This window comes from Podarcis melisellensis (genome assembly GCF_964234715.1).
Source record: "Podarcis melisellensis genome assembly, chromosome: 4".
Lineage (NCBI taxonomy): Eukaryota > Metazoa > Chordata > Lepidosauria > Squamata > Lacertidae > Podarcis > Podarcis melisellensis.
This window is the reverse complement of record NC_138531.1, coordinates 71,974,506-72,118,684: the sequence shown is the minus strand read 5'-3', so window position 1 is coordinate 72,118,684 and position 144,179 is coordinate 71,974,506. Positions and strand designations below refer to the sequence as shown.

At 43.9% G+C, this 144,179-nt stretch overlaps 2 protein-coding genes and 1 long non-coding RNA gene across 3 annotated transcripts; 2 read left to right on the top strand and 1 right to left on the bottom strand.

Annotated features, from left to right (window-relative positions):
• Nucleotides 1-81,341: 81,341 nt before the first annotated feature.
• LOC309368473 (uncharacterized protein) lies at nucleotides 81,342-91,524 on the top strand (the record flags this gene model as incomplete). The annotated part of the gene is made up of 4 exons (XM_081908603.1): nucleotides 81,342-81,456; nucleotides 84,554-84,631; nucleotides 86,391-86,508; nucleotides 91,202-91,524. The coding sequence occupies 4 exons, from the start codon at nucleotides 81,342-81,344 to the stop codon at nucleotides 91,320-91,322; spliced, it is 432 nt and encodes a 143-aa protein (XP_081764729.1). The 3' UTR covers nucleotides 91,323-91,524.
• Nucleotides 91,525-99,203: 7,679 nt separating this feature from the next.
• DPT (dermatopontin) lies at nucleotides 99,204-113,117 on the top strand. Its single transcript, XM_081908573.1, has 4 exons — nucleotides 99,204-99,541; nucleotides 105,769-105,894; nucleotides 110,825-110,932; nucleotides 112,512-113,117. The coding sequence occupies exons 1-4, from the start codon at nucleotides 99,243-99,245 to the stop codon at nucleotides 112,585-112,587; spliced, it is 609 nt and encodes a 202-aa protein (XP_081764699.1). The 5' UTR covers nucleotides 99,204-99,242; the 3' UTR covers nucleotides 112,588-113,117.
• A 618-nt stretch (nucleotides 113,118-113,735) lies between these two features.
• LOC309368495 lies at nucleotides 113,736-126,075 on the bottom strand. Its single transcript, XR_014167787.1, has 2 exons — nucleotides 126,032-126,075; nucleotides 113,736-114,728 (listed from the first exon to the last, which is right to left on the bottom strand). It is a non-coding gene; the product is annotated as an uncharacterized lncRNA (long non-coding RNA).
• Between the last annotated feature and the right edge of the window lie 18,104 nt (nucleotides 126,076-144,179).

Sequence of the window (144,179 nt, the reverse complement as noted above, 5' to 3'; positions counted from 1 at the left end):
CTGCCAAAGCTGCTTTCAGGAGCAACAGGAAAGAGGTCTTCTCCATCTTCTGCAGAAGAGCTTTTGGAGAAAGCTATCATCACTCCCTTTAATCTTTCCTTTTCCCAGTTAAACATACTTAGCTCTTTCAACGGTTCCTTGTAGGGCTGGTCTTTGAGTAAGTGTGCTTCAGGATGGCAGCTTAAAACTCTGACCTCAAACCAGATGAATTCCTGCTCAAACACCTCCTCTCTGGGGTCTGAGATCTCACGAGGTATTGCCCAGTCCACACATGGATGCCATCCTAACCCTCTGCTTTATGGCATATCTTTGCTCAGATCAATCCCTTCTTACAAAAGATGAGCCCTGTTTGCTCAGACTAAATGTCAATATATCCCAATTTCCAGCATTCCACAGGTTCAACCAGAAACCCAAAGCGAAGCTTGAAGGCAACAGTCCTCTCTCCTTCTGTTGTTCCCTAGCAACAATTAATTAAACATTAAGTAATAGTTTGACTGAGAAATGGAGTATCTTTGTAATGTTCTGGCGTAACAAGTTGCATGAAAATGTACGCTGTTGGGAACAATGTAAACGATTTTTTGTTGTTATCCTTATCTTTCATTCTCTCAGTATTCTACTATCATTTCTCTTAATATTTTATCTTCCTGTATTTCAGTAAGAACTGCAAAAAGTATGAAGGTCCCTGTCTGAGAGAGAAAGGGAAGGGTAAATTAGAGACTAGAAGAAGAGAGGGATGCCGCTAGATGAGAGTTGGGGACAAAAGTTAAGATATATTTGTGATAGAGAATCCTGTATTTTTCTATCTCTTCTTTCTTCTTTTATTCTCTCTTTTTAAAAATATTTTTTGTGTAACTAGCTTGTCTTTTATTGTACTGTGAAAAGTGTTAATAAATCTTTATTTTAAAAAATAAACAAAATGGGAAAACAATTATATATTGTTAATGATTCTGCTTTTATTGTTATGAAATATCAATAGGTGCCAATTTTTGAGGTGGTTAAAATAAACAAATAGGGCCTTGAATTTCATGTCTTCCCACCACAATTTGCCTTCAGTTCCTTCAGGCATTGTTAGGATTGTACTGTAAATGTGCCAGTCTTGTCTTGTAATGGGGACTGTTACTTAAGTGAGACTAAAGGTAAAGGTACCCCTGCCCGTACGGGCCAGTCTTGACAGACTCTGGGGTTGTGCGCCCATCTCACTTAAGAGGCCAGGGGCCAGCGCTGTCCGAAGACACTTCCGGGTCACGTGGCCAGCGTGACATCGTTGCTCTGGCAAGCCAGAGCCGCACACGGAAACGCCGTTTACCTTCCCGCTGGTAAGTGGTCCCTATTTATCTACTTGCACCCGGAGGTGCTTTCGAACTGCTAGGTTGGCAGGCGCTGGGACCGAGCAGCGGGAGCGCACCCCGCCGCAGGGATTCGAACCGCTGACCTTTCGATCGGCAAGTCCTAGGTGCTGAGGCTTTAACCCACAGCGCCACCTGCGTCCCCTAAGTGAGACTACCCATTGGTTAAAAGTTGTCTTTGAAGCTCCAAGCAGACAGGCTACTAAATGTGCTGAGCATTTTATTGGATAATTAGCACAATTAAAGATGGAGAACAAAAAGGGAACTGCGGCTCTTAGCACATCAATATCTTTATGCTTTTCCAGAGACAGATCCTTTTGTTTGTCTGTTTTGCATCACAAAGACCCTTAGCTGCCAGAAACCATTCCAGCTCATTAGCTTTGCCTTCTTCAAATGGGCTGTGATAACCCCCCCCCCCCACAGCTTGCAATGATTTTGCAGACAGTTTTCCAACATAGAATCATAGAATTGTGAGTTGGAAGGGATCCCAAGGGCCTTCTTGTCTAACCCCCTGCAATGTAGGAATCTCAACTAAAGCATCCCAGACAGATGGTCACCCAAATCATGTTTAAAAACCTCCAATGAAGGAAGCTCACAACCTCCCAAAGGAGTTAATGGGTACATCGGTTCTTCTTTCCCATGTAGCATTGCACGCCATCCTAACCTCTGAGCGGTGTGAGACGCCATGGGTTCAATGAGCTCACCTAGGGCTTGGTTTCCTTGGAATGAGGGACAGCGGAGGTTGTAGCATCTTTATGATATATGGTTTATTAACACACATATATAGAGACGCGGGTGGTGCTGTGGGTTAAACCACAGAGCCTAGGACTTGCCGATCAGAAGGTCGGCGGTTCAAATCCCCGTGACGGGGTGAGCTTCTGTTGCTCGGTCCCAGCTCCTGCCAACCTACCAGTTCGAAAGCACGTCAAAGTGCAAGTAGATAAATAGGTACCGGTCCGGCGGTAAGGTAAACGGCGTTTCCGTGCACTGCTCTGGTTCGCCAGAAGCAGCTTAGCCATGCTGGCCACATGACCCGGAAGCTGTACGCCGGCTCCCTCGGCCAATAAAGTGAGATGAGCGCCACAACCCCAGAGTCGGCCACGACTGGACCTAATGGTCAGGGGTCCCTTTTCCTTCCTTATAGCCTGAGTCTATGATGGAGTTGTTCATATCATTAACACCCAAGAAGGTCTTGCTTCTCCCATAGCCACAGCCTAGGATTTGAGCAGAAATCAAGCATGTCTCTCCCTCACAGCCTGCAGCCTGCTTCTCGCCCAGCTCTCTTACACAACTATATTGCTTTTGTCTTTCTCACTACCAGCCAGGTGAGGGAGGGGCCCACCCATTTGCCCATTGGCACAGAGCAACTGCCTTTCTTATACTAATGACCCATACATAGGGCCATTAACAATGGGATCCTCCCTTAGATTTTAACCCTTGCTGGATCCAGGAATTAGAAGGGATTCAGACATCATGCAGCCTAATCCCACAGAAACTGACAACAGCATGATTTTCTTCCCTGTTTTTTAGAGAGGGTTGCAGCCTTAATATACACACATGTGCCTCTCGGAGCAATTCCCATTGTATTTCATGGGACTTGTTTCTGAGTAGAGATGTAGTGGGAAAGAATTGAGCCTACTTTTTATTTTAAAAAATATATCCAAAAATGGGTTATAATCACAATAATTTAAAACCATATACATAAAAAGCAACAGGATTCAGGCGGCCTGTAACAATATTAGAGGTGGGTGCCCTCCACCATGGAGCTTTTAAGAGAAACAGACCGGTGAGAAATTCAGTAGTGCAGTTGTTGCATCTCCCAGTTGTGATCTCTTAACTGATGTAGTCTACTGAGCTGAAAACCTGAGGGTGGTTTTCTTAAGCAAACTCTGAGCATAGCAACTGCTACTGCTGCAACCATCCATTGTGTCTTATAAAGAAAGGCACAAAAATGCTCAGGGACATTTGGAAATGAAAAACACAGTTGCCGCCCCCTCAGAATCCGCACACATCCAAAGGTCTAACAGCTTTCACTTGCAATTCAGGCATAAGAAAAACATTTTGATCAGCTGAGGATATGGACACAGCAATTAGATGTGTAGGTGGAAGTTGCACACTGCCCTAGATTGAGAAGAGAGAAGGGGGCATATGCCCTGGGTGGCAGGTGTGTGTGTGTGTGTGTAACAGTACCCTACCCATGGGCACAGGCATTATTGGGGGCAGGACCCCCACCTGCCATCATCCTCTGTCCGGCTCTGTCTGGCAGCTTCGCCCCCTGGCCACACCCCTTCCCTTTCCACACTTGCCACTGCCTGAAGCAATGCAAAAGCAAGTCCCTTTGAAATGGGCTTTTTTTCCTCATATTTCAAATTTAACCGCTATAATTCTGGAAAGTAGGATTTCAGAAGGAGAGGTCAAAGTTAGAAACAGAATTATTGGAGCCCAATACTAAGAATTTGTCTAGAATGTATAGTTTGCTGCTGAAATGGAATACACAGGATGAAACAGTAAAATCAGCAATGATTAAATGGGCACAAGACATTGGTCATGAGATTATGTTTGCAGACTGGGAACGGTTATGGAACACAGATATTAAATTCACGGCATGTAGTGCCTTAAAAGAGAATATAATGAAAATGATCTACAGGTGGTACATGACCCCAACCAGGCTAGCAAGGATATATCATTTGCCCAATAACAATTGCTGGAAATGCAATGAATGTGAAGGAACCTTTTACCACCTTTGGTGGACCTGCCCAAAGATTAAGGCCTACTGGGAGATGATCTATAATGAAATTAAGAAAATCCTTAAGTGGACATTTGTTAAGAAACCGGAGGCTTTTCTCTTGGGCATGGTCGGCCAAATGGTACCAAGGGAAGATAGAACATTCTTCATGTATGCAACCACGGCGGCAAGAATTCTATTGGCAAAGTATTGGAAGACTCAAGAACTACCCACTCTGGAAGAATGGCAAATCAAGGTGACAGAATTTATGGGACTGGCTGAGATGACCGGCAGAATCCGTGACCAGAGGAGAGAGACGGTGGAAGAGGACTGGAGGAAGTTTAAAACTTATCTTAAGAACTATTGTAAAATTTCGGAATGTTGAGATGTCAAAGGGTATGAGATACAGAATTATAGCGGTTAAATTTGAAATATGAGAAAATTTAAGGAAAAATAGCTTTGAATTTGAACGAAGGATTGCTAAGAGCTGATATTTTAAAATTAAGGATGCAGTGAAGGGGAGGTTTGGGGAAGTCACATTATGTGTCAGTTTGTATTGTTTTGTTATTTTTTATGTTTGTGAAAATTAATAAAAATATTTAAAAAAAAATAAAAAAATGAAATGGGCTTTTTTACAGGGTTTGTTCCCATGCTTTGGGAAGTGGAGAAGGGGAGGGTCATAGCTCAGTGGCAGAGACTCTGCTTCATATACAGAAGGTCCCAGGTTCAACACTCCCCCCCCCCACATCAAGGAGGGCCAGGTTGTGTAGGCAAGACGGAGCTAAGAAGTGACGTCTTAATTATTTATTTGCCAAATATTATCCAGCTTTTCTTCAAGGGAAGCTGGGGCTAAGCTTCCCTGGAGGCCTCTCATCTAAGTATTAAATGCAGACTTGCTCAACTTGATTTGAAGTGGAGGGAAAATCCACCTGGATCATTACTGCGCTTTAAAATTTGTTAAGGTGTATCCAAGCAATAAGCATTGGAAACTGATTTTTTTCTGGACCAGTGACTTCTCTTATTATTTTGAATCTGCAGGTTTGCAGCTTGGAGTTCACAAGCAAGGAGTGGGGGGCAGCAGTACAGACTTTGCAAAATTTGTAGATCTGGCACTGATTGCACAGTTCAGTCAATTTCCCCTTGAAAGCCAAGTGCAGGATTATCGCCGCGTAAGCTCTAAAGCTTGTGTTCTCTTACCAACAGGTGTTGATAAATTAAATGTTATCACCTTACTTGCTTTTGTGCCTTCTGGGGCTGATTTCAGCAAAATAAGGGGGCAATGAAATCCTTGCTTGTTCATCTGTGGGTAGTGCAAGCTACTGCACAGATGCCAGGCAGGCAAGGTGGATGTTTTGTCTCCCCAACAATCGCAGCTGAAATCTTTAATGGAAACATAAGGAGTGTGTCTTCTTTGGAATAAAGGAGCTGGACTCCTGATGGTAACTGGGCTGCTATTGCTCCAGCGGCCGCCTCCGAAAAGAAGAAGTGAGAAGAGTCTACTGACCTTGCCAAGCCTCTCCTACTTGCAGAGACTGGTGGAAGAGAGGCACGAAATGGAGGGAGGAATGTGGCAGTACAGCAGAGAAGCATCACTAGAAAAGAAAATGGGCACAATCTGCAAGTCATTGCAATCAAGAGTAAGCCATTGGTAATAGTGGTGTTTTATGTGAAATTTCTGGAGTCCAATCTGGAATATATTCAATAAAGGGCTTTTAAACTTTGCCAAGAATCTTCCCCCACCCTGTGCACATCTTTTGTGCCCTCCACAGTGGTAGTCCAGAGAATTAGCAGGAATGCCATGGGAAATCCTTGGGGCCAAGCACTGAGGGTAGCTTTAAACATTACAAAATAGTGCCGACAGAGACTGCCTGATTTTTTTGAGATAATATCTGGCTGACCCTTTGTTGTATGATCCCAGGGTGGAAGAAAACTAATGCAGCACAATTTACAGAAGCAGAAACAAATACAGCATTTTTTCAGGAAAGAGCCAGAGAACTACAATCTCAGCTCCTCAGTTGCAGCAGCGCTGAGAATGACTCATGATTCATCTTTTTGCACATTCTGGGTAGTGTGCAATGCATGGACGTGAGATGCACATAAAAGGAAGAAATGGAAAAGAGAACGTGCACATTGTACACACATTTTCTGTCCTCATGTTCTTGGCAATATGAAACTGTGTCATAGGCGCCGACTCCATGGGGCTTGATGGGGCCCGAGCCCCCTCAAAAATTCGTTTGGGGGGGCTCCGCCCCCCAATAATCTCCGGCGCCCCTCCAGCAGAGCGCCATCGCCGCCCCTCCCCCAGCCCAAAATGCACAGGGAGGGGCGGGCTGCATGCCTCCTGCCCTCCCTCCCGAGCAAAAGCTCCACCCAATTTCCTTTGGAGCTGATTAATAGGCGCAGCACGCTCTCCCCTATTCGCTCACGAGGAGGCGGCGCCACTTTATTTGCATATTCATGAGCTTATCTATTATTCATGAGCTTTCCCGGGCCCCCCCAATATTTTTTATAAGTCCGCGTCCCTGAACTGTGTAGAATCTAACTTGGGAATGACACACAAGCCACCTTCACTTGACTTTCCTTCTGAATTTGTAAGTCACTCACAGCACAAGGCACTGAAGCTCTGACCTTTGGCCCTGAAAAAAAAATGCCTTGAATTTGCCACTGCTGGCTATAATCAAAGGCTGTTGTTCTGAAATGTCTTTGGAGCTCACAAATCCAATTAACTTTAGAGCCTGCAGATGGGTTTAAGGTTGCAGACTAAGCTGCAAACAGAAACAAAGCCACTGAAGAAAAGGTTGAAGAGATAAAGGACGATTGTTTTTAAAGTAAAGTATTACTGTTTGGAGTCATTTGAAAGAAAGGTAAAAAATGATGCTGAATGGAAGGTAGGGAGAATCAGATTAAAATGCTGTAACCCCAGCAGCATAGGTCAGCACCATATAAAACCAGGGTAGGCAATATATAAAACCAGGGTTAGGCAACATCTCCAGATTTTTTTGACTACAACTCCCATTATCCCTGACCACTGGTCATGCTGACTGTGGCTGATGGGAGTTGTAGTCCACATTTTGAAAGGCGCTACTAGTGATGGTGGGTTTTAGGTTAACTTCACACTTACTCTTATTCTGTAGTGAATTTGTATACCACCCCCATCTGAAGATCACAGAGCAGTTCACAACATAAAAATACACAATACATAATAAAACAAAGACAAACCAATAACTCCCCTCTCACAAACGCATTTAAAAGGCCTTAGAATGTTAATCAGGCAAAGGCCTGGTTGTAGATAAGTGTTTTCAGCTAGTGAAGATGCCTCATGAGTACATGCGGGAAGCAACCACAGAAAAAGCCCATTCTCATGTTGCACCCTCCGGACATTTCATGGAGAAGGCAAGCAAAAACAGGTCTCAGATTATAATCACAGGGTCTAGGTTGGTTCATATGAGGAAAGGCGGTCCTTGAGGTACAGTGGTACCTCAGGTTACAGACACTTCAGGTTACAAACACTTTCCACTAACCCGGAAGTAGTACCTCGGGTTAAGAACTTTACCTCAGGATGAGAACAGAAATAGCGTGCTGGCGGTAGTGGGAGGCCCCATTAGCTAAAGTGGTACCTCAGGTTAAAAACGGTTTCAAGTTAAGAACGGATCTCCGGAACGAATTAAGTTCGTAATCAGAGGCACCACTGTATTGCGGTCCTGAGCTATTTAAGGCTTTATAGGTCAAAAGCTGAAGTTTCCAAACCATCTTCAGAGGCAGCCCTATGTATAAAATTTGCTTACAATGTGGGGTCTTGTAGACCCAATTTGAGTTTGATTAATTTTTTTTGGTATATATTTCATGAATCCCAAAGTTCGAGAGTCAGTAGCACAGACGTTGCAAAGGTGATCTGATGTGTTGTGGGACAACCCCATCGAAGAAGATAACAGACGTTACCCAGACTTCATTGTTGGTTGCAAGGGGGTCCCTGTAACAGTTAAAGCTTCAGGGCCCCTTAAATATAGGTCCATCACTGGTTGCAACATAACAAAAGTAGTCCGAAACAATAAATACAACACCAAAAATACACAATCAAATTGAACAATCCCCACGTATATAATAAGATCTAAAATAAAGATACAAAAAATTATTTTCAGCAAGATCCCATTCCACAACAAACCCCATAAACAAGTCTCCAGTCCACCTAAAGTATGAGGGTGAAAAGCAAACATGAATACTAACAGCACGCTCCCATGAACGCCTAGTTATAAGTCTCACTTTCAGTGTGCTTGCTCCCAGGTAAGTGTGCAAAGGATTATTTGGTAAAGCATTGCGGGAATCCAAAGCATGCATGCCTGTCATTTAGAGAATGCAAGCTGGAGGAGGCCTGCAGGAGTAAAATGTTTTGATTCCTATTTGGAGGTATGTCTGTATCTTGCATCCTCAGTTACATTCCTAGGATGTATCTGCAAAACGTTCTTTTTTAAAATTGGGCTTTTTGAACATCTTTACACTATTTATTTTTATTTCAACAATTTCTGGAGGGGTAGCCATGCTAGTCTCTTGCAGCAAAACCAAGAGAAAGGCTCATGGCACTTACAAATCAATACCAGGATGTCTGTGTTACGAACAACCGTTTTTTTGGTGAATTGCCACTTCTAACTGCATAGCAATCACTATCTGCTCTTTTCTGCCTTTCATTTCCCTCTGATGTCACTGTTTACACACATGCACACAAACATGCACACATGACCCTCAACTGCCAAACCATGTCTATATATCATATAGCTGACAACTGAGAATCTCACTTTATACAACTGATGAAGTGGACTATAGTCTACAAAAAGTTTATGCTACAATAAATAAGTTGATCAATATGGTGCCACAAGACTCTCTGATGTTTTTGTTTTACATTTTGCATTATGACCAGTTTGTTCAGAGACACAGTTCACTGAAACAAAGATATCAGAACTATATTCTATGAGCAGTTGAACCAAAGTTAACACTATTAATATTTCTTAGAACTTCTCCCCCCCATGTCTACATAATTCAGCACCATCTAATGCCTTTCCTCTCTTGTGGGTTTCCGACTTTGCAAAACTCAGATACTGTGTGAGATGTGTCAAGGGTTATCCTGCTTCATTTTTTATTTTATTTTTACTTCTGTAAAGTTATTAGTGTGTCAACTATGTATCAACCTATTTAACTTTGTTCCCCACTTTTCCTTTCAAAAAAGAGTAAGCCAAAAGACAGCCCATAATCTTGAAATGAAGTGGGTATGTACTAGATCAGCCTTTCTCAACCTTGGGTCCCCAGATGTTGTTGAACTACAACTCCCATCATCCCTTGCTAGCAAGGCCAGAGCTCAGGGATGATGGGAGTTGTAGTCCAACAACATCTGGGGACCCATACACAACAGTGCAGGGACAGATCAAATCAAAATGTGAACTGGAAAGGAGAAGTGCTGTATTGGCTGATGCAGCCCTATGGTAGTACAGCATGGTGTAGTGGTTCTCATAATCTGGTGAACTGGGTTCGCTTCCCCGCTCCTCCACATGCAGCTGCTGGGTGACCTTGGGCTAGTCACACTTCTCTGAAGTCTCTCAGCCCCACTCACTAACTTCACAGAGTGTTTGTTGTGGGGGAGGAAGGGAAAGGAGATTGTAAGCCGCTTTGAGACTCCTTAAGGGGAGTGAAAGGCAGGATATCAAGTCCAAACTCTTCTTCTTCTTCTACATGCCCTCTTTTGGGATTCAACTTTGTGCTGTACATAGTTGAAAACCATTTACATTTCTGTTCTGCCCGCTGAAGAGTTCTGTGTAACTCAAAAGCTTGCTTACTTTAATGCCAGAGGGTCTGATTAAAGTGCTATTCCTTTACTGATGCTGTATTTCTTCTTACCTGAAGCAACCACTGCAATGGCTGACTCTTTGCAGCCCTGGCATGGTTTATTTTCCTCTGTTATTTGATTTGGTTCACCTTGTACTTACAGGCTTTGTACTTTTGCTGTAATCTTCCACTACTACAGAGTTGACCTATTTGGGTGTGGCTAAATAGGAACCCAATATCCTTTAGGGCACCTTTTTGCAGCACACTTCTGTGACTCATTTGCAACTTAGAAGCTTTTAGAGGTTTTGTTTTGGAATGGGCGGGAAGCAGAAATAATATTTTGCTTTGAACATGGAAGAGACGTCTCTTCAGAAATGTCAAAAAATTAATACGGTTTTCTTACAAGTGTTCTGTGTAAGGTGTAATATATGCATGGCATGCCAAGGCTGTGGTTTTTTCCTTTAAAAAATATACATTAGCATTTCAGAATTACAACTCCAGTTCCCACTTCCTCAGTTAAGGATTACAAAAAGACTTTTAACTTTTATTTCTTGGGTCCTTTTTGTGGGCAGGGATGTCTGGCAAGTCGCTGGCAGCACAATTCTAAGCATGTCTACTCAGAAGTAACTCCCACTGAGTTCTAGGGAGCTTACTCTCAGATAAGCATGTATAGAACTGTATCTATAGTCATCTAACTGTGTGGAGTGGGAGCCAAATTCAACATGAATTCTTTAGAGAAACTATTATTTAAAATTTCCCTTATTCACTGAGTGTTCATAGAACAAAGAGCCACTGCTAACCCTGACTTTCGGATAGATGCCCCTGCATAATACACATTTTCAAACTCCTGTTTGTCATATTCATACTTTAAATACACTTAATAAACAGCTTTCTAGATGTGCTGTCCATGTGAGTGGGGATGTGGACTCCTGCCTGCATCACAATGCACAGATAAGCCCCATTGAACCTACTGGAATTTTCCATCAATGTGACGCAGGCATAGGCAAACTCCAGATGTTTTGAGACTACAATTCCCATCATCCCTGACCACTGGCCCTGTTAGCTAGGGATGATGGGAGTTGTAGTCCCAAAAACATCTGGAAGGCCGAGTTTGAGGAAGCCTGATGTAATGCATCACATCCAGGGTCGTTAACTGGTACTTAAAATACTGGCGGTCCTTTACTTTTGGTTGGATAAGGGCTCTTTCCCATCCTAGGCAGACATTATTTCCATACATTTAATTCATGTAAGGAGGGGAGTGGAATCTCCCAGTAGCGGATATCATGGTGAGGCAAAGGTACTTACCAGACCTCCCAGCAGGCAGGCCACTGCTACTTACCAGGAGGGGCAAGGCAATGGGGAGGGTGGTGTGGTGCAAACACACTGGCAGGAGATTGGCTCCGCTGATGCATTTGCACTGCACTGCCTACCCTGCCACTTCCTCCCCCCAAGTAAGCGGCAGCAACTCCATTGCCATGAGGTCAGGAAAACACCTCTGCCCCATGACACCATCTGCTACTGTCTGCTCCAGACTTCTGAATACAGCTGACATGTGTGCAGCTGGAAGACAAGGGCTTTTGATCATGTGCACAGGCTCTGTACAAACATTGAACTGAGCACATGGGAGACAGGGGAGCAGGCAGCACATGTGATCCTATTCTCTCCCTCCATTTGTAGTGAGATCATCTGCACAACGCTATGGCCTTTCTGGTTTCTGGGCTTATATGAATCATCCCTGCCATATTTTAAAAGCTTGCTTCCAGGTTGAATTAATCTTTGCTTATCTCTCCCAGAGCCAGAAAGCCATCCAGAATGTAATTGCTCTCTACAAGCTCCCAAAAATATTTTTTCTGTAAAAGCTCCAGGGCACACACAAAAACACCATGCAAAGGGAATTTTGACACCCACTTTGGAGGATAGACATTTATATCTTCGCCACCTATGAAATATGTGGCCACACACACACACACACTGGAGAAAAGTCTCCTCATGTAGAAATACACAATGTTTTCTTTAAACCCATTTTTGGAAGCACGGATGAGAAACATAAAGGACAAAAGAAATATTTTCCCTCCTGAACAGAGTATTCTAAATGTGTGCTATCCCAAGTTGGAATGTTTTCAAGAATAAGTTGTTACTTGATTTCTGCCCTAGTACTGCCTGTTCGGTCAGGTTACTGGCAGGTCAAATCTTCTACAGGAGTGCTGGAAGTATGAAGATGAATCTTTGTAAAGGGCAGGTGGGGAAAATGGGCCAGAGGGGAAATGGTTAAACATGTACCTCTTTGTTCTTCCTTTCTCAGCTCTCTGGCTCATTCTGTCCAGCATAATTTTGGTTGTTAAAAACTGCTGAATAAAATATATAGGCACACAAAACTCCATGTAAGGTGTAGCAACTCCTCCCCTTTGAAGTTACTTGGGGAAATAATGACCTGTCATTTGCCAATCAGAAGGTTTTATAGCTAAACAAGAACTTTAACTTGGCATTCCCTCAGTTTACAAATGGCCATGAGGAGGAGTTTGGAAGCTTTCCCTTTCATTTTAGACTAATTGCATTTTGTCATGACATTCAAGCTCAGAAAAGCCATAGCGTATGAAACTGGCTAGTTAAAAACAAAAACAAAAACCACAGTTAAGATTCACCACTGTTTAAGGTTCAAATGCAATGCCAAACTTAAGTTTAATCTAAAATGGAAGTGGGTGCTCCCCATTTCAATGTTTTATTGTGTTTTTAATATACTGTTTGGAGCCACCCAGAGTAGCTAGGGAAACCAAGCCAGATGGGTGGGCTATAAACAACAACGTATTATTATTATTATTATTATTATTATTATTATTATTATTATTATTATTATTACCTCCTGTGACAATGCCAGGGGAGGAGGAAGGATGGGGGAATGTAAAAGCCCAAGACTTGCTGCAGCTTGCAAAGCTAAACCATGGTTTAGTTTAGTGCTATGTGCAGTCTTTAAGCCAGAAGACCTATTGTTGACTTGAGAACAGTAATAATGGGTTGGATCCAGACTTAGTCATTCCTCGCACCATATAAACTGACCCGGACTCTGCATTCATCATCTGAGGCCCTTCCTTGTGTGTCTCCTTCATGAGAGGTCCAGAGGCTGGCAACACGAGAACGGGCTCCTTCTGCAATGGCTCCCCGTTTGTGGAATGCTCTCCCCAGGGAAGTTCATCTGATGCCTTTATTATGTATCTTTGGGTGCCCAGCAAAAACATTTCTCTAAAACCATATCTTTGGCTGATTAATATTCTACAGTCTTTTAAATGTGTTTGTGGTGGTGGTGGGAGCTATTGTTTTGTTGTTTTCGTTTTAACCATTTATTTGTATTTTTATCTTGTATTTTTATTTTGAGAACCACCCTGAGATCTTTTGATGAAAAGCAGTATATAACTCTAATTAATTAATAATAGAAGAGCAGACCCACCAAATTTAATGGGATTAAAGTTAGTAATGACAAATTTAAATCCCATTGATTTCTAAGCATAACTTCAAGTCATTAATAATGCTAACATTGAAATCTTAGATGCCTAAGTCCTTTTGTATTTGGGTCTGAAATGTGCATGAGCCTCTGGAAATTTCCAAGCTGGAAACAAGACAGACATTATTTCAATGGAGTAACCTGAAATATCACCATTTTTGATCAGGAACTGAACCTAGAAAGGGGCAGAAGAGTAAAGATAAGAACTTGCATTAATGAAAAAAGTGGTTCAGAGTGGATACGTTAACCAGTAACCGGGTCAAGATACAACTACAACAGTTTCCAGCCGGCCTGGAAAGTTTCTTCTTCTTGTGTAAGAGTTAAATTCTTGCTTAAGGGGAGAACTATTTTCTCTTTAAGTGGTAAATTTCATTCCAACACGAATTAATGAGCTTTCAAATATATTAACCCTTAAATAGAAGCTATGTGTTAAAAAAAACCCTCTGTTGAAAAATGAGAGAGAGAGAGAGAGCGCGCGCAGAAAGGGCTATGAAACAGGTTGTAAACTCACAGCACCTTAGTGTGCCCTGGAGGACACATTCTGAAACTTTAATACTTTGACAACTTTTTCCAAAGGTAAGAAACAATCAGTTGTTTTTGCCACCTCATATTCAGTTGAGCATTTCTTTTCACTGCTGTCATAGGCAGAAGCCTTTTATATGCATTGTTATATTGCATCTGTCTGTGGGTGAGCCAGATTGGAATCATTGCTCAGCTAGGGAGCTCACTGCTTAACCTTGAGGAACTCATTTTCCCTTAGTCTAACCTACTTTACAGGCTGTTGGAAGGGTAGGATACTGCTTCAAGCTCTTTGAAGGGTAACCAAATGTAATCAATAACCAAATGCAAGCAAAAGTTAAGCAAAGGGAATAAATTAAGCAACAGGGGGCCAATGCAGAGGCCACTGAAAAGCATTAACCGAACCATGCAGAGTGTAAAACTTCAAAAGGTTTTTAGCCTATGCACTTGTCTGCATGGGTAGCAGTGTCTAGCTGTATTCACATGCAAGCAATGTTGGCATGAGTGAAGAATGGCACCAACAGGCATAAATGCTTTCCGCCAACCATATAGCTTGGGCCTTCCTAAGAACGGTGGCAGGCTCATAGGAGAGCAATACAAATTCAGCACCGATACCTTGAAATCAATGAAGGTAAAAGAGCTGACAGGAGGGGAGATCGGCAAATCAGCCTAGGACATGTATGGTGGCATCAGAAGGGAATGTTAGGAACTATATAATAAAAGTAACAGTACCCCACCCATCTGACTGGGTTGCCCCAGCCACTCTTTCAGCCTGACTTAGACACAGAAGCCCATGACTGAGGTTCCATATGATGAGAAGCCTCCAGGTGACTGTAGCAGCTCACAGTTCTCACAGTGGCTACGGCTCTCTTAAAGCTTTCCTTCCAATCCACTATCATGGCTGCTGCCACCTGTCTGTCTGTCTGTTTACCTCCTACAGTGCCAGGCTTCTTGGAGCAGCAGAGAGGGTGAAAGAAATTGTTGCTCACCACAACTTCCTTGTCCCTCTCTGCTGCTCTGAATCTAAGAAGAGGCCGGGCATTGCAGGAGCGAGTGGGCAACGCTGGGACAGTGACACAAGGGGGCTCTCCACCTCTACCTGCTGCTGCAGTTGTCAAAACTTGCTAGCTGCTACAGTCACCAAAGGCTTCTCCTGGAGAGAAGCCTTGTTCACTGGCTCCTGCGTAAAATGAGTCATAGAGGATGCTAAAGAGAGAATTTTTTTGAGGAGCCAGAGGATAGCAATGCTGATGAACTTCAAAACTTAAAGGCTCATAAGTTGAACTTGCAAGCTCATAAAATTTTTATTACAAGGCAAGCCACTTTTGCCCTTAAACTCTTGATCTGTTCATAATTAGAACGCGGATATATCACGAGCTTATGTGCCTATTTGACATCTGCATAGCCTGTTCCATATTCATGAGATGAGGTGCTCAGAAGACAATAGCTGCTGTTGGCACATGCTGAGAAGTTGGTTGCTTTAACTCCTTACACTCATGTGAAATCTAAGTGTCCTTGATCATGGAAACTGACCTGAACTTTTTTTCCCCTAAAAGAGAATTTACAGAATTACCCTTGGCTCCTGTGCAGTCAAATGGTTTGGCAATGCCACACACTACTCTGTGTTTGGTTAGAGTGGGATGGATCAATGCCATCTCTTACGTGAACTTAACTACTGGGAGTGTTCCTCTGAGGTCATCAAGAAGGCCTCTGTATTTGCTTTATGGCTTGTTGATTTGCTTGTATGGAAAGAAAACCTCTTGGACCACGTGCAGTTTGAGGTGCACTGACCTCCCAGCTCAGGCACAAAATATGTGTGTGTCAATTTACAATCCTCAAAAGTCTTTTTTTTTTTTTTTAGAAGAGCGTTCACTGCAACACAGTTTGCAACACAGTTTGAGCTGTGGGGAAATTTGCACATCACCGCATTTCAGTAACGCTTGAACTTGTGTGTCAGCCAAGACCTCTCCTCCAAAACTCCTGCTGCCTCTGCCTCCCTGTGGCCTCCCAAGCTGAGTTCATGGGCTAATGTCTTGATTGATGATTCCAGATGAAGGAGACAAATGCAAGGATTATTGTTCTCCATTTGAGAGAATCAAACATGGGAGTGACTCTGATCACTACTCATTGTACAGAGATGAGTAAGTGCAGTGTTGTAGTGGGCAGTGAGAGAAGTGATGGAATTTGCACTGCCTTGCTATTAGAGAAAAGAGGTTTTTAAGTTATTTTTATTTTTTATTTCGGTTATTTATATACAGCTTTTCAGCAAACACACACACACAAGTTCTGAAAGCACTTTAACTCAGTAAATTTGAGTGACAATTTAAAATGCCCTAAAATGTAATTAGAATCAGTGTTCTATAATAATAATAATAATTTATTATTTATACCCCACCCATCTGGCTGAGTTTCCCCAGCCACTCTGGGCGGCTTCCAACAAAAGATTAAAAATACATTAAAGGGTCAGTCATTAAAAACTTCCCTAAACAGGGTCACTCTATAGTGGTTAGAGTGCCAGACTTGAACTCTGGAGACCAGGGGTCAAATCCCAATTCAGCTACGAAGTTCACTGGGTGACTTTGGGCCAGTCACAGCCTCCCAGCTTAACCTGCATCACAGGGTTGTTGTGGGGGGTTAAATCAGGAGGGGAAGAGCCATATATGCCACCTTGAGACCCTTGAGGGGAAAAAAGGTAAGATAGAAATGAAACAAAGTTTTCATGGCAGTTTATTTTTTGTTCTCGTGAAGACTTGTGGCTACACCACCCTAAACACGTCTGTTCGTGTCTGATCTCAGAAAATGAGCAGGGAGAAGCCTTGTTAGTCTTTGGAATACTAGGTGCCAGAAGACACCTTGAAGGAAAGATATATATATTAGATATATTTCACGGATGTGAAATTAGGGTGCTTCTGGCATTATGGTGGAGACTGCAGGTGAATTACTGTTTCTGCTACAACTGCCACCACCTTCTCTGCTACTTTGTTGTTTTTTGGTCGTTTAGTCATGTCCGACACTTCGTGACCCCATGGACCAGAGCACACCAGGCTCTTTTGTCTTCCACTGCCTCCCGCAGTTTGGTCAGACTCATGCTGGGAGCTTCGAGAACACTGCCCAACCATCTCGTCCTCTGTCATCCCCTTCTCCCTTCTCCTTGTGCCCTCCATCTTTCCCAACATCAGGGTGTTTTCCAGGGAGTCTTCTCTGCTACTTACAAGCACTTTATTTACCTGCTGCAATCATAGTGTGAAGCAGTTATTCAGGCACTGAGGAATATCTTATATAACATGTGTCAAACTGACAAATGAAACTCCTCATTGTTAGCTGAAGAACAAATGTGGTGAACTGGAATACCCTATTAAATGACACTGAATCTACAGAGTTCTTTCAAGTGCCGTCGCTCACCACCAAGAAAATACATAGTTCACCATAGTTCATTGGATATGCTTTCCTGCTGTTTCCTTTCCCATCTTCCTGTGCATTCATGGACATCAACATCCGAAGTAGTGGAGGATTCCTTTTCTCAGTCTTCGCCACATTACCTTCATGCTTTGGGGCTTCTCAAATTTCTCTTCCTGTGCTTCACACTCTACATTTTCTGATGACACTATGGATGACTACCCATAATTCTCACTGTTCCGCCCATTACCTCTTTCAGAGGAGGGAGAAAAGGAAAATGTCCTTCGAATTGCAAAGCAGAAGCAGATACTCTCATTATGGATCACGCTCAGCTCTCTGTTTCTCTGTTTTTACCATTTTCAAATATCTCCCACATCTCTATACCCACCTGAATCTGAGGTTAACTTCTGAATATGCTATAGTCTCAAGACAACAACACAAGTCCCTTCGCTTTCCACCTCCCAATTGCCATCACAGATGTGCTTCTTTACCCTCCTCCTCTGATGCAACTGTGCTGGGTGGTGGAGATAGACATGAGCAAGGCTGCGGTAGAGACCAAACTGGGAACAAATAGCTTGTCACGGCCACCCAGGACGGGTCCCAGCTCACAAGAGACCTCACTCCGTTGCAGTTTATTTACAGGAAAAGTTTATTGAAGATTTCTGCTTCTCGTACAGTTCAGCATCGTGGCCGTACGTCTGTCACGTTAGACCGCTGAAGTCCCCTCTGACTCCTCCCCTCTTCCACACCAACTTAATAGCCTGGCTCTAGACCACCTCTTCCTCTCCTTTCTTTTCCGCAGGGTCTTCCTGCCCCCCTGGGTTCCCTCTCTCCGTGACTCGCCTGAGGCTGAATCCTCTGCCGCCTCTTCCCCCCTCCTTCTGGCTTTAGGGCCGGGCTCCTCCCCTGAGCTCTCTCCACTTCCGCGCGCCTCTACATTTGAACTTGGCGCGCGTACGTTGCTGCTGACCTTTCTTTCGACCGCTACACCACCCCTTGTTCTGCTCTCCACCCTTTCCGGCTGAACACCTTGCTCCAACCCCCTTTCTCTGTTCTCTCCTAATCCTGCTCCCTCCGAGAGGCTGACGACTCCACCCCCTTTACTCCGTTCCGGCTGAGACGCCTCTTGCTGCGTCTGTCTTCCACTGGGCTCCTCTCCGCTTCTCCCTTCTCCTCCCTTTTGCTTGATTAAGGTAACCCCCTTTTGAGAATCCTCTGACTCGCTGCTCAGACTCGTGGATTCCCTCAGAATTCCGTCATCTTCTTCCTCATCCTTCTGCCCCTCCTCCCACTCGCTCTCCGTCTCCTCTGTCATCTCCTCCTCTCTCCCAGAAACCCTGACATCCATCCCCCCCTCGAAGCCCCCCCTTCCCCCCTCCCGCTCGCCGGGTGCAGGTTGAGGAAAACGTGGTTCTTCCGGGGTCGGTTCAGGATACAAGTTGTCCACTTCAACGTTCTCCTCTGTCATCTCCGTATATGTGTGTTCGAACTCGGGTTCCCCACCCACAGACCTCACAGTCTCTTCCTCCATCACTGCTTCTCCTGGCGCTGCCTGCCAAGGACCTACCATCCATCTCTGACTCCATGCCTCCCTTGGCTGATCCACCCACCAACAAGGGCCTGTCTCCTCCCCCCCCAGTCTCGGATCCCTGGTCGGCCTTGTTTCGGGCGTATGGCCCTCGGGTGAGGAGAAACCCTCGAACGTGCTGTCTGACAAAGTGGGCGTGAAAAGCCAATCATCAAAATACTCCTCGGGCATGGGCTTGTGCGGAAAAAGTGCATGGAACTCCTCCTTCAACAGGGGTTCGTCCAACGCGTAACCCGGCACCCAGCTATTGGCAGAGGCCGGAGTGCCTTCCCTGGCTAGAAAATATTCAACTCCCTCCTCCCCCCATCTCGAGTCCAGTATCTCTGTGACCTCGTTAAGAGGTTCTGGTCTTGGCGATTCCCCCCCCTCAGGCGCCCTCCTACGTGGCTCTGGGAGTGCTCCTGACTCTTGAAACCTGTGTGGGGTTTTGTAGGGAGTGAGCACCGACCTATGAAAGACCGGGTGCACCCTGGAACCCTCCGGAAGGGCTAGACGAAAAGCCACCGGATTGATCTTAGCCTCAACTTGATATGGCCCTAGCTGCCTGTGTCCTAACTTCTTCTTGGCCAATGACCTGGCCGGCATCGCGTGGGCTGCTAACCACACCCAGTCCCCAATCTGGATGTCCTCTCCCGCCCTCCTGTGCTTATCGGCCTGCACCTTATACGCCTGTTTTGCCAGCTCCAAATGTCTCCGCAGCTCCTCGTGCACCTCTTGCAACTCCGCTGCAAACTGGTCGGCATCTTGAGGCCCCCCCCCTCCTGGTGCCGCAAATCTCGGGAAGGTTCTGGGATGACGGCCATTGTTCGCGAAGAAAGGCGTCACCCCGGTGGATGCGTGTTTCGTGTTGTTGTAGGCGAATTCAGCCATCGGCAGATAGTCCACCCACGCCGCAGGTCGCTGGTTGGCGTAGCACCGCAGGTACTGCTGCATGATCGCGTTGACCCTCTCCGCTTGACCGTTGGTTTGTGGATGTCTCGCCGATGTCAGGTTGATTTTGACGTGCAAGATGCCCAGAAGCTTTCGCCAGAAAGTGGAAACAAACTGGCGCCCCCTGTCGGACAAGACGGACTGCGGAAGTCCATGCACTCTGAAGACGTGATCGATGAAGAGCTTTGCGGTCTGTTCTGCCGTCGCCACCTTGGCACAAGGGATGAAATGCGCCATCTTGGTGAACAAGTCCACCACCACTAACACCGCCGTCTTACCTCTGGAGCTGGGCAGGTCCGTAACAAAGTCCAACGCTACCCTCTCCCACGGTTGCTGCGGTGTCTCCAGCGGTTCTAGCAATCCCGCCTGCTTCTGGTGCACTGGTTTGGACCTCTGGCAGATATCACACCTGGCGACGTAGTCCGCCACCTCTCCTCTCATCTGGGGCCACCAAAAGTCTCTAGCCACCAACTCCATCGTCTTCTCTTTGCCGAAATGGCCTGCACTAGGGGCGTCATGCAATTGTTGCAGAACCTTGGCTCGAAGATCGTCGGTGGGCACGTAAAGGGCACCCTTACGAGTCAAAAGTCCATCTTGCAATTGGAACTCATCGTTGTCTCGCGACCCTCCGCGTAGCTCCTCCATCTTGGACTGTGCAAACTGATCCCTTTGCAACGCGCGTCGCACCGCGTCCAGGTCGACTGCGATGGTAGCGCACGTCCACGCCTGCGGTGCGAAAATGTGCTTTGCTGCGATTGGAGCTGCTTCCTCCAAGTATTGCGGCTTTCGGGACAGCGCGTCTGCAATAACATTGGAGTCTCCTGGGATGTATTCTATTTTGAAGTCGAAATCCGCAAAGAACTCCGCCCAGCGCATGTGTCGCTGGGTCTGTAACTTAGCCGTCCGCCAATACTCTAAGTTCTTGTGATCCGTGCGGACTTGCACCGTGTGCTTGGCTCCTATTAAGAAGTGTCGCCACGCTTTGAAAGCTGCATGAATGGCCAACAACTCCCTGTCCCATATGGTATAATTGCGCTCCGTCTTGCTGAGCTTCCGGGAGTAGAACGCACCCGGTCTCCAGTTGCCTTGTGAATCCTCTTGCAAAAGAACGGCCCCAACCGCTCTGTCTGACGCATCGGTCTCTACCCGCATGGGTCTGCCGGGATTCACGTGGAGCAGCTGCTCTTCGGAGGCGAAAAGACCTTTAAGCGTCCGGAAGGACCGCTCCGCTTGTTCGGTCCAGACGAACTTCTTCTTCTTGGAACTGAGGGTGTCAGTGATAGCCGCCGTCGCGTTCGCAAAACCTTTAATAAACTTGCGGTAAAAATTGGCAAAGCCGATGAACCTCTGGACCTCTTTCCGATTTCGAGGGCTTTTCCAGTCCAACAGCGCTTGAACCTTAGCCCTGTCCATGGCCAGTCCCTCGTCGGACAACTTGTAGCCAAGGAAATCAACCTCTCTGACATCAAACTGGCATTTTTCCAACTTGGCGTACAGCCTGTGGTCCTTCAGCCTCTGCAGGACCTCCCTCACGTCCTTATCGTGATCCTCCGGCGATTCCGAGAAAATCAGGATATCGTCGAGAAAGCAGACACACTTCTTGTAGAGGAGACCTGCTAGCACGTGGTGCATAAATGCTTGAAAAACGTGGCTGCCATTTTGGAGACCGAAAGGCATGACTCTGTATTCGTATGTGCCCAGAGGGGTGAACATGGCGGTTTTCCACTCATCTCCTTTCCGGATGCGGATGAGATTGTAAGCTCCACGTAGGTCCAGCTTGGTGAAAATCTTGCCCCTCCTGACGGTCGCTAAAAGGTCGTCAATCTTGGGCATGGGGAAAGCTTTGGGCTTAGTCAAGCTGTTTATGAACCTGTAATCCACTATAAGCCTTTTTTGGGGCGTGTTTTTCTTCTTCACAAAGAACACAGGGCTGCCACCCGCTGCTTTAGATTCCTGGATGAAACCTCGCTTGAGGTTATGGTCTATGAACTCCCGAAGCTCTTGCATCTCGTCTTCCGACATGGAGTACAGCTTGGCAGCAGGCAGTTGCGCCCCTGGCACTAAATCAATCGCGCAGTCGTAAGGTCTGTGAGGCGGCAACTTGTCAGCTTCCTTCTCACAGAAAACCTCCAAGAAGTCCTGGTACTTGTGAGGCACTGTTTGCACCATACCCAGATGCAACTGCTGCTCGGCTTCTCCTCCCTGATCGGTCTGAAAGCAATGCTGAGCACAATACGATGAACAAAAGGTGATCTGCCGCTGGTACCACGCAACCGCGGGACTGTGCCTCTCCAGCCAACTCATGCCTAACACGATGGGTGTGTCCGATAAGTGGGTGACATTGAAACTAATAAGTTCTCGATGGTTGCCAATCTGCATCATCATGGGAGGGGTTTGCTGCACCACTTGCCCCCCCAGCAACTTCCTGCCGTCTACCGTGACCACGTTTAGAGGCGTCGTTGCAGGCAGGAGCGCCATGTTGTGCTGCTTAACGAACTGCAGTCCCACGAAGTCGGCGTTGCTTCCCGAATCGATCGTTATTGGAACCTCGAGGAGTCTCCCATCAGGCAACTGGAGTGTTGCTGTGAGCAGAACTGCCGGTCTGGGAGGCAAAGGGTCCACGCTCTGCAGTGATGCTGGGGGCTTGTCTACAGATCCGCCTGGCTGAGCCCCAGTAGCTCTGCTTCCAGCCAGGCACTGTCGTTTCCCTGAAGCTGCTCCCCTGGTTGCACCTCTGCTGTTACAGTTGCCAGTGCTGCAGTGTGCTTCTGGAGCCTCTGGGGGCACTCTTTCGCCATATGGTGCGCACTGTCACAGATGTAACACTTCCTGGTTCCTCTAGGAGGCTTCGCTTTGGCTGCACCAGGGACAGGGCTCTGGGATGGCTTCTGAGCCCTAGCACCACCAATCTCCATCGGCTCCTCGCTGTCCTTCCCCATTGGCGAGGGGTGCGCACGGCTGAAATCCCTGTGCACAAAAGGGAGAGTCCTCGCTTGCGCACGCGCTTGGGGCCCGTCCTCCTCGTGCCACGGACGTCCCTCATGTCGAATTCCAATAGCTAAAGCCCGTTGCACCACGTCTTCTAGGGTCTGGGGTCTGTCCCCCCTAGCGATCTCATCCTTGATGGGGGGGCTCAATCCCTCCCAAAAAAGATCTCTGACCGGCTTACTGTCCTTTGGCCAATCTAAGGCGGTGAGCAATGCAAAAAATTTAGAGTGGTATTGGCGCACAGTCGCTTTCCCCTGCCTCAGCCCGTGCATTTGACGGCGCGCAATGTCCACATCCACAGAGGATTGAAAACAAGAATCCATCGCTTTGATGAACGCAGTTGAATTGCGACGGGCCGGTCCATCTTCGCGCCACAGATTGCGTAGCCAAGCCCTGGCCTCCCCATGCAGGTGCGAAACAATGAACCCCACTTTCTCCTCCTCATCTTTAAAATCGTGACGGAGTAAATGCAGTGCATATACGACGTCCGCTCTGAAATTGGGATAGTCTTGCAAGTTGCCATTAAAATGCGGAACCAGGGCACCCCCCCTCCGTCCAAGCGCAATGCCCTCCGCTCTGGAACCTGGGGCCCCCGCCCTGTCCGCGTGTTCCCACCTTGCCTGCAAATCCTGGCACGTCTTCTCCAAGTCGTCATTCTTCTTCTGCGAAGCAATGACTGCCGATGTGAGAGCGGTAACCTGATCCCGCAGTGCAACCAGCTGCTCCTCAGCGCTCATGGCTGCTCCCGTTCGTGAGCTTCGCAAAAAAAATTTTTTGCTTTCTGAGAGGGGACTTACTGTCACGGCCACCCAGGACGGGTCCCAGCTCACAAGAGACCTCACTCCGTTGCAGTTTATTTACAGGAAAAGTTTATTGAAGATTTCTGCTTCTCGTACAGTTCAGCATCGTGGCCGTACGTCTGTCACGTTAGACCGCTGAAGTCCCCTCTGACTCCTCCCCTCTTCCACACCAACTTAATAGCCTGGCTCTAGACCACCTCTTCCTCTCCTTTCTTTTCCGCAGGGTCTTCCTGCCCCCCTGGGTTCCCTCTCTCCGTGACTCGCCTGAGGCTGAATCCTCTGCCGCCTCTTCCCCCCTCCTTCTGGCTTTAGGGCCGGGCTCCTCCCCTGAGCTCTCTCCACTTCCGCGCGCCTCTACATTTGAACTTGGCGCGCGTACGTTGCTGCTGACCTTTCTTTCGACCGCTACACCACCCCTTGTTCTGCTCTCCACCCTTTCCGGCTGAACACCTTGCTCCAACCCCCTTTCTCTGTTCTCTCCTAATCCTGCTCCCTCCGAGAGGCTGACGACTCCACCCCCTTTACTCCGTTCCGGCTGAGACGCCTCTTGCTGTGTCTGTCTTCCACTGGGCTCCTCTCCGCTTCTCCCTTCTCCTCCCTTTTGCTTGATTAAGGTAACCCCCTTTTGAGAATCCTCTGACTCGCTGCTCAGACTCGTGGATTCCCTCAGAATTCCGTCATCTTCTTCCTCATCCTTCTGCCCCTCCTCCCACTCGCTCTCCGTCTCCTCTGTCATCTCCTCCTCTCTCCCAGAAACCCTGACATAGCTCTTCTGTGTTTCTTATGGATTCAGCTGTGGCCCAAAGAGATGGTCTGATATAGATATAGGAGCACAGGAATCGGCCAGTACTGACTCAGACCACTAGGTCCTTTGTAACTCAACTGCCTGTACTGTCTATGACTTTGCAGGGCTTCAGATGGGGACACTGGAAAGGTTAGAGAACAAACCTAGGACCTTCTGCATTCAGTGTATGTGCCATTCCACTGAGCTATGGGCTTTCCCTAAAGGCAAGGATGGTGCACAAAGCACAGCCATGGCTTGGGGAAGGCGATGGGTTATGGCGAGGGGATTTCATGAGGGCCATCTACAGGGGCTTGGACACATTTGCCCCACTGGTCTGTTCTGTTCAAGTACCCTACAGGGGCCACTAGATGCTTATAGGCATCCCAGCAGCAGGACATAACAGCAACAGATGTCTACTTGGGAGCCAGTCCCACTGGTGTATACAGGCCAAGGATAGAGGCTAACAATAGAAGTCGAACAGTTAAGGAAACATGGTCCAGGTTCAATACAGCAAGCCAAGTCCAACTTCCAACAGTCAGGCCAGGTTGCCACCTCTGTAGCCAATTCAGGATCAGGGAACCTGGGGTCCAGTCCCCCAAAGCAGGCGTGTGGAGCTCCTAGGGCACCCAAGCTGTGGTCCATCAATATGGGAAGTTGAGCAGACACAGTGCCTCAGCTCTGCTTTCTTTTTATCCCTTGAATCTTGATTGCAGCACCTGGGTTTGAAGGGGCATGTGACCCCCCACCTGTCCGGAGCCTAATGCAGCTGAGGAATCCCACACCTCCTCCCTAATAAGCCCCAACTGGCCAAATAGTGAGCTAGGCTGTTGGTTCTTGCCTGTCTCAGCCTCCTAGAATGCACCTTCCATTGCCCCCGATGCCTCAGAGCCCACCACACTTATGAAGACAGGGCCTCCTCTGGCTCCTGAAGGAACATCTCCACCCCCATCATTCTGCCTGGACACTGAGGTCCAGCACTGAGGACCTTCTGGCGGTTCCCTTACTGTGAGAAGCAAAGCTACAGGGAACCATGCAGAGGGCCTTCTCAGTAGTGGCGCCCACCCTGTGGAATGCCCTCCCATCAGATGTCAAAGAAATAAACAACTATCTGACATTTAGAAGATATCTAAAGGCAGTCCTGTTTAGGAAGTTTTAAGGTCTGATGTTTTAATATATTTTTAATCTTTTGTTGAGCAGGGTATAAATAAATTATTATTATTATTATTATTATTATTATTATTATTATTATTATTAGGGCCTTGCCCCTCTGTTTCCTGTGCACTGACTCCCCCCTCCCCTCACCATCCCCTCACTGAGTTAGACCTACTGACCTGGTGTAATTCTTATAAGAAACCAGTATCTGACTTAAATCCAAATTCTCCAAAGTAATGAAGACTGATGTTTTGTTTAGTGCTGTCCAACAGCGACTTTTCTTGCACTTTAGCAGAAAACTGGCTTGTGTCCCAAAGGATCCAAGAGCCAAGACGTACATTTCTGCCTCTTATTCAGAAAGCCCTGGTTCTTGAACATTAGATATGTGGTTCTCTGGTTGACATTTCTTCCATAGTCCCACACTTCTGACTCAACTCAGGAAATCTACTGTATTTCATGTCATGCTTTGATTAATAACGGGTGAATTTGCCTTGACTGAGTCAATTCAGAATTGACTCAGTATTTATTTATAAGCTTTCTTGGCAAGCGTTAAAGAAAGAACAACTCCCCTGTTTCTGACTGGGTTGACATGCCTACTCAAAAGCAAGGTCCACTGAGCTGAATGGGATTTACTTCCGGGTAATATAGAATTGCAGCCTTAGCATTCTCTCCTGGCTTGCAGTGTTGACACAGGTGTGCTGATGGGATGAAGAAAGGCTGCAGCATTTGGAACTTTTTAGTTCAGAGAAAAGACAAGTGAGAGGTGACATAATACAGTGATACCTTGATTTTCGAACGTAATCCATTTCGGAAGACTGTTCAAGTCCCGAAACGTTCAAAAACTGAAAATTCAATATGGAAGCCACGTTTCCGGTTCGACTTCCGAAGTGCGTTCGAAAACCAAAGCATTTCCTTCCAGGTTTATGGTGTTGAAAACCGAAGTTCATCAACAGAGATGTTCGAAAAGCAAGGTATCACTGTAGAAGTTTATAAAATTATGCATGGCATTGAGAAGGTGGATAGTAATTTTCTCTCTCTTAACTCACAGACATCCAAGGAAGCTGAATGTTGGAAGATTTAGGACAGATAAAAGAAAGTTCTTCATGCAATGCATAGTTAAACTCTGGAATTCACTCTTCCTGGAGGCATTAATGGCCCCCAACTTGGATGGCTTTAAAAGAGGATTGGACGAATTCATGGAAGAGAAGGCTATTGAGGGCTACTAGCCATGACGTTGATGCTCGTACCTACACAGTTGGAGGGAGCAATTCCTCCAAGTACCAGTTGCTGGAAACAACTGGAGGGGAGAGTGCCCATGTGCTCGTTTTCTGCTCCCTGGTTTCTCACAGGCCTCTGGTTACCCACTGTGAGAACAGGATACTGGACTAGTCTTAGGTTTCAAAGGGAGTGGTGGTGGGGAAAGTGCAAATACAGGGGCTGATGTTAAGCCAATACAGAATAGAGAGCAGTGTGAACAGTAACTAAAATGCTAGTTAATGAAACAATGGTAAACGTGCTAAAATACGTTGTGTAAACATGAGAGGCTATGCTGTGAAAAATCGAACATTCCTTGGCTCCTGCATTGCTGGATCTCTGATCAGAAAACCGAGGGTGCCAATGAGTCCAAGGCATGCGTTGAACATTTATTTCCTTATAACCATAGGACCCGAGGTCCATCTAACAGGCCTGCCATTCCAATGCACTTTAAAAATCATTAACAAAAGGAACTGATACTGAGCCAGTTCTTTTTCCAAGTGTAGACTTTAGCCCAACCAACTACAGCCAATTCTTTACTGGAAGCTAACTCGGCTATCTGTGAGATCAAAAGCAAGAATTTTTATTATGTCACAAGATTCATCTGCTGAAGTCCAGTAACTGCTAAGAAATCTTGCACCTCCTTCGGTGTCTGATGAAGAGGGCTGTCCCCTACAAAAGCTCATGCCACAAAGAGCCGGCTAGGGACATTGTCACAAGCGAGAATAAAAGAAACTCTTCAATGCAACTGCAAAAGTGTAAAAAAAAATGCTGAGAATTCATATTTGCTATAGAAGCACTCTATACCTTCCCTTCAGCATAGAGAATGATCATAGCCAGACAATCATATAAATAGTGCAAGAAAAGATCAAAGGGGATTTGATGGCTCATGTGTGAAAACAGGCTGCAGTCCTGAAGACACTAACTAGGAGGTAGTGATGATGGAGGTAGAAATTTGATTCAGGTTGATTTTAACAGAAAACGACCCAGCTCTCCAAAACATTATGCAAATCAAAACACAGCTAATCTTCAAAATACACGCTTCTTTGAATTTTATGATATGGTTTGTCAATCAAATAATATGTAAAATAATGTATTTGTTATGGGGAAATATATTGTTATGACTTTGTGGGTGCTTGACCTCTGCTAAATTCAAGTTACCAATAGGTGCTAGAACTTAATTGAGGTTTGTGTGTTAAAACTGTGTGTCACGCTCTTACGCCTTAGAATCTAATCTAGACCTGTGTGCATTTAAGCCTGTGTATTAGACGTTTCTAAATCCTCTGGAATTAGAATGTGTTAAGGATTGATTAAGCCAAGCTGGTGTGTCCTGTGATATAAGAGCTAATTAAGGCAAACTAATTTCCTTAGGCTGGGATGCGGGTGGCGCTGTGGTCTAAACCACTTAGCCTAGGGCTTGCCGATCAGGAGGTTGGCAGTTTGAATACCCGTGACGGTGTGAGCTCCCGTTGCTTGGTCCCTGCTCCTGCCCACCTAGCAGTTCGAAAGCACGTCAAAGTGCAAGTAGATAAATAGGTACCGCTCCAGTGGGAAGGTAAACAGCGTTTCTGTGCACTGCTCTGGTTTGCCAGAAGCAGCTTAGTCATGCTGGCCACATGACTTGGAAAAACTGGCTGTGGACAAACATCGGCTCCCTCGGCCATTAAAGATGAGATGAGCACTGCAACCCCAGAGTCATTCACGACTGGACTTAACTGTCAGGGATCCTTTACCTTTACATTTTTAATTTACTTGGAGATGATAGCCTGGGGTAATGATCTGTTAGCAGGGCAAAAGATCAAAAGAATGGCTCCTCTCCCTGTGTTAGAGTTTACGGACTTTAGGAGTTAAGCAATGGAGTCAGTAAGCAGTGAGCTATAGAGAGAGTCAGAGAGCAACGTTTGGGATCTGTTACAACCCCAGCCTATGGAAAAAGCCAGAACCTCTTGGAGTGTAATGCTGTACACCCCTTCACTGTATGCTCAGGTTTTATATATGTGTAGATGAACCCTATGCCTCAAAGATACCAGAGTCTCTACTGTGCCTCATTTATCCAAAAGGAAAAACAGACCCTTGGTAAGAACACCTGGAATCTTGCACTGCTGTAGAGATTGGGGTGACATGTAACAATATTATGTGGGAAATTGCTTGCAAAATGTGTTTATCAGGCAAAATTGCATTAAAAAATGTGGCACATTAGGAGAAGGTTGCGCTAAAATGCTGACAAAATTTCCTGAGGATTTTTTTTTAAATTGCAGAGAACCAAAGTGAAGAATGAAAAAGAAGTGAAACTGCAATTGACAGATTCATCAATCCCTACCAGGACTGAACACAGTGCGATTTACAAAGAAGACATGCCTAAGATTATATAGTTTGATTACTGTTAAATGGCAATTTCCAGAGGTGTACTCATAAACATTTTATGGCATAAGCTTTCATGGACTGTAGCCCATTTCATTGGAGGCATGAAGTGTTTTCCTCAGTTGCAAATAACACTTAGTACATTTGATGAAGCAAACTGTAGTCCATGAAAGCTTATGCCATTAAAAAATCGTTACTCTCACAGGTGCCACAAAACTATGTTATTTTAATTAATGGCAGAATCTTCTGTGTCGAAGCAACTGTACATAGGGCCAGTATTAGTCTACCTTCTCCTGGACACTAAACTCCCATTCCTTTGTTGAAAAATCATTGTGACTTGTCATTCTTGGTGTGCATTTGCCCCTGCCCTCCAACAGAGAGCAAACAAACAAACATTATTTCCGAATGGAGCTTTCAAGAAGAAAACTGGAATAATTTTACCTCTGGGCATGTTCAGAGCTCAGAGTGTGTTCTCCCAATTTCACAACGGAACAAGTAGACAAACATGAGATTTGGAGCACTTTCTGGATTAGCCCTTGTGGTTGTTTTTCCTCCCAAATAATTTAAAAAGGCCAGGTTAGGCATACTTGTTTAAGCATGTGACTAACACTGTATGCAGTTTGGCTATGAGGCTCACTCAGAAGTTCATCGTGGCACCTTGGGCATTGGGTTGGGAGGAGACCCTGTTGGTCCTTGACATTCCATGAAATGAGAAATGGAAAGGAAGGGATACCGGTCACATCAAGGGAAGGCCCTTAGCTCAGTGGTAAAGCATTTCCTTTGCATGCAGAAGGTCTCAGGTTCAATCCCAGCTTTTTCAGGTAGAGCTGGGAGTGTCCCCTGCCTGACACCCTGGAGAGCCACTGTCAGTTAGTGCAGACAAAATGGCGCTAGTTGGACCAGTGATAGAAGGCAGCTTCCTATGATCCATTATGGCTGTGAAATGTCCTATGATGCATATAGGATATGGGATTGAGCAATCAAGGTTAGCTAAACCGGTTTCTCTCTCCTTCATCAAAGGACTCAGCATTTTCCTCCCCAGAAAGATTTCCTGTTTCCAAATATCATGTGTCAATAACATTTATACTTTCATGCCCTATTGCATCAATGTGAGTTATGGAGCAAAGTGGAGTGGCTTTTGTTTTTAAATCCTTCCAGACCATTGTACCACACACTTTCCCCTTCTTTCCATTAAGTGGAAATTCATAAGCTGAGAAATGAATTCCAATCTGACAGATGTATTGGTTCCTCTGATATATTTTGGATTTTCAAAATGTGAGTCTCTTTGATCAGAGAACTGGAAGCATCAAGCTTGAGGTAACAGATATTATTCTACAGAGATGCAATCCTAGCAAACGGACTCTTCCTCCTATAGGGAGATGGCAGTTGGGGAAACTCCTGTATAATTTATTTTAAAGACTGAGGAGAACATGAGTATTATTATTTGTATCCCACCTTTAATTCAAAATAGCTCAGAGAAGCTCTTTATCACAATCCCTCTATGAGATAGTAAGATTAGGCCGAGAGAGTGGTAGCCAGTGCAATTCTTTGGTTCACCATGATTGAAATGAAACAGGATATCTGTTTCTCTTAAGCCTATTCTGCTTTTAAAAGACTGCTATTTAGCACACCAAAGTTTCAATTATGTAGGTTCATATTCAATATTGCTAGTATGTAAGAGTGAATAAAGGTCTATAATAAATCCTTGAATACAGGCTTATTCAAGTTTATATATCTTATCATACTATTTAAACCTTTCACAACATTAAAAAAATGGCCAGAGCAAGAGATCCAGTATTAAGTAGGGCTGAGATTGTGGTAATTCAGAATCCTACTGCTATTTCTAAATCCCCTGGAATCAGCAAATGTTAAGGGCTAATTAAGGACAAATGTTGTCCCCATCTTTTAAAAGGGGGAAAAGAAGACCCAGGTAACTAGTGACCGGTCAGCTTGATGTTGATACCAGGAAAGGTCCTAGAACAGATCATTAAATGTTTGGTCTGTGAGCACTTAGAAAAGGATGCTGTGATTACTAAGACCCAGCATGGGTTTCTCAGAAACAAGTCAGGAAAGACAAATATAATTTCTTTTTTTGATAAACCTTGGTGGATCAGGGGAATGATGTGAATGTAGTGTATCTTGATTTCATTAAGGCTTTTGACAAAGTCCCCCATGAGATTTTTGCAGAGAAGTTGGGATTCAATATGACCTTAACAGATTGGAAAACTGGGCCAAAACTAACAAAATGAATTTCAATATGGACAAGTATAAGATTCTGCACTTAGGCAAGAATAACCAGCTGCACAAACATAAGATGGGGGACGCCTGGCTTGCCAATAGTACATGTGAAAAGGATCTAGGGGTCTTAGTAGACCACAAGCTTAGCATGAGTCGATAGCGTAATGCAGCAGCAAAAAATGCTGCATCAAGAAAAGTATAGTGTCCAGATGAAAGAAATAATAGTAATAGTACCACTCTATTGTGCCTTGGTCAGACCACATCTGGAATACTATGTCCAGTTCTGGGTGCCACAATTTAAGAAGGATATTGACAAGCTGGAACATGTGCAGAGGCGAGCAACCAAGATGACTGAGGGTCTGGAAACCAAATCTTATGAAGAATGGTTGAGGGAGTTGGGTACGTCTAGCCTGGAAAAGAGGAGACTGTGAGGAGATACGATAGCCACCTTCATCTAAATGTCACATGGAATGTCACGTGGAACATGGAGCAAGCTTGTTTTCTCCTGCTCCAGAGAGCAGGACCTGGACCAATGGATTCAAGTTAAAAGAAAGAAGATTCCATCTAAGCATCAGGAAGAACTTCCTGATGGTAAGAGCTGTTTGACAGTGGAACAGACTCCCTCAGAGGGTGGTGGACTCTTCTTCATTGGAAATTTTTATCAGAGGTTGGATGGTCACCTGCCATGGATGCTTTAGTTGAGATTCCTGCATTCCCTTCCAACTCTATGATTCAGTGTTTACTGGCATTTGGGCCTCTATGCATTCAACACCTGATTTAACCACAGTCCTTGGTAGAAATTTCTCTAGAAATGATTCGAAACTGCCTGCAGTGGTCCATATCTTTCCTTTGCCAACTCGCATTTCTATGTTCCCTTGTTTTGCTTTGGCTACATTTGCCCTCCATTTCAGCCGTCTTGACATTGCCATTTGTGTAAAAGGTCCGAAAGCCACAAAAAGGTCTGCTTTATAGCGTGTGCACTTATCTTTTGAAAGGAATCTTGTTTTCTGATGTGTTTTCCCCCTTCTGTGAAAAACATCCTCCCATGTACCGCCTTGATGCAAGGAACAAAGAGAACTTGTATAAATGAACAATATGGCGGTGGAAAACAAAGGGCAGCATAGAAGCAAGAGGGCTTTTTTCTTTTCTAGGCACCCCGCCTCCCGCAGAGACTAAAGCTGTGCCATACAAATAACACAATTCAACTGGATTGAAGAGCTCCCCAGAACTGAACTGGCAGGAAGCCTAAAAGGAAACCAGTCAGGAGATCTGCCAGCCTGGGGTGGTGACACTATGAGCAAATAATGTGAATTAAAGGAACAAGGCTGCACAATCATTACATCCCAAAGAAACGTGGTAGGTTTGTAATGCTGGCTCCCAACTGAGTCTCATGAACAAATCAGGAGCCGGACCCTGGTGCATTCACGCCTTGCTTGTGGCTCCTAGAGTAGGAAAGGGGTGGACTGGATCCTTAATTCCCCCACCCTGCTGCAGGTCAGTTTTGACAGGTGGGCAGGGTTGGCCATCTCTCAAAGTCCAAAGTCCATTTGAAGTCCGTTTGCAGGCACAGCAAACAAAGAGAGGCTCAGTGGCAGCACCACTCAGTTGACCAGTGTTGACTGCAAGCCCCATGACTGCACTAGGGAGCCACTTCTGGGTGGGTGGTCACTGACAGAGGGGACCTCCGAGTGCTACTTTCTCACTCGTTAGTTCTTGACGAGCTAACAATGAATTAGCTGTCGAGAACATCAAGGAAATAACTGCACAAAAGCTGAGTTTGCTGACTGCAGCATATTGTAAACATGGCCTCTCTTGACAGGTTGTTTGTGTACATTTACTCTGCACTTTCCTTTCTGCCCCCTTGTCTGCTTTGGCTGCTGCAAGAAGCTTCTTTACAGGGCCCAAAAGTTGACACACATGCCCTTTGTTTTGTTTTTAATTTCTGACCCCTCAATCCAACTCCGAAGAATGCTTTGGCAGAAAAAGCTGCTGCTGCTCATGTGAGCTGCAGGGGATACAATGGTGGGGCACCTGACCTCCAGTTGGTTGTGTCACTGCTGCTTACCAGGAGGTAATGGAAGGGAAGGGGTGGTGAAGTCAGTATGGTGCAAACACACCGGTAGAACCAAGTTGCTGCTGCATGTAAGCCAGGCACCCAGCTTTCATTTACCCCCTAACTACCTACCAAAGCCACCTGATCCTTCTCAAAAGCTGTTCCTGAGGGTTGGGGGACTTCCCCACTGAACAGTGGGATATGGCAAGGGCTGCAATAGGCAAAGAGGATTGGCAAATCAATGAATCAATCCCAAACACTTTCAGTCAAACGAGGGGTGAGGAACCTTTGCGTGGACAGGCGGAGTCCCCAGATCCCCCGCGGTCCCCCCCGTCATGTGGAATAACGACTCAAGACAACGTGCTATGGGATTACATTGGCCACAACTTTATTAAATTTCAAATGTGGGTAGACCTTGGCTCAGGCATTGGGCGTTCTCCCTCCCCAGTCCCCAGCCGGGGACCTAGGGAGCATCAGGGTTATCCAGTGTGGGGGGGGGGGATGGGCCGGCTCTGGAGAACATATGTTCAAGCAGAGATAGCCGCCCCCATAACGCCGCCGCCGCAGGGGAGAGCAATGACGACCTTTCGGCGTACAGTCAAAGCCTCCCTTCAGAAAACCCCTTTAACGGGGAACCCTGGTATCGCCGCCGCAAAGAGGAAGATGGACAAAAGGATTCCGCCCAAGGCCTGATACTGCCAAAGTTGTGACGTTTTGCTACGGGAAAGGCGAAGCCTGCCAATGCAGGGAAATTCCTTTCCGGCCCTTTAACAGCGACTTTAACGTAGCAGCGCCCGCATACCTGTGAAGAAAAGTTAACCTGCAAAACCTGTGAAGAAAAGTTAACCTGCAACATAAGACATTAACTGAGGGTGGGTAGGGTGGGAGAAGCTCTGGAGCCAAGTGAGGATTCCCAGGTAAGATCCTCCCTCTATTGTGTGGGCAGGCAATCCCTCCCCTACCTGGCCTGGTCTCCTTGGCAATGCCCAGGTGGGATTGGACAACTGACTGAGGTAGGTGGAGACCTCCAGGTATCCCACCTGAGGGAAGGCAAAGCCAAGCCTATGCTGTTGGAGCCGCTCCAGATCTAGGGGCTGCACGTGTCCACGCAAAGGACGCCCCCCGTTTTAAGCGGGGAGCGGTCATTCCAGCCCAAGGGCTGATTTTCCTTCTGGGTATTCTGAGGGCCACATGGAAGTGGTGGGTGGGGCCAGGGGTTAAAAGTAGGCAGGACAATTAATGCGGATCTGGTGGTTGGAGATTTCCTACAACTGCTATCTTTTCAAAATATCTGGAAGGAACAAGGTTGGGAAAGCTGAGCTTTAACAAGATTTAGAATGGAGAGCCAAGTTTCTAAGGAAGCAGCCGTGCCAGGGTAGAATAATAGAATTGGAAGTGCCCCTAAGGATCGTTTGGTCCAATCCCCTGGATCAAACCTGCAACCTTGGCATTTTCAGCAGCATGCTCTAACCAACTGAGCTATCCAGGGGTTCACATTTCTCTTAAGCTGCTGCAATGAATTTTTCTTCCTTACCAATACCTCCCATTTATTATCAAACCATTTTGGCACAGATGGAACTTTGATAGATTTCTAGCTTAAGAACAGAAGGATTTTGCCTGCCCTTATTAGAAACACAATAAATCATTCTGAATATACTGGATATTAAGGTCCATAAATCCCCCCCAGCAAAATTACACCTGGCTTCAGCAGCACAACTATCTGCTGATATCGATAACCTATGGGGCACACAGAACATTTTTCATGGCTCTACACTTGTCCCAAGATTTCCTCCAGACTATGCTTGCGCTTCGGCTATTCTCACAGTGTGAGATTGCATCTCAGAGAGCAGAAAACTGAACACAAAAGTTTAAATACACAATTTTGCTCCTTCTGCTGCTTATTATTAATTTATTGAATGATAAAAAGAAATTGCCCAGGATGCTGATTGCAGAGATTAAAGATTAGGAAGGAAAAAACTATATGAGATTAAAAGGCACTTCCCTGTAGGGATTTGTAACAAAAGAGGCCCTGTTTTCACTAGCTTGCTACTGCCAACATTCAGCCTCCTTGCTGGAGATGCTTAAGCAATCATATCTAAGGTGACTTTGTTCCACGGCAAAACAGGAGCCATTAGATAACAAAATGGAACAGGAGCAGAGATTCGGCCAATGGGCATTTGTAGATGCATTTGAGTGAATTTCTGCTGAGATTAAAAGAGAAGAAGTGAAAATAATGCTCGTAAAATGTTACAGCATAAATTATACATCTCAACACACTTAATTACAGCATAGCTGTCTGCTGTACAGCTGCTTTATTCATCAGCTCAGTTGATCCGTATGTCTGAAAGGACACTCACACAAATGGTGGTGCATAGTTCCAAGTCCGGAGAATTTTCCTAGCCTGTCTTTGCTGAGTTTTTATACTACTTCAGATTATATAACATAGGTCTTTGTTGAATGTTTTGCTTGCAGAGGGCCTGCAACGCCCCCTTCCAAACCCTTGAATGGAGGCATTTCCACAGTTGTTCTCTACTGGTCCTTTGACACCATTTCATCCCTCTTCCCCACATTTTCTCTCTCTCCAGGTAATCCCAGTCAATCAGTTGTGGCTATATGATGATGTTCCAAAGCTAGTTCAGAGGAAGGACAATGAATCACGGCCTCACTCTGAATGGACAAGACATGTTACCTTTCAGATTTGACCACATGAAGCCAATTCAGATGCTTCCTGCCTTCATTTAGGGAGGGAAAACACTTTTGTCCCATTTTGCAGTCCTCCCTCATCACAAATAGGTTACAACTCCATGCTCTTGGTCACAGATGACATACAAACATGCAGTAAACACTGATGTGTAATGGGATCTTTATTCCAGAGTCATGGCGCACCATGGGTTATACTTTACACAAGTATATGGGAGAATTAGTACTCGGAGTACCAAACAAAGCTTACAATCAAAATAATATTCAGCTTAATTATAAGAAAATAAAAGAAATATTGATTACAGTGTGGAATCTTATATGATGGGAAAGGACTGGTTAAGCAAGAGCACCTAAATTAGACCTGGAGCTTGGTTACAGCTGGGGCAGGTTGACTTAGAAGGAACCAAATGGAAGGAAGGGATGCCAAACAAAGAAATGGAGCCTAATTACTAAAATCATCCTCATCCTCATCATCTTGCCCATCTGGCTGGGTTTCCCCAGCCACTCTGGACAGCTTCCAACAGAATAAAAAACATAATAAAATGTCGAACGCTAAAAACCTCCTGATACAGAACTGCCTTCAGATGTCTTCTAAAAAATGTGTAGTTCTTTATCTCCTTGACATCTGATGGGAGGGCATTTCACAGGAAAGTGAGATCACTATATGTTGGTAGCAGCAGTAGAAGCATGACTACAAGGGCAAGCCCAATACATTTTGCTACCTGAGGCTAGGGATGGATGAATCTGTCAATTCTGATTATCTCAGTTTCTCCTTTTTCCAATCTTTAATTCGGTTCCCTATATTTCTGCAGGAATTTACATTTCTTTTTTTGTTTAAATCCTCCAGAAAACCTCTTAGCATTTTAGTGCAAATTTCTCCAAATAATCACATTTTATATGTGGCTTTGACAAAGGTATGTATTTTTGCAAGCAATTTCCCCTAATATAACACATTATGAAATTTCAATCAAGGTTAGCGTGTACAAAGAAAAGCTTTCTTGCTCCAGCTGTTCTAAGAGACATGCTTAGCTTTTCCCAGGCAAAGTGAAAATAACTGGAGTCAAAATGCTTAGAAGAGAAGCAAGGCTGAATACCTCAACAACAAGTGTGCTTTTATTACTGAAGAGATGTCCCTGCCTTTTGGCTCACCAAACTCCCCAAAAGGGCTAAAATAAACAATAAGGTTTACAAGAGGGCTACTGGCAAGATAATCCTCTATAAAAATAATGATTGTATACCTATATACCTGAAGGAGCATCTCCACCCCCATCATTCAGCCCAGACACTGAAGTCCAGCTCCGAGGGCCTTCTGGTGGTTCCCTCACTGTGAGAGGTGAGGTTACAGGGAACCAGGCAGAGGGCCTTCTCGGTAGTGGGACCCGCCCTGTGGAACGCCCTCCCATCAGATGTCAAGGAAATAAAAAACTATCTGACTTTTAGAAGCCATCTGGAGGCAGCCCTGTATAGGGAAGCTTTTAATATCTGATGTTTTACTGTTTTTGATGTTTGATCTTTGAATTTATTGGAAGCTGGCCAGAGTGGCTGGGGCATTGCAGACAGATGGGTGGCATATAAATAAATTCTAAAGATAGGGAGGACTTTAAATCAGGAGACAGTTTGACAGACACCCCTCACTTGGATGACTATCATCCTATAGGTATAGGAAGAATGTGAAGTCCTGCCCACTATGGGTCATAAATTAACAGGGTTCTCTTGTCGTTAGCCCTCCACGAAAGTAACTCGTCCACTTGCCCAAATATTTTTATTTTATTGTCAGCACATCAGTGGCTGTATTTACGGAGAAAACGGCCTCAGTTTTGCAAAGCTTCCTAGCCACCTAGAGGGGATATTTATTCACTACAAGCAACCAAATGCAGGCTTGCAAATTGCACATTGTACGTTCCCAATCTTGATTTAGTAAAGCTGCACAGACAATTAGACTCTGCGTACTACTGATGAATAAACAAGTCAAGACGACTCAATGTCTCTAGGGAAACATGGTTTCAGTCTGAATTATGGATAATGCTTTTAAACGATTAATGAAACAGTTGATGAAGTTAAAATGACAGCTGTTTTTCCATACAGGTTTCCCCTCCCACTTTAAGTTCCTTACAAATGACACCTCAACAGCCTTCCTGAAATATACTCGGAGTCGGGTGTGAATTTCATGCTCTTTTGTCAGCTCATAGTAGCAATGAATGAAAATTTCCCCAAAACGTCCAGCTATATATACATTATTTACCCAATGGGCCCCGTGTGATTGGCTAATTCTGGGCTGCTCCTGTAGGCCAATCAGGTTGCGGATTCACCTTCTCCAGAAGCCTGATTGGCTGCTCCTGCAGGCCAAACAGGTCGCTGATTCACTTCCACCTGGAGCTGGATTGGGTGGCTCCTGCAGACCAATCAGACTGCTACATTCTGGATCCTATTGTTCTAGGATTCAGCTCAGTACATAACACTTCCCCAATGTGGTACCCTTCTGATATTGCTGAACTCCAACTCCCATCAGTCCCAGTCAGCTTGGACAAAGCTCAGGGATGATGGAAGCTGCTTCACAGCTACGAAACGAATGACAGTGCGATGGTGCAGGTTTAATTACGGAGCCTGACCATCCACGAGGAGGCAGGTTTGTGTCTCTGGAACAATGTGGCACCTAATTAGTATATAAGTGGTTATTCTTGATCTGGATATTCCTGTGACAGTAGTGCCATTCTGATTCTTCACTCCTCAATGGGAGATTTCAGATTTGGCAATGAACATAAGAAGATCGCTGTGGAATCAAATGAAGGGACCATCTAGGCTAGCCTTATAGCCTCACTGTGACCAAGAACTGGACTTTCCTCTGGGAAGTCTGAAGCAGGACATGAGAACAAGGATGCTCTCTGCTTGTGCTCCTCAGAAACTAGCTTGCAGTAGGGCTGCCCACAGTCCCCCTGATCCACCCCACAACTCAGATCTCTTCCTCCTTGCCAGTCTGGCTCATGCTGGCCCAACAGATGCAGATGCAAGTGGTTTCTCTGTGGGGAAGCCACTTGTGAGTGAACACCCTGAACCTCACAAGATCAACAGGTGTTGAGCAGAAGCCTTAATCCTGTTGATGTCAGGAAGGAAGGAGAACCATGCACCACTAGGCTTCTAACTTTTCCTGGGGAGATGGGGCCGGTGATCAGGTAGGTCTTGGATTTCCTGTTAGTTTCTCCACCTGATGCCCTGCCCCCTGATAGTCTCAGATCGCTCTGGGCCATCCAGCCCAACCCATCTTCATATCTGTTCAATCTCAACCCAGTTTGACTGATGCCTCTGAATATGCCCAGTTTGGCACATAGCCCTGCTGTTCAGAGACATACTGCCCCTACCATAGGAGGTAATATGTAGCCATCGTCACTAACAGCCATTTGATTACAGCAGTCCTCTCCTAATTGGTGCCCTCCAGATGTTGTTAGACTCTCTTCAGTGCTATTTTTCTAGAAAAAGAGGTGTCAGAACTCACCATGACCCCCCTCCTTCTATTAAAATGGCGATAGTGCCCACCTGAGAGGTACCAGAACTGAGTTCCTCCTGTTGTTTGGGGCTAAGGGGAGATTGGAGAACAGCAATATCTGGAGATATCAGGCTAGGGAAGGTTGGTTCATATGCAGTGGTAACTTGGTTGTCAAACTTAATCTGTTCTGGGAGTCCGTTCGACTCCTGGAATCGTTTGTAATCCAAGGCGTGGCTTCCGATTGGCTGCAGAAGCCACGTTCGCACATTCGGCTTCTGAAAAACTTTTGCAAACCAGAACACTCGCTTCCGGGTTTGTGGTGTTCGGGTACCGATTTGTTTGGGAGCCAAACCGTTCAACAACCAAGGTACCACTGTATTCTTAAATTTGGTCTCTCAAATTTCAGTGGCACCCTGTGCAACGCTAAAATTCCCCCCTCCCAACTTTCACAATCCATTCTACAGCATTATTGTGGTGTCTTTTGCAGCGTGGTGCCCAGTGCCAGTGCACTGGTTGGGCCACACTAAAGCTACCTCTGCCACCTCTATCAACCTTCTGCACCCGCAGTCTATAAGCACCTATTTAACCAGTGTGAGTAGACAAGTTAGTACTAGTCAAAAGGGATCCAGCATGGATGCTAGGCTGCTGCAGTTGGATTCAGTCAGAGGAGTGAATGCCTTGCAGGGGAGGTTGATGGAGGACCCTGCAGTACTTTTCCATGCCTGCTACTTCATATCTGTTCAATGTTCTTTCTTTTCAATTCCAGACCTTTCAGGTTTCTGTCTAATCAACATTTAAATTATCTAAGCTGCACAGTAGCGTTGCCATGGCAAGCCCAATAGGTTACGGCTAGATAAGTCACTGTTTTTGTAGGACTTGTAAAATAGGAAGAGAAATGTGCTGGAGCAGTTCTTTGAAAAGAAAAGAATGTGAAGGAGGTAGAGGCCACAGAATATCTCCATGGTCAACGGTATTCATAACCTAAATGCAAAATGGCAGGGAGAGAAGCCATGTTTTCTTATCTAGCCTTTTTCAGTCTCCTCCCACCATCACCTTACACCCCCTTAGTATTCCCATGAAGCTGTCCAAGTTGCAATATTTTTCTTTTTTCTAAAAAGAAACATAACTTCTAAGCCAAAATTCAAGTATGAATCATTCCTTTCTTCTCCTCCCTAAGCTTTTGATACCAGCCAGAGAAAGTTTAAACAATGCTTTTTTCCGTCTGAGGAGTTGCCAAGCCTGGCAAACTGAGTAGGACTTTTAGAAGGACTTTGTTCATGAGAGGCAAAAATATTATATTGGAGTAATTTATCCTGAAGGCTACAAATGGCTCCTTTAGTTGGCTCTAGCCTCAAAGGCAACAGGGATCCCGCCCCTATCTCCACATCTTGATTAGCAAAGTGACACACAGCGAGCAGAGAGGTTTGTGGCCAAATGCAGTCTCCTTGGGCTGAAGAACTGTGGCTCCAAATCACTCATCTCTTTAATAAAGGAAGGAAGGAAGCTGCTTATTTATATATTTCATAATATTTATATAGTGGTACCTCGGGTTAAGTACTTAATTTGTTCCGGAGGTCCGTTCTTAACCTGAAGCTGTTCTTAACCTGAAGCACCACTTTAGCTAATGGGGCCTCCTGCTGCCGCTGGAGCCTGATTTTTGTTCTCATCCTGAAGCAAAGTTCTTAACCTGAAGCACTATTTCTGGGTTAGCGGAGTCTGTAACCTGAAGCGTATGAAACCCAAGGTACCACTGTACACTGCTTGATTGTAAAAAAACACACTTCAAAGTGGTTTACAAACAAGTAACACGATAAAACCAAGAGAAAAACAAAATACAACTAGCCATCATGTTCGTTACCAGCCATGTTAGCGTGTGCAAAGTGGCAAAACTGTTGGGGACACCAAGCACACTGCTAACAAGAACACAGTGCAACTGGTTATATTGGCTACTATGAAATGCTTTTTTGGGGCCTAATTTCAGCAGGAGGAAGGGTGGGGAAGGAGGCCCTGTGGGTGCCAGGAAAGGCCTCTATGGGCTCTGGTGGGCCCATGGGCACCTCGTTGCCAACCTCTGAGCGAGTCAGACAAACAAGATGGTGACTTTCTTTTTTTAGGGAAAACAGCCCCGCCCGAGGCAGAGATTGTCAGGATGCCGATTTCTCTGCTCAACATCAGAGTCAGCATTCATTCAGCACGCCTGAAAAGGTACTCAGAGCCTAGTTCAGGGCTGGCTAACTGGGTCATAGAAATTCATTGGCCCATCTAACCTAATATTGCCGACACTGACTAGCAGCAGCTCTCTCCCTATTGGGAGATGCCAAAAATTGAACTCTGCATGAAAAGCAGTTGCTCTACCACTGAGCTACAGTGCTTCTGCACCTAAGATGGATGACAAAAATGATGTGCAGTTTCATAGGCAGCTGTAAAGGCATCATCTGAAAGGCAAAGAACTCAAAAATAGCTCAATAGTGAGCCAAATAAATATTGGCTGTGGATTTCAGGAGACGAGAAGAGGAAAACTGAACAGATGGAGAGGTGAGATTAAGATGTTTGTGAGCATCCACTGGCAAAGAATGGCTTGAGATAAGACAACCACATTCCTCTCAGAACGCAGAGACTCCCATCCTTCCCACATAATGATAGGGATGATGATCAAATCAGCTGCGGTCTGATAACAAATCTACAGACTCCAAATGCCTACATCTTTTCGTAATCCTGTTTTGAAATACATTTTTGAAAGAGTTTTTCTGATTTGGCCACCTGTTGTTGATTTTTTTCTTTTTTACATCTCTTGAGCATTTCAGCAGATAACTAGAATAGGCTAAAACAATCTTGAATTTAAAGCTTTCCTGGAAGCCATGAAGGAGACGGTGCAGGCTGGTGTAGGAGGAACAATGCAGTAAATTTAAAAAATAATATTAAATGGGGGTGGGCCTGCGTAATGCTGGCTAACTACTTGGTGGGAACAGGCATGAAATAGAGTATTCTGGAATAGGTCATGGCTCAGGACCCCTGAATAGGAAGTGAACTGAGCAACTCCACAGGGAAATTCCTTGCAGACCTCTTTGGCCATGGCATTCTGATAGGCCCAGCTTCGTTCTGCAACCTTATCACCACTGAAGCAGAGAGGCTAGATGTTCAAAGCATGCCTCATGTAAGTGGCTTGGAAATGAGCTCCACATTACCAGTCATTTGTGATAAGGAAAACCAACAACAAATCCCTAGAGATATAATTTGTGATTCACTTCAGCTTATTTGGGGAAAGGGGGAAAATGGCTCAGTTTTGTATAATTCCAAATCTGTTCACTGCACATAACTGCGATTTATTTTTCTTTGAAATGACCAGTTTGTTTGCCTGTGTGCATCTCCAGATATGACAAAGACCATGAAAGGCATTAGCTAGGTCCACAGTCGGGGGGGGGGGGAGGCAGGAGTTTGAAAACTGCCTGCCAATACAGGTGGCAAAACATAGCCCTGGCATTTGCTAGTAGCTTAGTAGCAGGAAGGATTCTCAAAGGGCTCTGGGGGCAGCAAACTGAGTAAGAGACAACACCCACTTTTTCCTGAGTGAAACCGTCTCTGCCAGACCTTTTGGTTTTAAATTTCTCGGTAAGTTGTAACAGAAGAGACATGAAATAATTCTTCACCGAACCCTCTGTTTCAATCATCTTAAAGGCTATTATGAACCCTTGATAGATAATTAAGTGGGTTCTTTTCATATTCTACTTTTTTTTTCTTCCATATTATGTGACAAGCATTTTAGAAATGTCATCCCTCCTTGACGGCATCTTGTTATGTAGCGACAACCACAAGAGATCACATTTGATGGCATTCACAACATCACCGGGCATTTACTTCTGTTCCCATTTTACATCACACACCTGCATGCACACTTCTTGTCAGGGCCAGGCCAATCCTTTAACGGCTATACCTAAACCCCTCTGTATTTATATTTGTGGGAGGTGTATTGTTTTCCACCTCAGGTTTCCGAAGGTTCAGGATGGACCTGGAGAGTGCAGCGATCAGAAGATAACTACAGGCAGGCAATGACTGGTTGTCGTATGATGCCGAACCCAGAAGTGACCCTAAAATGTCACTAAAACAGCAGAGCGGGGGTGGGGCAGAACGATTTATGCAGCCCCCACTGACACATGCAGGGGTCAAGAACATAACCCCCGTGCAAAACGAGGATTGCCTATACTCTGTTTTTCTTTGAATTGGTTAAGCTGAGAGATGGTCCAGAATCATCTACTGAGCCTTATATCTGAGTGAGGATTTCAGCCTGGGTCTCTCTGGTTTGAACCTCCCACCCAACACTGTTAAGGAAGAAGATATGTATTTTTAAGAAGGATAGCTTTCTCCCATATGTCACTGAAGGTCCTGCTCCAGAAATCACTCTATCAGAGAGCAGGGGGGCAGGGCCAGGGCCGTCTTACCCATAGGTGCGAGGGGTGCAGGGCACCTGGGCGCCGGGCTTTCAGGGGCACCAGGCCAAGAGTCTGGGGCCCGACAGTTGAGTCCAGGGAAGAGCCCGCCTGTTGGTCAGACTGCGGTGGCAGGCTCTTCAGCTGCGGGCGGCTCTGCACTGCGAGTTCGGGGACGACTGAGGCAGCAGGCCAGCTCTGGGCAACCTGGGGAGGGGGGGCTGCTGGGCAGATCGCTTTTCCTTTGACATCCTACCATTTAGGCATCGTCAAAGCAGTGTGATTGAGGCAAGACTTCAGGGAGGAAGGAACTTCTGATGCTTGTCTTATTCCTGTTACTTTAACAGGTATAGCTGAGATTTTGTTTTTGTTTTAAAAAAAGCATTGCCTCAGTCTTGTTGCCTTGGACACCTTCAGCACAAAAATGGGAAGGCCATATGGTAAATAAGTAAATAAACTAAAAGTCCAAGCTCCCATGAGAGATGCTGCGCCAATTCCCAATAAAGATCCTATTCCTTTAGGTGTCTGAAGAGGGACCAGAGGCTTAAACATATACACCTCATAGGTGTATAGCTAACTTGGGTAGGTCCTACCTCAAGCTCTGGAGACCCTGTGACCCTGGTTAGTTTTCAGCTTCACTTTAATAGACAAACAGAACGTTTCATACTTCTTCATGTCAGTTCATCCTGCTTGTTGCCTTAAAATACTTGTGCCTACTCTTCAAAAAACTTTTCCTGGGTGCCATACATTAAAATATAACAAAACAACAAAATCCAACCTATTATTTATTATTATTATTATTATTATTATTATTATTATTATTATTATTATTATCTGCTGAGTACTGTTGATCCAGGAACCTACAGTGCAATCCTAACCATGTCTGCTTAGAAGCAAGTTGTATTCATTGAGGCTTACTCTCAAGTAAGTGAAGGTAGGATTGCAACTTAAGGCACAATGGCTGGGAAAGTTGAGGGGTTATAATAGGCTTGGGAATCTAAACAAGTCAGAGTCCCTTGATTCTTTCAAAATAATTTTCTTGCTAGAAGGACTAGTGGGGCTGCAAAATTCAAAGCAACAGCACAGAAAATCTGGGTACAAGTGATAATGTATTAGTCTTAGTTCTTCTATTACTTATTTCATACACTGTCAAGCCCCTACACAGTAAAAGTGAATGCAGCAGGAAATCTCATTTTTCAATTAAAGATGCTGGTTTAGTGAAAAGTAATAATCATAAATCTTCCTTCCACTGCAGCCTCCACAGCAACAGTATTTCATTTCAGCATGAGTAACTGGGATGCAACCTACAAATTTTCACAAGTCGTGAGCAATGCAGGAAAAGAGCCCTGTTTACTTCATACAATTTAATGAGTACAGTTTCACTTATTTCCAGAAATAATGATATCCACCTAATAAAGTTTAACTATTGATTTTAATTCTGCAGTATAATTCTACTCATATATGAGAGCGCAGCCCTGGTGTTTTATTAAATGGAGCTTTTTTCTCTAAAGTTGTGCCTAAGTGGTGCTTTTATGCAAATCTCCTTACCGGCATGATTTTTCTAAGCTTGCTTCATTTGATGATGCCATTAATTCTGCCAGCCTGTGTCCCATTTCAGCAGTGCATTCAGCCAATATCACATAAGGGTAGCCAGAAAGAACTCTTCCCCACTTTAGATCTGCAAAGTATAATAGTACCGATAGAACAGCACTGCTAGGAAGAAGGAATAGTGAGGGTGTGTCGAAGAGAGTCACATTCACACCATACACTTGAAGCATTTTTATGCCATTTTAATTATAATTTGTTAAGCATGCTGAGAATTTTAGCTCCCCGAGACGCCTTCTAGCAGCTTTCAGCACCTTTAACAAACAACAGTTCCCAGATTCTTTGGGAGGAAATAATGACTGGGGCAACCCAGTCAGATGGAAAGGGTACAAAAGAATTATTATTATTATTATTATAATTATTATAAAGTGGTGTAAGAGTGCTTTAAATGTATGGTATAGATGTGGCCTTAAGGTTTGGCGATTAGCAAGTGATGTATTGTCTCTAGGTCAGCCTTGCAAGTCAAAACCACACCATTTAAGAAAGCCTCAGAAACAGTCTTCTATCTACACCTCTGCTCCTTTTCAGTTTTTCAAGTCCTTTTGTGTGGTTTGAGAAAAAGATGGAAGAACCACAGGGAAATTACAGAACAACTATTCTAGTCATAGTTAAGTTATTTATATACTGCATTACCCAGAAACACCTAAGTCTAAATACAGTGGTACAATAGCAGTGCATAGTATTACACCACTTCAGCACACACAGGTCAACACTTAAGATTTCATTTAACATACCGGTACATAACTAGTTAAGCATGGATAAAGCTCACCAATAGGTCAAGTAAAAAGCATGCAATAATTTCACATCCAAATGCATTCCCAAAGCTAGCAGCCACATCCAATATTTTATGCCTTAGGTAAAAGTAAAGGAACCCCTGACCATTAGGTCCAGTCGTGGCCGACTCTGGGGTTGCGGCGCTCATCTCGCTTTACTGGCTGAGGGAGCCGGTGCACAGCTTCTGGGTCATATGGCCAGCATGATTAAGCCGCTTCTGGCGGAGCAGTGCACGGAAACGCTGTTTACCTTCCCACCAGAGCGGTACCTATTTATCTACTTGCATTTTGACGTGCTTTTGAACTGCTAGGTTGGCAGGAGCTGGGACCGAGCAATGGGAGCTCACCCCGTCATGGGGATTCGAACTGCTGACCTTCTGATTGGCAAGTCCTAGGCTCTGTGGTTTAATCCACAGTGCCACTCGCGTCCCATTTTATGCCTTACCCTCCTCCAAATTCTTTTGGAAACAGTTCCCCTTACAAGGTGCCTGGAGCTCCTATGCAGGGCCAGGTGAAAGCAGTCAGTCAAGTTGCAATAACAGAATCTTTCTCCCCTCACCTGCTCCATAGATGTGAGTGAACAATGCATGGTCCTAAGTGACATTTTGCACCCAAGATGCTACAAAACCTCTTTAGAAGCATAAGCTGGAGATAACGTAGCTCCACTCTGCTCCTCCCTAAGTCCCTTCATCTTCTGCCCACCGTTGCTTGGCAAGGTTTGAAATCCCTCCATGCTGACATCCAGGTCAGACTTCTGAACTTGTCTTGTGAAGCGTTCTGACACAAATTCGGCCCTTTGTCAGACTTTGACATCATACTTGTCAGCCATCATGTGAACAGCAAGCTTGACTTTTTGACAGCTGTTATTAGGCGGTTGGTGAGAGGAAACGCATGGTGGATACTTCCTCAGAATTGAACGGATTTGTTACCAGATTGTGTAGTCTGTTGATTACTGACTGAGGTGCCACACAGGTGGTCTAAAAACTCGAGGTGTGCATTCATTTTGTGAGCAAACAATTGAAACAAAATGAGCTTCATTTGTTTCATGCATTTCTAGTATGCAAAATAATGAAATTCCATTTGTTTCACTTCTGTTTTACAATTAAGCAATCAGGGGAAAGTTTGTAGGAATGCAATTCAGATGAATGAAAGAGGAAAATGCTACCCTGCTATAAATTGGTTGTTCTTAAAGGGACAGTGCATGGTTCATTCTCTATGAATGATTACAGAAAGCTGAATGTTGATAGATTCAGGAAACACAATGCAAAGTCAAACTATGGAATTAATTCTTACAAAGTGTAGTGATGGCTACCAACTTGGATTTAGCTTTGCTGTGTTAATTTGACGCATGTAGTAGGAGACAAAACCCTGTTTTCATCCTCAACTAAGAGGTTCAATTTGCTGATAAAAGCCATTTCCTCTCTTGTTGAGGAATGAGGCCTTTCAGATCATACAATGTAGCTCAAATTTGGGTCTCAGAATTGCTTAAAATCAGGGACTCCAGCCCATGCTTCTCTCAAACTCCAAAGCGGAGCTGCTGAAAGCACAACAAATATTCCTTTGCATTGTTGGCTTGAATTCAAGCAGATGATGCAAAGGATGTCCTTTCTGCTGGCATTTCTCGAGATGCAACAGCAAAGGAAATGTTTTACGTTGAGCCTCCTGAGGTCATTGTGATATCAGGTGATATCCACCTGTCAAACTAGCCCACCAAGGGGAGGGGATGTCTAATAAATGAGCTATTGCGGACATGTTTTTAGGGAAACATGGGAGAGGGAGAGAGAAGGCAGGCAGGCAAAAATTGGACTTTATAGGAATTTTAAGGTCAGAAAACTATTGCCTTTGTCTACATGTTCATATATAAAATGTATGCAACCACATTCAAAATGACCCTGTTTATATATGGCTGCTTGAAACCCAGAGGCTCCAAAAAACTTCTGTTTCTTTAATCTTGTTCTGTAAAAGCTATTGAAGGGAGGGGAAAGGGAGGGAGGCAAAGACAGTGATTGTTTATTGAACCACCCAAAATAAGCCCACAAGACCTATAATTCCTCTTCCCTCACTGGTAAAAAAGCATATAAAAATACTAACTTGCAAGAAAATGAAAGATAAACAAAAGGAGGGAAACAGTAGAAATATTTCCAATGTCCAAATTTAGCCACAGGCTGTATCAACTACACGTTCCTGAGGGATTTGAATGATATTAACTTTGTGGGTATCCTTAACTAAAAGCAAACCATTATTTTCACAAAGAGTTAGGCTTGGCATTTCCTTTTTGTGTGGAATGAATGCATTATTATTCAATAAATGTGCAGTTATTTTCCTTAGTTGCTAGCTTTCCTGAGAAGCAGTGCTTCTTCTGTGGGGTATTGCATGTCACCAAGACTCAAGTAACAATTGTCCCTGGCCTAAAAAATGCAGTTTTGCATAGAATATGAATTCTCCATAGGATAGGTGTAGATTTAACATCAAACCACAGTTGGGCATATTTTGATCAGGCTCAGAATTCCCTCCTCTCTCTCCTCTGCCTCTCAAAGCTGGCTGAGATTGTCTCCTTCTGAACCTTGTTTATGGCAAACCATGGTTTCCTCTTTCATCCATCAGTGCAAACTATGGTTGAAAAAACAAAGTATGGTTTGAGATTGCTTGCAAACCACAGTTTAATCCTGGTTTGCAATACTTGTTTGCACTTGTTGACAAACCATAGTTTGCATGTTTGGATGAAAGAGTCGTAAACAACGATCACAATGAGGAAATCTTGATGTGCATGAAGAAAGAGGGAGCAGGAAGATGGAACTTATGAGCCTGAGATTTCTCAGCTCTTGCTCAGGTAACACCAAACCATGGTTTGTTATAATGTCTGAACCTATGGTACAAGGCCTGAATAGGGCACTGGCTGGGATGTAAAATGGGCCCTCGTTCAGTAACTGAGGGAAAGCTATTTTTTTTAAGAGCAGATACTAATTAACACCAATTAGCTAGAAGAGAGCAAGACCAAAGAAGTGGAACCTCCGGAAGAGTGGCAAACGCAACTGATTGACTATATGGAGTTGGCCGAAATGACTGCCAGAATCCGAGATCTGGGAGAAGAAGCAATGGAGGAGGACTGGAAAAAATTTAAGAATTATCTGCAAAAATTTTATAAGCTATATGAACTATAAAATGACGCATAATTTGAAATGCTAGCCCCAGTAATGAGTGGGCAACATTTATGAAATTGGATAACATTATTGAAAGAATCCAAGTTTAAATGTTAAAAATGATAATATGTTTTGTTTTTAGAGTAAACGAGCAATAAGGGATTTAAACTTAAACTGCAATTGAAAGCACAAAAGAAACACATGAAACAAGGTTATAATTTGCTGATAAATTTATTGTTAAGAATGCATTGTGCGGGAGATGTGGGGAAGTTCGATAGAAAGTTGAAATAAGTTGTTGAAGGGTTATGAATTTTTTATCTTCTTTTTGTCTATTTCTTGTTTTTTCTTTGCTTCTTTTTTCTTCTTTTTTCTGTATACGTCTGAAAAAACACAATAAAAACTATTAAAAAAAAAAAAAACAAAGAAGTGGAACCTCCAACAAGGCTCCTCCTACTGGAAACTGGCAACCCTCCATGAGCTGCTGCCACCTGCTAGATTTCCAGCCAAATTATGCAATGTGTGAAGACTGTGCAAACATTATAATGTCAATAATGCTGCATTCACTGTTGCCAACTTCACCGCTCAGAAATGATTTCTCAACAACTCTTATGACTTACATTTTCTTTAGCCCTTTTCCGTGAGCTGAGCCTTGAAAAAGGGAGGAAAAAAACTCCACAATTCCAATCCACCTTTGGAGGCCAACTTCAAAAGGGATATTTCTCCCCATTGGCTGTTCTGTGTTCCCATTCCCCCACCCTACAGTCTTGTAGTTTCCCTCCTCTTATCATATACCAGGCACAGCTAATTAACCAACGGCACAGCAGGATACCCCCTCCAATTCCCACATATGCAAAAGAAGATAAGGAGCCCATATGAACTGCCATGAAATCCACCACCTTAAAATAAGTGAAGACTTCTTCTTCTTCTTCTTCTTCTTCTTCTTCTTCTTCTTCTTCTTCTTCATGAATGGCTACCCCACATCCATGTGAAGTGTGTCTTGGGAGCACTGAAGCAATAGCAGGGAGATGGAAATGACTGGCAGAAATCCCCCATATGATACAGCTAAGGCAACGGTGGTGCTCAATAGGAAGAATCATATCTAGGCATGCGTTGGCATCAGTGGTGGTTGATACCCCTGTGGCTGCTAGGGCAGAAGGCAGGTTGACTAAGGGTAGGTTAAGATTACCAGACGTCCCCATTTCCCGGGGACAGCCTGCGGATTTACAAATCAGTCCCCTGACAAAATCCCTCTATTTAGTAGGAAGTTGAAAAGTGTCCCCGGATTCATTGGAAAAAATCTGGTAACCTTAGGGTAGGTGGAGCAAGAGCCAAAGCCCAGTAAAGCCAACAGATTCAAGCTTTCTCCCCGTTCTACAAAAGTAACACCAAGAAGGGAGCTAAAAACCACTGGTTGCAAGTAACAAGGCAGGGAGGTGGGGCTGGTTGAGGCCAGATTGTGTTTGTATGGCAGAGTCCCATTTGTCCTAATGGACCAGCCTTCACTGGTTGGAATACATCAACAGCTTCTGATGTCCACTGCCAGCTAGGGACACAGGAGGATCTGTTGTACATTGGTTTATATATGGATTTTAGTGGTTCAAACCTGATCAAGCTCTGCTTGTATTTGACTGCCTTTTGCATCAAGCACTGAGTTATATCCAAGCCACATATGCATTGTCCATCTTTTTAAAGCTAGGCTAATTATTTGGAATGATTTATATTGTTACGTTATATAATTTCTTCAAATATCTCAAATATTCTTCAGATATCTCAAGGGCTGTCACATAGAAGATGGAGCAAGCTTTTTTTCCACCTGCTCTGGAGGGTAGGACTCGAACCAATGGCTTCAAGTTACAAGAAAGGAGATTCAAACTAAACATACAGAAAAACCTTCTGACAGTAAGAGCTGATAATAATAATCATATATATTATACATATCATACACCTAAAAAAAAATCAAGTCTCATGCCGCAGCACAGTTTGATAAGCATACTAATATAAACATATTTTTATAGAGTTCTATGCATGGTTATATGTATCTGTTTATGTGCCAGGTACTTAAAGAAAGCTGGAGTTTATTTGTGTATATTATGGGTACAATAATGTGTATAATATGCAAGAATTGTTTGTATTTTTAGCAGAATGGGAGGGGAAAAAACCTTTCCTACTTGCCAAGATTAAGATGGGAATTAGAAAAAACCACAATGCTGTGCCGATAATCTTGACATCAAGATTTTCAGAAAATTCCATCCTTACTGCCAACTCCCACTGCTCTAGGTCCTCGTGCTCCTCTGCCTCCTTTCTGCCTTTCATCTGCCCTGAGGGAGAGAATGCTGATAGAAGCAGGGGGAAAGGAGCAGCAGCATTCACTTGCCTTGCTTTCTCCTCCTGGGTGGTTTGAGGTGAAGGGGGCCCAGAAGAAAAGGGCAAGCCGATGGGCAGTGCAGAAAGCCATGAAGATTGGAGAGGAGGAGGAGGAGGAAGGAAAGTCACAAAAGACATCATGTACAAGGGTCCACCAAAACCCGAACCAGCTCTGTAACTTGGAAGCAGTTGCTGTTTCCCTAGTTTCAGCCATGCCACATCTCTGAAGCTTGTCCTTCTTTGTAAGGGACAGTCCTCTAATTTGCAGGTTCTCTATTTGAGGGCTGTCCTGTCCAAGTCTGATTTAAATGTAAAGGTAAAGGGACCCCTAACCATTAGGTCCAGTCACAGACGACTACGGGGTTGTGGCACTCATCTCGCTTTACTGGCCGAGGGAGCCGGTGTACAGCTTCCAGGTCATGTGGCCAGCAGGACTAAGCCGCTTCTAGCGAACTAGAGCAGCGCATGGAAATGCTATTTACCTTCCCGCCGGAGCAATACCAATTTATCTACTTGCACTTTGACGTGCTTTCGAACTGCTAGGTGGGCAGGAGCTGGGACCAAGCAATGGGAGCTGACCCCGTTGCAGGGATTCAAACCGCCAACCTTCTGATCGGCAAGCCCTAGGCTCAGTGGTTTAGACCACAGTGCCACCTGCCACTGATTTAAATGTAAGGAACCATAAAAGAAAGAGAGTGCAGGAGTCCTGAAGTTGCACATCAACATTAGCAGCACCTGGTCAGCCGACTGAGAAAGCAGACAAGTCTCCCAGTGTGTATTGTACTTCTATTTAAATTATAGCAATTATCACGGATTATTTGTCTATACAAGCAAATGTTCAGTTTTTCTGCAAGCCAGTTCCATTTTCCGTCTTCTTTTTGTATTGACGCATAGTTATGCATCCTGAATTTGATTCTGATCTGTTCTGACTTCAGGGCCGTCTTCTGGTGTCACATAATTGGTTCCCGTGGATTTCTTGGTGGTTGTTTATTTCTTTCTTTCACCGAAGTGGGAACCCCTTCTTGGGTTTTGTGTCACATTGATTTCTATGAAACTGTGTGCTATGAGATCAGACTTGGCATGAGGGACATGTCACATCCGCTGTGTCTCCCAATGTGTGACAACTCTTGGAAGGAAAAAAACCTGAAAATGACGCTGCCTTACATCTCATCACATCTCTTGAAATTGCTCGTGTTTCATTTGTGTTGCCAATTTGATGGAAGTGTTAATCAAAAATCCATTTGACAGCATCTAGTAACAGGCTTCAGATGCCTATTTTTTTCCTCCATAACTGTCTCTCAAGAGTTTAGTTCTTTTGTTTTGATTTGACAAAAGATTTGTGTAGGTGGAAGACCTGAAGTTCCATATGGATCCCTTGAATTATTTTAGACACACAACAATCCTCGTATCAATGTAAGAACCTCTATTAATTTTTTTAAATCCTTGTAGTAAAATAAACCTTTTAAAAGGAAGCTGTTCTTATATTTGATTATTTTTAGTCAATCTTAACCTAGTTTATCTTCTTTCCAGTGAAGGAGAAGCTTACGCTTTCATTTTTATTTACTACGTAAGCCTGAAATTAGCTTCATCAGCATATACTACATACAAATTGATGGTGTTTATATTGGTGGAGCCTCTGAAATGTCATGTTCCATGAACAATAGTGACTTTTTTTTGTTTAGGAGTTTTAGACTGAGATCTGGCTACACAAGCAGAGATATTATTACTTGCCTATCATGGATTCCTACAGGAAGGAAGTCTGAGGCATTGAACTGCTCCAACAGATTAGCCAAATCTGACCTAGAGGTTCTTATAGATGACAGGGTTTGTGCTCCAGCCTATCCATTTTTTAAGTAGTGTCTCCTGTTTGCTCAGTGCTCAAATTATTGGGGAAAAGTCCCGGGGGTGAGGCTAAGGACTTCATAAACCCTACTTCCCACAATTCCCCCAGTTTTAGCCAAATATGTACCCATATCCTTCTAAAAACGCAGGGACACAGAAAGCTGTCTTCTCCAGAGTCTGAGCATTGAGCTGACCATTAGCTTAGCATTGTATGCAGAGAATGGCAGCAGTTCTCCAGGGATTCATAGAAGGAATAGTCTCATCCCCACGTGGAGATGCCAAGGATTGAACCTGCGGCCTTCTGCAGATACACAACTCCTCAGCTATGACCCTTCCCAATAGCCAAATAATTTATGGTACTACTAAACAGTAGCTATGGGGCTGTCCCAAAAAGTAAAGGTGCCCCTTCTAATTTAAGCATGGCACTTTCCTCTAATTTCCTCCTTTGGCCAGGGCTCAATTGTGTCAGAGGGAAGGTCTTCTATTGAATCTAGCTTAGGAGCTGTGGTGTGTGATTGAACCTTGACAATCAATTAGTCATCCAATCAATCTTTTTATTGTAGTCAATGACCAGTATTCAAAGAGAAGCTTTTCTACAAAAATGTAAACTAATTCCGACAAAACAAGACCAATAACTGTATCATGCTATAAAATGCCAGGCATGGGGGGGGGGGATTAGTCCCTGGTGATTTTTATATGCAGCACCACAGAATGTAGACACATTCTGGAAGGGATGGGTGCATTTTGGCTAGAAAGGAGTAAAAAAAAGCCTAAAGTGCATCTAATCATCTTGGGAATTTCCATAAAAAGGGTTCAGAAATAAACGTTATGTGTATCATGATAAAAGAACAATACAAAAGAACAGCAATTCTATCTCTGCATTCACAGGGACATTTCCGTTAACAATAGGGGATTTGGGGAAACCTCCCCTCCAGAACTGCTGATGGGAAGAACATTTAAAAGAGCTTGAGTAAAGGCTTTGCCATGTTTTTGAACACAAAGCACATAAAGATAGCTCACTTGTTGATAGGATTGAAGAGCTCTGTCAGTTAACATGTTATTTCAGGTTAAGCTTAAATCATGTTGGCATTCAGCATCTGTAATGCATTGCCTGAGTATTGCTCAGGCCGATTCATATCCCATAGGGATAAGGTAACCCATGAAAAACCCATAACGTGGCAGCTTTGCAGTCAATTCCCCCGCCCCTAAGCTTGACTGAAAGTCATTCTGCAAGGTTAAAGGGGCCAGACTAGCTGGAACCCTGACAATTATACTCCTTGCCTGTAGGGTTGCCTGAGCATGCTATCAAGAAGTTTAGACTCTTAATTCATAGAGTTCATCAGAACATAAGAAGTGTAGTGGTCAGTTTCAGAGTTAAATCATGTGCTGTTTGAAGAACAACTTCGTTTTGTCTGTACTGAATCCTCCAACAATCAGCCTTATAACCTTTAATCATAGGGGAGTTTCTCCACCACCCGGGTCATTTTCTGTGCCCTTTGCTGTGTCCTTTTCAGTTGTATACCTCTTTGATCTTCGTCCCCTCAGTTCCGTACCAACAGTATAGAACAAAAGTAGCAGAAATGGCAGGCCCTGTGTAACGGCGGCTGCTCGTACCTTCTCTGATGACTGCAGTTCTCTGTGGGAATCTTCTTGGTGACAGTTCACAGCAACTGTGTCTGCTGTGTGGGAATTAACAGAGTCAAAGGACAGCCTGGGTAAACACAGACATTACACTGCCGGCCCCTGAGTGCATCTGAAGGACACCATGATTTTAAAGAGCAGGGGAGACCAGTGTGGACAAACATCTTGAAAAAAATGTTGTGTGTGTGCGTGTGCAGGGAAAAAACAGTATCCAGAAGGAGCAGTGACTTCTGGGGGTGGGGTGGCAAGACATTCACATGGCTGGGGCAGTTTTTGAGGGCTCAGTCTATCTGGGTAGAGAAATATACTTCAAAGGGTCAGTTGCAGCTTCAAGATGTGTGTTTATGTCTCCTTTTCCCTACGTGGGAATGGACCTGTTTAGTTTTGGTCCTTTAGCTTGGTGCTATTTATTCACTCCCTCAAAGGTTAGAACAGAGGTAATAGATTAAATCATAGAATTATAGTGTTGGAAGGGACACCAAGGGTCATTTATTTCAGCCCACAGCAATGCAGGACTCTTTCGCCCAATATAATGCTTGAACCCATGACCCTGGGATTAAGAGGCTCTACCAACTGAGCCACCCTGGGAACATCTGCAATTTTAAGAAAGTGCAGTGGATGCCTCTCCCTATTTCTCTCTCTCATCTGCTGCTGTCTCAGGATACTCCCTCCTCCAGGCAGAAAGGAAGAACACACACACACACATTTTCCATTAGGTCTGGGTAAAAGTCAGATCTAACAGAATTAAAATGGATCTCTCAAATTTGCAGGAATTTTGCAAAATCTTCATTATATTATTATAGTTCCAGTGCTTGCCAGTACCACCCCTCCCCGTCTCCAAGTAATGTTGACCCCTCTCCTTGCCTTTACTCTTGTCCTCCCAGAATTAAAGAGGAGAATGGCATCCGATCAAAACTGAATGGAGAAAATGGGAATTATTATTAATTATTGGAGACCTTGCATGGGTACCAAAACAGGTATTGGTGGGCAAACTGGTGCCCGCAGGCACTGCACTGGCAAACCCTTGAGTAATGTTTCAGCTTAGACAATTTACTCCACTCTTCCTGCAACCTTTCCCCCTTCTGTTGTTTCCTTCCTGCCACCTGTATCAGCTTGGGCCCAGGGCTTCAGGTTTCTATAACTGAATCATGTCAAGAGCATTTTTTTTTTTGTAACATGTTGTTATGCACATGATTTACGCCAAATTAAAACTGGCAGGAATGTAGTTGCGTTTATTCTAAAACTGCCTTCCTCAAAAAACAGGAAATGGCTCTTGAGAAAACCTGAGCATATGAGCATAGAAAAACAGACTTGCTTACCCTCCATCATCACTGTCACAGCCTCTTTTGCTAGGGTACAATGGTACCTCGGGTTAAGTACTTAATTTGTTCCGGAGGTCCGTTCTTAACCTGAAACTGTTCTTAACCTGAAGCACCACTTTACCGAATGGGGCCTCCTGCTGCCGCTGCGCCGCTGGAGCACGATTTCCGTTCTCATCCTGAAGCAAAGTTCTTAACCCGAGGTACTATTTCTGGGTTAGTGGAGTCTGTAACCTGAAGCGTATGTAACCTGAAGCGTATTGTTACGGTAAAATCTGGGTGCGAGGCTGCTCTGCCACCCAGCTCGTCGGACTAAGTCCGCGGGTCCCTGTGGAGGAAAATGAGCTCAGCCGGAGACAGGAGCAAGCTGCAGAAGATCCACGTTTATTGCGCAACAGGTTCAAGGCGAGATTGAACAGCGAGAAAGGGGTGACATGAACTTTTGAAACTTCCCTCCATGCCCCAGAATACAGTGCAAAACACATCCCACTTACATCATGAATACATTAAGAAGAGGTTGGGTTACACAGATTACATCATGAATACATTAAGAAGAGGTTGGGTTACACAGGATTAACATATGGAGGAGGGAGGGGGGAATATGCAGAGCTGGAGATATGCGCAGATAAGCACATCCTGAGTACCGGTGATGAGAAGACAATGGTCCATGTACTGGCATTGCCTGGAGGAAAGGCTTGGCAGAGTGATTTGACAGGATTAGGGTCTTGACACCTTGCTTGAGGGATTATGGAGGACAGGGGAGGTGTCATGGAGTCCTAGAGAAATTGAGCAAATTGGCACGTTGATTTTCTATGAATTTTATAGATTTTAGTCCCTTTTGACATTGATAATTGGAAATAAATGGATATATTGTAGTGAAGAAGAAGGTGAAGAAGACGTGTCCCCCCTGAGGTATGTATGTAACCTGAGGTACCACTGTACTGGGGAAGTCTCAGATGGTAGAGCCTCAATTACTCAGCAAAGCCACCTGGGGGCCTTGAAGCCCTTGGAACTTAGTGGATGGGGAGAGGGAAAGAAAGCTCACCTTGGCAGCAGCTGATTTATGACTCCCCCATCTCTAGTGAAGGCTGTAGGCTTCTTTATACTACTTATTCAGGTTCACAGCCCCAGGAGAGAAGGGAAATGGGTCACTTCGTCACTTTCTTGGAGTGGCTGGAGTTCAGCTTGTTGCTTGATCAACAGCCTGGTTGTCTCCTTCCTTTGGTTGCCTGTCTTTTCCTCTCCCTCTCCTCCCAAACTCTCTTGCTTCTATAGTTCTGGAGCCTGGCATGTAGGTTATCTGGCCCTGGGGGCACTTCAGTGTAAACATCTATCCAGGCAGGTTGGGGCACAAAGCTACAGGAGAGCCTTCTCTGCATCACAGCTCCTGACAATTTCATGTTTCCAAACATCTCTACAAACATGAGAAATGGGAGTCAGGAGAACTTGGGGGCTACTTTCAAATAATGAAACTCACATTTTGGGGATTCTAACAAGACCTTCCAGGTCTTGAGAGCTGTAGGTGCCTTGGCAAGTTCGTCTCAGGTCTTGTTCCTTAAAACCTAGCTAAGAGAAATAATCAATACAACTTGACGACTTTCCCCATGCCTTTTATAGCTATGCAAATCATTGGCCCTCAAGTTAGTAACTTGGCAGCAGTGCATGGTCAGGGACAGGGACGGGAAAGCATTTTCTCCTGTACCTCATTTTAATAGAAATCAATTTACTTTGTAGATTTGTGTCTCTTGTATTTTTAGAAGTGGCTGTTGCTAAGGCAACCAAAGTAGCTGAACATTATGTTTCGCTAAGAACAATGCTTGCTTAAATATTCAGGCAATTTTCCATTGTCGAAAGAAATGCCAAGATCAGGCAGATTATGCAGACCAGATGAGGGAAGTTTAGGTTGGGCCCGTTTTCTTTTCTTGAAGAAATGCCTACGGTATGCAGTGATGACAGCCATTCCACAGCTCTAGACAAATGTATGGCAGGCATATGGCAACCACAGAACATGATAACAGAAAGCAAAAAATGTCCCTTTCTATTATATTTGTCAGTAAACAGAGCTATCTGTTTCAGTGTTTTTACAATGCCTGGAGAATTTTAGCTTCTTTACTACAAATATTACTATTACTAATATTAATAATAAATTCAAAGGTAAGTAGCAAGGCCAAGGCCTTGCAAATGCTGTAAGGATAGTCTTTAGACTAATTCTTTTTGTATAAACAGCAAGATTTGTAGACAACTTAATAAAAGAAAAGAAAAAATTCCTTTGAAGTACCAGTTTCCTATTTATAAGAAAATACCAAGGATATCAACAAATTTTTAAAAATACATATCCACAATAAAATGATCAAAATACAGATAAAGTGAACTTTTAAAAAATAAAATAAATGTACAGTGGTACCTCGGGTTACATACACTTCAGGTTACACACTCCGCTAACCCAGAAATACTGCTTCAGGTTAAGAACTTTGCTTCAGGATAAGAACAGAAATCGGGCTCTGGCGGTGTGGCGGCAGCAGGAGGCCCCATTAGCTAAAGTGGTGCTTCAGGTTAAGAACAGTTTCAGGTTAAGAACGGTCCTCCGGAACGAATTAAGTACTTAACCCAAGGTACCACTGTACTTAACAAAATTTCTAAACTTGCCTGAACAAAAAAAGTTTCTATGCATGTAAATCAGCATGTGCTAATTTTATACAAGTTTGAGCCTTCTTCTCTATTTTGGGTGACTTGTAAGTGTTCTCCCAAAGTACAACTTGCGCTGAGAGTCTCCTTCTCTTGATTATGAGAAAGTAGTTTTTCTAATGTCTTACATAGTATGCATAGTACCCAACCTAACATACCGCAGAAAGTTCAAAGCTGTGACCTTAAATATGTCCTGCAGCAACTGATTCATAGGTCTGCTATTCTCCAACTGCATCTGCCATGAAGTAAACATGATTCATGGAGTGTATTCAATTAACCACAAAATTGTTTTGCCGTCCCATAATTCACACTCCAAGTGTCTGTAATGTGCCTGAAATGCATCAGCCAAAGCTAAATACTACTTAGTTTTTAAGAAGTACCCAATATATATTTGTTTTCACATTTGCATGTTGTATCATGCAAACAATTACCTATGGAATGCTTAGAATAAATAGATTTATCTGGACTGAAATTAATAAACATCAGGATAAAAAATTGATTCTTCTATCCCATAGTTGTTTATAATTTTTGATTTTACACAATTATGACCATGATATCCCAGATATCTCTCTACCATTAGTCAATAGTTAAATGATTGTCTGAAAATGTGTGCCGCAAACAACATATTGCAAGCAGAACAAAAGACTACATCTCTAGTAACTTTTGTTATGGGGTTTAATTGTAATTCAGAGCCAGAAATCTCTTTGATACTTTGCTTATTCCTGCTCCTAATAATTTTTAACTAGACAGTAATCCCACCTTATATGGGCAAAGATGCCCTTAAGGTTTCTTAAATCTCCAGAATAGACCAGATATTTGTTAAACATTTCCTTACAGTTGATGCTCAACTTTTTCTTAGGATGTTCACACACACATCACATATTTTTCATCTGAAATGGTGATACTGAATTTCTTCTTTCAGTTTTTTTTAATACAATGTCTACACCTGATATTTGCTTCTATTAAGATCTTGTAAAGTTCTGATAGCCAATCTTTTTGTTGTCATGAAGCACTCAGCTGGCCTACATCATTTTATTGCCAAATGTTTTGAGAGATTTCTTCCCATTTCAGTCAAAATGACACAATTAAGACATAAGCACAGTGCTGATATTGGCATCTACAACCACCATGGTGTTGGTCTCAAAGTATGGGCATAACTATTTTCATAATCATTTACTGACATATCTTCATAGCCCATCCTAATCCTAGATCATATGGTGGTATGTACAAATACTACAAATTTGAGAAGAGGAGAATATAATCTGTGTCTGAAGGGGTCCCTGTGAAGTTGTTCCAGGCAGTGGCATAGTGGTAAATTTTGAAATATGGAAGCTCACCATGACAGTCCCCATAGCCACAACCCCATGGTGATCCAAAAATGCTGTCAGCTTTGTTGATCCATAATTATATATAAACACATGGCAGGGGGTTGGACTCGATGGCCCTCGTGGTCTCTTCCAACTCTATGATTCTATGATTCTACATACCTAAACAAACACATGCTCACTCACTCACTCACAGCTGCATATAGTATAATACCCAATTTAATGGGATAAGTTGTGAGGCCCTCCAAGAGAACTCTGCTGAGGATGTCAACAAGAAGGAAGAAGCCATAGAGCACAGCCCTCCAGCTCAAGCCCCAAAATCAGAGCTGTTGAGAATCTCCCACTGGAAGTCTCACAGGCCTCCTCTTCCTTGACTGAGGAGGAGGAGGAAGAGGTGCAATCTAGGCTGCATCAACAGAAGTATAGTGTCCAGATCAAGGGAAGTAGAAGTCCCACTCTATTCTACCTTGGTCAGACCACACCTGGAGTACTGTGTCCAGTTCTGTGCCCCACGATTTAAGAAGGATTTTGACAAGCTGGAAGGCTTGCAGAGGAGGGTGACAGAGATGATCAAGGGTCAGGAAACCAAGCCTTATGAGGGATGGTTGAAGGAGTTGGGTATGTTTAACCTGAAAAAGAGGAGACAGAGGAGATATGAGAGCCATCTTCAAATGCACATGGAAGATGGAACAAGGTTTTTAAGCAGACGTTGGGTGGCTGTGCATTGCAGGGATTTGGACTAGATGTTCCTCAGGGTCTTTCCCCTCTCCAATTCTAGATTCTAACTCTGGGGAGGCCCCTTCAGTGTCAGAGAAGGTGAGGGAACTGCACCGCACAGAACGAGCTATTAGGGGAGGGGAAAAGACAACCAGCATCTCTGAGGCACACAACTCCTGATGTTCCTTTGATTCAGCAGGGCTCTCCTTCTGTTCTCACGGTGGGGGAAGGGGTGACTTTGCAAAATGTATTTTCATGCCGTGAGGTGAGGTGATCATGAGTTGCTGGGAGAGAAAGGGCAGGGAGGATGCAGACTGAGATAACTGAGAATCAGGAATGAGTTTATAATCAGTAGCCCTGTTCAGATGTTCAGCTGAATCTATGCGTAGGGCCAGTAAGTCACTGGATGAAAAGGAGTCTGGGTTGTGTCTCAATGCTACCATCTCCCTTCAATCCTCAGTCCCTGCCAGGTGGCACGTGTGAATTATTCATGCCTCCCAGGGTACAACCCAGTCCCTGTGCAACAAAGGATTTGGCACATACTAACAAATTTTCCCAGAGGGGATGCTTTAAATTGACGAGATTTCCTATCTTTGAAAAGAGACAGATCATCTCTTTAGCAAGAAATATCCCTTGAAGGAAGAAGACAAAGGACCTACAAGGGCAACTGTGAGAACATCGGGACTGCTGGCATGATCAAAGTCTCCTGCTCCTTTTGAGCAATTTGCACTGCCACTCTTTGGGGACTGGGAATAGAGATCCCAATCTGGATGGACTGGTGATGCTGCTGTATGACCCAACTCTCAAATTTCCGCATGACCAGATTATTTTGCTGTTAGAGATAGTACACAGTGTGAAAATAGCACTCTCATTCATATGAAAATACAGGAGTGTCTGCCATGGTGGGGGGTGCTATGTACCCACCCTCTCCATACTGTTGCCCCACCCTTGCCACTGCCCCAGTAACCATCCATGACTGCCACTGTCAGAAGGGCAGCTCCTTGGCATTGCCCTGATGTGTTGTCCACTCCTGCAAAACTTCATACCCCACTTTCCCCTCCCCAGATGGTTTACACAATACAATAACCTTTATTGTCATTGTCCCATGTTGTTGTTTAGTCGATTAGTCGTGTCCGACTCTTTGTGACCCCATGGACCAGAGCACGCCAGGCACTCCTCTGCCTCCCGCCGTTTGGTCAAACTCATGCTGGTAGCTTCGAGAACATGGTCCAACCATCTCGTCCTCCGTCGTCCCCTTCTCCTTGTGCCCTCAATCTTTCCCAACATCAGGGTCTTTTCCAGGGAGTCTTCTCTTCTCATGAGGTGGCCAAAGTATTGGAGCCTTAGCTTCACGATCTGTCCTTCCGGTGAGCACTGAGGGCTGATTTCTTTAAGAATGGATAGGTTTGATCTTCTTGCAATCCATGGGACTCTCAAGAGTCTCCTCCAGCACCATAATTCAAAAGCATCAATTCTTTTGCGATCAGCCTTCTTTATGGTGCAGCTCTCACTTCCATACACCACTACTGGGAAAACCATAGCTTTTACTATACGGACCTTTGTTGGCAAGGTGATGTCTCTGCTTTTTTTGCTTTGTCCTATACAGAACAACAAAACTGAAAAAATCTACACCAGACATTCAGAAACCAACAAGCCTGCTATTCCAACTATCCCAGCCTGGTTAGCCCCTAAAAACTCCGATACACAATGTTTAAACAAGGATTAGAAAGCAGGAACCTATCATTAAAACACAATTTACTGACTAAAAGCATCAAAGAGCAACAGCACAAATCACCTAAATTAACAATTACTCAGTTAGATTAAGTAGCAGCAGAATCAATAGCTTGTGTAAAGAGAAACGACTTTATTTTCTGGTGGAAAATGGAGTGGAGGATCATCTAACTTCTTAGGGCTGGCAGTTACAGGGTGCCACCATGGAACAAACCCTCATGTATCTTACCATCAGCTGAGGCAATGGCACTTGCCAGAAAGGCCCAACAGCTGATCTTCAGGGACAGCGGAGTGGGATGCCTTCTTCCCCTCTGCTCATAAGCCTGAGAGCAGGACCACCAGAACACCCCCTCAGCCTACTTTCCTGCTGGTAAATTCCAGACAAGTAAGACACACAAGACATGTCTTGTGTGGGATGTCACTGTCATTGCTGTAACGCTAGACACTTTAAGCACTGCAGCAGCTAAAGCTGGTACATTGGACTAAGCCCAGTTTTTCAATTGCTGCTTGTAAAGTTCATAGCAATGACCTGCCCCAGGGATAACTGTGGGCTCCAAGCTTTGGTGGTCCCTCCCTGCATTGCCCTGCATTTCTTTCCCCATCACTGTTACTGCAGTCCATTTGCTTGTCCTGTTGCTGTAGGCCCAGTCTGAGCCACTGCCCAGAGGCCAGTGACAGCAAGGAGGAGGGTCTGGGGACTCAGGCAGCTGGTAGCACCAATCTCTGTTCTACTGTGGGAGCCATAAGTTGTCTTCAATCGCTTTCAGTGGAAATGGCAGCCTCTGTATGTGAAGGAATGTGGAGGTGAGGCTGCCCCACCCCAGTAAAGTGTCCTAATGCATCCAATGAGGATGAATGCTCAAATAATAGGTCATCTGGTGGAGCCCTAGAAGTAAGCCATTTCTAGATAGTTCATGAAAGCTCAACTTCAGAGGGCATATGTTGTACTGGACAGATTGGGCTCCCGGCACAATGTCCAATATAAAAAGTGCTGAGAACATAACATAATGAGATAAGATTTTGAAAAGTAATAAAATGTTGGCTTGTTGGATTTAATTTTTAGCTGTGGAAGTACTTGCTTTTTTGTTCTGCACACAATCAAGACATCTACAGAAGGTACATTTTGAGTAAATGCAAAGCAGATGGACAGACTTAAGTGTATGGACCTACAGGCTCAAGTCCTAAGAAAAAAATATCATTTGAAGCTTGGAAATGCTACAGCCTTAAGAGTGGAAGCCCAGGCATACATTCTTGGGAATGAATCCCACCAAAATTACTAGGATTTGGGCTGTCAATCTGATCCAATTGTTTTAAAGAATATTTTATATCTTAACAAATTTTTATTTTTAGCTTCAGCAATTATTGACATTAGATGTCCATCTAGATTCATCCAATACATTTAAGCACCTTATGGGTTTCAAGTGTGTCTTCCTAAGAAGCATCTTCCAGATGGAGAGGGTTTTTGTTTTTTTTTTAAAAAAGAAAGCATTAATGATTTTAACTATGTTAAAACCAGCAGTGTAAAAACACACACTTTCGTTTATCTAATTTTACAAGAATGAAGCGCTGGATTCATTGAAGCCGATGGGACCTGCAGATGTTCAACATTCGCACAAGATTGGATTACTTACTCATAAAACTAAAGAAGGTTGGAAATTAAATGAAAGCTAATTCTGCAAAACTGGCCTGGTTTCTGTGCTGCAGGAGAGAGAGGGGGACAAAAACATTGTTTCCCCCCTCGGCTTTCATAATTCAGTCAATGTAATTGTTACTTTGTTTAGGAAATAATTGGACTTCGAGTGTCTCTGTGTAAAACAACAGAATGTGGCGTCCATCCCTGAACAACAGCTACTAGCAATCATATTGAGATTTGCATCTACTCTGACTAGTCTGCAAGGGGAGGAAACCTGGTAGCAGGGAATGCCCCTTGGCTCCTGACCCCAGGAAGTCAGTCCCACCACAACATTGGCCACCAAGGGATTCCTAGCTGGTGATGTGTATTTTCCCTAGCCATTCCTATGAGTGAAGGTGTCCAAAACTGATCAATTGGGCTTTGCTTAAGAGCCTCCCTGCACCCAGGGCCATGCCCAATGTCTGAGAACCTAGAGGTTTTTGGGTGTGAGACCCTCTGGCCAGGGCCCTCTCCTCTTGCACACTGAGGGGACTTACCTATCTAGAGGCCAATCAGCAGCAGTTCTGAGGAAGGCCATCCTTGTGTCCTGAACCCCAGCATACCTGGAAATAAGTCCTGCTGGTGCACACAGTCCCAAGGACCACGCTAGAGAGTAGTCAGACAGTCCAAAAGGTCAAATACCAGTCCAGGTCCAATACAATGAGCAACGTCAAACAGTAAGGCCAGGCTCCTGCCTCTGTAGAAGATCCAGGGTCGGAAAACCTGGGGTCAGTCCCAAAGTCACCATCTGGTGGAGTTCCTGAAGCAGCCAAGTCATGGTCCTTTTATCCTTTCCCATCTTGATTGATGCATCTTGGTTGCTCCAGCTGAGCAGCTGTGTCTCCATTTCTTGAGGTGTGTGATCCTCACCTGCCGTGAGCCTCATCCAGCTGATTGACCGCAAACCTCCTCCTAGATCTAGTGAGCCCCATGTTCTCTACCTGGTCTACTATTTTGGGCTGTGTTCTCTTGCCTGCCTCAGTCTCCTACAGTGCACTTCCCTCTGGTCCTGACACCTCAGAGCCTGCCCTTTCCACAGAGAGGGGGGCACATCTGTGTCCCCTTCCTGGCCCCCATGAGCTGCCCCTTTGATAGCCTCTGGTGTCCCATGAATACCTCCTAAATCCCCAACCTTTCCTTGCCCATCTTCAGCTTGTCCTGGTGTGTACCAGCCATGGCTACACACCTAATTGCAATCCTCTTCCCCTTCCTTGGAGTCCTACCAGTTCATGACACCTTGTTTGTGGGCTTAACCCCATGTATTTGTTATTCTAAAGCAGCAATGCGGCAGCAAGCAAAGGCTATAGCAGCCAAGTCTGCTGCTTGTCGCTGGAAAGCCAAACAGGAAGTTTGTGACTGTTGCCATGGGAACAAAGGGGCAGTCCATTCTGTACTGAGCACCGGATGTTAGCTCAGTGGGTTTGTCATATGACCTGTACAGGATGTACATGGGTGGAGGTGGAGTTTTTTCTAACTGCTGATGAGTGCAGACATGTTTTCTCTGTACTGAAGTATAAGACAGGAATAAAAGATGTAAATAGATTTCTGTCTGCTTCTTTCCCCTCCCTGGGGACACCAAAGGGGAGAGAGGAGCAGTTGGTGTGTTTTCCTCACAGCCTGAGGAAAATCGCCGGAACGGACCTCGCGTATGTTTTATCCTGCCGGGAGTCGCCGGAGGGAGGTCTAAGGAATTCAGCCGGTGCCCGAACAGATAGGCACATACCTCAGGTCGGGCTAGAATTCCAACAGTGGTAGCAGACGCCGGTTGCTGTTTTCATCGACCTCTGCATCAAGAAGTGGCCTCCATGGAAGCCTGAGGTGAGAAGGCTGATTCTCTGCAGCCAGAAGCTGACCAGAGGAATCTGAAAGCCAAGCTACGGAGCCCAGGTATGAGTTTTTCGGGCTTAGAAGAGTGAATGCAGATTGATTCATTCTCTGCTTCGAGGGAGGAACGTTTGGGAACACAGCTCCGGTCAAAAGAGAAACCGCATTCCAAACATTCCTGTGGTTTTTCCTGTCCAAGGAAAAGGAATGCTGTTGCTTAGCAACGAAGGCCATGCCTCAGAGAGGAGAAGTGAAAGTTAAAATGGAATGTTTTGTCTTCAGAGTCTGAAGAGCTCTTGGATATTTCCAACGCAGCCAGCGTTGAGAGCTGCCAGGTGGCACAGAGTGTAAACAAGCCAGCTATTGGATTTTAGAGGCTTGTGTTTGAGAGTCAATGCAAGGACTCAAAATGGATGCCAAGAAGGGGGGAGGCCTGCCTACTCCAGATCTTCTGACCAGTGACAATTATGCATCTTGGTCTATTAAGATGAAGGCCCTGCTGCAGAATCAGAGACTGTTTGGGGTGATTGAGAACCCCATTCCAGCAGCACCAACGCGTGCTTGGGAGTCACAGGATGTGAAGGCCAGAACTGCTATAATTCTGTGCGTGTCAGATTCGCAGTTGATCCACATACAAGATTTAGACCACGCGAAAGACGTTTGGGACACGCTGAGAAGGACACATCAGAGAGATGCAGGTTCTTCAGCGTTGCTGTATTTTGAGAAGCTGACCAACCTGAGGCTTGCGCCTGATGGAGATGTTCAAGCGCACCTGACAGAAATGAAATTTCTGCGTCAACAGATGGTGGAACGCAATTTCCGTCTGCAGGAGGAAGTGTTTTGCTTCATGGTGATCAACAGTCTGAATCGGACTTACAAAACAGTTGCCAGTCAGCTGGGGTCTCTCCCAGCAGCGGATCTCACGTCGGAGAGGGTCTTTGCCGTGGTTCTTTGTGAACATGACAGACTTGCCGCCCTGGAAGTAAAGGACAGGGGGAGCCAAGAACGGAGTTCTAACGCCCCTACTGCTGTTGCTACTGGAGAAAGCGCTGAAGCTTTGAACGTTGTCCGATGCTACAACTGTGACCAGACTGGGCACCTTCAGCGGAACTGCAAGAAGCCACGTCAGAACAGAGGAGCCAAGGGAAGCTCCACAAAGTCTGAGGCGTCAGACAAAGGTCACACCAAGCCAAAGGCAAAGACTGCAAAGGCTTTGATGTCGCTAAAAGCCACACCAGAGGTGGGAAACTTCTTTGTCCTAGACACGGGCGCGACGGTTCACATGACAGGACACAGAGGACTATTTTCTACGTTTAAGAAGCAAAGCTTCGCGGTGCAACTAGCCAACGGTCAAGAGCTGGAAGCCACCGGAATTGGAACTGTGTATCTTAAAAGTCTGAACTTGACTATAAGCAATGTTTATTTGGTTCCAGAGTTGAAGTTTAATCTGCTCAGCGTTTCGCAGATTGCCAAGAAGGGACTAAAACTGTCCTATGATGATGAGAAATGCGAGATCTACAAAGATGGAGAGTTGTATCTTTCTGCCAAAGAGAAAGATGGACTGTATTTGTTGACTTTTGATCAAAGTGATTACATGGAATGTAATTCTTGTGATTCTAACATGATTTCTTTTACAGGTGTAGCCAAGAAGAACACCAAGCAGGTCACCTCGAGGGTCAACAAGGCATTTCAGCGGGTGTATGCTGATGTGATTGGTCCTTTAGCACCATCTAGAGGCAATGCAAAATATTACCTAATATGTGTTGATTCTTTTACAGGTTTTGTCTGGATTTATCTTTTGGAGAGACCGAAAGAAGCCTTAGAAAGGTTTAAAGAGTTTTGTGACAAGGTTAAAAATATGCATGATGCTGACATAGATTGTCTTTGCACAGATGAGAAGCCAATTTTTCTTTTACAGGAGTTCCAGAGGTTCCTGAAGAAGAAAGGGATAAGACACAAAATTGCTAGTTCTGAAGAAGCTTGGAACAAATGTGTTTGTGTTAGGGTGAACAAAGAATTGCAAAAGGGAATGGAAGCGCAATTGCTTAGTTCACATCTGCCACATGAGTACTGGGCTGAGTCGCTAATGTCATTCTCTTACACATGGTTGAGAAAGTTTTCAAAAGAGTTGGGAAGTTCTCCTTTTGAGAAACTGTTCCACAGAAAACCTTCTGTTGCCCATTTCAAAGTTTTTGGGTCTCATGTGAGAACAGAAGCTCCAGGTGGAGTAAAGAATGCCAGAGGCATTTTTGTGGGTTATGAAAAGGGTCTCTACAGAGTAATTTTGTCTGAATCTGGAAAGGTGATTCTCACAAAATTTCTAGAGAGTGCTCCTGAACAGGAGAGAGTGATTGTTAACACATTTCCCACAGGTGATGATTCTGATGATGATGATGATGAGTTTGATCTTATTGAGTTCAGTGGTACTGATGATGACAGCGATAGCTCAGACAGCTCAGTTGTCACAGTCATTGAGAGGAAATCTCACATAATGACTAGACCCTCAGAAGAGGAGGATGAACCACTGATTAAGCTTAGTACTGGTTCTCCAGAGAGTTCAGAGGCTGAACCAGAAATCAAAGAAGAGCAGCACCTCTTACGTAGGTCTGAGAGAGCAACGAAGGGTGTACCACCCAAGAGGTATTCACAAGAGTTTGCTAACTTAGCTATTGCTGTTGTAAACGACCAAGGTCAAATTGAAGCTGTGTCTGAGTCAGAGACAAAGGCACAACAGAGACTTGCAAACCAAGGTAATGCAGATGCACTCATTCCTTGGAAGTCACACAACCAGAGAGGTACATTGGTAAAACCAGTGGCGGGTAGTTCCAAGGGTGGAACTGAAACAACAGGGGAATGTTATAAGTATAACAACTGTTTGTTTTCTTCTCTGGATGACGCTTTGCTCGCAGCACGCATTGATACTTTAGGGGGAGTATGTTATTCTAAAGCAGCAATGCGGCAGCAAGCAAAGGCTATAGCAGCCAAGTCTGCTGCTTGTCGCTGGAAAGCCAAACAGGAAGTTTGTGACTGTTGCCATGGGAACAAAGGGGCAGTCCATTCTGTACTGAGCACCGGATGTTAGCTCAGTGGGTTTGTCATATGACCTGTACAGGATGTACATGGGTGGAGGTGGAGTTTTTTCTAACTGCTAATGAGTGCAGACATGTTTTCTCTGTACTGAAGTATAAGACAGGAATAAAAGATGTAAATAGATTTCTGTCTGCTTCTTTCCCCTCCCTGGGGACACCAAAGGGGAGAGAGGAGCAGTTGGTGTGTTTTCCTCACAGCCTGAGGAAAATCGCCGGAACGGACCTCGCGTATGTTTTATCCTGCCGGGAGTCGCCGGAGGGAGGTCTAAGGAATTCAGCCGGTGCCCGAACAGATAGGCACATACCTCAGGTCGGGCTAGAATTCCAACAGTATTATGCTGCCCATTACACCCACATAGGGTCAGCCACCATGACCTTCAGTTGGGGACATCTCCCTTTTCAGATTAAATCTCTGGGCTACTGGCACTCCTGCCAGTATGTTCACCCAGGGGCTTACTCTCTTCTGTCGATGGTTTCCCCCAGGGTTTGCAGGGAAGTGTGCATCTGCATCATGTAGTGGGTGAGGCTGCATGCTACATCAACACCATTGGGCCAACTCCTCAGTTTAGAAGCCCAGGCCCAAGTTACATGGTTGGGCCAGAGAGGTATGTGATGGGACAACCTGATGCCTTGTGTTACCGCACCAATTGTGGCTACAGGCCTTCTGGATGCAGTGGTCATTCTGCTGGGTGAGAATGACCTGGGAAACAGAAAGGCATCAACCTCACCTTTGTGGCCACTGCAGATCTTGCATCCCTTCATGGAAAGCACCCCCTACTGGCTATTATTTGGTCAGAACTCTTGGCATGTCGGCACTGGCAAGGCACTACAGAGCCCGCATGTATTCAGTAACAAGGCCCTGTTCAGACCTGATGAGGTGCACCTCTCACCAATCAGCAAACAAGCTGGGCTGCTGTATAATCACAATGGTCTGTGGGATTGGTTGCAGATGTGAGTGGTTTGGTGGCAAGCCGGTGGAGAAGGGTCGATTCACGTGGCAACTAAAGCATTGGTTTGGATCCTTAGTCAAGGCAGAGGGGGGTTGGGAGCCTCACCCCTCTCAAATGGAGTGGGGTACCCTGTTAAAGGGATCCAGGGGGAGGTGCTTCTGTCCAGGTGCCCAAACGGGGGCCAATGGGCCATAGCACACCCTCGGATGGTAATTGTGTGGGGGGTCACTCCTATTTGATGCACATCCTAGGGAGATCATTAACCCAGGACAGACCCTGACACTTAATCAACCAGTCATCAGGCTGGATGATTCAGGATGCACACCCAATGCCTACGTCAAAACCTACAGCATACCCTCCAACATGACGTGGCCCAAATCTGGGACACCATCTTCCAGATCCAAAATTCTGTGCAAGACCCCAGACCAGAGATCTCAGCCCGAAATCAATAAACCAAAAATGGCCGCTGTACTCTTGTGGGGGGAAATGGGATGCCCCAGTTTTTCTGGGGCGCTTGCGGGGTAAGTTACAGACATTCATAATCAATGAACCTGTGGCCTGTTTAATCCCAAGACATGTGTCTGTGTTTGTTGTAGCCCCCCCTGACCCCCACCAGCGGAGAGCCCACAAGTTCTGCTATGTCTTAGATACTCCTTTTCCGTTCATGACCTGCAGAAAATTCCCTCTTTTGAAGTGACAGTAAGAAGGCCATGTTGAGAACTGATATTCTTCCTAACCTTGTTGAACAGCTAGCTAAACTTTCACCCACCTATTTGACTTTTGAAATGTGAGGTGGACAGCCTAAAAATAGGGCCATAATTGAAACTAATTTATGCCAAGGGCGATGTTTGCATGGCAGCATGCAAACACAGTATAAATGTTAAACAGGTCCGGCTCCGCTTCCAACTATATCGCAAACATTTTCTGGTTTCTATGCTACCAGCACTGCAACTCCTGGATTTGAGAACCAGGCCCAGCAAAGAGTTGAAGATGATGAGAGATGCTTTGTCGGACGTAGAGGGAAGACCACTGGGCATTTTGAAATATGCTGAATAGGCTTTGTACAAAAAAGCCCTGCTTTGATTTCGGAAGTGTAATAGCTTTCAGTCTGCTGGCGCATATCAAAATGACAGCCTGGAGCTCAGCTGCCATGGTGCTCATGTCAGAATCAAATTACCCCAAAGGTCAGAGTCATTAACATGCATTTTAAAGGAAACGAAAATACCAGTGAAAAACTTACAAGCTTTCACTGCTGCAGTATGTAATCTCTGCTGGCACAATCTTCTCCCCAGTTTTAAATTAAGATTGTGGTGTCCAGGACAGGAAAGAAAGAGAGAGCCATTGTGTACACGTAGGGCATCTTGCTACAGTGCAAATCTTTTTCTTTTGGATGCTATTAACATTGTCCAGTACGAGTCAAATTGTGTTGATGTGGATTCCTGTGCAGTATCTTATCTTCTCTGAAAGCCTGGAAGGGAAGTCTTTTTATTATTATGGATCAATCAAAGCATGACAATACCTAGGCCATAACTCCATATCTTTGAATGGGCATAAAACTTGACTGCAATGCAAGCTACCCCATCATACATCAGGGATGCCTTTGTCAACAAGAAGTTGAATTGCTCTTGAATCCTTCCATTAGAGCATCTAAACATGTCACTAACCTCATAGTCAAGGGTACCCAATGCATTCTGCATTTCCCCTTGTATGGCCCCTTTCCTAGGTCTCAAGAAAGCTAGTGACTTTCTTTTTTTGGACAGAACTGTTCTCCCTCCTCTTATATGACTCCCTAGTAGCTCTTATTTGAGAGGTGCACAGCTATATTTTTCCACTACAGAAAAAGAGATCGCTGTACTAATTTTAGGAGCAAAATAATCAAACTGATAACGTCAATTTAATAGGAGCCCAGGAAAGTATCCTTGGAAATTAAAGGTCTAGCTGTGGCAATGATGGGTTTACCGTAAGCCATCATTTTTTTAGGCCAGCAGTGAAAAGAAAAATGTGTTATTCCTTCTGTTTGGGAGAAAGAGCTATATAAGATATAAGTGTTTGGTGGGTGAGAATGCTCCCACTGTAATTTACCTCAAGTCATTTTCTGAACTTACATTCATGTGAAACTGCCCCCTCCCAAAAAGCAGGATGTTGCTAGGCACTCAGGGCAAAAGCCCATAAGACAATTTAAAAATAAATAAACGTATAATGCACTTCTGGGCAAATTAAAGATGGCGAGTGGCTAAGGCTTCACCAGCTATGCATTTTTGTTTGATATCCAGCCATCTCGTAGACCAAGTCAAAACAAACATTTAAAAGAGGGGGAGGGGGAAATCTGGGGCCTGTCATAAAAGACATGGGGCTCAAGTCCCCTGGAACACTCCCTAATAACAGCCATGTTTAAAAGTCACCGAGTGCCTCATGACTGCTATCTATGCAACCTGTTTCAAAAAAGCACCTGAAATGGTACTATAAATCTTTTCTTGCTGTGGACATTGATTCAAGGGATAATGTAGGAAAGACACATATGCCAACACCAGAAAATTTGGCCTGAAGCACAGTCTAGTATCCAGGAAACTCTAGAAAGCCCAAAAGAGAGAATGATTGATCATGACCATTCTCTCACTCGTTGTGGGAATCACAGAGGATATCAGTCTTTATGAAGAACCCTGAATAAAGGGAGCCTGCTGATGTGTTAGAAGGGAACTTGTGATGGAAATTGCTGCTAAAACTGATGGTGAATTGAAACACGTTTGGCCAGGACTGTGTAATATTATGCAATATGAAAAAAGTGGAGTTGAGACTGCAGCGGCAAAATTCTGTATTACTGAAATAAATCTCATTTATAAAGGTAAAGGTAAAGGTACCCCTGACCGTGCGGGCCAGTCTTGCCAGACTCTGGGGTTGTGCGCCCATCTCACTCAAGAGGCCAGGGGCCAGCGCTGTCCGAAGACACTTCCGGGTCACGTGGCCAGCGTGACATCGCTGCTCTGGTGAGCCAGAGCTGCACACGGAAACGCCGTTTACCTTCCCGCTAGAAAGCGGTCCCTATTTATCTACTTGCACCCGAGGGTGCTTTCGAACTGCTAGGTTGGCAGGCGCTGGGACCGAGCAACGGGAGCGCACCCCGCCGCGGGGATTCGAACCGCCGACCTTTCGATCGGCAAGCCCTAGGCGCTGAGGCTTTTACCCACAGCGCCACCCGCGTCCCCGAAAATCTCATTTATCTCATTTATACAAACTCTAAAAGAAGTTTAACTGTAGGCTAAGAGGGTTGTAAAACGAACAGAATTGTCAGTCATTAGAAAGCATTTCCAAGGGCCAAAGGCATCAATAATGGCATCTGAGAATGCTGAATAATAATAATAATCCCACCCTTCACCTCTATTGCCCCAGTGTGGGTTCCAACGTGGTAATACAATGTTACAATGCAATATTAAATGCAGGTTTAAACAACTTGGGTGAAGCTGTAGACCCCAAAGCAACTATTTTGAACAAAATTACTGATGTTTGGACACCTAGTTAACATTTTACATCAGGAGTGGCTAACCTGCAGCTTCCAGACATTGTTGGACAACAACTCCCATCATCCTGGGAGTTGGCTGTGCTGGCTGGGGTTGATGGAGTCCAGCAACTTCTGGAGGGATAGACATCGTATCCATTTTACAAGTTATATTTGCTCACAAGAGCATGGATGCTGGGATGCATGTGATAACCAGCCCTGATTTCCAGCAAACTATTATAAATGGAAGCTGAATTGGTTTAAAACTTGGGTTTCAGTATTGTATAACTGTCTTGTTGGCTGCCATAGAAGTGTTAGGATTCGCCTCCATCTGTTAGGCGCAGGCTTTCTGAGAAAACATAACTCTTGCAAAACATCTTCCTAATCCCTGAGAATGTCATGTGTATTAACTGTAGCTCCAGCGGCACAAGTTATCTCAAGGGTGTTCAGTTGCATGCATGTGATAACCGAGGGAACACACCGGCCTAGGCACTCACCCCCTCTGAATGAATGGCTTTTTGTACAGAGTTGGGAATCTCCTTCAATAAATTCACCTTCACCATCATTAAATGGCTCAGACCCCCCAAACCCTGAAAGACTGCCACCTTCCCTACAGGCCTTAAGATTGTGGAAGAGGCTGTCCTGATTGTTTCTCTGCCCGCAGAAGCTCAAGCGGTGGCGACCCAGGAAAGGACATTATTTATGGTACCCTTAAGTTGTGGAACTCCCTCCCCACAGAGGGAACTACTTCCCAACCTGGCACCTTCATTATATAACTCTTGGTGAATGCTGAAGACACACCTCTTTACCCTGGCTTTTGACCCTTGAGATTTCTGTGATTTAATATTGTTTTAAACTGTTTTTAATATTGTGTTTTAATTGTGGTAACCTGTTCTGGCTCTTTAGTGTGAAGGACAGAATAATAATAATAATAATAATAATAATAATAATAATAATAATAATAATTGTTGATGATGTCATACAATTATTTTGTTTCTTTTTCCAATAAGAAGCATGAAGGCCAGTGGTGTCGCAAGGGGGGGGGGCGGGGTGCTGGTATGCCCTGGGTGCCATGTCTGGAGGGGTGACAAGAAGGCACCCTGCGGGATGCTCACCCCCCCCCCTGGGTGCGGCAGCGTGAGCAGCCATCGTTCCGCTGCAGCTGCATGTGGAGGATCCACTGTTCATGGCTGCAGCCACGAGCAGAGGATCCTGACACCGTCCATATGGCGTTTGAGCAGTGCCAGCGGCAAACTGCTACATACAATGCATGCGCAGTGTCACATGCTGTATGTAGCGACACTGCACATGTGCTGTACATAGTGGTTTGCTGCCGGCGCTGCCCAAGCACCATACAGAAGGTGGTGGGATCCCTCCATCGCCACTACAGCCGCATGTGGAGGATCCTCCGTTCATGGCTGCAGCCACGAGCAGAGGATCCCAACACCGTCCATACGGCGCTCAGATGGCGCTGGCAGCAAACTGCTATGTACAACGCATGCATGCTGTTGCACACACATGCGCCCTACGTAGCGATGCCATGCATGCGTCGTACGTAGAGGCACAACACATGCATTGTACAAAGTGTGCCGGCGGTGGTTTGCCCCGCCCTGGGTGTCGGTTAGCCTTCGTTCGCCCCTGATGAAGGCAGAAGCATGGCTGCTGGGTCCTGAAACTGGCAGTTGGGAGACCTTCCCGCTGTCGAACAACCGGTAATGTCAGAAAGTTCTTCCTGATGTTTAGACGGAATCTCTTATATCTTGAAGCTATTGCTTCAGGTCCTAGCCTCCAGAGCAGGAGAAAACAAGCCTCCTTTAGATATTTGAAGATACAGTGGTACCTCGGGCTAAGAACCTAATTCATTCTGGAGGTCTGTTCTTAACCTGAAACTGTTCTTAACCTGAAGCACCACTTTAGCTAATGGGGCCTCCTGCTGCCGCCGCTGCACGATTTCTGTTCTCATCCTGAAGCAAAGTTCTTAACCTGAGGTAATATTTCCGGGTTAGCGGAGTCTGTAACCTGAAGCATCTGTAACCTGAAGCATATGTAACCCAAGGTAGCACTGTACCTATCACATCCCCTCTCAGTCTCCTCTTTACCAGGCTAAGCATACCCAGCTCCTTCAACTGTTCCTCATAAGGCTTGGTTTCCAAATCATTTATCGTCTTGGTCACCCTCCTCTGCACACGTTCCAGCTTCTCAATATCCTTCTTAAACTGTGGTGCCCACAGTTGACCAACCTTCTCCAATCTGTGGCTGGTTGGAGTTGTAGTCCAAATTTTCTGGAGGGGGCCAGGTGAGGGAAGGCTGCTATTGGCAATTTTGTGTTTGTGTGAATTTCATTTGTGTAAACAGCCCATTATATATCTGTTTTTTTTTCAGGATAACATCTATTTGTTGATGCTTGAGTACATTGGTTTTTGTTTTTTAGTATTTCCAGGTAGCATCTCATTGTGGAGAACTTTGAACATGACTTTCCCTTCCTATTGTACTGATGGAGATGTTGCTGGGAATTTTTCTGACCCTCAAAGCTTTTTCACTGAACTCAATTTAGATCAAAGGAAGAAGCTCAAAGGATGAGCATTCTGGCAGAGCACTGTGACTGTTGTGTATCCAAAACTAGTTCCTATGGGAAGTGAACTATGGGTGAGCTTGGATCAGTCTCCAAAAGGATTATAATTAATATTGTGATTAAGATAAAAAATCCTGTAATAATTTTGTGTGTTTTTTTCTTTCCTGAGGAAGGTTTCTGAATGGTGGTGATAGCAGCTGGGGAGCCAGTGATTCAATCTTTTATGCCTTCTTTATCTGGAAGTAATATTTCCCCACTGATTTCTTTCTGCATCATCAGGTGACCTTGACACTCTGTCAAGTGAGGTGAGCACAGTTAATAAATATTCAGTTTTCCATCATTTTTGCTGGGTCAGAAAATGAACCTTATAAAGATTCAGTTGAGGGTTTATTGACCAATTTGCCCTTTAGAGAGCCTTCTTTTTGCCTTGGCAATGGAAAAAATGCAGGTAGTTTGAAAGCACATCAAAAGTGCAAGTAGATAAATAGGTACCACTCTGGTGGGAAGGTAAACGGCGTTTCCGTGTGCTGCTCTGGTTCGCCAGAAGCGGCTTAGTCATGCTGGCCACATGACCCGGAAGCTGTACGTCGGCTCTCTCGGCCAGTAAAGCGAGATGAGCGCCACAACCCCAAAGTCAGCCACAACTGGACCTAATGGTCAGGGGTCCCTTTATGTTACTCCTTTAGAAAAAAAAATGAACTGCAAATACAAAAACCAGCGACCAAACTTTTTAAGTTCATCTTTCAGGAACTCATCTTAATTCTTGATTCAAAATCAAAAATCCCACCCCACGTGTTTTGCTTAACATCTGGCCTGAAGAAGAATTCTAGTGAACCTGAAAACTAGCTCACTTCTTTTTAGTGGAGATTGTGTTGCTATTGCTATTTGGATTTTTTCAGCCATGACCCTCTGAGCCATCTAAAAACGACAAAAGGAAGTGGCTTGCAGTAGGTCCTCGTTTTATTTTCTCTTTCTCCTTTGTAGTAAAATGTTCGAGCGACACGTTGACTGGATGGCAGCCAAATCACTCCGGTAGTAACCTTTTAGCCCTTTCAACCAAAGGAGCGTGGAGCGAAGCAGAAGGAGCTCATACTAGCTGCAGGGTGTCAGAAATTCCGAGTCTGAATGAGAAAATGCAGAAGCCACAGGAAATTCACCTATGATGAGTCACTGACTTGTGGAAGAATGTGGGAGAAAAGAACTGTTCATCTTCATGATTTGCCTTTCGTCCTCTGCTGTGCTGCCTTTCTGTCACCACCCTCAGCGCCAATTGAAAGCAGTTACAGTGTGTACATATGAAAGAAGGTGCTCTTTTGGCTTAGGAAACATGTGACTAATTGTGACTATGAAGGCTGCAATCCCAAACCCACTTACTAGAGAGTCCCCCCTAAACTAACTTACAGTGGTACCTCGGGTTAAGAACTTAATTCATTCCGGAGGTCCGTTCTTAACCTGAAACTGTTCTTAACCTGAGGTACCACTTTAGCTAATGGGGTCTCCCGCTGCCGCCGTGACACAGGATGTTCTCATCCTGAAGCAAAGTTCTTAACCTGAGGTACTATTTCTGGGTTACTGTGGTATTATTTCTGGGTTAGCGGAGGAGTCTGTAACCTGAAGTGTCTGTAACTCGAGGTACCACTGTACTTGTGAATAAACATGTATAGAATTTCATCATAAGCTGGTGGTTTCTGCCTATGAAAAGCAGTGAAATCCTATCTATAATCAGTGTCATAGAAGCCAATTAGCTCACTTGCTATGGATAACTATAGTTTGCAAGCACTCAAGAGAAATACTAAGCAATATAGAAGAGGGATGATGATGATAATTTATTTTTCATTTATACCCCGTCCATCTGGCTGGGTTTCCCCAGCCACTCTGGGTGGCTCCCAACAGAATATTAAAAAACATGATAAAACATCAAACATTAAAAACTTCCCTAAACAGGGCTGGCTTCAGATGACATCTGCTGGGAGAGCGTTCCACAAGGCATTCCACTACCGAGAAGGCCCTCTGCCTGGTTCCCTGTAACTTCGCTTCTTGCAGTGAGGGAACCACCAGAAGGCACTCAGTGATGGATGTCAGTGTCCAGATTGAACGATGGGGGTGGAGACGCTCCTTCAGGTAGACTGGGCCGAGGCCGTTTAGGGCTTTCAAGGTCAGCACCAACACTTTGAATTGTGCTTGGAAACATACTGCGGGCCAGTGTAGGTGTTTCAGGATCAGTGTTATATGACGGCGACTCCCAGTCACCAGTCTAGCTGCCGCATAGAGGCACCATAGCCTGCTGTTGCCTGCTCCACCTTTTCCTTCGGGAATGAAAACCTGCTGTGGATACAAATGGTCTAGTCAAACTTACAGACATGGATTATCTCTCCATAAGATTTCTCCTGTACAATATTTGAACTTTGAGCTGTTCCTGACCATTTGGGGCACAAGACCAAAAATAGGCATTTTGCCCATGGAGGAGAAGGTTATCACTAGCTATGGGCCATAACGGTTATGCCTCTGAATGCCAATTGCTGGGAATCACAAACAAGAGGGTGCTGTAATGCTTATGTCCTTCCTGGGGCCATCCCATAGGCATTTGGCTGGCCACTGTGGGAAGATGTTTGACTAGATGGGACTTTCATCTGATCCAGCAGTGCCTTTTTATGTTCTTCAGTTCATGCACCCATCTTCTTCTTATATGTCAATGTAATGTAACTGTGAAATTATCCAATTGTATGGGAAGTACATGAAAAGGTGTACTGGAGAAAAAGTTGGCTTGAATTTGACAAATGAAGTTGAATGTTTGAAGATTCGGAACAGATAAAAGAGAGTGGTGGAGTCTACACACCTATAAAATAACACACACTGTGAAAATGCTTTTTAAAAAAATGTTTTGAAAAATGTATTGAATTTGCCATAGCTCACCATCGCCATCTAGTGTCACATTTGTATATTGCACTTTACAACACACTTAAAACGTTTTATTTGCAGTTGTGTAGCTGAGTCCAGTTTGCAAGTGTTGCTTCATATCTGCATTATCTTGAGAGGCAGCAGGCTACGGCTGGCGTTATTCTGTGAGAACCTTCTTTCCAACAACAGTGGCAGGTTTCCCATATGATTCATGTCTCTCCGATTATGTGTCTTGAGGGGCATTTCATTTTTGGAAGCCACCCTTGGTATGTTGGGAAGTGTGACAAGTCCCCTCATTAGCTGAATTTCCCAGCCGTTGAAGTGAACAAAATATTATATTGGTAAGCCGCAACTGTCCAAAAATTATGACTAAGCCCTTAAGACTGAAATAGGTTTAGATCTTAAAGAAACAGGCACCTCAGTAAATACACTGGCCCACATCCTTTTTCTAATTTTTGTTTTCTTTAATATTGAACCTCATTACTCTGCCAAGCTTTCCTTTTGTTTTTTCTTTTAAAGAAACCTACTTTTTATTATTATTGATTTATCACAACCATTTGCACAAATTAACACATAATCATGCAAATAATAACAGAATCCTCGATGGAGCATATTCAGTATATAAAAAAAACAAATTACAGAGATGCAGTTACACACAGCCAAGTTTTAAACATGTTAAGATTGCTATGTAGTTACTACTTAAAGTTATAATAATGCTTAACATTTGTATAGTGCTTCCAAGCATTCCAAGCCCTTCACAAGCCTTATCTAGTTGTAATCTACCTATAAGGCAAGTCAGTATCATTATTTCCTCTACTGCAGATGGCTGAGAGAAGATAACTTGCCTAAGATCACTTAAGTGAGTTCATGGTGGAGATGAGGTTCAAATAACAACAACAACAACAACTTATTATTTATACCCCGCCCATTCCTAATAATAATAATAATAATAATAATAATAATAATAATAATAATATATTTATACACCACCCATCTGGCTGGGTTTCCCCAGCCATTCTGGGTGGCTTCCAACAAAATATTAAAAACACAATAAAACATCAGACATTAAAAACTTCCCTAAACATGGCTGCCTTCAGATGTCTTCTAAACATCAGATAGTTGTTTATTTCTTTGACATCTGATGAGAGGGCATTCCACAGGGCATTCCACTACCAAGAAGGCCCTCTGCCTGGTTCCTTGTAACTTCACTTCTTGCAGTGAGAGAACTGTCAGAAGGCCCTCGGAGCTGGACCTCAGTGTCCAGGCTGAACGATGAGAGTGGAGATGCTCCTTCAGGTATACTGAGACGAGGAACTTTCCGATTCCTAGCTCAGTCTCTTAACTACTGCACTGCACTACACCAGTTTACAAAAAATGAGCCAAGACTCCTCGCAGTTTTTATGACAACGGTTGTAACGGATATCTGCTGCCACTGTATTATGCTCACCCTACTGGACAAAAGATCAAATTATATGTCTTGCTCCTCCCACTTCTGCCTCTGGCCTCACTCACCATTTGCATGTGGCCCCTGAAAGGTTATGGTGCAGCCCTCTGTACCCCATCCCTGCTGTATAAGCACATGATGCTCAAACCACGTTGTGTAGATAGGTCTGAACACGTCTGTCATATTGTGGGCATTCTGTCCCAACAGGAGCATGGTGAAGCTAGCAGCAGCCACGCCACCTCTTGAAACAACAGCAAAGTTTGTTGTTGTTAAAAGAAAGAAGCAGGAAAGAGGGGGGGAAACCCTCAGCCACCTCATATTTGAAGGTAATACCAAAAATTTCAAAATGAAATCACCTAAACCCTGGAAATCATTGAATACCCTCCTCTTTGAAATACCCTCTCCTGTGAAAGGGGGCAGAATCTGTGGCACAGCTTGAGTATTGACAAGTCTTAGCTAAAAATCTAATGGAAAGTGAAATCAATAGATGGTGAAGCAAAACCCCGGTGCAGAGAACTATTTAGGCACATTGGAAAATTTGCATCTCTGTAGGGAGCTGGTATCCCTTGCCATCTTGAACCCGTTAATCCTTGTAAAGAGATTCTGGAGACAGGCATTTGGGTGATGACTCTTGTCCAAGCAGAATGTGCCGTCTCTTTGAATAGGCACTGAGTACAAAGGGCTAGACCAAGGACCACTGTAAGCTTTGACAAGATCCTACATGAGCCACATTTTCCATGTCCCTAATGCAACAACTGAAGTAGTGAACATGTTTAATGTGGCAGAAATCCAGAGGAACAAGCCTGCCAAAACAAACCCAGGCAGCCCTCCAGCAGAATGGTTTGGAGTCAAATGTTAACGTGCACGAAAGCTTTAAGGGGGAATTAAAAAGAAAGAGAGAGAGACTCTTTTACCAAAGAATCACTATGGTCTAGTTACCGCAAACTGCCAATAAAGTGGTAAACTTGTGTCTGGATTGAACTACTTCAGACTACGGTAGAAGTCTGACATAATGGAATGCTCACTTATGGGGAAAATATTCTGTATGTCAAAAACTGGAATTCTAGGCTAGCATCCTTCATCCTCTATAGTTTTCTAGGTACAGGATAGTTTTTTTGTATGTAAGAGCATTCCATCATCTGAGTTCAAGTAGCACACTCCAGAGACAGCCTTGACCTAAGGCAACAAGTTAGCAAGACAGAATCTGTAGCAGTGTGTGTTAATGATTTTTTAAAAGTTAGAAACAGACGTCCTACACTTCCACAGATATTCATAAATCAATTTAAAAGGCAGCTTCAAATGAAAAGGGGTAAGTGTAGAAATTAGCTACAGTACTTTAGCCACGTTTGCCTTTAGTGCAGCCCACCTTGGGCATGTCATTGACCCCTCCCGAAGCTTGCCCCAAAGGGAATATGGACCTCAGGTTAAAAATAAATAAATCTCCACTCCGCTTTGGAAGAAGGGGCGGGAGAGAAATGTGACAAATATTCCAACAAAGCAGAACTCAGACTACACCCAAATATATAATAACATGCCCCAGAAGAATAATGCCTGAATCGGTTCTGTTTTATTTTAAAAAGAAATGGAATCTCATGCACTTGCACAAAAGGCAGCACGTAGATGGGACAAGCAGATGACAGGAGCTCAAGGAAGCAGTGAAGTGAAATGATTGGTAGTTGAATTTTCTCTTGTAAAAGATAAACTTCTGGCACATTTACAAGGAAGCCGTATCCATGCATCACCTCCCGTGTGGCAGCCACATCAGACGCGAGCCACGGAAGACAGAGGAGAGACCTGAGAATTCAAGGAAGATCAATTTCGCTATGCAAATTTCCTTTGTTGTCATGAATACAGAAATGCACAGAACCTTCTCACTCAGTTAGTCTAAACTACCCATTTAGACTATAAATGCATATGACCAAACCAAGGATCCCTCTTTATTTTTCTTGACAATGGTTTTCAGTGGAGGAACAGTGGGTGTGGGTGTGATAAAACTTTTCTTTGCACACCATCTCACCGTGTTTGATCAGGTCAACACACCTTGTAGAGCAGGAGAAGGTAAACCAAAATGATTGATGGACTGGAGCTGCTCCCCTTTGAGGGAAGGTTATTTAAGCTTAGACAAATGGTCAGAGGGGACCCAATGGAAGCATTTACAATGATTCATTGTGTGGAAGAAATAGTTAGAAATATGTTTTGCTCTGTCTTTCACACTACTAGGAGATGAGGTCATCCAATAAAGCTGAATGGTGGAAGGTTCAGGGCAGAGAAAAGGAAGTCCTTCTTTACACAGCGCATGAAATTTGCTGACAGCTTGTATGACTTTAAAGGGGGATTAGACAAATTGAGAACACAGCCTGTTGGATCCTATCTAGTCCAGCATCCCATTTTCACAGCCTATGGGAAGCCTGCAAGCAGGCCCTGAACACAACCGCACTCTTGAAAGAACCTCTATTAAGAAGCCTACTGGCTCCAATGGTGAAGGTAAGGCTATCAGTGGCAAATGGTCATGATGGCTATGTATTACCCCCCCAGTATCAGAGACAGTACAGTGGTACCTTGGTTCTCAAACTTAATCCGTTCCGGGAGTCTGTTCAGCTCCCAAAACCGTTTGAAAACCAAGGCATGGCTTCTGATTGGCTGCAGGAGCTTCCTGCACTCAAGCAGAAGCTGCAGAAGCCGCATAAGACGTTCGGCTTCCAAAAAATGTTCACAAACTGGAACACTTACTTCCCAGTTTGCAGTGTTCTGGAGCTGATTTGTTCGACATCTAAGCCATCGGGAACCAAGGTACCACTGTATGTATCAGAATACCCGTTGTTCAGGATCATAGTGGGACAGTACTATTGCACCCATGTCCTGCTTGTGGGCTTCTCATAAGCATCTAGCTGGCTGCCATAAGAACAGAATGCTAGAATTGGCGAGTCTTTGGTGTGATCCATCATGTAGGGAAGATGAGTGCGCTGATTTGGAGCACAGACCCAGCATACAGGGGACACAAGATGGAGGGCTTTTCTGCACTAATGGCAAACCAGGTTTTCTGCAGATTGCAGTTTGCTCTGATTCAGCAGTAGAGATGGGGTTTTCCCAGTGGGGCAAAAATGAAACAAACGCTCAGCCACAAACCTGAAAAGCCTAGGCATGTGCCTAGAAATGTGGACCAAATGCGGAGTAGATGAGCCCATACATGCTTTGCACCTCCAGCTCATACAGTACCAGCCCTTTATGTCTTTGCTTGTTGCTCTCACACAACATGCTAGGGTGGGGTCTGGCTCTTGAGATGGTACAGAGAAGATTGGCCCAATCTGGGGGCCACAGATCAGGGCCGCAAAGTGATTCAGGTGTGGGGGTGTATGCATTGTTCGACTTCTCAATTTGTTCTGCTACGGAAATGCTGTTCGGAATACTTTACTAATGTTTCAGCTGTATCTACTATCTTGTTACTGAACCCATACCTCCATAAATACAGCAAACATCTTCCTTTGGGATGTCAACGTCAAGGTAATTGTTTATCTTCCCCCTGGATGTTCTGTTCATGAGAATAAGACTATTGCAGCATGATAATTGTTTAATTGTACCATGAAGAGTTGAAGCGCTGATGTTCAGCGTGGCATTCCTGCAAACGTTTATATGGTTCAAAGTTCAGTGTAAAGCCTTGCAGTTTCCTGGAACTTGGATCCTGTTAATTTTTGAACTACGTGCGGCTTACTCAAGAAACTCTGCCAGTATTAATAGCTCATTTTAGTATAATGCTGTGGGCACACTGAGTTCAAGAAGTGCTTCAGTGAGCAATTCTCTTCTTAACGGTAGATCAGAATGGTTACCCACATAAACCTTTTGGGAGCAAGCCTTGAGCATCAAGGAATGCTACAGAGATTTATTTTGCAAGCAAAGGTTTGAGTGTCAATGAGCTTGCTCTGTTCTGTATTATTTTTGAATTTGGTTGTCTTCATTACTGCAAATAGGCTTGTGGTTTTGCCTGAGTAATCTGATGGATAATTAGGGAATTAACCAAAGGAGGTGGGTGGTTCTTAATGTTCTGGAATCTCTCTTCAGCCTTTGGAATATTATACCCATCACAGATTATTAGAGAGATGGAAAGACAGTTGGGAGGAGTATGAATTTCAGTGAGTAGGGGAGAGCTCATGATATGGGACGCAGGTGGCGCTGTGGGTTAAAGCCTCAGCGCCTAGGACTTGCCGATCGAAAGGTCGGCGGTTCGAATCCCTGCGGCGGGGTGCGCTCCCGCTGCTCGGTCCCAGCGCCTGCCAACCTAGCAGTTCGAAAGCACCTCCGGGTGCAAGTAGATAAATAGGGACCGCTTACCAGCGGGAAGGTAAACGGCGTTTCCGTGTGCGGCTCTGGCTCGCCAGAGCAGCGATGTCACGCTGGCCACGTGACCCGGAAGTGTCTCCGGACAGCGCTGGCCCCTGGCCTCTTAAGTGAGATGGGCGCACAACCCCAGAGTCTGTCAAGACTGGCCCGTACGGGCAGGGGTACCTTTACCTTTTTATGATATGCCAGAATATTAAGGTCCTTAGGGTACATCTGCCTCCTTAAGAGCCTGATGCAGGATTAGCACCTCTGTCTGTTTTTAGAAGTCTGTCTCCTCCCAATAGGCTCTGCTTATATACTTATGAGTCAATAGATATAGCAAATACATCACAAGTCTCCAGCACTTTTTCATCCATGTTAAATCCAGTAGCACTGAATACTTTCACTTTTGGATGTAATTGGTTGATTACAAAAAAATATTATATTGCTAATACAAATGAAACTTATTACTTCAGTACATACATACTGATAAGTACTTTTCCTCACCATGAAACTGGCCTTGGATATGGCAGGATTCCTGAAGGTGATTTTGTGCTATACAGGGATGATGTGAAGCAGTCATAAAATTGATTGAGAGTCAGTGGTTGCCTGTGTTTCGGAGCTTGCCAAGATGATTTATCTCCCTGCTGTGCTTATGAGTTCAAAATCAAATGCCCTGTATTTACTGATTTGCCTCTGATGAATCTAGGTTGACGTCATGGTTCCTAGATGTATCTTTACAAAGGGGGCGGCAAATCAAGGAGGTACTGGGTGGTAGGGAATAGAGAAAAAGGGCTCATGAAGAACTAGTGAACCATAAGAACTAGCCCCACTTTGAGATGGATCTAATTTGGGGGGTTTTATAGAGCCACGTTTTCTATCTGCCTGCACAAACAAAAGGAATCTATTACACTCATAAATCTTTTCCCCTTCCTTCTCACAAAAGCCAAACAGAAGGCTGGGAGATGTGCACAAGGAGCAGAAGTGGTTTCCAAGAAGATTCAGGGAAAACAAAGCAGGAAAGAATATGATGCAGTGCCAGAATATAAGTATCTCATGCCAGGGTGAGTGTGAAAGGCTTGATGACAGCAGCCATGGCCACAATGGTTTGTCATTTTTTGCACTAGTCTTCAGTTCATGCTCTTCACACTTGTCCTCAGCCATGGTATAGGGATGGGGAAGAAATTGAATTTGGATTCCATTTTTACAGGAATGTACCTAACTCACACTTCCTGAAAAATACAAACAACACAGCCATCCTTCAAAATTCTTAGTTTTCTGAATTTTGCCTTTATTAGGGTAGTGTGCAGGAAAAATGCATATGTAGATGCTGGGGGAAATTGCTTGCAAAGATGTCTATATTGGAGAAACTTGCAGGAAAAGTTGTAATTGGCTGATTGGTCTGTCCCTAGAATGTCCATAAGGAGATCTTGTTTCTTATTTTGATAAACTACAGTTTAGTGCTATGTCTGAAACCTAAATAGTTGTTGCTTAACTGGCTTGGTTACTTGAAGGAAACCAGATTTATAACCAGTGATTTGAAGTTGGCTCATTCAACTATCTTCAGTTAAGACTAAATAAAGTTTTTTTATGAGTTTGGGTATAAAAGTACGCTGTGGTTAATCTAAAGGGAAAATTTCCAGTCTCCTTCTTCTGGTCGCACAGGGGGAAGGGCACAAACCTAAGGTTTGCCTGTGATTGTTCCTCTAACCACTGTTTATAATTTCAGCCCAACCCAGCCATGGATTGCACAGGGAGAAATCTAGGCCCATTCTAAATTTTCCATGGAGATTGATGAATTGCTGGGACTTTTAAAAAAATTACTAAGTACGGGTATATTCTGGTAGCCCACGGGTTTAATTAAGCCCACCGGGCATCCTAATTTGACCCACGGGCCTTTTTACCACAGTCACACCCAGCTGTTTTGCACCTGACTTCAGGTGTGGGTCAGGTAAAACTAATAATCACAATACACCCCAGATTGTTTCACTGAAAGCTAGGCTTGCCTTTGTTGTTGCTTTACTCTCAACAAAAAGGAGCCTAGAATAGCAGGTATAGAGTACTGGATACAAGGGTGAGCTGGGAAATCTTTATATATATATATATATATATATATATATATATATATATATATATATATGCAGGTTTTGGTGTCCTCGGGTGTCTTCCCGTGTAAAAGTTGGGGTGTCTAGGCGACGTTTCGACGAGGTCTCACTCGTCATCTTCAGGCTGGTGCTTTCGGCTTCTTGTTACTGGAACAGAGCAGGATCTCAGTGTTTGAGTTCCTATAAATACTGTTGAGGGGGTGTGGTGTATAGCCTCCAATGTTCTGGGCAGAGAGGAAGTTCCCAGGCTAGTGTGCCTTTTCTTCTTTTGTTCCTTAATTACTTGAGGGATATCCTGAGTGATTTCTTGAGTGATATCCTGAGTACCACTTAGGTGGGTCATTAGGTGTGGATTAGTTGCTAAAGTCTTTGTGTCTTGACCTCTTGAACTTTGTGAAGAGTTTTTCTGAGAAGATGGCTGTACTGCACTTAGTTGTGCTCTGGCTTGGCTTCGTGTATAGGGGCGAGCTGTGGTTTTGTGGCTTGTGTCAGCCAGATCTGTGTAGGGATTGCAGGGGGGTGCAGCATCCGGAGGTGCCACCATGGTTTGGCTACTGGATGGTGTCTGTAATTTATCTGTGGAGAGGGTCTGGGTTTGGGTCTGGTGTGGTTGATTGGTGATGGCGTTCTGTGTGCCTCTGGATCTGGTGTCAGTTTTTGTGGGGAGGGCTAATTTCCAGATGTCTGGCAAGCGGGATGTGTCGTCACGCTTGTTCATGTTGTGAGGGTGTTTCTCTATCTCGATGGCTTCCATGATTATTCTCTTGTGGTGATGTTCCATGTTAAAGAGCAATTTGGAATCTGCAAAATTAATTTCGTGTCCTGTTTCTTTCATGTGTTGGAAAAGAGAGGAAGTTTTTTCTTCTTTTTTGACGGCATTCTTGTGTTCTGCGATACGTGCATTTATTCGTCTGTTTGTTTGTCCAATGTACGTGGCTGGGCAGACTTTGCAGGGTATTTCATAGACCCCTTGGTTTTCCAACTGGATTTTATCCTTGGGGTTTCTGAGGATATTGGCTATTTTTTGGTTGGTGCAAAAGGCTGTTTTGATATTGTGTTTATGGAGGATTTTGCTAATTTTATCTGTAGTGCCCTTGATATAAGGAAGGAGGGCCATGCCATTGTTTTCTTCTGTGTCTTGGTTTTTGGGGGGTGTTTCTTTTTGGATTAGCTTCGTAACCCTGTTTTGCTGGTATCCATTGGCATTATATATATGCTTTCGTAGATTTTCACGGGTACAGGAATGCAGGTTTTGGTGTCCTCGGGTGTCTTCCCGTGTAAAAGTTGGGGTGTCTAGGCGACGTTTCGACGAGGTCTCACTCGTCATCTTCAGGCTGGTGCTTTCGGCTTCTTGTTACTGGAACAGAGCAGGATCTCAGTGTTTGAGTTCCTATAAATACTGTTGAGGGGGTGTGGTGTATAGCCTCCAATGTTCTGGGCAGAGAGGAAGTTCCCAGGCTAGTGTGCCTTTTCTTCTTTTGTTCCTTAATTACTTGAGGGATATCTTGAGTGATTTCTTGAGTGATATCCTGAGTACCACTTAGGTGGGTCATTAGGTGTGGATTAGTTGCTAAAGTCTTTGTGTCTTGACCTCTTGAACTTTGTGAAGAGTTTTTCTGAGAAGATGGCTGTACTGCACTTAGTTGTGCTCTGGCCACAGCTCGCCCCTATACACGAAGCCAAGCCAGAGCACAACTAAGTGCAGTACAGCCATCTTCTCAGAAAAACTCTTCACAAAGTTCAAGAGGTCAAGACACAAAGACTTTAGCAACTAATCCACACCTAATGACCCACCTAAGTGGTACTCAGGATATCACTCAAGAAATCACTCAAGATATCCCTCAAGTAATTAAGGAACAAAAGAAGAAAAGGCACACTAGCCTGGGAACTTCCTCTCTGCCCAGAACATTGGAGGCTATACACCACACCCCCTCAACAGTATTTATAGGAACTCAAACACTGAGATCCTGCTCTGTTCCAGTAACAAGAAGCCGAAAGCACCAGCCTGAAGATGACGAGTGAGACCTCGTCGAAACGTCGCCTAGACACCCCAACTTTTACACGGGAAGACACCCGAGGACACCAAAACCTGCATATATATATATATATATATATTATTTTTTATTAAATTTTCCATTATACAAATTCACTGTATCAATTTCCCCCCGCAAATTTCAACTTTTTAGACTTCCATCAGCTTCTCTGCAAATCATCCATATTTTTTTACATACTTTACGCATTCTCTAAATATAATATTGCCTTTTAGCGTACCCTTACTATCCTGTTTCTTTTTAACGATATTCCTCTAGCTTTCACAAAACTTCTTTAAATCCCACTAGCGTTGTTTGTTCATCACATATACTTTTCAGATATTCTGTGAATTTTGCCCAGTCCTCAATGAACTTGTGATCCCGTTGGTATTTAATCTTCCCAGTTAGTTTGTCCAACTCTGCATAGTCCATAAGTTTCATTCTCCACTCTTCAAGGGTCGGTAGTTCCTCCTGTTTCCATTTCTGGGCCATTAATATTCTCGCTGCCGTTACTGCGTATTGAAAGAGTTTATAGTCCCTTCTATTTATCTCACTTCCTGTTATTCCTAACAGAAAGGCTTCTGGTTTCTTTACAAATGTATATTTCAACATCTTTTTCAACTCATTACATATCATCCCCAAGAAACCCTTCACCTTTTTACATTCCCACCACATATGATAAAATGATCCTTCTTTTTCTTTACATTTCCAACACTTATTACACGTTTTAAACATTTTTGCTAACTTAACCGGTGTGATATACCATCTATATACCATTTTCATGATATTTTCCTTTAACGTAGTACATGCTGTAAATTTTATATTTTCATTCTGTCAGGGAACTGTCATCGGAAAGAGAGTTGGTGCAGAGGCTCCAGCAGACTCGGAGAGATTCTGCAGCGGAGGAGGGAACCAGCAGGGGGAGAGCAGAAGCTCCGGCAAAAGGGGAGTCGGAGGAGGGAGGGCTCTGGGATACTTCTAGTGAGAATAGTGCAGAGGTAACAAGACCCCCGTTGGCAACTCCCACCCTTCGCCGGAAGCTGTCACGTAGAGAGTCACGAAGGCGCATGTCCGTGAAACAACTTTTATGTTGGCGTAAATTTCGTAGACGCCCACTGTCAGATTCTACCAGCGACTAACGGAGTCATGCCTTGGGAGGCTCCGTTAGTGCCTCGGTTTGGCTGAACTGCCAAACACCAGAGGGATCAAGCTTTTACGCACAAGCAGCTCATTATCCCATCACACATTCTATACTTTTCCCCAATCATCCAATTGTATATTGTATCCAAAATCTCTGGCCCAGTATATCATAACCGACTTTACTTCCTCATCCATCGTATACCATTCCAACAACATTTTATACATTTTTGACAGGGTGAGCTGGAAAATCTCAGCACAAACATAAAGTCTTTAAGTGCTCTTAGGCAGGTCGCTATTCCCTCAAGACTCAACCTCCGCTTTGCAATATGTGCATTTCAAGTATCTTCCTTATTAGAATGCTACATTTAAAATTTAACAGATAATGCTTTTATTGTGTTTTATATCATCTTTTCAGCATTAATTTTTTAAAAAAGCAACAGCAAGAAATAATGCTAACAACCTTTAAACTTTGTTTCTCAAAGATTCATAAAGATGGAAGCAGATGAAAATGAGAATACTCTACACTTCCTTTGCTCCAGTGTACATAGCATGTACATAGAGGAATTAAGCCCTTCAGCAACGCTTTCAAGAATGAAGCAATAATTGTGCTTCCCTGAGAACTACTCAACACACAGGCTGGACTCAATCTCATTCCCATGACCAGCCTAAGAATTACAGTCCACTTCTGACGCTTTAACTCAGAAGATCAATCGAGCGCTGACCTCTGCTTTACCCCTGTGGATCTGTGGAGAGTTATTAACAGTGATTAGTTAGGAATTACCCCACAGCAGTTTGCAATGATATTATTATTATTGTTCTGTCATGGTATAGACACACTGCACAGAACAACAGGAACAAGTTTCCAATGAAAAACTCATGCTGGAAACAACCCAACTCAATGTACAGACATAGATTTGTTCCCATCACAAGCACCAGAGCTTTTGCACATCTTAGTACTGTTGAGTAAGCACAGCGTCAGAAGACTGGAAGACTGGAGGTATTGGGTTGGATCAAGACTTAGTCATGCTTAGAGTAGACCCTGTTCCATTCATTTCAATGGGTCTACAACTCTCATCATGACTTATGTCTGACCCTAACCCAATATAAGCTAGCAAATAGCCATCACAATAGGTCAATCAATGGGACTGAAGTTAATCCAAACTTTCAAGTCCTGTTATGACAGGTCAAGTGTGTATGAAGATAGTCTCTAGATTACACAGCAACAACAATTTTATTATTCATGCCCTGCCCATCTGGTTGGGTTTCCCCAGCCACTCTGGGCAGCTTCCAGTAGAATATAAAAATATAATAATGTCAAACATTAAAAATTTCCCAATACAGGGCTGCTTTCAGGTGTCTTCTAAAAATTGTGTAGTTCATTATCTCCTTGACATCTGAAGGGAGGATATTCCACAGTGCGGGTGCCACCTCCAAGAAGGCCCTCTGCCTGGTTCCCTGTAACGTCACTTCTCGCAGTGAGGGAACCTCCAGAAGGCCCTCAGAGGAGGACCCCAGTGTCTGGGCTGAATGATGGGGGTAGAGACGCTCCTTTAGGTATCCTGGGCCGAGGCCATTTAACTCCTCCATCCCCTGCATCTGACAATGTAACTGTCTGGAGTAAGATACAACTTTTGGCCTCTCTAAACTTCCTCTCTCTTTACTATGTTTTATGTGCAGAGCTGGGCAAACAGTTTTCCCCTGGACTGCTGTGGGGAACCTGGGAAATGAAGGATCTTTCTCTTTTACTTACTTTTAAATTAGCGCCTTGCAGTGACTGTCGTACCAAGAAGAGAGCAGGGAGCAGGTAGGTTCCTTCTGATGCTTACTGAGTAGTCAGTGCTTCCAAAACAATGTCCCCTAGGAGTTGTAGTTCAACTAAGGGTCACTGCGATGCCCATGTCCCTTGGAAGTACTACAACTCCCAAGAGAAACTGCTTTGGAAGCTTTGACATGCTCCACTGCCATGGCACCATCCAAATGTAAAAGTAAGTAAAAAATGGAAGTTACATAGGTGGTATGAATCTGAGTCAGTGAAGGTTTAGGGAGCTCAGAGGTCTTTTAAAAGCTCACCTCTCCTTTGAGCCAGGCTCAAGTGAATTCTTGTCAAGCCTAGTTATGTGACATTTCATGACTCTTTGTGGGGATATATTACACCGTGTTGTCACCAAAGCTACAAGAAAGGAAAGATTAGAGTGGAAAGTGAGGCCTTCTTAACCATTCCCCCTCATGCAGTTTTCCACTGAAAAAAATCACCCCCTTCCCTTGCATGTGGTTTTTATGTCCACTGTGAGGGGAAAGACAAGAAGTGGAAGGTAAAAGTAGCTGGGGAGGGGTGATTGTCAGTGGAAAACATGCATGAAGAGAAAAGATTAAGAAGCTGATATAATAATAATAATAATAATAATAATAATAATAATAATAATAATAATTTACATAAGATCATCTCCTCTCATGCAGATCTTCCATTTCAGAATGCAACTTCAACAGCTGCATTCTGTAAAAACAGAGCCCTCTTCAAAAGTATAACAAACTACACTCATCAAGTAACCCCTTCTTGCAGTGGAGGCTGATGCATAAGGAGAGTGGAAAACTGCCCCACTAAAAAAAAGTCATCCTTTGAAGTGTCCCCACATTTCTTCACATTTTGCAGTGTCATTCTGCAGACTGGTAATGTGTACAAAAATGTATGTGGTAAAGTGTGCATAAAATATTTATATTGGTGAAATATGATAGTACAGTGGTACCTCAGTTACAAACACCTTGGGTTACAAACACCTAGACTCTGCTAACCTGGAAGTAGTACCTCAGGTTAAGAACTTTGCCCCAGGATGAGAACAGAAATCGTGCGCTGGTGGTGCTGTGGCAGCGGGAGGCCCCATTAGCTAAAGTGGAACCTCAGGTTAAGAACGGTTTCAGGTTAAGAACGGACCTTCAGAACGAATTAAGTTCGTAACCAGAGGTACCACTGTAATGATATTAATAGTAATATTAGTGACATGATATCAATGTTGGTGAAAAATAACGAAGCAAAACTGCATTATTAAGGAAAAATGCATTGCAAATATGTATGTATTAGGAGACTCTTGAGAGTCCCATGGACTGCAAGAAGATCAAACCTCTCCATACTGAAGGAAATCAACCCTGAGTGCTCACTGGAAGGACAGATTGTGAAGCTGAGGCTCCAGTACTTTGGCCACCTCATGAGAAGAGAAGACTCCCTGGAGAAGACCCTGATGTTGGGAAAGATGGAGGGCACAAGGAGAAGGGGACGGCAGAGGACGAGATGGTTGGATAGTGTTTTCGAGGCTACCAGCATGAGTTTGACCAAACTGCGGGAGGCAGTAGAGGACAGAGGTGCCTGGCGTTCTCTGGTCCAGGGGGTCACGAAGAGTCGGACACGACTAAACGACTAAACAACAACAACAATGTATTAGGCAAAACGGCTATTAGAAGAAATTTGCTCTAAAATGAAGCGTTTGGTGGCAGCTTTGACCACATGCACCTCTGACATGCACCATTTGTGGTGGTGGTGGCCAACCTTCAGTGTGGGCTAAAAAGGGTTAGCCATCACATTTCCTGGATATTTCATTTGCTCATCCACATAATCTGGCATTTTGAGGTCTCCGCTTTCAATGCTAGATGCAGCTTTTAACCTGACAAGATGCTGAAATATGGCAACTCTTGCACTGTATGATGTGGCAAAAAAGAAATGAAAAAGCAGGTGAGTGCTGGTGATAGAAGAGTCATTGCTATGGTGATTAGCAGCTCTTGCAGAGGCAAACTCTCTTGGGTATAATGTCATCTTCATTGCTGGAGTTGGACATTTTTCTGTACGATGATGAGTAATCACCCAGGACCTCAATGTAAACCTAGAATGTGTCTCACTGTAGAGCTAGTTAAGCATGAGGATGTTATTTGGCAACGTGGCAGATTCATATTATCATATAAAATTATTGTGCAATCACAGGGACCATGTGAGAATCTCAGATTTCTTTCTTTGAAGAAGAGAAAGAGTCTGATCAGTCTTGCAGTGCAATCCTATGTATGTGTACTCAGACACATGCCCCACTGTGTTCAATGACGATTATTCCCAGGTCTAATTAAACAAACTAAACAAACAAAATATATTAAGGGTGTAGGAATCCCCCCCCAAGAAATGAATGGTGTCCATTTAATATTTACTGTTTTAATTATTTGTATATATTTGTATAAATATGTTTTGAATTTATTTATAAAGATAAAACTGGAAATACAGTGGTGCCCCGCAAGACGAATGCCTCGCAAGACGAAAAACCCACTAGACGAAAGGGTTTTCTGGTTTTCGATGCACTTCGCAAGACGAATTTCCCTATGGGCTTGCTTCACAAGACGAAAACGTCTTTCGAGTCTTGCGATTTTTTTCGCTCCCCCCCTTTTTCTAAGCGCGCTAATCCGCTAAGCCGCTAATAGGGTTGCTTCGCAAGACGAAAAAAACGCTAGACGAAGAGACTTGTGGAACGGATTATTTTCGTCTTGCGAGGCACCACTGTAATACTATTACCAACACTATTATGAAGACATGGAAGCACAACTACCTTTTCTTTTTTGTAGGCTGCAAACAGACTTCACTTTCACAAAGTCTAAAAGCATTTTTTTTAAAGTTGAAAATGGAGACATTTGCAGTTCAAAACACAAAGGTCCAGGCTGGATATAATTCCCCACCACCCTGAGAATTGAAGCTGGTTGGAAGAGGGAGCCCTGTGCATGGAGTGTTCATCTCTCTTTCATCCGTGGCAAACATATTTTGCAGCTTTTTCTATTTTTTGTTTCAAAAACCTGCAGATCCTGTTTTTAAGGAAGGACCATATCTCAGTGGTAGAGCATATACCGGTACTTTGCATGCAAAATCTCTCAGGTTCAATCCCTTGCATCTTCAGGAATATATCATCATCATCATTATTTGCAGTTGGGAGAAATTACTGGTACTTTCAGAAACCCTGGAGAGCCATTGCCTGGTTTGGAAAATACTAAGCTAGATGGATCAAGTGGCTGACTCACTATAAATCACTTTCCTATATTCCTTCCAACATCCAACAACAGGTGATAATGAGTAAAAACATATATATGTATATGCAAGGGCAAACTATCTGAAGCATCAGAATTATACCATTAGAATCAAGCCTCTGACTCAAATCACTTTCTGCCCTCTGAAAATCTGTCCCCAGCCCCAGAAATGATCGAAAATGAAAACATACTACTCAAGTATTCCAACACTTGGCCGTCTTGAAAATGGAATTAAAAACACCCTACCCAATAAACATTGGGTGTATGGTTCTAATGTGAGATTCAGCAACTTGCCTATATATCCACTTTTGCTTGGTAATTTTTTCATCCAGGCTGTAAAAAAAAATGTTTTATAGCATTGGGCCAATGCGGTTTTATGGTAAGAAGTTGGAATGGTCTTTCTATTCAGAAGAAATCTGTGAGTATTTACTAGTAATGCAGTTTATAGGATTGTCAGAGGAGTGCCATTAAAGCTGGATAACTGCAGAATGCAAGATGCTTTTCGGGGAGGTTTCATATCCTGGAGCTGTTATAGGATTAGCATAAATTACCGCTGTTTGCTAGGCTGTCAGCTTGAGAACAAAACATCAGGTGGAAACTACGTGTTTAGGAAGAGGATGCAAAATAAGCAGGTGCCACTAGGGATGGGCAGATAAGCCTATTTCCCTTCTGAGTCATAAGTCTGTTTTGTCCCAGGTTTTGCACACACAAAATTAGCACAGGCATTGCATGCATTTTGTACTCATTTTGTACACATTCTTCCTCTACAATATCAAATGTATTTCCAATGTATTTCCCCCTAAAATATGTACCGTATTTTTCACTCTATAAGACGCACCAGACCACAAGATGCACCTAGTTTTTGGAGGAGGAAAACAAGAAAAAAAATATTCTGAATCTCAGAAGCCAGAACAGCAAGAGGGATCGCTGCGCAGTGAAATTAGCAATCCCTCTTGCTGTTCTGGCTTCTGGGATAGCTGTGCAGCCTGCATTCACTCCATAAGACGCACACACATGTCCCCTTACTTTTTAGGAGGGGAAAAGTGAGTCTTATAGAGCAAAAAATACGGTATCTTGGTGTGCACTATTATTTTTTTAACCAAGAGTGCATTGCAGTAATTGAAGAAACACATAATCAAGCACATAATCAGAGCAGGCCAGGCACTCCTGTCTTCCATTGCCTCCCACAGTTTGGTCAAACTCATTCTGGTAGCTTCAAGAACACTATCCAACCATCTTGTCCTCTGTTGTCCCCTTCTCCTTGTTCCCTCCATCTTTCCCAACATCAGGGTCTTTTCCAGGGAGTCTTCTCTTCTCATGAGGTGGCCAAAGTACTGGAGCCTCAGCTTCACGATCTGTCCTTCCAGTGAGCACTCAGCGCTGATTTCCTTAAGAATGGATACGTTTGATCTTCTTGCAGTCCATGGGACTCTCAAGCAAGTAGGCATGTATATATGTCTGCTTATAAGTTTGGGACAAATTAGGCCAGTTCTCTTCAAAATGCAGAACAAGCAGGGGCATCTGCATCATGCTGGCCCATATCTTCCCTAGTATTATTTATCTTAACTTTCACAGGCAGTGGCTTTAGTTTCCAAGTTCACAAGAAGAGGACTTTCCCAGCCTTTCTGCCCAATATCTTTTCAACAGGAAATGCTACACCTTGTGCATGCAAAACATTCCACTGCCATATGTGCTCTAGAATTCAGAGTCTGTAGTCCCTTCAAACAAACTGTGCTTTTTGCAGAACAGAAAGCAGAATACCAGATTTCAGGGCAAAATGCTCCTGCACTTTCTGCTGGTGGGCTTCCCATAAAAGTGGCTCTCTCAACACATGCACATTAGAAGAGAACACATGAACACATGCTGGATTAAACCAAAGGTTTGTCTAGTCCAGCTTCCTGTTCTCACAACAGCCAACCAGATGCCAATGGGAAGACCACCTGCAGGACATGAGGCAATAGTACTTCCCCCACTTGTGGTCTTCAGCAACTTCAGAGGCATACTGTCTGCAGTACTGGAGGTAACAGACAGCTATCATCAGGGATAGATTAAATCTGTCCATTTCTATTCTCTCTGTGTCTCATTTTCTTACTTGTTTGGTGACCACTATTTCCCATCACAGAGCTATGTTTCTCAGAGTGGTTAAACTATCATTCCCCCTTCCTAGGGAACTCTGGAAATTGTAGCTCTATGAGGGGAAATAGGACTTTTCTAGCAACTCTTGACACCCATAGCAATTTACTGTTCTCAGAATTGTTTGGGGGAAGCCATGACTGTGTAAAATGGGGTGATACTGCTTTAAATGTATAGTGCAAAATAGGGCCTTAGTTAGGAGAAAAGTGGGAAGAGATATGGGTAGAGGTGTCATGTTTAATAGGTACCCAAATAGTATTTTAAAACTGACGAGGAAAGGAAAAAGGATATTAGCAGGCTCATTCAACTGACCAAAGAGGAGACACATGGCAGGAGTTGAAACTAGGAAGCTGGAGGCTGAAGACGGCAAGTAAAGCAGGTAAGTTTGTTTATTATTATTAATCATGATGTGAAACCAATTTTCCAGCAAGGGCAGCCTCAGATGTTTTTCATTCTTTGCCTCCATTTCCACACTTGTACTTTAACGCTAACCGTTCTGCGTGAGGAGGATTTCAGGACGAAGTTACGGGACATGAAATGATTGGAAATGAAGCCTAATATCTGCCCGGAGACCTTTGCAGGTGCAAACAGCATGGAAAACGAGATGGCATATAACCATCATGAGCACAAATAACCATGACTGGCTAATTTAAAAGGTGTCTGGAGGGGCCCTCAACTGTGCCACAAGAGTTGCACATTTTATCCTTTCCCGCCTCCCCAATGATCTGTTGATTTTATCACAGGGCAGCAAGCTTACAGTGCAAAAGTTGCATAGGTACATACTTGGATCCAAGACTGTATTTTTTAATATATGAAGGAATATTTTTCTCCAATAAAAAATAATGTTTCTCCCCCCGCCCCCCTCTCAAGCCAAAGAGAGGCTAGGGATGGAATATTGCAACCTGAAGTTATTTCATTGTGATTCCTGGAATTCCAGCTTTTTGCCAAATCACGATTGCCTGCAGCAGTAGCTGTGCTTTCAAATGGAAAAGGTTTTCTCCCCCCCTCCTGACCCATCTCCAGCTACTGTATGAACATCTGTGATATATAACACTCACCTCTTTTTATATGGGAGCCCTTGGGATTGCAACTGGTTTATAGTCCTAGGAAATCCCAGCTCAGACGATGTCAGGAATTAATGTGCTCATAAAGTTCCACCTTAAAACTAATTGAATGTGTCTGCGGCCAAGTCTTTCGCCCAGAGAAGCTCCGCTAAGCGGTGACACATTGCGCTTGGAGCTAGATATTCCACATCTGGAATCCAAATGTTTGACGTGATGCTAGAAAAAAGAAAAAAGCCAGCACAACAAACCAGCAGAACACTTTACAGACAGAAACACAAGCAACATGGACCTCACTCTCCTCTGCATGGTCCTGCCGCTGCTCACGGTGGCCTGGGGCCAATACATGGACTATTATGACCCATATAGTGACTACAGGGGCAGCGATGGATGGGTCAATGTGTACCGGCAGGGTTTCAATTTCCAGTGTCCTCATGGACAAGTGATAGTGGCCGTGAGGAGCACTTTCAGCAAAAAGGAAGGCTCTGACAGACTGTGGAACTATGCCTGCATGCCTACCCCTCACACCTTGGGAGAGCCCTCAGAGTGCTGGTGGGAAGAGATCAACAGAGCTGGATTGGAATGGTAGGACACCAAGCTTAAACTTTCTTTAGGAGCTGCCATTGTGTGTGTTTGTGAGAGAGAGAGAGAGAGAGAGAGAGAGTGCGAAACCCATGTTACTCAGCGCCAGGCTGATGCGATGGTTAACAGATAGCAATGCATGTGGCACTAAAACAAATTAATTAAGGAATTAACGCTCTGCTTAAGCCAGTGTGAACAATCCAACAAGCTGCGGTGATGATTCTGCTATGTATTTCCATAGATGAGGCAGTCACAACTTCATTTATTTATTGGATTTATAGCCCACCTTTACTCCAAGGAGCTCCAGGTAGTATTTTTGGCACTTCCCATCCCAACCATCATAACAACCCCATGAGGCGTGTTAAGCTGAAAGGTAGTGACTGGACCAAGGTCACCCAGCGAACTTCATGGCTGAGTGGGGATTGGAACCCTGGTCTCCCAGATCTTAGTCCAGTGGTGGCAAACCTATGGCACGTGTGCCAGAGTGGGCACTCAGAGCCCTCTCTGTGGGCACGCACGCCATCGGTCCATCCACGCCGTTGCTGGGGGTTGGCAAAGTGGGCAGCTGTCCCCCCCAGACCACTGTGGGCAGGAAACTCTCACTAGAGTTCCTTGGGCCCCCCATGCCACTGCAAGCTGGAAATGGGTTATTTGTTGCTTGTGCGAGCTGGAGATTGTCTGTGGTGATTGGGCGGGAGATTATTGCCTGTTGTCGATTCCTTTGTGTTAGTTTGGTGGCTGCCTCTTGGCATTGCCCTCAAAAAAGCTCAACAAGCCTGGACATACACACACACCCCGCAAAAACTGAACAACTCAGGGCACTTTGTGTTGGCACTTTACGAGAAATAAGTGGGTTTTGGGTTGGGGTTTGGGCACTTGGTCTCATCACCACTGTCCTAGTCCAACACTCTAATCACAACACCACAATGACTCCCATTCATATTGTTCCATTCCTTGCTTCCTCCACATTGTGAATGCTCCTTGATTTGTCTCCCTCCTTGTCTTGCAAACATGTACTTTTGTCCACTGGTTCAGCAATATTGGCTGGAGTTAGGTGGATAATAGTTCTTGTTGTTGTTTGCAATGAGAAGAATTTTTGCTTGGCATGGCTATCATATTCTGTTCTAGCGAAGCAGATTTTAATAGCGCCAGGAAACCTTGCAAAATCTATTTGACTAGAGAAATATTCCATGCAGGGCGGGAGGGGGGAGAGCAATGAATGTACATGAGCAATGATAGCTCTATTAGAATATGTTCAGCTCTCTGAAGAAAGTGCTGTTGATCTCCCGCCAACATTTTAATGATTTGAGAGATCCGCCCAGTGCTGGATGAATTTTGCAATGAAAGACTCCTGTTCCTGTTCAGTTAAGAATGATTAAAAGTCCTATCTACCACCTCAAAAGATAGGGAGGGGATATTTTATGTAGTCCGAGTTCTCAGTTTCTCTTCATAGAATGTGTGCAGAACATTCTGTCACACATACTCACTGTGCACTAAATATTTCTAGGCAGAATATATCTAAACATGTCTTCTAATGGTTCGGTGTTAAATGCACTGCCTCATTTCCTTGCTTACGATTATATATATATATATATATATATATATATATATATGTGTGTGTGTGTGTGTGTGTGTGTGTGTGTGTGTGTTTAAATGAAACTATAGATGGAAGAATTATCAAGACCTTTGACTGGTGGTCAAGTAACTTTGCCCCATTCCCCCATTAGTAAGTTCTTCTTACTAAGGTGTTAAGTTGGTTGCAAGGTTCATCACAATCTCATTTTTATGTTACTGCCTTTAAAATTTGTGTTTGTACTAAAACGGCACCACAACTTTCCCTCAATATCCTAAGGCCAAAAAAGAAAACTGAACAAGAGGGCAAAATCTCTCACCACCCCACCTCCCCTAGGAGCCTTTGGCACTTTGTGTTAAACATGAAAATGTTAACTGAACTCAACAAAACATTTTCACATCTTTTAACTGTATTGCTCATCATTGCATATATTTTTCGTCTCCACTTTGCTCACACTGAATGTGCTTATTTGGCACAAGATAGGAGAGGGAGACCTGCCAGTTTCTTTGCTAAAAAAGAAAGGAAGAGATGGTCTGGAGTTATGTCTTTAAAGGCGAAATGGAAATAAGAAAAAGCATCTAAATCTGGAAAAAATATGCATGTTAAGAAAGCATTAACACTGACCTCTTAAGACTCTGGCTTGGAAATACAAATGACCATTTCCCCCCATGTATGCACAGATATTTTGCTATTGTTAGCTAATATTTTGCCTAGAAATGCTAATGGAGTCTATGAAATAAAACAAGCCTAGATGACTCATCATACCAAAGGATGTACATTTATTTCCCACCCTTTTCTCAAGGCCTGGGTTTAGGAAGTAATATATCTTTGTGCCATTTTATCCTCACAACAACCCTGTGAGGAAGGCTAGGCTTGTTGAATGGTCTCTTTAAATTTGAAGGTTCATTATTGTTCCACAAGATGTGTATGTCTTTAAGGGCCAGAGCAAATAACGTGACCCAGTTTTACAGCTGTGAAACAGTATAGCAGGTGCTGCTAAGTTGTGTTAATTAAGCTGTGTCAGCAATTGGGTATAGTATATAAAGAGAACACCTAGCTCTCTCAGTACCCTGGGGGATGGGTTGGTGGTTGGGTCATGCTTGTTGATGTATTTAGTGTAAAATGAGTTTTTGTTTTTGTTATTAAAACCTTGTTATTTTTGAGTTCCTTGTAATACGTGGTCTCCCCAGCAAGCTTTCCGCAGCGCAACTAAACTGCAAATAGCCAACAAGGCCAGGCTAAGAAAGAGCTGGGACAGCTTCATGAGCCCGAGTTCTCCCACTTGCTAGCCTAGCTCTCCCTCTATTCCACCACACTTTCCCTGTGACTGGGGCCACAGATGATGATGATTTTGGTAATGCTGCTAAAACTTGCAGAGGCAGTTTTACTAGTGGTGACAGCGGTACACAAGAGTGTGTAGCCACAAGCAGTAACAGGTCTACCGTACTGCCTTCTACTCTTTTAAAAAGCATTGCTTGCTTCTACCTATGCAGCTGGCGATAACATAAGATGTTCCAGTAAACCATCATAAAGTTAGGTCACATCCACTCCAGACATTTAAAGCACATGGCTTCCCCCAGAGAATCCTGAGAACTGCAGTTTCTGAAGGAAGCTGGGAACTGGGGACACACACCCTGCACAAAAGTAGTTGTGGGGTGAGGAGAAAGGGCTTGGCACTGAGGAAGGCTAGTATGGGGCAAGGAGTGCTGGAGCCTGGGCAAACTCATTACAAACTGGAGAAGGGATGCAGCTCATTGGTAAGCAAAAGGTCCCAGGTTCAGACTCTGGCATTTTCAGGTAGAGCTAGGGATTGTCCCTTGACTGAAACCCTAGCAAGCCTCTGTGATTCTAGGCTGTACTGAACCAGATTGACCAATGGGTCTGCCAGAGTGTAAGAGAGTTTCCTTTGGTCTTTGAAAACTGTTATAAGAGGGGGAAAAACCTCGCTCCCTTTCTCTTATGGGGTATTCCGGAGCCCGTATAGAGTCCTTAAATGGGTTCCCCATTGGTAGGAGAAAATAACCCTGTAGCCCAAGACCACCCCCCAAAACATCACAGAGGGAGGCGGTCTACAGCAGAAATCCTGTTTGCCAGGATACCTGATAATGGTCACTATTTGCATTACCTGGGCAGTCTGGCCATTCTTTTGTGATGGTTAATACTTTAGTTCCTGAATCCAGGTCACAGGCTCACCCTATTCATACACAAATACACCCTTAAGACAGTATTTGCAAGCAAAATGACAATGGGAAGGCTTTCCTCATTTGCCTCCCTTACTACAGAGGAATATTTGAGGTCATTGGGAGAGTCAAAATGGCTTCAGGATTGCTCTCCCATACTATTACAGACACGTTTCATATATTTAGATATGTGTGCATTTATGAATATTTATTCCATATCTGAGACCTTAATTTTTTTTTTTAACAAAACCATATCCAAATGCAACTATCTTCGTTCACCCCTTTTTGCTGACAAAGTCGAAAGTGAGTGTAAGGGGGAAATGACTGGTTAACAATTCAAGGCTGTAGAGCCATTTGAGGTCATGTTCCTTTGGAATGTCTGGCTTTACTTATCCAAGCTGAAACTGAAATCCTTATGTGGAAGTTTTACCTAGTCTTAGCACCTCACCCCACCCTCCACCTTTGTACCATTTAATGATTTTAAAAAAACACAAACAAACTTCCTTGATGGTGGCACTGGTGACTGTGAAGTGATAGACGAAGCCATTAGCCCCAACTACTATTTGATGGTGATATGACACAGTAACCGTATCAGCGCTTGAGAAAGAAAAGCACATGAAACAATCATCTTGAAAGAACTGCATGGCTTTTATGGTAATAGCTGAGCAAAGCAGCCCTAGTTTATCGGCTGTTTTGAAAAACGGAACACAGGGATTTCTGTGAAATAGTGCCAGCGAAATAACTGCCACATAGTGGTGGCACTATTAGAAGTGCTAATAGATTTGGTTTCCATGACAGGCAAATAGATCTTTAAAAAGCACTTATTCCTAGTCTACAGCAGCATTTCACATTTGGAAGAATTTACACCTTTGCCAGCAGCCCCTAGAGACTGCAGATAATTTTCTTAGTGCATGTATGGTAGCCTATCACAAGGGAAGGAGAATCATCATTATTAACTATTACTACATTATTGATTCTGCTGATTTATAAACTATTTCATAGCTACAAGCTATCAAAGCGATGTACAATAAGTTAAAATGAAATGAAATACAAAAGATAGGCTGCAAAGACAAAATCGGTTATAATATATGCAGCTAGCTATCCATAAAACAAATAGCTTATGAGAAAGCCTTCTTAAACAAAAATATATTTAAACTTCAAGGCACCAGGAGCTTGTCTGATTACAGCTGGTAATTGACTCTGGAAGGTTGGTTTCTGGTACAAACTAAGAGGAACCTTGTGGCATGCACAGCAGTGCCCTATCTGAGGAGCACAGTTCTGTGGCAGGCATATATGAGGTAAGTGGGGAAAAGACTTGGTCTGGTTCAGCTACAGGTATGAGACCATTTAAAACATCAGAAAAGGTTAAGCTTCAAGGGCTGGCACTGTTGGGGAGTCACCAATGTCCCATGTACTCAGGAGGGTCGGTCCACCGTCTTCCCATCACAAAAATGTCAGCTGCAACTACCAAAACCTGGTAGTCCTTTCAGGGCTGGGCAAAGGGAAGCCAGGGATAGAGTCTGGGTTGCTTCTCCATATTTTGCAATGTCGTTTGCTAGCAAAGAAGTGTGCATATAAATGCATAGGTTAGTGAGAACACCATACAAAAAATGCAATACATATGGGGAAATTGCTTTACAAAAATGTGTTCGTGAGGCAAAGTTGCACAGAAAAGGTGACTATTAGGAGAAATTTGCACTAAAATGTTGATGAATTTTCATGAGAACTTTTTTAAAAGTTGCAAACTGATGTAGAAAATAGAATGACATGGGTTGCACGTCAACCCAGTCTCTGAGTAGTGCTAGAGTCCAGGGGTTCCATGCACTCACCCAGGGTTCCGTTTCCTTGGAATGAGAGATAGCGGGGACTGTGGTGTCCTTTAGGATATGTGGTTTATTTACACATATATACAACCTGAGCCTAAGATGGAGGGGCTCACAGCATTTACACTTTCTGATAGTCACAGCCTTGGAATCAAACAGAAATCAAGCATGTCTCTCACTCTCTGGCTTCTACCTGCTTCTAGCTGAAGCCCCAGGACTCTCGCTATTGTCCTTCTAAGTGGCAGCCAGGGAAAGGCTTGCTCATTTGCCCAGAGGGCACCATCACTTCTTTTGCTACATTAATGGTAGTCCTTAGGTAACAACTATGCCCATTCTCTCACACAAAAACTTGCCTGACTAGTTCATCAATGGAATCCTCCATTAGATTTCAATCCTTGCTGGAATCAGGACTTCAGGAGTTAGAAGGGACTCAGGCATCATGTAGACTAACTCTGCAAACTCACAACAATAATATTGGAAAATTAGGAACCGAGAAATACCAAAATACTGTAGTCATATTTGCTCATCCCTAGTCGCTAGATTCCAGTACTCTGCAAGAAAAACAGGCATGTTTATAACAACAACAACAACAACAACAACAACACTGCTATTACTAGTAGTACAACTTATTTTCATTATCGTTTTTCTCTTCAGGTATCAAACATGCTCAAATAATGGGTTGGTGGCAGGATTCCAGAGCCAATATTTTCCGTCGGTGCTTGATCGAGAGTGGCAATTCTATTGCTGCCGCTACAGCCGGAGATGTCCTTATTCATGTTGGTGAGTTCACAAAAGTGCACTGAGTTTTTAATGCATTGAGAGCACTTCTTAAAAAAAATCCAAGATCATTCCCTTAAACTCTAAAAGCAATAAAACCTTTCCAGAGATGTACAATTAATATTTTGTAAATGATTGTGTAAATGATTCCTCTGAGAAAGCCTTCTTAAATAAAAATGCCTTCAGTAGGTACCTAAGCATCAAATACTATGTGCCTGTCCGATTTCAGTTGGTTGACCCCAGAGGGCTGGAACTGTAATACAAAAACTGAGTTTTAATATAGAACAAAACAGGGTAATTTGATGTATCACAAGCTGAGCGACTGGGTTGTTGATATAGCTGTCCAAATTAGAAACCAGGATGATTTTTGTCTGTGCAGCTAAGATGAGCACTGGCAAATTGCTTCCTTAAATGGACTGACCAAAGGTGATTCAAAGTATCATAGACAAACAGAACTACAAAGGAAGTGAAGTTTTCAATTAGATGTGCACAAGATGTTTACTTGCCTTTTAGTGGGCCAGCTGCTGACCTACATGCAACAACAATGCATACAAGTCCAGAATAAAAATTGCCTTGCAGATAGGAGGGAAAGTAATCTTGGATTTCCCTTCATAAATTCTTCAAACATCCTTCCAAGTGTCGGCTGATGTTCTGCACCTGCGCGTGAAGCAGCAGCCCTGCCAAAAGTCTGCCTTGAGAAGGAGGTCTCTCTGCTTTACTAGCGAAGGTCATCATTAAGGCCTTTGCTTACATTTATGAAGGAACTGGTTTTGTGCCTCAGTGGGACAAGTCACTCTACTGTATCATTCAATTCAGTTGTAATCTTGGAGCATCGATTTGCCATGTCAATTGAAGGCTCTTGCCTGGCAGCTTCGGATGCTGTTCATATCTGAAGCCCCACCTCCCTGCTTCTGGCATCCTCACGAGTGTGTGCTTAGGTATCCATCTCTATCTATACACATGAGAACATAAGCAGAGCCTGCTAGATCAGGGCCAATGGCCTATTAGTCTAACATCCTTTTCTCACAGAGGTCAACCAGATGCCTGTAGTGCAACAATATGTTCTCTATTTCTGATTCCCGGTCAATGGTGTTGCCCAATCCACTTTTTAAAGCCATCCAAGTTGGTGGCTGTCACTACTAGCGAATTCCATAGTTTAACTATGCGGTGTGTGAAGAACTATGTTCTTTATCTGTCCTGAACCTTCTGAAGTTCAGCTTCATTGGACATTCTTGAGTTCTAGTTTTATGGGAGTGGGAGAAAAATGTGTCCCTGTCCACTTTCTCCACCCCACACATCAGTTTATATGCTTCTATCCCCTCCTTTGCTCACATTTTCTCTGAACTGAAAGAACTCCAAATATTGTAGCCATTCCTCATAGGAGAGTTGCTTCAACCCTTTGCTTGCCCTTTTCTGAGTCTTCTCCAGCTCCACAATGTCCTACACTGTGCACAGAATTTACCCCTAAGACTTTTCAGCAAAGATATGTTTTATCATAAAACCTTGTTAAGTGTAGCCTCCTCCTAGTATTTCCATTTTACAAACTAGATACAGTCGAACCTTGGTTGTGACGCCTTGTGCAGGAGCTTCCTGCAGCCAATTGGAAGTTGTGCCTTGGTTTCCAAACGTTTTGGAAGTCGAACGGACTTCCTTTACAGATTGTGTTCGACTCCTGAGGTACCACTGTACTCACTCTGTGTCTGAGCTGGCAGACTGGCCCAGCAACTTCTGTGTTCAATCAGGATTTGTGCAGAGTCCCTGAGTCTACATACTATTACAGTACTGCGTCATTTTATGAAGCCAAGCAAACCTTGTGCTCAGAATCCTGTTGATTGGTGTCTTAATGGTCTGACCTTGCCCACAAACAGCTATTTGCATTTATTATTATTATTATTATTATTATTATTATTATTATTATTATTATTATTATTTTAATTTGTATACCTCCTTTTATCCGTAGATCTCAGGGTGGTTCATCACAACACACCGTACCCTCTTTATGACACAAGTCTATGCTTCTGTTAAGCCCATGAAGTTCAGAGGGATTATTTGTACATCAATGTGCATAGGATTACAGCTTTAAAGTGTAATCTTATGCACCTCTGTTCAGAAGCAAGCCCTGATGAAATCTATGGGTCTTACTTGCAACTGTTCCAGAAATCCAGCCTTCATTTACTAGGAACCTGTGAGATCTCATTAGTACTGAACGTGGTTGTCTTGTTCTTTTATATGGGACAGTTTTATTACTCTATCAAAATATAATCTTGGAAGGCAAAGTAAGGTATTTCCCTGGGAAAGGCTCTAGCAATCAGCTACATTTTATGGTTCTGTGATGAGAGGCCAGCTGTTCTATAACTTCCAGCGTTAGCCTGGAAGGAATAAAGAAGAAAGTTAAATAGAGAAGTAGCAAATTCTTTGCAGATGTCACTGTGATGTTGCATCTATCTGTAAATGTATATAAGTGGAGGGAGATCTCAATCCTCAGCTTGAAGCAGTCTGAAAGATAAACAGCATTTGGAATGCTGTTTATAATAATTTCCCTGCTCCAAGCAAGCAGGGCTGCCGAGGTCCAGAAAGGTTTGGCTGGTGCTACAGCTGCTCTCGCTCACCATTGCCTCTCCAAGCAATGACCACATTTACCAAGACCTTACAGAATTATGGACCCTAACAGATACAACCGTTTCCTCTACACAGTTTGCCATTTGTTAAAGGCATTGATGTTCATGGACTCTTTCACTGGCAATGTCAGTGTCCGGAAAATGGAGCAACTGCAGAATACAGCTGGTATCCCTAGAAGGGAATGGAGGAAGTCTCTTTTGCCCTTCGTCATGCCTCCTTCCAAGGAGAGAGCCTTGCTCAAAGGGTGCTACCCTTCCCATGTTGCCCTCAACATGGCTTCTGGCCACTTCTGGTGATTTTCAACACACTGGCCCGGAAGCAGCCAATGTGCAGCTGGTCCCCCTCAATAGGAGCAGGGAGAGAGGTGCTTTCTCCTCCTCCTTCCCTCCTCCTGAGGAGAGCTGCCATGGCTCTGATACTGCTGCAGGGCAAGGAGGAGGAATGACCACCAGCACCTTGGGGCCTCTTCTCTCTCCTGTGCTGTGATGAGATGCCACCTCCTCAAATTTGCTGCCCCAAGCAAATGCCCCGTTTCCCATAAATACATCATTGCCTACCTGGGATTTCACCTGGTTGGTCATTGTGAGAACAAGATGCTGGATGAGGTGGGCCATTGGTCTGATCCAGCAGGTTCCTAAGGACTTTCCATATGCAAAGCAGATGCTCTAGCACTGAGCTACAGCTCTTCCAAGGTTGCTTGTGTTTGAAGATGACACAGACATAGCAGGAAGCCTGAAAGGCAATTGTACATCTCCCTTCCTTCATCCAACTCTCTCTTTCTATCTTTCACACATGCACACCACATGGCAAGAGAGAAACTTACATAGTACCATTGCTCTCTCTATTAGCATGGGAGATAAGTTCCCTTTTAAGAATTTTGAGCAGTTCCAGAATTTCAGGCAGTTGTTCTTGTTTGTGTTTGTTAGAGAATGTTCTTCTATTACTGGCAATGTTTAGACAGTGCACTGAATGGTCTTCTGAGGGTGGGGGCGGAGGGGATGAGAAAAAAGAGCCAGGAAATGATCTGTAATTAAACCACATCTGCTATGTACATGACATAGTAAACTACTAAACAGAAAAACCAAGTTGTGGAATATATGTTTAATTATATAAAAAATAGGGCAATTTCAGTGTGTCTATAATCACCGAAAATAGCTAAGGGCTTGTAGACAGAGAGACTCCACTGAAGTAGAATAACCAAGTGAGACACTATGCTCTCTTCATTTCCATTCCTGACTCTGACACAGGCTTCTTCTGTGTACTTGGGCAAGTTGCCTAAACTTTCTATTTCCCTTAATCATTTGACCAAATGGTGCCTTGCAGACTACAACTCCCATCAGCCCCAGCCAGCATGCAAAGGGTGAGAGGGGTCTCACGGGGCTGAATTTTTGAGGATGCCAGCAACCCTTAAAAAAGTAAAAGAGGAGGAAGAACAGCAAATCCAGGCCCAGTACAAAAGGTTACTCCCTGGGCCAATCTATAAGAATGCCCTGAGTAGCAGTAAGACATCTGTATTTGATGAAGCATGAATGGGTAAACCAACATGCTGCACAAATGCAGACATTGTTGTTGTTGTTGTTGTTGTTGTTTTATTTTGCCCATCTGACTAGGTTGCCATAGTGACTCTGCATGGCACATCACATGTCACACATCCGAAGCATTTTCATTGAAGAAACTAGCAAGAACTAGATGAAAAGTACTGAAGACAAGAACTGACCAAGACACAACACACTCTCTCTCTTTACATTGCTTTAATTTATTTGTTTATTTGTAAAAAAAATGTACTACCAATATTAAGGTGAGGGTGGGAATCATGGCAGTGAGCAGCATAGTATCCATAACAGATCTACATCCATTTAAAAAAAATGTCACCCATCAGCTTAATATGTCGACCATAGATGGATCGGGTGTGTTTCAAGAGGTGCCTGAATGCCAATACTGTAGGTGCCTTCCTGCTGTTCATTGGGAGTGCATTCCAAAGGGCTGGTGCTACCACACCAAAGGCCCTGGACTTAGTAGACACAAAATGGACCTTAGGAGAAGACCTTGCTCCAACAGAACCATTTGCTTAATGCTACATTGAACACAGCCCCTCTGTGTTTGTCAAGAGCAGACATGAAATCACAGGATGTGGGGCAACTACCCGCACTTCAGTTCAAAGTAGGCATGATATGAACTAGGTTAGGTTACATGTGTGAACAGGTTTTTTAGTGGGCTGACAAAAGCAAAAGTCATAACATTTGAAACATAACTGTTCTTACTTTTTCTAGAGAAGGCAAATAACTTGATTCCCCCCCCTCCTCCTGTTTAAAAGGTTGACAACAGAACACCCAGAACACTACGGGGAAGATATGGACATGATGATGTATACCTATGATCATTACATCCGTGGAGCAGCCACAACTTTCTCCGGTGTGGAAAGGTCAGATTCAGAAATTCTCTTGGAACCTGAACCTTTCCTGTGCTGCAAAGAAATGGTTTGGTACATTGTAATATTCCTCCCCAAAAAAACAATGGTGTGGAAGGTACAACATAGACCAAGGGAGGTAGGGACTATGGACATGGAAGACACAAGTTCCATGATGATCCCTCTTCATGCATTCACTGAGCTGGAGACAGAGTGGCAATCTAGCCCTTACCCAATCAGAGCAGTATGGGACTTCTGTATCCCACCCCCTCCTTATCCCTTAACCAATCAAAGCAATAGGGGACTTTCCGTACCCCAACCCTTCCAATCCTCAGAGGACTTCAGCTCAAGGGTTGATTGTAGCCCTTTGAGTCTCTCTATTAGGCTCCCAATAGACTCCAGCCAACCCCCTTCCCAAAACTACAGCCCTCACCAGCCCTGCTCTCCTTGAGTACTTTTGCCAGGCTCAGTTTTTCCTTGAATTGTGATAATTCTTCTATTGCTTGTTTGGAAGGAGGTCTGGGAGATGTGAGTAGGTGGGAATGGAGTGGGGAGAGACCTCTGATTGTTGAGTGTCTCTGGAATGCACCCTACTCTACAAAGGTAGAGGCCACACATCCATTACTCTGCCTACCGTAATTTATGCTTCTGGCCCTAACCACCACTTATATGTGGCCCCCAGAAGCTGGCCCATAAAGGAATGTGGTCTGAAATTGTATTGTAGGCCTAGCAATGCCTGGTCACATTTGCAGCTTCTCCTTTGGCTGAGGGCAGAAGTATTCATTCCCAGGCAAACTCTGCCCGCCTCCTATTTTTCTTTTTTCAGAGAAAATGAGGTCAAATTTCATTGAAAGCAGTAAAGTACTTGCATTGTACTAAGGCATTTTTGTATTTGAAACAAAATGCCAAAAATGATGCCTTCTCCCCTGTTCATTTTTAATTATGGGAAATGTCCACCACATACTCAGTGTCTCTAGCCAAAGCATCTGTTTCTGTTTGCTTCATGGCAATGCCTCCTCTCTCCCATTGTTTCCTGGAGAAAGCTAATGTCTAGAAGTACCCTAAACATCAAATTAAGATTCCTTCAACAACCAGAACCCTGGTATTTAGGATCCAACACCCAATTTTTGTTGAAGTTTCTACCTCCAATAGTTCAAAATCATGAGATGATAATGATTAAATTATTACCTGCCTTTCACCAGCAGATCCCAGGGCAGGTAAGATTCAAAATTCACAATTAAAAACAGTTAGAACAGATTACAGCCACAACATACAACTCAGGTGTCAAAGGCCAGAGTAAAGACGTGCGTCTTTAGCATTTGCCAAGAGCTGTATATTGAAGTACCCAGACACACCTCTGTGGGGAGGGAATTCCACACCATGGGGGCTGCCACAGAGACGGCCATACTCTGGCTACACCCTCTGAACTTCCAGCTAAAGTCATTTGGCTAGAGATGATCAAGTCGAAAGAAACGAGCAAAGTTCATCCTGACAGATCACAAAAACAGAAGCCCAACCAGAAGCCTTGCTCTGTTGCAATGTTCTGTCTTGGTCATCACCTAAACACTTGTTTCCTCTATCTTTTCCCTTGCAGGGATCGCCAGTGGAAGTTTATTATCTGCAGGATGACGGATTTTGACTGCCAGTTTGACAATTTTAAGAAGAAGTGAATATGTGCCATGCTTCTGGGGGTGGGGTGGTAGGGGGGAATGAAGGTAGAGGGGAAAGGAGAAAAAAATAGCAAAGGCAATATATCAACCATACACCAGTTTCTTTGCAGATGAGTAAGAATGACTCTTATTCTGCAAAGAGGGCTGCGAAGAACACTGAGCTCAACTTTACAAGACAGGCACATCCATTTGGCTCTTAATTAGGGATTAGATGGGCTGGGTTGATTTACATACCGGTAATCTCTGCAGAGCATGTGTGCAGAGTACTTCCACTTCTACCCCTTCCTGGCCCTTCGACATACTTGGTGAATGCAACGGCAGGGGACCCATGTTAACACTGTAGTGTGTAGTGTGTGTATTTCTGCCCTTCACTGGGTCTCTTCCAGCACTGACCTGAGAGTATGGGTAGCTGCCTTGTGTGTGTGTGCCTTTAGACAACACTTTGGACCATTCCCTTGATTTTTTTTTTTTTTATTCACAGCTACTTTACATTGTTTAGATGCTTTCTGATATAAACCTAGATGAAGCCATTTCCTTTGCTGTCTAGCTCACCTGTATAGATGCATCTTGATTTTGCATGGCATCTTTGTATCCACTGCGCCCCGTTGTCAGTTTGCAAAAAAGGACCGCCAAAACTCCCCAAATCGTGCATTGCTGATGTTTCAGAATAACCCAGAGCAGCAAGCCAAACCACACAGGATGTTAATCGTGCCCCTTCGCTTGGAGTGCAGACTTCTTATTGCACAAGCTAAGCAGTGTGGCAACTCAATCCATATTGAGATCTTGGTGTGGGGGTAGGAGGGGGCTTTAGCTCTCTGTCCCCTGCTGTAGTCTCAATATTTGGATTGCCCTCCATGCCCACAATTTGCATTGGGAAGGAGACGCAGCTGAGCAAATGGGAGCTCCCCAGCACCGCAAAAGAATTTCAGGTTCCCTCCTCATCTCAACTGGGAATGCAGTGGTGATGGTGGTATAGGGCTGAAACTTCCCTACTCCTGATCCAACTCAGGACCCCACTTTCAATTTCTGCAGAAAAAATCTTGCTCCCAGTGCCAAACAACATGATTAATGTAGTGCCCTTACAATTAGAGGATAGCAGAGGCACTTTTTTCTATGCCACAATTTTGCAACCCATGCAAATATATCACATTCATATTATCTGTTGTGGGGAACCCTCCCCCCCCTGATGTTGCTTACCTAAAACTCCCCTCATCCTTGGCCATTGACCATGCTTTCTGGGGCTGATGGGAATTGTAGTTCAGCAATATCAGGAGGATCAAAGTTTCTCCATACCTGTTATATAGCAAGCTCGCCTAACAGGAAGGATGCCAGAGATTGCTTATCAACACCATCGCCTGAAATATGATCGCTTCTACAATTAATATGTCTAAATTTCAGGTGAACTTTGAAACGGTATCAAGTTGTGTTTTTCTTAATGTTTCCTTTGAAAATCCTGAATAATCAGAGGCCCATGATGAATAAAATAAGACCAGATCTCCAACTTCTAACTAAAAAGGGAATATAGAGTTGCAGTTTTGCGACTGAACACGATCGTGTAAAACTGACGACATCCTGATGTGTGCTATGTAAGTCAAATGTGGGGTATAACTTTATTGGGCATTAAAAGGTGTGGCCATGTCCCTGAAGCTGGTGACAATTTGTTCTATCACAGGAGAGGATTAAATAAATAAAAAAAGGGAGATACTTAAGAACCCAAAGACAACCCTGTTGAAATAAACTATGCAATTTACTCCAATTGCCTGTATTAGGATATCTTTATTATGTCTGGTATTTACAAGCACATTGTCAATTGTTATCCTAATCAACTGAAAAAATAAAATAATTTGGTGATGCAGTAACTTTAAAACATTCTCTCCCGCCCCTCAACTACCGTATGTTTCTAAATTTGCTGGTTGCCAAGAAATAAGTCAATCGTGTTCTCAAGGACTCCAGGGAAAGAAGCAACATTCAGTTTTCAGTCAATGACAACAGGAAATATAACTGCTGGCAGATGGAAGCATTATAACTTGTTCTCTTCACTTGACATACCAGGGGTAGGTGGGGGTCATAGCCAGAAGTTGTCATGGCCAGAGCCAAGAGCAGCAAAGATACCCCTTTCTCTCTGAGCTGCTTCCTTTTATCTGAAAAGGAGAAATGGAAATGCCATGTTAGAACTGGCCTTATATCACTGTAGGCCCAATGCTGCCTCACACAATGAGTCCCTCATTTAAAATAAACAAATAAAAGAGTTGGACACTTTCTCTTTAAGTAGCGATGCCCTGAACAAGCACAAATTTCTGGAAAAGACGAGAGACTGCATGAATTTGCAGGCGATAAGATTACAGATGCCTCTGTGAAGAGCAAATGACTCAGTATGATACTGCCGAAGACCTGCACTTTGTTCACAAACGTTTCCTTGTTTGTAGAAGAGCCTCAATGGATTTGTTCTAGCCTGCTTCAGAGACTTTATCTCACTCTAGTCCCTTGCCAGCTCCTGCTGCTCGCCTTGCATGTGGCTCCTGTCTCTTTAAACAGTTGTGCCTTGTCCATTGTAATGCTCAACTGCAGCAGCCTAAAAGTCACAGGAAGTATGCATCCGCCACTCTTTTTCTTCATCATGAGTTGTCCCAAATCACTCGAACATATGGAACATAGGAACATAGAAAGCTCTATGGTGCCAAGTCCGGCCTACTAGTCCATTTAGCTCAGTATTGTCTCACTGGCAGGATGAAGCAGATTCACAAGGCTTCAGACAGGGGACAATTCCCAGTCATGCTGCCTTCAGGTAGAATTTATAATGGCCAAACTAGATGCAAAGCTAATGTGTCTTTGGGGATGGGTGGTGGTGGGTGGCACAATTTTAAGCACATTTGGATTTTTGAGCAAGTCCTATGGATCAGCCCTCTGCCCAGGACAGACACTATGCTTTCCCAAGGGATCTGTGTAAAAGTCAGATCTAGTAGAATTAATCTGAGTTTTGAAAAATTCATTGAGCTGAAAGAGGAAGTGGTAAAAAGACTTACTCTTCTCATTTCCTCCCCTAACTCTATGATCTGTTCAAGGGGGGGAAAGGTATCCATCACCTCATGATGCCTAAGGAGGCAGTGAGGGGTAGGGACTCAGAGGCTTCATGGGCACCAGGGGAAGACCTCAAGGAGACCACAGTGCCCCTGGGCACCATGTTGGCAGTCCCTGCAATGTCATACCATCCAACTTTTACAGAGCCCAAACTGGGTTGTGTGTCTTCTGGGACGTGCTCCCAGGTGAGTCACATGGCCTGTACCGTGCTCTCAACCCCAAAAGTAATTTTTTGAGGTGAGAACATGACCTGAGAGTGTGTGAGATTGTGGCACCCAAAATGGCCACCATGATTTTGTGTGGGGAAAAAATGTCCCATTTTTTCATGGAGAACTTCAGAGGTATTCAATGCACAATACAATGTGTCCAAAGGACAAAAAATGGCAAAGCACTCTGATGAATGCAACGTTGAATAGAACACCAGACTGTTCTGCCTTTTGTGTCTATTTATAGTTAATGCCTTTTCTCCCGGCCTTTTGTTTTAATGCACATCCATTTCCACCACCACCATTAAAACTGGAAATTGAAGCAGAACTGAAATTACTTATGCACACAGCAGCTTACTCTTTGGATGTTTATGATCAAACCACCAAGGATAATGGACATCCTTGATGGTATCTGGTTGTGCAAAGATTATGATGGTAGGGTTTTTGGCTTTTTTTAATCAATGGGATTCTCTTGATAATGGTGATGATGAGGCAAGAGGACACCATTACGCGGATGGGAAGTCATAATGCTCTTTAAGCATTATGCTTAAAGCATAATGCTCTCTGAGCATTAGGTCCAGTCGTGGCCGACTCTGGGTTTGCGGCGCTCATCTCACTTTATTGGCCAAGGGAGCCAGCATACAGCTTCCGGGTCATGTGGCCAGCATGACTAAGCCGCTTCTGGCGAACCAGAGAAGCACGGAAACGGGACTCCCAGAACGGATTAAGTTCGATAACCAAGGTACCACTGTATTCACCTCTCTGTGTGGACTGAATTGAATTTCTGCCCCATCCCTACCCCCGTCTAGGTGTCTGTCTCAGTTTTACAAGTCTCAGACATGGTAAGGCAGAAGCATGTAATCAAGTGGGGAACACTGTGGGAAAATCCAGACATTAAGATTGAAGACTTGCAGATGATAAGCTGAAGAAGGTTCAGAGAGACTGGTCAGATGAGCGCCTGATGCTTACAGAAATGTTATCAGAGCTTCGTGTATCTCTTGCTTCCCAGTGCAGCTGGAAATAGCTTGCTAGCCTCTTCTCCCCAGAGAGATTGCAACAGCCCTAGAACTGCCTGGCACTTGAAAGGACATGGTGACATGCAAATTCTTCTTCTTTCCATTTCTTTTTTAAAAATAATAATAGCTGGAGTCTGGGAGACTTGCAAAGCTATAACTGCGCCTTAGCCGGACTGCTGGCTCTTATAACATAAAAAGGAACTGATTTCTCCTGTTAGTAACAATACAAATGGGAACCAGGAGCGATTTCACTGAATGGAGTGAAATTAATTTGAAATTAATGGAATGTAATTTCCATTCAGTGTAGTTAACCTAGTGTAAAATTAGTGCTAATGAGATCAGCAGTGGGGATGGGCTCTGGCTCAGAGCAAGAGCACATGTTTGAATGCAGAAGCCTCCGGGGTCAATCCCTCAGATCTCCAAGCAGGACTTAAAAAACACGTGAAAACCTGGAGAACCACTACTAGTCAATGCTGACAATAGTCAACTTGGTATAAGGACATTTTCTCTCATCCTAGTCAGTTCCTCAGAAGAAGCCAGTGATTATGCTATGGGTTGATTCTAGAGGTTAAAGGTTATTGGAATGTAGTCCTATATTCACTCAGCTAGTAGTACTTTACTTATTTCTGAGTAAACAGGAACATAGGAAGCTGCCTTATATCAAGCCAGACCATTGGTTCATCTTGTTCAGTACTGTCTACATTGATTGGCAGCAGCACTTCAGGGTTTGAGGCAAAGGACTTTCCCAGCTCTATTTGAAGATGCCGCTGATTGAACAACGACTTTCAGCAGGTCAAGGATGTCCTCCACCACTAGGCAACATCCCTTCCTATTCAATGCAATCCCAATAACGTTTACTCAAAAACATGTTTTGCTACATTTAATTCAGCTTGCTCACATTGCAACAGAAGCAAGCACCAATGAGTTGCATGGGATTTACATCCAGGGAAATGTGTAAAGGAGTGTATCCTTAACCTCCTTGGTTCTGTTCAAAGCCATTGACTTATTTGGGCTGGGTAATGTTATTATATGGCTTATACAGAACACCTGTTTAGGGAAGCTTTCAATGTTTGATGTATCAAAGTATTTTAATATTCTTTAGGAAGCCGCCCAGAGTGGCTGTGGATGCCCAGCCAGATGGGCGGGGTATAAATATTATTATTATTATTATTATTATTATTATTATTATTATTATTAACAACATAGGCTCTCCCTACTGAGGTGATATCTTATTCTATGCCATCACAGTTATATCAGAAAGTATTGCACAATAGTAGTGATTTGTCTCAATGAAGCCAATAGTATGGCTCTAGATGACAACTAGACACAGATCTATGGCAAAGAGTTTGCTATCAGACAGAAATTCAATGAAGTACTAGCAAGCTCTTTAAAAAGTGCATGTGTGTGTGGAGTGAGGAGGGGAGGGGATAATCTTTCAGCATGGTCTTTTTACGGTGCCATGGGCTGCTGATTGACCATTGCTTTTTCTAGGAAGGATTAATAGTACAGAATAACTCTCCTTCATACACAAATTATTCCAGCTGCATAGGAGTACACTGCTGTCAAAAGGCTCCCCTATTCATGGAGGCTATTCCAAGGACAACTCAAAAGTCTTGATGCAGTGTCAACAGCCCAGAATAGTTGGTTGATATTTCCTCTCAAGTGGGTGAGAAGATAGTTCACAATTGTTTTTGCTACCTTGGATATCGGAGTGAAAAGTAGCTTATAAATCCTGGCAAGAAACAAATAAATAAGCCTCCCTGTCGGCTTGAACAATAGCCCACCAGAGAATGGGGAAGGTGAAGGCACATCTCAAGCTATTGGGAGCGGGATAATGGAAGGAAGATGAGAAGAAAAGACAACACTGAGGAAGTGTATGCCTTTGCCTGCTGTTGGCCTCCACGTTTGGCAGGGATGGAAAACATTTGGTCTTGCCTCCATCATCCCTGATCAATGGCCTTGCTGGCTGGGGCTGGTGGAATCCAACAACATCTAGAGGCCACAGATTCCTTAGTCTTGACTTGGGGTGTACCTTGTATAAAACATATATTACAATAGTTGAGATCCTTCTGAAATGTCTTCTCCAAAGAAAGAAACTACTGTCTGTCTCAACATTCAAGGAAAGCACACAATGCTATGCTATCCATTATGCAAATTATGGAAAGATGTTAAGGAAACATCTGCATTGTACACCCCCAGTACCTTTGACCTTTCTCCCCACCCAGTTGATCTGGATGAACTGAAGCAATACTGTCTTTTGCAGAAGGGTTAGGCCACAATTAGGGACACGGGTGGCGCTGTGGGTTAAACCACATAGCCTAGGACTTGCCAATCAGAAGGTCAGAGGTTCAAATTCCCGTGATGGAGTGAGCTTCCGTTGCTTGGTCCCTGCTCCTGCCAACCTAGCAGTTCGAAAGCACGTCAAAGTGCAAGTAGATCAATAGGTACCGCTCCGGCGGGAAGATAAACGGCGTTTCCGTGTGCTGCTCTGGTTTGCCAGAAGCGGCTTAGTCATGCTGGCCACATGACCCGGAAGCTGCACGCCAGCTCCCTTGGCCAATAAAATGAGATGAACGCCACAACTCCAAAGTCGGCCATGACTGGACCTAATGGTCAGGGGCCCCTTTACCTTTACTAGACTACAATTAATGGCATCAGCACCTGGGAAGGAGTTATTAAAATACTTCCACATACACACTCTTCCCAAAAAAGAAACACATATTTGCAGTTCCCAACAATAAACCCTGGAGAGAATTGGCTTGGGGCCTCCTCTAGATTAGCATTTGAAATTTTGTAAAATGAGATAACCTTGCCAGGGAGTCACAGGACTCCCAACTGGCTAAGAGGAAGCTAGTGCCTGGCACAGCGATGCTTTTGGCAGAACATCGGCTGGTTCTCAGGAGAAGTCTTTAGATTTCAAGGGACCAGACCTCAGCTCTCAGTTGGCTCTAAGTAAACAAATCTATTTCTGTTTGCTAAGATTTATCACATCAGTGGGAGGTTCCAGCTGATCTCTTTTAAACAGTACCAGTTTTCCATGTACCGTGGGATTGTTTGGTGAAATTTCAAGAATTGCATAATTTCAGGAATTGCAAATGCATGCCACGCAAGGCTCAAATGCAGATTTCTCATGCTATGAAGAATACAGTTATTCTCTTCAGTTGGGCACTCTGTTACATTTTGATCATAAACATGACCGGGGCAGGAATTACCATGTATTATTGCAACCTGGAGGGAAATCATTCCTAGTTGTGATTTGGGGGTGATATCAGTGCTTACTTGTAGCTCAGTAAAACATGGTGACTAGCTATGATGGTTATACTCTGCCTCCCAGTTAGAGGCAGTAATGCTTCCATTGCTGGAAACCACAGGAGGGGAGAGTGCTCTTGTGTTTGGGCCCTGCTTGCTACTTTTCCACAAGCATCTGATTGGCCCTGGAAGAATAGGATGCTAGCCTAGTTTGCCCATTGGCAATGTCTAAGCAACACAATGACCATGTACATACGCAATAGACAATCTTTATAGCATTCCTTCAAACCATAACAAGTACAAAATGAAATCTTTAGTCTCAAATTCTCTGAAAATCTTTAAATGAAGGGAGGTACCAGACTTTGTACGATGAAAGACAAGCTGTGAAGCTTTCTGTATTCAGCAAATATGATGTCCAACACTGAACAGTGATTCTGGATATTGACTACTGATTCATAGAATTCTTTGTCAGCGTGGTGGGAGGATATAGAATTGCTTCATAAACTGAAAATAAAATGTTACTAGTTTGCCCATTGGCCTGATCTAGTAGGCTTTTCATAGGATCTTACGAAATGTCTTTACTGGTTATACATTTAACCTAGATATGTATTTTATCATAATGTCTACGTTTTGTTTTAAATACACACTTTTAAAAACACATTTATTGAACATTTTCTTTTGAGGCAAGAACTGTACAGTGGTACCTTGGGTTACAGATACTTCAGGTTACAGACGCTTCAGGTTACAGACTCTGCTAACCTAGAAATAGTACCTCGGGTTAAGAACTTTGCTTCAGGTTGAGAACAGAAATCATGCTCCGGCAGCACGGTGGCAGTGGGAGGCCCCATTAGCTAAAGTGGTACCTCAGGTTAAGAACAGTTTCAGGTTAAGAACGAACCTCCAGAACGAATTAAATTCATAACCAGAGTTACAAAATTCAGGGAACTGTGAAATCTAAAACTCTCCTCCATCACTATCTACACTGTTTCATTTCTGACCCTGATTTTCTTTCCTATCTAGGAACAGGAGAAAGCATATCACCCACAGAGTGTAACTTGCTTTCAGCAGACTAAAGTCAGCAAAAAATAAACAAAAGACTTGTGCCGGTGTGAGAGGTAGATAAGGGGACTAGATTGAGAGACTTTAAAAACCAACTCAGCCCGCAGGGTCAACCCAGCCACAGAGGTGAACTGGGAGTGATAGCTGCCTCAGTCATGTGAGCATCCTGGAGAGGAGGGAGGGCGGAGATTTCAAAAAGTTGCTCGAGGTCTCCTCTCCAGCTGCCCTGGGGTATAGGCACAGTTGCAAACAGGAGGAAATATGGAAATGACAGGCACCAATAATGAAAATAAGGAAACAATATTACAGTTGGTTCTTTAATGTTATTTTATGCTACTCAACATACAACAAAATGTGAAGGCTGGGTAGTTGGGGCTGGATTTTAATTTGCCTACAGCACCAAAAAGCTTGGTCCAGCCATTGCCTGGTGCTTGCACATTATGAAGATTTCCTTTGAACTGTGTGCGTGTGTGAGTTTGCTTAACAAATCAGTAAACACTTTAATCCCCACCACAACCAATTGTCTTACATTGGCTTTTGAATACTATTTGGCATTAGGCTTCAGGACAAAATACAAGAAGAAGATTGAAGACTGTTGAAAAATGGAATGTCCCAGTTTTCAAACGTTTTTCGGAAGCCGAATGTCTGAAGCGGCTGTCAGCTATTGTTTCCAGGGCGCCGGCGCCAATAGGAAGCCATGCCTTGGTTTTCAAACGTTTCGGGACTCGCACAGACTTCTGGAGTGGATTAAGTTTGAGAACCAAGGTTCCACTGTATTCAGAAGGATACTGCCTCTGATCATGCAGGCAGAGCACAGCCCTTATGGCCAGTAGACACTGATAGCCTTATCCTCCATGAAGCATACCCTCCAACATGTTGAGTCTCAAAACTGGGACGTACGTCTTCCCGACTGTGTTCCTGCACAAATCACGTGACCTGTGTGACATCATGGAGCCCAAAAGATGCCCTTTGGGGAAGGGGGCTTGCACTCTTGCATGAGAGCACGGCATCCAAATGTGTGTTTTGGAGTGCTATGCAAGATTGTGACCCCCACAAAAGTGCTTTGGGGGGGGGGAGAGATCGCAGCATGAAATCATGTGAGATTGTGACGGCCAAAATGGTTTCTGTGTTCTCCAGTGAAAATACAGGGTGTCCCAGGACGCTTGTGTGGTATGCATAGAGACAGATGTTTAGCCACAAAATCAAATGTTCTAAACTGGACAGCTCTGTTCAATGGGCTTTAACATTCATCCCTGTCTGGCAACTAGGACTCAGGTGAAATGGGAAGACTCAAGATAGAGACTAAGGAAAGCCACATTCATTTGGTAATGAGTTTGCTCAGTGAATCCCAAAGATGGGGACAAAGATGAAGGAGTATAGAATTTAGGAGTGGTGATAGAGCAGCAGACCTCTTGAAATTTTTTATATACTGTAGCGTTCAGTGAAATAAAAAAGAATGCCTGTCTTGTATGGCCAGGTGTGTACAAAAATACAAGTTGTGAAGAATGGGGTAATTTTGCAATCAGTAAACTAGATGGCCAAGAGAGCCTTCCAAGTGACTTTATAAATGAAAATGTTAGCCCTCTGGATATCAGATACCTGTCCAGACAGGAGAGTGGCATGCCAAGCAAAATGAAGCCCCTGGGTAGTTTTGATTTATGCATTTAAAATCTCTGTTTAGAAACTCAGATCAGAGAAACTGGGCAGAGACATGAACAAAAGGACAATAAAGGGACAGACATGCAGGCTGCAGGGATAATAAATATGAATAAGATAGGAAGAAAAGGACTCCAGGAGCTAGGTATGCTATATTTAAAAGTTAGATTTGGGTGTTTGTGGATGCAAACTAAAAGCTACTTTCTAGTCTGCTTCCCCCTATAATACTTGATATATAATGCTTAGGGATGGGAGAATCTGACAGCTTTGGTTTCTCATTTTCCCAATCTTAGAATAACAGAATTGGAGAGTAGGAAGGGATCCCAAGGGACATCTACAAATGAAGAGGACAGAACAGTTAAATTATTACAGCATGTCGTAATAACCATTTATGCATCCAGTGGCATCCATAAAAGAACACAAGACTCTATAATGTGGGAGCCTCACAGGAGACAGGGTCCCCCCTCCATTTTCTCAGCACAGATGTGCCTTCCTAAGGCAGAGCAAACTTGCATCTGCATGGAACTCTGCTCTTGAAATCTTACTTAGGTGGTGCCTTTTAAAAGACACTGTTTCCACACTTTGCCAATGAGGCAGCAGTGAACTGACCTTGGAGACTCAGCTGCAGTAGTTTGTTTCATTCCACACCAGGCAGTTCAATTTCTCATACTGTACCCCCATTCTCCTTATTAAGAGGATTGGTGAATGAGTGTGGATATGTGAGTTGTTTTTGCCAAATAGCTCTACCAGGCTCTCTGAAACCTATTCTTATCTTAAGCTATTCTTATTTTACTAACTGGCCAAGAATTGCTGACAAATGCACTCTGACCAGATCCAAATGGAGCCAATTGCTTTGAACCAGAGCAGCGGTTGCGGCGTATCGTTTCAAGAGGGATGCCCTTTTTGTCTGATAGTTTACTATTATATCGGCAGCTGCTGCTGCAGCTGAGTCACTCTTCTTGCACTGAAAGTCTGCCACAGTTCTTGGGGATTCTGCAGAGTCATAGACTGTGCTGAAAGGATACTCGTATGAGCAAATGTACAGCAGGAGTTCACCTTTCAAAAGGCAGTGGGGTGATGTTCCTGATCTTAACACAAGTGAAAGAACTTCACCTAGAAAGGAATTGCATTCACTTTCAGAAGGAATTTATGATTTCTTCTATAATTGTTGTTTCTCCTTTAATTAGCTCCTAATTGTGACTCCTCTCTTTTAAGACCTGAAGAAGCAAGTCCAGATGTGTTCCCCCCTTCCTACTTCTGAGTATTGTAATATGCACAATTGTTTTAAGTGGAGTTGGGAGATGGCTTTTTTTCTAAAGAAACATTATTTTTTTAAAAGAAACATCTTTTCCTGCAGTCTGAAAAATGTTTATCTTTTATTGGAATATGATTATTTATTATTATTAATATTAATAATAGTCTTCCACATACATGTCTCAAGGAGATGTGAAAAATACAATAAAAACAGTTAAAACCAATTTAAAACAACAAAGAAAATAACAGCAGATAAATCTTCAATTGTTTCCAGGAACTGCAAGTAGAGGACACCTTTTGCGTCTTAACAGGAATGACATACCTATATATGCCATTACTGTCACTCCAGCATTTAATATTTCAGATGTAGTCTAAATTTTCAATTGTCCCCCCCCCCCCCGTACATAGTTGTATTTACGGTATATCTTTATAATGAATTGGTTACAGTGACTCCATCATTCTAAATGAATTATTTGTTTTTCTTTTGTCTTAGAAGGTATTTTATTTGTGCAATTGGATTTGTATTTTATGGTGATTTTAGCGTGTTATTTGTTTGGGGGGGAGGAAAGATTGAAACCAGTACTCCAAACTAGTCGGAATAAGGAATAGGCAACCAGCACAACGGGTACAGTCTTGCTATGTTGGTGTCCTCCAATGTCTAACACACACATACACACCCATTCCAGCAACTGTCTTCTGTGCCCATTGAAGTTTCCCAACTATCTTTAAGGGCTCGAGTGCAAACCAGCATACAGAGGAAGTCCAACAAGCCCATTAGATTGCAGTACTAGATATATGAGTATCTCAAGCACATTACAGTGGGACAGGCCTTCTGGGTATCAGTGAAGGAGTCACGATAACACTGGGAATGAGTGGCTATGACTAATTAGTTAAAAGGCACTTCTAAACATAATTATGCAGTGCTGGAAAACTAAATGCAGCTATAAAAGACTTCTTGCTGAGAAGAAGCTTGTAGAATAATGCACAGTTGCCTTCATTTCCATGGTTACCCAGGTGCACATTAAGTCGAAGCAAAGTCAAAAACATGGGGGCTAGTTTCTCACTGCTTACCTGCTCTTTAATCTTCAGCTCGTGGGTCAAATGGGTGGTAGAAGCTATAATAAAATTAGTAGAACTTTGCACTTGGATGGGTAGAAGCAACAGATGGTCTCCTATTTTAATTGGCGGTATAACATTTCAAAACTTCTTTCCTTTCCCTGCCCCCAAGAGAATAAAGCTAAATTCCTGTTCTATAGCTGAACTGAAATTTTGCATTCCTGCTGCCAAATCAAAAACTGGAAATTTTCAAATTTGACTTTTCAGTCCAAATCTTGATGGTAAAATGTTACCATCTTGGCACTTCAGATAGATAGATAGAGTGTTTTTTTTTTTCTTTTAAAAAAATGTTTAGCGGTACTCTCATTTTCCTACTCATATTGAAATACTGCCCCTCAATGAGGCCAAATTTAGATTCACAAATTTTTTAGGGGTATGTGTACCTCTGCATACACCCAGAAAATAAAGCACTGGATAGATGATAGATAGATAGATAGATAGATGATGATGATAGATAGATAGATAGATAGATAGATAGATAGAGAGATAGATGATAGATAGATAGATAGATGATAGATAGATGATAGATAGATAGATAGATAGATAGATAGATAGATAGATAGATAGATAGATAGATAGATGATAGATGATAGATAGATAGTCAGTGTTAAACATAAAACATGCCATTTGTAAAATCATGCCCTATTTAACTTCAAGAGTGGCTGCTAGCCATGACCTCTCCTCAGGACCAAGGCAATAGGACAAATGAGGGCACAAATTTGCATTAAAATTGCATGTGTTGATTTCTGGGTAGAGATGCAAATTTAGAAATACTTCTTGTAATTTAAATAGAAATGCAATTTGTCTCACCATGGTAGGGAAGAGAGTCTGTGGAAGTAGGGAAAATAGCTTGTCAACAATGAGCTGACAGTGTTCCCTGGTAGTCAAACTGCATATGATATTAGGTAAAGGTAAAGGACACCTGACGGTTAAATCCAGTCGCGAACAACTCTGGGGTTGTGGCGCTCATCTCGCTTTACAGGCCAAGGGAGCCAGCGTTTGTCCGCAGACAGTTTTACTGGGTCATGTGGCCAGCATGACCAAGCTGCTTCTGGCGAACCAGAGCAGCGCACGGAAATGCTGTTTACCTTCCCACTGGAGCAATACCTATTTATCTACTTGCACTTTGATGTGCTTTCGAACTGCTAGGTTGGCAGAAGCAGGGACCGAACAACAGGAGCTCACCCCGTCGCAGGGATTCAAACTGCTGACCTCCCGATTGGCAAGCCCAACGCTCAGTCGTTTACACCACAGTGCCACCCACGTCCCACACTGCATTTAATATTAGTCACCATTAAATGCAGGGATTGATTTATTTACAAATACCCAGTGCAGGGAGGGGGGTCCAGTTTGGATGCATGAGGATGACGAGAAGGGGGGGCTTCATTCTGAGACCCCCAGGTATAGTGCAGTATATAAATTCAATAAATAAATAAAATAACAAATTGCTCCTTCCACCTGCCATTTGCCTTGCTTTATATTTTAGGGGTGGGGGGGACCTATATCAACTAGAAACTACATTCCCTCAAGGGCAGCCTCCCACAGGCCTCAAACCAATGGCTTGTGTGGTAAAACAGAGCATGACTGGACTCACATCGTTCTCCATTTTCCATCCACGGAAGCAAAAGGTATTATCACAGTAACAGTGACATGCTCCAGCCAAATTCATTAGAGGAGCAGGGCCAGTGAAAGGTGTGGCCTGTGGGGAATGGCCTGGACAGAGTCCTGAGAGTCAGACAGAGCACTACATGCGTCCTCTGAGCTGGGAGTTTCCCAGCCCTGCCCTGAAAGGTCCCACAAAAATGGAGGCCTCCTACACTGGTTTTTCATCTCCCTTCAGTAGAAGTGCCCCTTCGGAGGAATGTGGATGCTGCATGAGACGTAAGAAAGAAGCAAGGTTGTTGTTTTTTCTTTCTTTCTTTCCATTTTTGTGCTCTCTGTGGCTCTCTGACAGAATTAGTGGGTGTTTCGTTTTCAATTGCAGGAGTGGGAGAAAGTGGAGGCAGATGTCAGATTGTTTAGAAGATGTCTCTGCTAGAGCACTGGGATATGATGCGCAGCAGCTGTTCTGCTGGCCACTTTCTCGTTTTTACACTCCTTACGGTCAGGCATTCATTCTCTCCACAGCAGATGGCTGGGGGGGAAAAAGGGGGGGAGCAGCAGCAAGACTTTATTTATTCTTCTCCTATAGAGAGAAAATAATAATAGCCATCTTCAAATATCTTAAGGGCTGTCACATGGAGGAGGGAACATGCTTGTTTTCTGTGAACTGCCCTGAGATTTCTGGGTATGGGGCAGAATATAAATTCAAAATAATAATAATAATAATAATAATAATAATAATAATAAATTTTCTCCTGCTCTGGAGGGTAGGACTCAAACCAGTGGCTTCAAGCTGCAAGAAAGGAGGTTCCGACTAAACATTTGGAAAAACTTTCTGACAGTAAGAGCTGTTTGACAGTCGAACAGTCTCCCTCAGGAGGTTGTGGACTTTCCTTCCTTGGTGATTTTTAAGCAGAGGTTGGATGGTCATCTGTAGGGGTGCTTTAGCTGAGCTTCCAGCATTGCAGAGGGTTGCACTAGATGACCCTGGGGTCCCTTCATACTCTAAGATTCTATGATTCTATCATTTTCTTCTATTTCTTTTTTTGTTCGTTTATCAGAATGCAAGTTTCATTTTTTGAAAACCCTGCATTTTTTTCTTGTTAATTCTCTTTTTAATCCAGAATTCCAGTAAGTGTCTGCCCCCTGTCCTTGAACTCTGAAGGATTCCAGCCTAGCTCTTACAGACGGCAGATGAAATGGGAGATCTGGATGGTGCCACTTTGATATAAAGGCAAATCTTACCAGTTCCTGGGAAGTGGGGAGCGCACTGTTGCACTCAGGATCTGTTTGAGGGCTTCCCATAAGCATCTGGTTGGCCACTGTGAGAACAGGATGGTGGGCTAGATAGATAAGTCTAATCCAGCTTTTCTTATGTTCTATGTTCCTTTGGTAACTAGTGGTCATCAATTGAGCTGCTATTTTTAATATTAAATCAATCGACACAAGATAATATCACCAAGGCAACTATCTGTAAACAAGCAATAAACGTCCATAAGGAGGTTTAACAAACTGAAGGACATGGTCCTCTTTCTATGCTCCTCCCAATGGAAACATGCAGATGGGGACAAATATACCCCTGCTTTAAGTCGTTTACATACCCTCTTCTATTGTATATTATTTACTACAATGCTCGATGACTAAGCTCTTTAGCGATGAAAGATGAAACGTCAGATTACTGGAACGGCATCCAAGCACTGAACCATCGGTATGTCACAACTAGACTCTTTATTACTGCATTTGCAATTGTTCAAGATAAAATCTATTTTGGAAAGAGAAGAAATGAGCACTGAACCACTGATATATTACAAGTAAACTCTTTATTTACTGTGTTTGCTATTGTTTAAGATAAAAACTATTTGAGAAAAAAACTACTTTTGCCATTTTGTGGACGTTTATTGTTTGTTTACAGATAGTTGCCTTGGTGATATTATCCTGTGTTGATTGCAATAGTCATTGTATCACCACCCTGTTCATTGTTTTATTGTTATATATCTATATTAGGCCAAGAAGGAAGGCAGTTGAGGAAGGGGACAGAGCTAAGTTTGCAGTTTTTGGGGAACAAGATGCTAGAGTAGGTGTTGCATTGGCCTGATCTAATGTGCTCCAGATCTTAATAATGTGGTAACAGCATTACAGAACAATTTTTGAAGTAGAATGATTGGACAGTCCAGTCTAAATCCACCACCATTGCACTGTCATTGCCTCAAGGACACGTTACAGAAGACACCCACATTAAAAACCCCACTTTAGAGGGGCTTCTATGGGGAATAACATAACTTTAGCAGCTTGCATCTTTTCTTCCAGCTAGACAGATTTTGCAACAGAGGTTTCATATAAAATGCAACAGTGGATGATCCAAAGAGCCAGAACTGTTTCCCACTGCCTGTTCAATGGTGTAAGTTTCAATGGGCCTCCCAGAGTCAGCTGGTTGATTCTCATTAATCATGTGCCAACTCTGCGTGATTCAATCACCACTGCAAATTCCCATTCATCTCTACAGACAGGTACTCTCTGTGCTCGAACTATAATTAGATGACCCTGGGGATGGAAGCCACCTGCTAAACAGGCGTTGGCTTATGTTGGCCGTTGCAACTTTTGTTTTGTTTTCATTCATTCAAGAGCAGAGAGGAGATGGGCCACTAATGGCGCAACTGTTGTCCTTCCGCTGGCTGCTAATATTATGTTGACTGATGTTCTTTGAGAGGGAATTATTTTATTGAGAGTCTGCAAGAGACACCAGGAAGAGCACCAGAGGTGTGATTCTTGTTTTTTTAACCTCCTTTCCCCCATTTCTTTTCAAAATGCATAAGTGTGAACTGTAAGCCATTCCAGAGCCTGGGAGAGAGGTGTTCTGATGAAGTAAAATAAATAAGGAGCAAAATGTAGGACTCAAAGTTGGGATGTTGAGCTAATTCATCAGTTATCATTCATTTAACAAATCTATAGGCTGGGGAGTATGGGATGTTAGGGAGGGCTAAACCAGGTGAGGGTAGCCAAGGACATTCCCTGTATGCGAAGACAGGCTCCAGTGAGTCCAACAGTCAAGATAGCAGTTTCTGCATGTACTGTAGAGGGATTTTTGGATTTGATATCCCGCTTTATCACTATCCTAAGGAGTCTCAAAGTGGCTAACAATCTCCTTTCCCTTCCTCCCCCACAACAAACACTCTGTGAGGTGAGTGGGGCTGAGAGACTTCAGAGAAGTGTGACTGGCCCAAGGTCACCCAGCAGCTGCATGTGGAGGAGCGGAGACGCAAACCCGGTTCCCCAGATTACGATTCTACCGCTCTTAACCACTACACCACACTGGGAAGCGAGGGGCAGATACAGCTCATCAGTCTGGGAAGGTAGCCCATCCAGGAAAAGGAAAACTGATCCTAAACCTCGGCTGCCTTGCAGGGTAGCTTTGGGAGAAGAAAAGGCTAAGGAGTGAACCCTACACAAATCTGGAGTGGAATCCCTAAGATGATTGGATGGCGCCTTGTACGCCTCCTTCTGACAATTCCTGCAACCAAGCTGGTGCCAAGTGTATTGCTCTGCTTTCTTTAGGACCACATCAGTGAGGATGGGGGGGGGGGTGTCATCTGGGCAGCCCAGGACCTCCATACACACTGCCCAGACGTGCGCCCCAAGGATATCAGTTTGGTGCTGCTAATGCAGCGTTTTGACTTCACCCCTTGAGGCGCACTCCATTGTTTCTTAAGACCAACTGATGACAACAACAACGTGTTTCAGGGCAAAACTCTGAAAGGCCCACAACTATCATCCTATCTGTTTGTGCTCTGCTCTAACTCCCTGTTTCCTTTTTAAAAAAATAAATAAATATATTTTTATTAACCGACCAATCACATCAAATCAAACCAAATTACATAAATTCCAAATTACACAGCCGAATTTTAAATTTTTGTTGGGGGTACCCATATTTCAAGTTCTGAAGGGGATCCAATCAACTTCTTGCTTCTTACTGCTGTTTTAATGTCCACAAATCTAACCTTATGATGTTCACAGTACTATCTAGTCCTTTCTTATTGTTTTTCCACATCTCTTGTTGTTATTTTCATATATTTTTCCTTTCTCTTTGTGACCTTTGATAGTCTTCGCAAGCTGGTTAGAACAGTTTGTAATCCTGCGTGGATATTATTATTTTTATCCAGTAGCCATATCCAGACGTTTTCCATATAACATCACTTCCATACATCAAAACAGTCTTAGCGTCATTAATCTTCACCAATCTGCCTCCTTTCTCAAAACCTCTGAGGAGATTCACTAGGAATGCAGTTTGAAAACAAGTCCGTTCTTCCTCCCGGCTATAAATCCTTTGGCAAGATGGCGACTTTGAATTAATTGCTGCGCCATTCCCAAAAGCTCTTATTGCTTCTTGATCTCCATAAAGCATACTTTTGGTTAAAGTTTATCTCCACACAGACCTTAATCATCCTGCTTGGGTCAGTTCAACCGACGATTCTAATGAGGAGGGGTTCTTGTAAATCACATAGAAGGAAAGTAAAAAAGGTTCCCCCCCCCATTCAGTCCCGTTGTCAACATACCTAGCCTTTGTTGTATCTTCATTGTAAAATATTCCTGTTTCTCCAACCCGTCGTCGTCTTTCGCAGAGGTCACTTAAATTAGCAGACTTCACTCCCCTTCTTCACTTGAAATATGTGCATTTGCTTCTTTTGTAATTAATTATTCCAAATTGCTGCAACTAGTGCGCGATCAGAGACAGTGTCCAGGAGAGCCGATGTCCACACGGGGGCATTCTGCCTAGGGCCCTCACCCCCTTCTTTTGAATTAGGGGGTGATTTATGGGCACAGCAGGCAAGGGGAGTGTTCCCCATTTCCTTGGGGCAACAAGGGAGGCTGCCTACTCCCATAACAGCCGCTTAATTACCCCGTGTGGGTCGGAGAGATGGTATTGTCGGCCATCTTCCAATGCACCCCCTAGTGGCCCCCAACTCCCTGTTTCCATTTGTTTCACAAAATGAATTTCTTGACCCCCTACTGTATAGCCTTTCTTGCATAGGGGTCTCTCTTCCCCTTCAAACCTCCTCTGCTAAACCTCTTGGACTCTGTTCCATTCTCGCATTCTTCCTTTCCACCCTCATAACTATTGCTTCCCAGTCTCCCCAGCTTACTAGAAGAAGACTGGGAAGTGGATGGAATCTCGGCTTCATTCAGCTTGACCTATAAAGCCTTTGGCACCTTTGTTATTATGAGAAACAACAGCTGCAAAATCCAAAATATGGGTGGGGATGTGTGTGTTGTCCTTGATCCAGAAGGACTTTTAAGATTTCCTGTCCCACAGGCCCTGTTTTCCAATTTCAGGAACAGAAAGGGCATGGAAGAACGTTAGGATTGATTTCTTTTCTTTTTGAATAAAATTAGCAGATTACAATTAGGTCAAAACAACCTTATCGGAGAGATGAAGTCATCATCCTTACTGAGCTGTGTCTAAACAACTGAATTGCATGTCCCTGAAACAGTTACATCAGTATCTGCCAACAATGCTCTGAAAGCTAGTTAAGTAGCAATTTTTTCCCTTCCATAGACCCCTTCTCGGTCCCTGGTGTCCTTCAGGCTCAGGCACACCCTTCACACTTTTTTTTCATGACACCATTCACACGTGGCTGGGTATGTGAGAGAAAGGCTATGCCAGCACGGGTCACACACCTCCTATTTGCATGAGGACGCAATATAAACCAGTGTGGCATAATGGTTAGAGTGTTGGACTATGACCTGGGAGAGCAGGGTTCAAATCCCCACTCAGCCATGAACCTTGGGCCAGTCACCATCTCTTAGCCTAACCTGATTCATAGGGTTGTTGTGAGGATGAAATGGGGAACCATGTGACCACCTCAAGACCCTTGGAAGATAAAAGTGGTATATAAATGTAATAAATATATAAGAGACTAAAGTGATGATGAATTTGATCCAAGCAACCTTCCAGACCCTGGCAGATATACGGACTCTGACCAAGAGGCTGACCCAGAAAGCCATGGTGGCCCTGGGATGGACAAACAACGTTGAGATGGAAGCGCATCAGCGGTAGAAACAGCCTCAAGATCAAACTCAGCAATGAGGACTCGTTTACAACATTAGATACAGGCCTTTCCCTTGCAGAAGATGAAGCACTAGTATTATATCTGCTGAACAGCCAAAGCTAATCCCCACCCCCTCTTATTTTTGTCTTTGTATCAGAAAGGCACCTGGCCAGTTTGGTTGCCAATAAATATTGCCACAGACATTTCTGAGATTGTGGCCTTTCCAATGAGTGACTCATGTCCAGGATTATTAATTGTCTTACTTTAAATGTTGTGAGGATCCTATGCCCTTTTAAAATGTGTTTTTTGGGGGTGGGCGTTATTGGGTTGTTTTTAGTTTGATTATGTATTTTGTGGTTTTATATTTTGATTTTATTCTGTGAACCGCCTTGAGACCTCCAGGTACAGGGCAGTATAATAATAATAATAATAATAATAATAATAATAATAATAATAATAATTTTTGTTGTTGTTTAGTCATTTAGACTTATCAATCCCTCATCCATGCCAACTTAGATGCCATAATTTTGACTGTCAGATATGTGGTTTACAAAAGAACAGAACTGACGTGCTTCAGGTGTGTCAAGCTGTTTATTGGCCTCAAACATGTGCAAAGTGGAAAAGCTTCAGTCCACTGTGGTTTCAGCTGTATCAGAAATGGCAATGGTTTAATTCCTAGATTTTTACACATCTGTAGGACTTGGGCATAGTTTATGATGTTAAGATCACATAAGTAAAAAAAAGTAACACCTGAAAAACTCTTTCCAACAAAAACTACCCTGAAAACAAGTCCCATGGTTGTGTACTAGATACAGGAGCCCACTCTTAGGGGCTGTGGGGGCTTTGACCCCACAATAAAATAACTGAGGGGCCATGGGAGCAATCAAATAAAATATTTGATAAAATAATAAAATATTTGAGGGGGGCAGGGCCCCACAAAGTTGATGGGCATTCCCATTCAAATGGTGTGTGTGCACTGCATCATGTGATCGATTATGTGGGGTAGGACTTACCTCAGCCCCCCACAATATTATATTCAATTTGGCACCCCTGGTACGAGATATGAAGAAAGCCTCTCTAATTGCCCAGACTTGGTGTATTTTAAGGAATAGTTATGATCAGATGTTCAGAGAAATGGAACTGGGGCATAATTTAGGAGCCACCGTTCCAAACAAGGTAGTCCCAGGAAGGCACTGCAGAGCATAAAAAGCAACAACTATGCAATTGTTTATTCGCAAAAGCCCTGAAGAGGGATTCCGCAATGAAACATAAAACATTTACGAGCGTACAGTGTAAGACTGAAGAGAGATTATTGGATTATACAGGGTTATAATAAATATGAATATAAGACTCAGAAGCACAATAAGCTTGGTATCAGCATTCTCATTTCATTAAAAAGCTGTACTCTTGGGTGAAGATTTCAGATAAAGACAAAAATGAGACAAGGTGACTGCCTGCTGCTGAAAAGCAGCTCTCCACTGATCATCTTCATCACATCTAGAGATGGACAACATTTGTTCTACATGAGAAAACAGGTACCCACCCATTTCCCCCTGCAAGGCAAATAGCTGGGGCAACACCATCTTGTTTGCGGCCGTTTGTTCCCTCTCCTGGAGCATCTCAGGTTCCCACCAGACCCAATTTGAAAATTGGCCAATCGGTGGTGGCCTGGGGGTGGGGCTTTGGAAGTGGACCTGAGTGCAGCAGTCTTCACTCAGGTCCACTCCCCACCCATATAAGGTGGCCAGCCCTGCTCCTCACAGTGCAGTCAGCCAGGAGCTTTAAATGTATGGCGCAAATATGGCCTTTCACTGGCTACATTGAGACTGCCAAGCTGTTCATATCCGACAGTGAAACATGCAAGAAGATTGTGTTCAGTAACTAGTAGCCACTAACCCCCAGTCACCCTTAATGCTGGTTTAATAATAAATCGTCTGTCTGCAACAGTTAAAGAAACGTATTTGCATTAACAATAGGAAATATCAGAGAAAAAGGCAATCTTACTTGATAGCCTCAACAGCCGGAAAAATGCAGAAGGAATGTCCAGAAGATATCTATGTACCTAGAAATATTAGGCTGTAAGGGAGAACTTAACACTACAGCTACTCCAGGAGATCTGCAGAAGACCAGAGATTGCTTCTCCTGCATTTGTTTACAGATATTCCTGCCTCTTTTCACAAAGATATGGGAAATGTAGCTTCATAAAAATATTGTTCAAGTTAAACAGCCATATTTACACAGAGAATGAGTGGAATTAAATAAGGCTCTTTCCTGCATTCTGCACAGCAGCAAGCCAAATTATCCAGATTTACAAGGTTTTTAGAAATAGTTCTTAATATTCTTCAGAGCATTTCTGAGGCTCATAGATTGTAAGCAGCAACCTCCTCCTTTAGACTCCAATTACTGGTGCAAAATAAGTCTACCCAGTTGATGCTTATGCTTGTTTAGAGGTGCAGAATCCTGACCCCTCTTGCGGTAGAGATCAAATGAGAAATTCTTCTTGTGTATTTGCAGAGAGTGCGCCTGTTGTTTACAGCTTCCCCTTCAAATTTAGAAACAGGGACTTTTCTCCCCTGGCTTTCTTCTGGCTACAGAAAGGTCTATAGCTATTTCAGTCCATTGCAGAGATGCCAAGGGACACGATATATTTGGCAGCCTCTTGAGCGCTTGGCAGGAAGAACATTGTAAGTCTCCAGATCTTTTGGAGGACACATTTCTTAGGGATGCTTCGAGTAGTAAGCTTCACATTGCAAAATATCTTTCACTCTACCACAGTTTTTAAAAACCGCTTTCTTAAAATGTTGACCAGCGCTTAGCTGTTCAGGAGTGTCTCATTGGACTGTGTACATAGAAGGCCCATTAAAGCCTATGAAAGGAATAGATGCTTGCTGTTGTCTAAGTTATCTTGCCATGGCTATGCTAAATTTGGAAGATTGCCCTGCCCATTAAAGGACAGTGTGATGTCACAGGTTAGAGAGAGATACTGCCAGGCTAGGATGTGAATTTTCAAAAGTAAAGAGGATCATTGCCATATAGCTATGGTTTACACTATTATTACGGTAGGTACAATTCAAAACAGGGGATTGTCCTACAGAGCAGAAAGCAGGAGTGACAGTACTGTGTAACCCAGTGATACAAACTGAGATATCCCTTATCTCACATAGGCTCTGGAGTCTATTGTCCCTCTTGGCTTCACATTATGGTTTGCCAAACAATGATGTGGCTTACTTCACCTGTTCATTGGTGGCACCCAATCTTTGGAATGTCTTTCCCAGGGAGGCTGGTCTTGCACAGACACTGCTATATTTTTTGGTTAAGGTGAATACCTCTTTTATTTGTTCCGCTTTTTAGTTCTTTATTGATCCTGTTTCAACAAAATGGATTTAAAACTTGGTACTGGACTTAATATTTGGTTATTTGTTATTTGATATTTAGTGAATTGATAAATTAATTGCTATTTAGCCTTTTGATTTGTGAGCTGGCCTGGGAAGTCTCTAGCAGTGAAGAGTGGAATAAAAGTATATAAACTAACCATGTAAGGCACCTCATTTCTACACAGTCACATTAGCCAGTGGCCCACTGCTGTGGACCTTGCCTCAGCCTTCTATGTAGTTTCCAGCCATCCCTGACCCTGATGCAGTTCTCCTGCATCTCATTCCTAGGGCCAACAATAAGAAGCTGTCTATTTTGGGTTTTCTCAGTTTATGCCAAGTTTGGTAACTCTATCTCAAGAGGCAACCAAACCAAGGCAAAAAAATGAAGCCACACCAGAGTAGTGTTTTTGGTCCACCATCTTGAATCAAAATGGCGCCCAGCATCTAAACATTGACGAAGACTGCCTCTCCCACCTCAGGAACCCTTGTGATGAATTTGGCAATGATATCTTGAGAGTCGTCCAAACACATAGAGAACAAACATACCATTTCCCACAATATATGGTAGATATAAAAACAGTGCACACATAAAATCATTTCCAGTTCAAAATGGATGTGAACTGGGATTAAGATTTTAAAAGGAACATTTTTAGCAGGTGCCAAAAAGGCAATAGAGAAGGTGCCTGTTTGGCGTGCAATGGAAGGGTAGATGATGCCATAGCAAAGGCCCAATTCTGACATCACATGAAATGGATCTATATATAGAATAGTATCTGCAGGATACCTTCTAAAGTGGAACACAATGGTTGATTGGGTGTGGAGGGGTTGAGATGATCTTTTAGGTATCCGGATCTCAAGTATTGTACAGAAATACAGTACTTCTCACCACAGTGAGGAACGCCATGACCTGGTGACCTGTGTGCTCTCCAAGTGCTCAGTGTTGACCTCTGCTATCCCTACACATGGATTACCCTTCACACAGAGGACAGTCCTCTGTTAAGTAGGAGATATGGCCATCCTGCTTCCATCTGGCACTGAATCAAAACTGCTGCCTGATTATGGCCAAGCGCAGCCTTCCCAGAAGGGGGGAAGTCGTTCAGGGTTGCCTGATGGCCTTGGTCAGAACTGCAAATTGCTTAGATGGTTTGGGACCTTGTCTCCCTCATCTTATTCTTGACATTGCCACTTTAAAAATACACATTGCAGGGGTCGAAAGAAGGAACAAATAATTCCTTGGCACGCCAGCTGCTTCAGTTAGTCACCATGTACTCAGCTCATATTGCAAAAAGCTAAAATGTACATGTGAGGCATCTCCAGACCTCGGCTGGCTTTGCTATTATTCTCTCCCCAAGAAACCTTAGAAAGATGAGGGGTTGCCTCTTTTCCACGTTTCAAATATCTGTATCTCATCTCCCCCTGTGCACAGGGCAGCTGAGTTAAAATAATAAAACTGACAGAGGCATTCTAAAATAATGATTAAACTGCTGAAATACAGCAGGAAAAACACACCCACACCTGGAAGACAATCCAACACCACAAACCCACAACTCCTTCCAAGGTGAAACCTGTCCTTGCTGGCATTGTGTACACTGTGGGGCACATCCATCAAAATTATTTTGGGTCGCCACAAGCAACACGCCATGCCTCATCCTATCAGGATAGAGATAGAATGTTCAATCAGAGTTCATGGGAGTATCACATTTACAGCTTAGTCCTTTCCCTTGAGTTATGCCAACTGGATGAGGCTAGGATTGCACTTAGACCCCCTGAACTGGGGTAGCTCAAAGTTCTGATGATGCAGGCAAGTTATGATGGAACCGTGACATAATTCTACATCACTGCAATTATGATGGAGGGAGAGAGGAAAGTTGAAGACATGGTAAAAATAAGTTTGGAAGAATAGTCTGGAGACATGGTAAAAATAAGTTTGGAAGAATAGTCTGGAGTCTACCTGTGCTGGCAGAAAGCTCTGGCAACAAGATAGATGTTTTATGTACCTAGGCAAAAGAAAATTGGGCAGCCCGAGGCAGTTTCTCTGTCCCCACTCCCCACTTCCATCCTATATATCACTTGGTCCATCATCAGAGGACTGTCATCACACAGCAAAGGAGATCACGAAGCCCACTGTATATTAACAACTACAGCGCAGAGTGAGCTACACCAGCTCTGCCATTGAGTGTGTGCAACTATATGACTGACAAGTGGGATCTCTGGGGAAAGGGAGCATTTAGTACAAATGCTGCAATTTGCACAAACATCAAAGAGCTAAGAGAGAGGGGGGAGAAGAATGAGCAACATGCATCTTCTAAGAGCCTCCTTTCAGGTACCTTCCACTAGGATTCCAGATGCAAACCTCCACCAGGAATATCAGTCCCACAGGACAAGGCAACTCCACCAGGAATATCAGTCCCACAGGACAAGGCAACCCACGTAAAAAAGCAAGAGAAGGCTCTCCTGGAAGGGGAACTCCTCAAATCAGAATGTCTTAACCCCCCTCCATACTCAGCCACTTTGATCCCTGGAACCAGCACTGTTACAAGTTCCACATAATAATCATTCCACATTTTTCAGAATTAGATATTTTAGTCCATGCTTGGGGACTCCTTTCCTATTGACACCTTCATAGTACTCTAATTGGCACTTGACATGTACGTAAATCTGGCTTAAATTTAGCTTTTTTTTTTTTAAATAGCTGTTTTTAATTGTCGCCCCCACCCCATCCCAATTTCACTGTTTCGTTATTTTTGAAACACTTTGAAGTGTGTTGTTTTTTTTATAAAAGAAAACACACACACACCATCAAGGGGTATATAAATTTTATGAAAGAATACCTCCCCTACTCCGCTCCAGAAAAGAATCTGAGTACTCAAAACACTCGTCATGACCACCAAGCATCTCCAATCTACCCAACTCCTTAATGATAAGCAGAAAAAACCATATCCATCAGGGAAAGATGTTCTGACACTCTTAGCACAGTTGATATATTGGAATCTGGCCTAGTGCATTCTTCCTTCCAGAGACTTAGCACCTGATGTAGGTAGGTCAAGGTTGCCTCTTTCTCCTCCTGCACACCTTTTCCAGCACAGCCTCCTATCAGCTGACTGAACGGCACTATAATAAGGACACGTTCCCTCGGGTCTGTGCTCCTTGTCTGGTGCAGAGCCAAACTACTGGGCTTCTAAGGTCTGCAGACACTTGACACTGGCCTGTGGCCAGGATGGTCTCTCACAGCTTCCATTTCTACCACCATTCCACTCACACGAAAGATCTTTAACCTCCAGTTCAGATCTCTCCATGTCCTTGGCTTGTTTGTGGTGTCTCAAAGCCTGTTCGGCCAGTTGCTCTTCCAGAGAGGGTGGCATGTAGCTCGAATTGCTGCTTTTCTGAGTCACCTTCTATGTACTGACCAGGTGGATTCCAGATCCAGCAAAAGCAGCTTCCCGTCACTGCTACCTAGACCTTCTGGAGACCCTCTTGCATCAGAGGAAGGGGTGGAGCTTAGGTGTTTAGTGGCAAACCGCAAACCCCTGTTAGTCTCAAATCTGCCCTCTGCTGACTAGAGGCATGCAAGGTTGCTGGCACCCAATGCTGGCAATACCATGAAAGAGGACATGACATTGCATTGCTGGGGGGAGCCCCACAGTTTGGTCTGACACCACCATATTGGTGGGGTGGGGGTAAACCTGTAGGGCAAATAGCAACCTTGGGAAGAGGATTTCAATTAGGGAAATGGCATGAGGAGAACAGTTATCCCTTTCCGCCTGACTACTAGTAATGCTTCAAAAATTCAGCTAACACCAGGGCAAGTAATACCATTAGGGAGAGTGGTGCCTGGGGATGGAAATAAGATGCTAGGAGGACAGCACATTTTATTAAAAATTGCTTGATTTCACTGCTTGATTGTAAAAAATATATATACAGTAAAACAACAAACATTCAAAGCAGTTTACAAAAAAATGAAATTATCAGTAAAAAACAAATCAAAGCAGTTTGTTCCTCAGCAGCGGAGCAAGTGCTTTGCAAATGGCATCTTTAGTTTAAAGGTTTTTCAGAACCAAGGGTAGAGAAGACCTATGCCACTGAGGGAGATGAAGCAAGTGGTTGAAAAAGGTACCGTTATAATAATATGCTTGTTGGGCCAGAGACAGAGTATGGCCACATTCACACCTATCATTTTCAGCACTATGATACCACAAATCCCCCAAAAGTATTCTGGGAGCTGTAGTTTGTTATGGGTGGTGAGAGTTGTTAAGAGATGCCTATTCCCCTTCCAGAGCTACCGTTCCTGGAGTTCCTTGTGAAAAAGGATTGGCTGTTAAACCACTAGGGGAATTGTAGCTCTGAGGGTGGAAACAGGGGTCTCCTAGCAACTCTCAGCACCCTTGACGAATGACAGCTCCCTTTGGGGGAAGCCATGCCTGTTTAATACCGCTTTAAATGTATGGATGTGGCTGAAGACAGCACAAGGCCCTAGTGCCCAGGATACTGGCCATGCCCTTTCTGTCTTTACACCGAAAGAAAAAGAGAGGCTTCCTTAACCCCACATTTTCCAACACAAGCAGGCACATCTCAGTCCTGAGAGCTGCAAATGTGAGTCACCACCAGCCCAGTGATGACTCACGGCTCCTCCTTCTGTCTCAGATTACAGAGAAGTACAGAAGTACAGAAGAGGAGGAAGGTCGGGCTGAGGACAGCCGCAGCCAAGACACTTGGTGCTGTCAGGGAATTTCTCGGCCTCTTGCCGCGTCAACACTCGGATCATGAATCTTTCACGTTCGGCAGTCGGCGTATGGTGAGGAAAGAAGCAACCGCACGAGGGAGGTGACAGGAGGGGAGGGGTTTCTCCCTTCTTCCTGCCCGAGCCGTTACTGACAGTTGCTGTGGCCATGCTCTTCCCAGCAAATTAAAGCACTACAAAATAAGTAAGGTGATATCTTTTATTGGAGCAGTGTGGGGAAATGGTGAGAGTAGGGACAGCTGGCTCATCTTGAACTGGCAGGCATTTCTCCCCACAGGGTGCCTCTTCCCCTGACCTCTGGTTCTTTCTCTTAAAAGGAATCCTTTGCGATTGCTGTAAAAGGTGGGATTTGTCAGTGCAAATCCACATTTTCCTTATGAGAAGAAGGCTCAGGCACCTGGGCACTGAAGGTGGTTGCCCAGAGGCAGAATAAAAAGGACATGGGGAGAACAGACCCTTCTGGAAGAGACTCCAGTAGTCTACAAGATGGGAGAATGGAGCTTGACCCACCACAATATAATAATATATAATTTATTATTACTATTTTATTATTTTGTTTTTTGTACCCCGCCCATCTGACTAGGTTGTCCCAGCCACCCTGGGCAGCTTCCAACATATAAAAAATAATAATAAAACATTATACCTTAAAAATTTCTCTATACAAGGCTGCCTTCAGGTGTCTTCTAAAGGTTATATGTCCTTCACATATGATGGGAGGGAGTTCCACAAGGTGGGTGCCACTACTGAGAAGGCTCTCTGCCTGGTTCCCTGTAGCTTCACTTCTCATGCTTCTTCTCATTGCCAGAAAAGCATCCATAGCACTAAAACTGGTGCTCTTCTTCCAATGCTAACAGCAAGTGCTTAAGACCCACTGAAATCAAAGGGAATAAAGCTCTCACATGTGCACCAAAATTTTTAGTGGAACTTAAGGATGCTTAAACTCCTCTGCATTGTGCTAACGTTTTGTTAAGAACGCAAGGAGAGCCTGCTGGCTCAGACCAGTGGCCTATCTAGTCCAGCAAGCTGTTCTCAAAGCAGCTATCCAGTTGTCTGTGAAAATCCTCAGGCAGCATCTGAGGACAAGAGCACTCTCCCCTCTTGCGGCTTCCAATATCTGGTACTCAGAAGCATGATGGCTCCCCCTGTGGAGTCAAAACACAGCCATCATGGCTAGTAGTCATCACCAGCCATCTTCCCCATGAATTTGTCCGATCCTTTTTTAAAAGCCATCTAGGTTGCTAAGTTGTTTTATTGATATTGTTATTATATAACAGAGTGCATTATATCCTTATCCTGTTTACGGTGTTGCCCCAAATTTATCTCCCTTCCTCCCCGAGTAAGGCCTTGTCTGAAGGACAGGGGACAACAAGCCGTGTTTCCTTAGCGACACAGCCTGTCTGTGGTCGCTTTTCACAAGGCCGGAGCACTTGGGCAAAGTGGGTGTTTCAAGAGGGTGCCGTTGGTGCCTGCGAGGCGTCCTGATTGTGGGTCGTATTTATAACCCACTTCACAGGAGCAGCAATGATTGCCGAGAGGGTACAGTGGAAAATCTGAGGCAAGAGTTAGAGCTGGGTCTGGGTGCTCTGCAAGGGAAAGTCCCCAATCAACTTGTTAGGAAGGAGTTGGGGGGGGGAGTCTTTGCTGCTTCAAAGTCAATTCACTCAGAGGCTTTTATTTTCACAACAAAGGGTCAGGTTTGCACAATGGCAGCCATGCATGGTTGGGAATGAAAAGTCCACTCCTTAAAAAGTCTACCCGTTGCACAGGCTTACCTGCCTATCTTGTATTTACAAGGGACGTTTCCTCCATATTCCCAGGTGGACTATTTGTTCTACCCCAGAAGTCATCAACTTTTCTCTTTTGGGGGCCAGTGGGCACTTCAGAGTGATGTTGTGAGGGTAAAATAGTGAGGACGGAAACACGCACACGACCTGGAGCTTCTTGCAGGGGAAAGTGGTATGTAAATGTAATAAATGAATAAACAAACAAATAAACTTCTGAGAAATTACTGTGGGCTCCAGTCACAAAATGACAATGTGGAGACATAGCAATAAATGACTGCACAAAAAGAGCAGAGGAATGGTGTGGGCTTGAACCCTGTCTCTCCCCAACCAGCAGCTCCACGAAGATACCTCTGCCCTGTTCAGAGTGTGTGTCTAATCCTGGCAACCCATGAAATGTGGGCACGTTTAAAGGTGTCTTTTCAATGTAGCAAAGGCAAACAGGAACTGAGCACAAAGAGCATGCAGTCTCTCACACATTGTGGGTTTTGAGTGGATATTTACTGAGGCCTTTCACGGATGCCATAGGTGGTGCTAGCCAGCACATGGGCACCACATTGGCAACCCCTGGCCCACCCTGAGTAGCAGCAGCTCTCTGTGGTCTCAGGCCAAGGTCATTCTCTTCACCTGCTGCCTGAGCCTTCTAAACCAGAGATGGTGAGACCTGAACGCTGTATCTTCTGCACACGAAGGATGTCCATGACCTCTGGGCTAGGGCATGCTCACAAAGTCAAGGCCTTTTCTTCCTAATGCTGGCAATTGTTTTCTGAGCCTCATATCACTTCAAAACTTCCATCCAATTATCACCGTGTACGTTAGAAACGTTTATGAATTGGCCTCGCTACACAAACCGGTTCCTGCCAGCCGCAATTGGCTCTGAACACGGAGGGAATTTAAAGCTCATTACTGCTGGCCACCCAGCCAAGCCGCCATCTGATTGCTCTGCCTGATGCCCAGATCAATTTTCAGCTTGTGATGAAAGGAGTTAAGAATAAATTACTGCCATCATTGTCCACTTTAAAAAAAAAACCCAACCCAACAACAACCAAAAACAATGATCTGGTTCAGTGGCGTAGCGTGGGGGGTGTAGGGGGGGCCGGCTGCACCGGGCGCAACATCTGGGGGTTAGGGTTAGGGGGCGCAAATCCACAGGTTAGGGGACGCAAATCCACGGGTTAGGGGACGCAAATCCACAGGTTAGGGGGCGCAAATTACTTGCCTTGCCCCGGCTGCGGACAACCCACGCTACGCCACTGATCTGGTTACAGGATGGAGCCATCAGACAACTTATTTGCCATGCAGCCAACCCTCATGTGTTCTGGGCCAAAGTTGGGCCCTGTTTTTTGTGTATGATGGATAAACAGGATTATATCCCCTTGGGAAAGTTACACAGATTTTGTTAATCTGCACATCTTTATA

Bases quoted from the DNA above. Each gene is read 5' to 3' on its own strand.
- DPT (XM_081908573.1), top strand. From the start codon at position 99,243: ATGGACCTCACTCTCCTCTGCATGGTCCTGCCGCTGCTCACGGTGGCC. The intron at 99,542-105,768 runs GTAGGACACCAA...TTTTCTCTTCAG, and splicing joins AACAGAGCTGGATTGGAATG to GTATCAAACATGCTCAAATA. The intron at 105,895-110,824 runs GTGAGTTCACAA...CCTGTTTAAAAG, and splicing joins AGATGTCCTTATTCATGTTG to GTTGACAACAGAACACCCAG.